Here is a 120,824-nt window from a genome sequence, read left to right as displayed (position 1 = left end):
AGGCAGAGGAAATCTGGAAACCTAGAGTTAAGATACTCTGTTCCCATTTAGACACTTCCGTGCTCCACTTTCCCCTGAACTCTGGAGGCATGGCATGTTAAGTACCGGTACAACGCCGCGCTTATCCTCATTACCAGAGCGAGGAAATAAAAATAGAAAATATTTCATTTCTTGATGCAGGAATTAAACCCACACCCTGTCGCGCTTACCGTCACGAGCTTGTGCCTTTACATGTCAGCCCTCAAATTTATTTTATCGATTTCTTATTTAACTTTTAAAACACAGACAAACCCGCAATCTAAAACTAACTGGTACTATAAAAGCTCGTATAAGTACACTTGTATGTGAATGTTAATTGAGGAAAACTTACATCTACTTTACCTTTCATTACCGCGAACTCTGAATATTTAAACTCGCGTGCGCCGCCAGTCAGAATGTGTAATTTTGTTTTTAAGATTAATTACTGTAACATTTAGCTATGTTGTATGTAACCAGCTTGTAAAGCATCAAATGATCTATTTATTTTACTATTATTGGTTTTAATCGTGAGTTTGGTTTATATGATAATAATACATATATTAAAGTGCGGCGTTGAGTTACGCCGCTTATGTAACAGGTTGCTGAAATTCGGCTGGACCACGACTGGCCTCAAATAAACTAAACTGAGTTTACACTACCAATAAAACACAACATTTAAAGATAGTGCTTTTATTCATTACAGAATCTATACAGATTTCGCCGAATACATACAAAAACATTAACAATTTTGAAATGAAATCACCTATCAATTACAGTACTCGAAGAAGCATGAAGTCCTTAGGTAATTGACATAAGAGAAATAATGGCAGTTAAATGAGCGGAAAAGAAATATCAGTTCACTGAGTGTTCAATATTTTTATCAGTCCTTACTTAAAACCTAAGAGAGTTACGTAAAGGTTAGATCACACTGGACAAGGCTTTTAATATAAACAAATAAACTAAAAGAATATATAATTTTTAGGTTGATACCACTTCAATTTCTTTTTTCTTCTGAAATCACTTGATTTCAGCAGTGTAGGCGTAGAGAACCTAGTGCGCGGCGGAACCCAACGCCGCTCCTTATATCATTTAAACGTATCATATTTCACATTATTTGGTAAATAGACTTAAATTAAAATGAAACGCCATGTAATGAACAAACAAAGATATGCTTTTACGTGAAATATGTGTGGCCTTATACGAAAATCTGTTATCATATTGAATTACTGAACTCTGCCTCCATACAAAATGATGAAATCTTTTGAATACGTATGAGTTTATGAATTGAAGAGTTGAAATTTACTTTGGAGTACATGTTTAGAGATGATTTATCTCTTAGTAACACTCTATTTTATGTATATTGTTATTCTTTTATTGTGTAACAGTATGTCTTTCTCACCCTCACCGTTTTCTCCACACAACGTGACGAAGTTATTTGTGCTCAATTGGCACGATCGGAACGCCATAATCAAAGAATACCAAGAATATGTCTCTTAAAAATATAACTATTTAGGATATATCTTCAGGGAGAATGTAGTGACCAGTTACTCCATAATAATGAACACAATTTCTTTAAGTACTTCAATTTAAAATTACTATCCAGTAAGATAAGTAAAATATTAGATTTTATACTTGAATAATAGCAATATGCAGGATTGAACATACGTAAAGCTCCTTTATCCCTCTATTATCACTTAATAGGGCGAAACAAAGCTCAATCAGCCAGAAGCCAGTTGATAAGGATCTTCCGTGCTTCAGTGGACACATTGACACTTGGTCACAGTTCTCAGGTTGTTGACCTATCTTGTATAATTTTAATAGAAATAATAAATTAGAAATATCAACTAGATTAGAAAGAAGAATTACACAGGTATATTACATTTATTATGGGGAAGATCTTTATATGTAATAAAAATATAAATAATAATTATTAAGAATATCTGTGTGATCATAACCTAGGAAATTGGAAAACGTGACAAAAACTAAAATTTAGTACCTTCAGCACAGTTTTTTAACAACAAAAGACGATCTTTTGAAAGCAATTTTTTTTATTACCATTAGGGCCTTTAAAAATTTAAATTGAAAATAAATAACTTATGCCTAACCGAGTATGCAGAAGGGTTTACACACTAGACATACTATTAAATTTCGATGTTAAATACTTTTTTTACATTGAATTTTACATTAATTTATTATATTATTATTATTATTAAATCAACATCTTTGGTAGATTAGTTATTTCCATTTGAAAGGAAGTTACAGTTTTCTTTTTTCCTTACAAAAATACAACTGAGTATTTAAGCAGATCAAGAGAATGACATATTATATTTAAATTTATATCCTTGTTTCGGTTCAAGTGACTTCAGCTTTTTAGCTTTACGCTATATCCAGGGTAGATAGAGGAAACCTGAGGACCTAGTGTTAAAACATTCTGTTCTCATTAAGACACTTCAATTCCCCACTTTCCGCCGAATTATGGAGGCATTGCGTGTTGACCAAGACTTCAATGACGTTAAATATTTCAATTTCTATTTTTTTTTAACCTTTCTAAAATAAACAATGTTCATCCACATACAGACAGCACTTGTCATAACAATTCGTCGAAAAACTCGTCAGGCTATAACTTTTTCACGCGAAAACCGCAAAGTGAAAATCACATCCAAAATTTAGGGCCCCAAGTTTGTTTCGTGTTTTGACGGGGCGTCTATTATTCACGACTCACTGTTGTGATTCATATTTTACCCTAACCGTATCTTTTTTTTTAATATTCTCCTTTTTTAAAAAAAAAAATAAATTATCATTTAACTTTTAATACCTAACAATAATACTGTGTAAGAAAACGTAAAAAGTATGTATATATATACTAAAAAGAGAAGCCAATAAATAAATAAATGAAGTGAAATAATAACAACATATAAGTTTATTAATAAATAAAATGTAATTATTATAAAAAGCCTAATTAGGTAGCCTCAGTAGAGCCAGAGTGTAAAGTTTGTATCCTAGACGACTAGACCGCGTTCCCAGCGCTGTGGATCCCGTTACCACTCAACGGGATGGTGTTGAATTCGTCTTCGAGATCATCATTTTTCCTGTAACAACAATAGAAGAATTAGAACGGAAATTAAAATTGATTACAGATGATAAAACTTACGATGAAACTGTATACAAACATTATTTTTAATTTTGACACAGATTGATAAAATTTTTATATAAACTTCTTTGGCTCTATAATTTATTAAACAAATATTCTTTCATTAGCCCGACGCTGAATCCCGCACATAGCAGGTTAGGCAAAGGAACTTATTAACCTAGGTACTATTCTCTGTTCTTATTCTGTTCGCCACTTTCCGCCTGGCGCGGAACTCAACTCCGTTCTTTGCGTCGTTACCAAAGCGAAGAAATAAAGAAAGTAATTATTTACTATTAATTTAAACTTAAACTGTTATAAATTATTATCAAAGGTATAGGTAATAAGGTATATATATTTTTTAAGATATTTGTATTCTTCTTTTTTATTAAAACTTTCTACTATACGTTTTTCATAAAACTTGCCGGCTCTAAATTAATGAAAAATGAAAAAAAAAAATCAATTAAACCAAACCCGACCAAATATCAAACTATTTGCAAACATTACATATACATATCTATCACTGATATCTGAAATGTTATCGAAAAAGCAAATAATGTTATTTGCAAAATATAATAGCGACACGTACAAGACGTGTAAATAACTAGCGTATAAATATTTATTCCGAGATTACAATTCGAAAAAAGGAATAATAGAATGGAATACAAGAATATTTTTAGTACAAAATGGTCTATTTATTCAATAGAAAAAAACTTCACTATGGTTGCGTTTGATTTACTATAAAGAAATAAGAAGAAGCAACGAATTAGACTTGGGTGTCGTTGCTCTGTAGTAGGTATTCTTGTCTAGTTTCTGGACAACGTCTACGGCGGTTTTGGCTGAATGGTTTTGTTCAAACTCGAAGTATTTTTACAGGTTAAAGCATATTTCTTTGCATTACGATGGGCCTGGGATCGGATGGATTCTACACCAGCCACCCAAATGCGGATATATTTTTTTTACGTTAATTGTAGCCTATATATCATTATGATGTACATTGCTTATATTAGGTACTATAAAGTTTTATCTAAATCTGTTCAGTAGTTTATGCGTAAGAATTGAACAAACATCCACCCACAGAAGCTTTCACATTTATTATATTATTAGGGAAGGATATAGGAGCATCTACTATCTAAACCAGATTTTAAAAAACCTAGTTCGTAAGGTATTCCGTTCTTTATTTTCGTGGCGGAGCTCAACACCGCTTTGTTTACCAGAAAACAAAAATAAAAATAACTCATTCATTCGAGCGGAAATCGAACTTTAATCCATCGAACTTACAATTAGACGGTATCTCAGCAGCAAGATGGCTTCTATACGAGCAATTTAAAAAAAAGACTGTTCTAATATTTTTTCCTAAAACTACCAATAAATCTTTATTCAAATGGACTTCAACGCACACATGAGTATTGCTTAGGGAACTAAGTAAACTACTCAAGTCACCCCTTCTCTTGGATACCAAGGCCAGCGTACATATTATAGTCTCCGATGTTAAGTTGAGATTGCTTTTTCTTGTAAAAGTAATAGCATTATTTTAATACTGACAGAAACTGTCACAATTTTGTATATATTTAACTCTGTAAGATAAGAAATATAAATTTATCTTTATTATATCTTGTTTATAGAAAAACTATAAATATAGCATTATATCTACATATGTCGTTTAAAGAAAAAAATAGAACCATATAATAGATAAGCTCTATTTCAGAGGAGTCCGTCAGGTAACTCCAGGAATTAGTCAAGTTGCCGACTCCCGGAACCTAACGCCTCATATAGCATCAATTTTCCACCTGTGTCTAAAACACATAATTCGCTGAGTAGCGGAACTCAACACCGTATTTTGCCTGGACCAGCAAATAATAAATACATATAGTAAAATTCCTTCAAATATAACATAAATCTCCAACCACCTTTAACCACCTACCCCTCCCAACACCAAGTTGTCTTCAAGTAGATTTTAAAAGTAATAAATTATGTTAACTAAGTTCCACATAGTTTAATCAAGCTTCATATAAAGACGACCCAATTTCACGTGAGAAATTCGTGACAAGCACCCAACGGAGCACTTTCCTAGGTGTATAAGGCCCATGGTATGAATACGTACATGTGGTACTTCAAAACTTAATTGGGTGGAAGTTAGTTCATCTTTCTCATATAATAAGTACGTATAATATTAAAAAAAAATTAAAAAAATAAAGAAAATTCAGCTGTATTACGCACACAGCAGAGTAGGCAGAGAGAACTTAGTGTTAAGACACTCCGTGCCCTACTTTCCGCCGAATTCTGGAGGTAATGCTGGGTGGTAATGCAGGTTGGGTGGCAAAACTCAACGCCGCGTTATGACACCGGAACGAAGAAATGGAAATAAATATTTAATTTCCCAGTATGGGGATCGAACCCACAACCAGTCACGTTTACATTCAATACAATTCCGTTGTAATAAAACTTTAACGTATAATGAAATAAGATAAAGTTGCAGAGAACAGTCAACTCTTTTATGCAGCACTAATTCGAAACACTAACTAAAGTAACTACAGACAGACTATATAATAAAGTTATCTATTTCCACGTAAGTCTCTATATACGAGTAGATACATAAAATGTAATAGCCAGTGCGGCGCAGTGGAACAGCGTGTACATTGTTAACGCTACGACTGTCGGTTCGATTACCACTCGACGAAATTAAATTATTTAATATTTTCAGATAAAACGCGCCTTTGAATTCTAATATTCAACACGTAATCTTTCGAAAATTTGAAAAAAAAATGAGGTGAATTAACATTAAGTGTTACAAGCGGGATATAGCGTGAAGCTAAAAACACGGTTTCGAGTTAAGTCTGTATACGTACAGAAGTGGGTAATCAAAATCAATTAGTGGTAAGTACGGTGAGAGGTAAGTAAGAAGAATTAAACAAAAATTACCTTTGTTTTAGAATTTTGTTGTTACACTTAACTGGGAGGCAACTGAGGTACTGTCCAATTAAGCAATTAGTCTTTGAAATGTCTGGAGCTCTGTCTTAATGCCATTTTCTGTATTTTTGTTAGGTTTCTTTTTTGTTTTTGTTTCTTTTTTAAGTTAGGTTTTTTTTTATATATAGTAAGCAAGGTTATTATAAATTATATAAATTACTAGCGGCCCGCCCGCGACTTTGCCCGCTTGAACTAAAAAAAAATGATGGAAAAAAAAATGTTAAGGGTGGACAACCCTTATCACCAAAGAGTATGAAAAATAGATGTAGGCCGATTCTCAGACCTACTCAATATGCTCACAAAATTTCATGACAATCGGCCAAGCCGTTTCGGAGGAGTACGGGAACGAACATTGTGACACGAGAATTTTATATATAAGATATTTTACTCATTTATATTCTACTAGCGACACGCGACTTCGCCCGCTTATAATTATAGTTTTAGTTTTTTTTGTTTCCCATAAAACCCCGCTTATGTGTTCTTCTGATATATAAATTATATACTTTTAAGTTTCATCTAAATCCATTCACTAGTTTTAGCGTGGTTTCAGCAACTTTACACATTTATCATATTAAATATTAGTAAAAAGTAAAACACGTATTTTAAAAAAGTATCGGAAAATTTATTTCGAAAAAATAATATATTTATATAATCGTATATTTACATAAATAAATTTAAATAAATGTATTGTAACGATATCATTAAAGCTTACTAAAGGACCATTTTAATGAACCAAATGATCGTTTCTAGGTTTTTTATCTTCTTTATAAGTATGTCACATAATCAAAAATAAAAGTTAAGCCAACGAAAGCTTATAATAAAAGCTTTGTTAGAACTGATGGTAAATAAAAGGGATGGGTCACAATCATCTCTAATGAAGCGACTTTCAAGTTCTAACTTGACAGTCTGACGAAAGTTCGTTTTCGACAAAATAATGGAAAATTTCCAATATACTTCTTTATATTATATGTGAAGTATATACATATATATATATAAGTATATATAATATTTATATTTATATATATATATATATATATATATATATATATATATATATATATATATATATATATAAGTGAGTTTTATTTTACTATTCGGAAAGCTGAACCATTGTCCAAATATAACAAATTCTTTTTAGTCCACATTACTTAGTTTCGTCCTGCATCTTGCCTATGGAAGAGTACGCACATACACTCCGATATCCGTTTTCCACCTGGATTCGAAACAATACTTATTAAGGCATAACTCAATAACGTACTTAGACTTACCAGTACGACAAAATGACAATATCTCATTTCTCTGAATAGGAACCCACTACTGTCGCGCCTACAATCAGACTCTGCCTCACAGTGCCAAGATATTCTATGAGTATATATTAGTTGTTAAACATAATATAAACTAATTATTCCTTGTGGCAACAAAGGCTTCCCGGAAGAAGTGGGATATTACGGTATGAATTTGCATAGCATCCTTAATTATAATGAAAAAGTTCAGAGTTCATAATCTAGATTCTTGATAATAAACTAGTCTTTTAAGAACAATATTTAATTAATATTTTTTATTTTACTCTTTTTTAGAATAAAATATATAAAATTAAATTAATCTTAATGTACTTTAAGACCATTATGGCGCAGTTGAAAAGTGTAAACTTAATTGCGATTGTTAAAGATTGGGGACTGTATCTATACGCGAATTTATATTATAAGATACATATATCATTCATGTTTTGTATTAAAGCTAATTCAGTTGAGATAATAAATTAATAAAATTGAGATTTGAGACCATTATGATGCAGCACAGCCTCTGATTGTGACGTCAGCCTGACGGCCGCCGGTTCGATTCCCACTGGAGGGAATAAATTATTTTCATCGCTCTGGTAACAAGACAATGAGCGTCGTTGAGTTCCGTCTCCACTTACTGTCCTGCTTGATGTGAGATAAAAGGTAAAGTTAAAATAAAGACAATAAAAGAAAGTCAAAAAATTAAATTCCTTTTTAAATTTAATAAAATACAATTACATAAAGGCTTTAATATTATGAAAAAGAACTATTCCCCTTGTGAGTTCATAGTAAGTTGTAGATATTAAAGTTATCAAATACGATTTCTTTATTTCATTTTACTTTTATTTACTTTGATATAATATTCTTAAATAAATATTTTAGACGGCCTTTGTAACAAGAATAAGTTATATTAGAAAATGAAATATACCTGTATTACAAAAACCGTATCAATTATATATTTTTTATAAGTCACATTTTGACTTTTAGTATTGTTTTCATATTAAAAATTTATAAATTTAATTAAATCTCCTTCTCATTGTATACTTCTGCTCATTTGCAATTTTGCAAATGAGCAGAATTGCAATTTTGCAAGTGCCTTGACTATCCAACACAAATATTGTTTAATCCCAACTAGTAATTCCTGAGATTAACGCGCTCAACTAAACAAACTCTACAGATTTATAATATTAGTAAAGATCTCAATCAGAGTCCATTTTCACGAAACTAAATTAATTAACATCCTAAGATGGAAATAATCGTCTAAATGATCTCCAAAGAAGTGTATTTATTTGAGTAAAGTAATTAGAAAGTAAGTCTAAGCTATAATATCCATTACCGCCGGTCACTTTGATGATAATCTGTTTTCAGAACCTTTCAGCACCGTTGTTAACTAAGTTTTATTTCATTATCCATATTCCATATATAGCTATATTAAAATTGAAATGTCTGTCATGATATACACGATACTAAAACACAAATAATCAATTTTAATTGTTTTGTCTGTCTATCTTCTGTGATCTTTCTATTTGTCCAGATTAATCTCAGGAACAGTTATTGAAGTTCTGTTCCTGCGTTTAGCTCCATTAAAATCAATTCTGATTTTAATGAAATCTGTTTTGGAAGATGGAGGAAGTTGAGAAGCGACATATAGATTTTTATCTCGGAATTGAGGATCAAGGTATCCCGTGGGATCAAGGTTTACGCCAAAAAAATCGGATTTACCCCGCGGGAGTACCGAAATAATGGTTAATTTTTTATTTAAATTCGACAATTATTATTTTGAGAAAACGCACATAAAGTCTCAAAAGATTACAATTTATTTGATTATCTTTGAAAAATATGTTTCAAATACACTTAAAATAACATAAAAAAGCTTTTCTTACAGACCAAAGCCGCGAGCACGCAGCTAGTTGATGAATATAAACGTACACGGTAGAGATGGTACGAGTTTGTTCTATCCATTTATTATATATAAGAGTATTGCCGGAGGGCGGGTTATATCTGGGTCACGTGTTTATTACAGCTGTATTCGTAATTAATTTCTGTTTAACTGACTCTCAGTAAAGTTGTTAGATTACTTAGATTTCGTAAGGAATATTTGATAAGGGTTAAGGATTATATGGAATTTTGTATGGAGTTATGTACAAATTGTTTTTAGTTTGTTTTCAACAAGGTAGGCAGGCAAGGTAGGCGAGGAACCTGGGAACGTAATGTTGAGACATTATTTTCCCCATTAAGACATTTTCATTCCCCCTTTCCGCTGAATTTTTTGAGGTATTACGTGTGGAGTGGCTAAAGTCAATGGCCACGCTTTGCCACCAGAGCGTAATAATGAAAATTTTAAATATTCATAGCAACTTTGAATTATTCATAAATTTCATAAGCAACTAAATGTAATGTAGTTTCACTCCACTGCTTAGAACTGAGATAGTTAATTTCAACTCCTTGTGCTCGCTCTATACTCTCCACCCGATTATTTATTAGTGGAAATATAAATATACAATTTACTTTTACGGTTCAACGTAGTCGCGGTGAAAACTGGGCTAATCTAGTTGTTTTCACTAGATAATACAGGTAAAGCCGTAGATAAAAGCTAGTATATAATAAAAGAAGATAAAGCAAATTCCTTACACAACGAAATCACTTAAAACATACTATTGAGTCCATTTCACGAAACTAAGTGTACCCATATTGCATTTCTAGTTCACATTATTTGTAAGGAATCTCTCTTTGACCAGATCTAATAGCCAGGGGGTATTTTCATTGTCTTGTCTCGTCAGACGTCTTCTTAGTATAATTGTAACGTAGATAGCTGAGATCGCTTTGAGTCGCTCTTTGACTGTGGTTTCCAATACTGTTTGTTGCTTCGATATAGATCATAATATATGTAATCTATATATATAAAATCGAAAGGTCACTCACTCATCACGAAATCTCAGAAACAACAAGTGCTAGGAATCTCAAATTTTGCATAGGAGTTATTTATAGGACGTAGGTGCTCGCTAAGACGGGAATTTGCAATATTCGACTTCTAAGGGGATGTTTTTGGGGTCGAAAGTTTGTATGAAACTTCGTTACTACAAATGTTAGGAGTCTCAAATTTTGCATAAACGTCACTAGGACGTAGCCATGGAGACAGAAATTAATAATAACCATAGTTCACGCGGGTGAAACCGCGAGTGGGCCGCTAGTACTTTATAAAACTTTTGTAATATCTATCTTGTACACTGTAGGGTAGACACTTCGTCCCCTATTTTCCGCCTAATTCTGGACACATGACATTTTCTTCACAATTTGCAGGTTTTCATTAGGACTTATAACTATACAATAGAATCCAAAAAGCTTCATTTTTCTAACTTACAATAATTGTATCAGCATTAAATTTGGCAGTTACACGTAGCTTATATGACAACATAATAACCTGAGTACCTATCAGAGCTTACTAGAAAAACATTCGAGTTTAGGCTCGTATAATTTGTAGCTCCGAGCACCTTGTATAAGCACTTGATGAAAAAAGCTTTGATATTTATATTTTAAACTATTTTTATTAACGTAGAAAAGAACACAGTTAAAAAGTCTAATTCATTAGATTACCTTTAAAAAAAGCCATTTCATCTCCCACAAAGTCCATACACTTCCTTCATACATACATATGCACCTAAGCCCCTGCAACCGAGTGGCTAAACAAACTCAATTAGTTAGCAAATACGAACGAACGGATGACGTAAGCGTAAATCGTCTTTGTACGATGTAGTTTTAATTGCAAGAGTTACAACTCGCTTTAATTACATAGAATTAGGTACAACTTCCAGCTTAGAACTTTAGGTGTTACAGTACAGACGGAAAGAGGAACGAGCTTGTTAGGTCTGTCAGGTTTATTATATGAAACAGCAATGACAGTTTGTTTGTTAACTGTATTTGTATGATAACTAACATTACTTTATATATGGTGTATAATTTGAAATATCAAAATCTTCAATAATATTTTTAAAATAAATCTTGTACTGGGGACATAGTGTTAAGATACTCCGTTTCACAGTAACACACTAGCCAATTTCCGCTGAATTAATTTGCCTCGTTAAAATAACGATAAAATGAAACTATTAAATTACACTCCCACGCTTGTGCCCCTATACCGCGACGACCTTAAAAAATACTTATAGTCTTTATAAAAAAAATGTACAGAAGTATTAGGTGAGTAATGAGTTAGAAATAAAATCTCCAAGAGAAATCAGATTAAAGAACTAGTATTAATACAATATATATAGATAGATATAATATTAGTTTTGACACGCGTGACCTACGACCTACGCCGTCAAATACCTAATATGGCCCGATCGCGAGTCGACGATAATGGAGCGACTTCCTGTCTCACCCGCTGATTGCCTGACAAAGTCACTTTGGAAGGCGACGCTATGAAACGACGATTTCTATAGACCAAAATTTTTTTGTTGTTAACTTAAAAATATATCTTTTATTTTGATGCAGAAATAGCACATTCAGATATGATATATTGGTAAAGTACCATATATTGTTTATATTCAATACAATTGGTTATCTAATATATTTTTTCTTTATCGCTGTTGTATATTTTTTTATTTATAATAACATAATAGATAGAGGGAATTAATGCTAAAACACTTAACCAATTTTTTAGCACTTTGTCCTATTACCAGAGCGGAAAATTGAAAATATTAAATAGTTAATTGTTCCGAGTAGGAAGCGAACCCACATACGACGTGTTGTGCCCCTGTCTCACGACGGTCTCGTTTATAATATTATTTTCTGAATCTAGAACTTCTTAAGTAGCATAAAACACTATACTATTACTATACTATATACTCGTAGTAAGTGAAAGGTAAACGATGCTATTTCTTGGCAAGCGTACTTATTGACACAAGTTAATTAAAGGTGCGAGGTTAAAACAATTACGCACGTTTAATAAAAAAGTAATAACAGTGAAAACAATCGTTTTGGAAGTTAACGTTAAAGTTAACTACGGCATGGCCAGTTTGTGAAAAGAATATTTAATTAAAAGGAACTTTTTTCATTATTTGTATTTAAAAAAATAATACATATAATTTGATTGTCCAGTTTATAATAGTTATATTTTTTATTTATGAAAATTATATGAATTAATTTATTTGTGTTTCTCGTGTATATAATTTAATAAAAAACTTTTTAAAAACCTTAAAAAACTAAAAAAATCTAATGTTTGACATGATCATTTTTATAAATAACATATATTTATACGCATAAAAAGCATTATAAAGGCGCATTATTAAGTTACGCTTAAAAAAATATGAAAAAAAATCACGTAATTCCTTTGTATTTTCTACTTCGAACCACCCTTTCAGGGAACAAAAAGATCTATCTAGGTCTGCATTTTCTAACATAAACGTTCATTATAACTAGAATTCCAATTTACTTTATGAAAAGCTGAAATTAAAATCGTATTCTGTATGAAAAACAAGCAGACGACTCGAATGATAATAGATGACTATTGATATTGAAAAATCTACGGTAGAATGGAAGTCTATATGAAGTTCTGTCTAAAGGAATCTTTTGATCTATCTACATTTGGACTTAAGAGCTTTGGTAAGTTTTATGAACTTAGTAGGAAGTGCTATCAATTGTAAGTAACTGGTATAACTTTTGATATAATATTCTTGGGTTTACGGTTAGTAGCAGTTTAGTTTAGATAAACAGAAAGAAAAACTACTAGCTAACTACTAACAATTACATATATTATAATTGAAAGAAGGTACATTGTGCATAAAGTATGTAAGAATACCGAGTTTCATAAAAGCTATTAAATGTGTTTATTAGTATAATATAATATATCTGGTATTTTAGAAATAATTCCGTCGCTCTAATGAAAAAACTACGTATAATTATTGAAATTTATTGCACTATAAAAGTTACAATTTACTATATTTTCATTTCAGATGTAAATTGTATAATAATTTCACAATAAAAATAAAACGTTAAATAAGACAAAAACATTTCCAGGAAGCGAGATATTTTCCTGTAAGTGTATTTAAAACGTGACCGATGAAGCCAAGTAAGAGTTAATCAAAGTTCAGTGCTATCAATTTACTTCGAGTCGATAACTTCTAACCAAATTATATTTATTTACTTATATAACAAACCTCCTTTCACTTTGTAGCTTTTATAGAAATACTCAAGGAATATTCCATTTCTAAAACTAGATTTATTTTCGTTATGTTAATTTTGTAGAAGGCGGTTGATATTTTTTATTACATATAATAATAATATAAGGCTTAAGATGACATTAAAATATATAAATATTACTCACATAAAATCCTTTACGGACTAAGAAAGAGAATAAGAAAATAACCTACATTATAAAAGTTTGACAGGTACTAGACTTATAATAACGACTTTTATTATAATAAATACATTGACCCTTTCGTGACTCGCGAAGCCAGACAAGACTCACAAACCTATTTACTTTGTACAGTCAATCACCTTTAAGTAAATCGGTCAGAGAAATAAATCCATATGACGATATTAACCAGGTAAATTCCATAACGATTACGAAAATGCTTTAAATTATCACTAAAAAAAGTCTTAGAAAACCTTATGTTACAGATTGTTAACCAATTTAAAGAGTTTATTATATTTTTATTAGTTTTATGCCGTATTCCGCATCTACCAAGATGGCTGCTATGTGTTAGGCAGAGAGATCCTAGGGAGAAGAGTACTGGTATGACACTCTGTTCTCATTAAAACACTTCTGTTCGATAGACTTTGGTGTCCAGTCGCACACTTGTGTCTCTGCGCCACGAGTGAGCTTAAATATATTTATTTTTAGGGTAAAAAGATTAGTCAATGGTACATTTCTATAAAACATTTGTGGATAACCAATCATTAATCGCTCTAGAGCCTTTAAAGTCTTGTAGCTGACCTTCCTAGTGACAAAGCCAATGAAAGTGGTCCTGAGCAAGATTGATGGATGCATGTCGATAATTTATTATGTGACAAGGCTTAAAATAGCTTAAAATAGTTTTATTTTTTTAAATTAATATTTCCTTTTGAATAATTTTATCAGGCTAATTAAAATTAAAACAAAATATTTTTTCAGGTTCACGCTGTAACCCGCAGATAAATAATAGAGTAGGCAGAGACAGCCTATATTAAAAATTCCGTTACGCATACCTCGCCCAATTTTCGAGACATTACGTATTACATTACAAAATTTTAAAAATAAAGTAAACAAAATATGTTATATAATTGAATATTATTATTATCATTTTAATGTACAAACTTCACATATAAAAAAAATTAAACTCAGTTCACTTTTTTAATTTATATTTTCAACAATACCACTTGCCAGATCTCTTCGCCAGTGTCGCAAATAATGGAGAACAGAGGAAGGATTGATCGGTAAGGAAAGAGAAAAAAATATGCATTATTAGATAGCATGTAAATGAAAATATATTTTAGCTTCACGCTTATGGCGGGAAAGGCCGAGGGAGCATAGTGTAAAAACACTCCCTTCACAATATTTAATTAAATTTTAAAAAAAGAACCTTAGTACCAGAGGGAAGAAGTGAAAATAATCCCTTCGAATGGGAATCGGACCTAGAATAATTGAGCAATTAGAAATAATTTACTTTGTTTTTTCTTTAATGGCATGTAATAATTGTATCAATTGTTGGTGGGCCTTATAAATAAATAAATAAATAAATAAATAAATAAATAAATAAATAAATAAATAAATAAATAAATAAATAGAACCACTGCGTTAACAAGCACACGCGGGCCCACTGTGCCACAAGAGCCTAGCTAAAATTTTCTATCGTACTATAATCAATTGTACAACAAATACAAATACTAAAAAAGTAAAATCTCAAACATTATAAAAAGATAAAATCGTTCAGCTCGTATTAACTCTGATGTCTGTTTAATGCGCCGCTTGTTCTATGAAGCTTGATGACTTTTTGCTTACCATTTTCTATTACTAAGAAGCAATTGACCTACTGGTCTCTGGTGTAGAAAACGCAGCATTACCCCCTCATTATGTATTAACTCCGTATTGTTTTAGAAATCCAACGGAAGTAAATAGAATTTTTAATTCCACATTTTCTCATTTACTTGTATATTCCTATTTCGTTGTTAATTTTGCTTTTAAATGGTTTTTATATGCTTTGGTTGTTTGTTTAGCTTTATGTTGTATCGCGCACATAGCTGAGTGGGCAGAGGGAACCTGGGAACCTAGGGTTAAGTCACTCCATCATATTATAACTTTTTGGTCCCCAGTTTAAGCCAATTTCTGTGGGCATTGCGTTTGAAAATATTTCTTATAATGTCAAAAGTGGAGACCATATGCATCTTGTGAATTTCTCCTTGTTGCAGTAAATAAAAACTGCACTAGTAAGTTTATCTTAGTCAGAAAATACCTAAGCTTTCAATATTTTTTAGCGTTTCGTACCTCAAATAAACGGGACCCATAAAGGATTAATGTTGCCCTTCTATCTTACTATTTGTCTATCTATCTGTCCGTCTGTTAAAACAATTTTCGAATCTTAACTTAATTTTCCTATAGTTTCACTGTGAAAGTGGTAATTTATGGAAAAAACTCTTTATTGCGCACTCTCCAGAAATTTACACTAGAACGTATAGAATGACGAAACCCAAAGTTTAGAAATATTTATGTCAGTATTGCCCCAAATGAGATGTAAAAACTGTAAAACTGTATAAATTAGATAAGTATGTAAAGTATCTTACCGTTTCCTGTACTTGTATATGATGAGCACGATGAACGCGTTGCCAATAAAGAGCGCCGCTATTAGTAGCGACGGGATGACTATGTCTGTAAACAAACAAATACTATTAGAAATTATGAAAAAATATGATATTAGGGCAATAACTGGGTAGGTAGAAGGAACTAGGGAACCTAGTGTGAATATCGGAGGAGCTCAACGCCGCGGTTTGCTCTTTACCAGTAGCAGAAAATGAAAATATTAAATATCTCATTTTCTTGAGTTGGAATCGAACCCATAATCTATCACTTTTATAGTCGCCACTACTGGCCTGTAGATATAGTCTACTGCCATTTTTGACTTATATTGCAATTTAATTAGTAGTTTATTCAAAGACTAATACAAAAATGTACATTTATTCCTTGCCCAAATAATTTTAAATATTATAAATCAGCCATATTACATACAGCTGTAAGCTATCTACGAATTTAAGATTAAACAAGTCCGTAGAGCATAAACTATAGATTTACCAAGAAATTTAAACGCATTTCGTAACAATTCAATTCGCAAAGTTTCGTTCGTTACACCCTTTTAGTCACATTATAAGCCAAGACTTGCCAAAGTTTGTATGGAAATTATACAGGAGGAGTCGTAGAACTGGAATTGCTCGAGCTACGCGACGAATTAAAGAGTATCCTTTGGATAATCTATCCAGGATGTTAAATATCTATATAGAGTGTAATTATATATTTCATCGTTTTATTATTATTTAAGCCTTATGTACTGGAACGGTGTTGAGTTTCGCCGCTTATCATACAATATGTGCAAAATCGGGCGGAAAATCAATTTCAGAATATTTTACCACTAAATTATCCGAAATCGACTAATCGGAAAAGAAATATTTAGTTAAATGTATATTTTCACTTTCTTCGCTCTGGGGTTGGGACCAAGCGCGATGTTGAGTTACGCCACTCAACACGCAATGCCTCTAAAATTGACAGAAAGTAGGGAACGGAGTGTCTTAACACTAGGTTCCCTCTGCCTACCCTGCTATGTGCGGGATGCAGCTTGAAGCTGATTTTTTTAATCCTGGTGTAAGAGGGATACACCGTGAAGCTAATTCAAATCAATCAATCAATGAAATTCAATTTATTTTAAAAAATAACGTAAAACAACGTATCGAAACTTTTGTTTAAAATAGAAACTTTATCAAAAGCTTTTATTGTTTTGATTACTTAATAATTTACTTTTATCGTTTCTGTAATTCATTTAATAAAGAAATAATATAACGAGATATTCAAAATGTTATTCTCTTGTTTTTTGTTGACATTTAACGAGACCAGTTGTGGGTTCGATTCTCATTTAAGGATGTGACATATTTAATATTTTCATATTTTTATTTTCCTCGCTCTAGTTACGAGGTAAAGCGTGCTGTAGGATTCCGTTACTCAACACCTCAGGAATGTTATATCTTAAGACCTTCCCAATTCCTCTGCAAAGAGCAACTTTTGTTTATATTAACTAAAAATAACAGTAATCCTAGTTATTTTCATGCTCATCAAGTCATCATTTTTTGTAACATTCTTTAATTAGGAAAGTTCTGTCAAACTCATCTTGCAAAGTACTAACGACATAAGTTGTAACAACCATATTAAAGTTTCTCTGTGACCAGATGTGAATCTATAGCTTAATTGAGTGCTTCAAAGTGTTAACCAATAGGTTTTCTTTGAAATTTTACTACCTTAAAAATATTTTGTTTTAATATTAGTTGTCTTTTTAAACTTCAAGTTATGTATCGTTTACTTATACAGAGCTACCACTGAAGACAGAGGGAAACTAGTGCTTAGACTCTCCGTTCTCTCCCGCATCACGAAAGCTTCGAGCCATAGCGTGTGCATGTAAAGAAAATCATTCCTCTGATTGGAAATCGAACTCACAACCATCGCTTTTGTAGTCAAAGTGGCTACGATGGGCTCGGCAGTTTCAAACAATTTTATAAGAAACAAAAAATATAAAAAGTTTAATAAGCACAGCCCAATATTATGATTAATATTTACACCTGGCAGCACTTTCATAAATATTTTTTTAATATACAAAGTTTACAAAATTTCGATTACAAGTAGAGCCTTTGAAGCTTTAATTTTCTAAGTTAGCTAAAATTCCCAATCCGGCTGTTGAGGATTCCAACTCGTTTCTACTCTTTAATTTGCATAAATACCTCTCGCCTTTCATCTAGAGTTTAATGGATTGTTAAATTGTTCGTGATATATTTAAAGATTTCAGTTCTGAGGCTAAAATTTCAATTATAAGAACAATAGTGTGTTGTTTTATTACTGTTATATTTATATTTTAACTGAATTAGTCTTTGGATAATTAAAATGGATCGTTTTAAAGATACTATAATTCCATATAAATTAGGCTATAGCTATAAAAGGGTTTGGTTTACCTACCAGTCAAGGCATAGAGGCCAGTCGTGGCGCAGCAACAAAAGCATATGACTATAAATACGGTAGGTTGTGGGTTCGATTCCCACTCGAGGAAATTATATATTTAATATTTTTATTTCTTGGCTCTGGTGTAGAGACAAAGCGCGGCAACACGCAATGCCTTCAGAATTCGGCGGAAAATGGGAAGTGTCATAACACTAGGTTCCCTCTGCCTACAATACTGTAAGCGGGTTTTCTCTGCCTGCCCTGGTAAATACGGGACATAACGTGAACCTAAAAAGTATAGTAGATATATTAAAGTATACAATACAATGACTCACCAACTATCATGTTAGCCTCGTTGTGCGGCAGCTTTGTGTCTTTATCTGGACTTTCCGGTGCAGAGTCGTTCCTGGCGACCGTTTGAGTCGCCTCTTCTGAACAGAATTATTATTTATTAAATAACTGCTTTATAGCATAGAAAGTTATATTTTCTAATATATTTTAGCGTAAAATGCTTGTTTTGATAGATTTATAGGTCTTATAAATGTCATAGCTTGTCAATTTTACATAGGTGGAATAAGATTATAACTAAACACAAAACAAATAAAAAGAATAATTTATGTGAATTTTGGAGACAAATGTAAGTTATTTATCATGTAAATGTTGTATTTAATATATAGTCAAAATCTTAAAGAATAATAAATTATATAAAACAATAAATTGAAACGTCTCCAAAATGAAAAATGTAAAATGTAAATATATCATTTAAATATTCATTGTCAATATTAATATAATTAATATAAAGAATTCCTTATAGTAGCTAATATGAAAGTACATTATAAGGAAATCCACTCAAATTCCAGAGAGCCAAAATACGGCTGTCAACTATACAAAAACAATAAGAGAGCTAACTTGGGCTACAAAATTTCTTTTCAAGTCTCCAGAGAGGCCGGCGGACGAACAAGGCAATTCGGCCCAGCACGCCTTCGGGAATCAAAGAAAAATAATCAATCTTAGTTGAAAGACTTAGTTGAAGCCCTTTTAAACCAACTTTTAATCATATTTTAAGCGAAAGAAAGAAATTTAAGTATTTTTCCCACAATTAATTAAAATTTACGACGTTCCACATCTGTTCATAGTGACAAATTACTCCGTTTTTAAGATAGATTAATAATTTAAGATAGATTACAACAAAACAAAAAAAAATTGTCGAAAAAAATATTATCCTTCTGTCTTTAAAATGTAGTTAAAATGTATAATTTCAACATGTTTAAAATATGTCAACTCGCAATGCCTCCAAAACTCAATGGAAGCATCAGTCTTAATGGGAGCGGTGTGTCTCAACACTACTTACCCAGGTTTCCTCTGCCAACCCCAAAATGTGGAGGATATAGCTTTTAGTTAAAAAAAAAAGATTTAACTACATCGATCTTACAATTATTGACATATCTTTGGACTTACTCGCCATAAAAATCAAAAATGCCATAAAATCCCAAAAAAACCTTAACCTTAAGCATAATAAATATACGATTATATAGTCAAGCGAACAATTCCCTCCGTTCGTCCCTCATATATCTTCCTTTAAACCCTTTGCTGTCTGCAACTCTATCACGGTGACCCTCCTCCCAGGTGCCGTATAAGTCACGATAACTGGACGGGCCTAATGGTTTGAGAATTATCTTTTAAATTATACTGTTTTAGTAATTTTTAGGTTGCAATATGGGTATAACGGACGCTTTTAGTTTTAAAATGATTCTATTAATAAAAGTCGGTGGTAGAAGTCTGACTGTAATCGCGTATGTGGGTTCGATTCCCATTGAATTCTAGACAAAACATAGTGTCGAGTTCCGCCGCTCCAATCGCTATTGGGCGATTATTTTAATAGTCTTTTTAGTACGTATAAATATAAATACCTCTCTTATACGAGTAAGTAGAAAAGATTGTTATGGGTATTATATTTCGATTCGCAAATTTGACACTTATAGCTGGGATTTGGTAGTAAAGACACCTAGCTGTGATAAATGAGACATTCGAAGAAACACTAAGAAACAAAAGAAATGCCTTTGCTTTTAAAATATAAAAAAAATTGCGGCTACCATACTAAAATGAAAATTCCTCGAAATATCTGAAGAAAATGGTGAACGGAGTGCCTTAACCTTAACGATTACTTCTGCCTACCCTGCTATATGCGGGATAGAAGCTAAAGAAAAAGCCCTAACAGGCAATATTTACTACTAGTATTAAATATATAAATTCAAAGTTGAATAGTGTATATTGAAGTCTTTGTTCTGCATTGGCTCTGTCGTCGAACCGTAAAACCGCACGCCTGCCATCGATCAGCCATTAGGGGTATTATATAGGGATGTATGGATATTACTTCCTTTCAAGCATCCAGAATCATATTAAATAGTCTTCATGGATTTTTCAAACATTTAAAATGTATTTGTAAAAGCTTAAGATACTTTTTGTTGGAACAAAAGATATGGAAACTCTACTTTTAGGATACTTCATAACGTTTTATGCTCTATATTTACATCTTTACGTTTCTAAATTTATATGTTTTATATATAAAAAATATACATCTATATATATAAAATCGAAAGGTCACTCACTCCTCACGAAATCTCAGAAACTACATGTGCTAGGAATCTGAAATTTTGCATAGGAGTTACTTGTAGGACGTAGGTGCTCGCGAAGACGGGAATTTGCAATATTCGACTTCTAAGGGGTTGTTTTTGGGGTTGAAAGTTTGTATAAAACTTTGTTACTACAAATTCTAGGAGTAACAAATTTTGCATAGACGTCACTAGGACATAGTCATGGAGACAGAAATTAATAATAACAGTTCACGCAGGTGTAACCGCGAGCGGGCCGCTAGTTTATATATAAAATTGACTGCAATGGCTAGTCAAATGTATAAATTTAACCTTATCAATTCCCAGCTGCTTCTAAAGTATAAATGTTTCTAGGAACCTATGTCGTTACGCGCAAACGTTAATCTTTCACGTCTTTACACATACGTAATAGCATTTTTTGTTCTTATAATAAAATATAAATATAAAAGAAAAATAAACATTATATTCAATAATAGTATCCGCTTGCCATTTTTTATGATAGTAAATATAAATGTTACAATATATAAATAATTCTTTTTCTTTGTAAAAACATCTTTTGTTTTACTCAAATAGCGATATATTAGAGAATAAAACCTAACCCAAATATCATATAATCTATATTAAAAATAAATGTAGAGTTCCAATTTTACTTTCTTATTGTACAATGAATGGTAATTTTGATTAGATCCTTTTATTCTTCTTTTCAAGAATTTTGTGAACTTTACAAACTCGATTCTTGTTTAAGCCAATTTGAGTATTCTTGAAGAAAAATGAAAAGCAAAAATTAGTAGCGCTCAAAACTTACCGACGTAGATATTTCTTTGTAACTAAAGGTTATTATTTCTTGCTTATATTATACTAGCGGACGCGCGCAGCTTCGCTTGCCTATTTAACCCATGAAACATGTGTTAAATGAAATATTTTTAAGTCTAAATTTCAAATTTTATAAAAATCGGTGGCGATTTAAAGATTTTTCCATACAAACTTTCAACCCCTTATTTGCACCCTTAGGCGGTGAATTCTAGAAAACCATGAAACACCTGTTTAGTTAAATATTTTTAAGAGTCTAAATATCAAATTTTATAAAAATCGGTGGCGATTTAAAAAAAAATCCATACAAACTTTCAACCCCTTATTTGCACCCTTAGGGGGAGAATTCTAGATAACGATGAAACACGTGTTCAATTAAATACTTTTAAAAATCTAAATTTCAAATTTTATAAGAATCGGTGCCGATTTAATTTTTTTTCATACAAACTTTGAACCCCTATTTCACCCCTTTAGAGTAAAAATTTTTCAAAATCCCTTCTTAGTGGATGTCCAGATTACGAAAGTAAAAATCTATTCAAATTTCACGTTTCTACCATTAGCGGTTACGGCTGTGCGTGCGTCTTACCTCAGTCAGTGAGGACAAGTCCTTTTATATATATAGATTCTGCTCACTGCATATTTACATAAAGTATGTATGTATACGAAAAAAATAAATTTGGTCTACGAACAAACAGTAAAATAAATAAATAGATATTAATTGCTTTATAATTTATTTATTTTAAATTGAAATATTTAAAACATCTTTTATAATGATACTATAATGGTAGGGGGGACCTTGGTTGACCTTCGGAAGTACAGTATGAATGGTACTGGAGGAAGGTCACGTACAATGCATGAGGATCCCCGAAGGGCATGTATGGTCTTTACTTATTGTATCTAAAAACATTTCCTAGCTTTTACCGCACATAGTTAGGTAGAATTTATCCCGCCAAATCAGGCAGAAAGACTCAAATGGTACTTTCCATCGAGATATTGCGTAGTTATTGGCGGAGTTTAATATCAAAATAATTCATGTCCTCGAACGGAATCAAACCCACTATCATCGTGTTTTTATTCAGACGCATTCCCGCTGTTAATAAGTAATACATCTCACTATATTTAATCTGTTTTACAGATAAAATTAGTTAGATATATTAAAATGGATGAGAAGATAGAACACTACAGAGCGCGCCGTCTACATTACAAAGGATGCTTGCAGTAAATACAAGTGTCACATCTTCATTTAGAAGTTGTCACCTCGGGTAAAAAAAACTTTTAATATAATGAAAAAATAACATTTTAACTTATATTTTTCTTCTTCTTTCTTTTTTTTCTTGATTTATTATATTAACTATATTGCCTTAGAAGACATTGTAATTTAAATTAACCTGAAGCCTTAAGTTGTTTGGATATAACCGTCATTCTTTATTAATGTTAGAAAATAACATTATGAACTTTTTTTATTTATTTTGACATTACCTCTAATAAAGGAACATTCGCCATTATGAGAAATTGGTAAATCTTTTTTTTTTTTTTCATCAGCCTATCGCCGTCCACTGCTGAACGTAGGCCTCCATCATCAAGCGCCAACCATCCCGGTCTTAAATCTTTAGTGAGACTTTATTTTATTATATTTTGTCCAATAAAAAATGATTTTGACAAAAAAGATAGTAATGTTTTTTATTTAAAATGTAACATACGATATTTATGTAAGTCATCAATATCGAACCGAATACGAAGAACCGAAGAACCTAAGAACCTAAAAATAAAAGCAACTTCTCATATTTTCCCGATTAGCATACAGAGGGAACCTAGTAACACTATATAACACGTTTAAATTAAGTAAAGAAACATAAGTAAGTACGTATAACCGTACAAACCTAGAAAAAAAATTAATTAATTACAAAGTACTTGAAACGGATACAAAATAGAACTGTAAAAAATAAAAGTTTGTAAGTGTAAAATATATATAAGTATATTTTTTTAAATCAAGCCGTCTGCTCCTAACGAAGGATGCTCGCACTAATCACGCGTCATCTCAGAATGGATGACGTCCTCGGGAGTCGGGATGCTGTGTGTTTTACAACGCGGGGTTTTCTATTCGAGTACCTACAAGTCTTAATTAACGATATAATTATAATGTAATGGAAATATTATTTTATGGTAATGTTTAATTTATTGCGTTTTAATTATGGCGAAAGTTGATAATTATGTTTTTTTTAATTTTTATTATAATTTATCTTAAAGCTATCTTGGCTCAGCAGTAGGGCATCTAACTGTAACAGGGTTATTAGTTCGATAATAAATTATTTTCCTTTTCTTTGCTCTGATAACGATACAAAACGCGGCGTTGAGTTTCTCAACTCAATATGTCTAAAATGGAATGAAAAGAGGGGAACGGTCTTAATACCTGGATCCTTTTGCCTATTCTGCTATATGAGAAAAAATATAATTTACTATATTAATATTACACCTAGAATGGCTTTTATTATTTTTCCAGGTTTGATATGTGTGACAATTCACTGGGTTTTCCATTTTCCACCTATTTAGAGATATGAACACGTTTATAAGAATTATAGTTTAATATCAACAAATATTTGTATTTATATAAGTCCAGTCCATTTTGTACTCTGAGGTATTTTGTTATTTATTATTAAAATAAAACCAGAAAATACAGAAACAGAAGAAGAAAAAACAGAAACCAGTCTACCAGAAACTATATAAGAAAAGTATTAAAGCACCGCGTTTCCCAAGCATCCCTTAATTTTCGAAGCACTTTCTCTTGTTACGAGAGCGGGAAAACGTATCGAACCCCTAAACTCCACTCATTCATTTATATAGTCAAATGTGGTACCAATTTGCCACGACGGTTTCAAATAAAGTTTATATTAAAATTAATATGAAACTTCAATTACATACAACAAAGTTAACTCGCAGATTGCAGTTATAAAGCCCAACTAGTTTAATTGTCCTCTCAATTATCATTATTCGTTAGTTGTCAGTTCTCGTTCTCTGGTGCGGTTCGTCCGTTCCAGAGATATTTTCGGTTTAAAATGCAACACAATATTTGTTTATTTCATGCAAATAGTATGCAATCAACTTCAAAATGATTCATTGATTTTTGTGTTATACTTGAATTAAGCTGGTGTCACGTGGTTAAGGCCCGTATTTATAAAAGGAAAGTTGATTACGAATGAAAACGGCATCTCAAGATCAGACAGACATTCAACCGGATCCCGTAATTAAAACTTAACACAGCTTTCACCAAACTATCCTTGTATCCTTTGGAACAAAAAAATAGTAATCGAAATCGGGTGGCATGATATAGTTATGAGTTTTTCGTCCAATTGTCGCGCTTACTTAGCGTAAATTTAAGTCTTAAGAGATTTTTTTCATGGATACGAATATCAGAAATTGAAACTTAGTAGATTTTACATAATTAAATTAGCACTAGTTTAGTTACACAAGTAAATCGCGCGACAAGCTTTTATGATCATATAAATTGTGTACAATGAAGTTATGAGTTGATAGTTAAAATTTAAAAGACAAATTTTATTTTCTCCTTTTTAAAGCGTTTAAATAAAAGCTTTTTCTAAAAATGATTTTTTGCTTATAATTTATTTTTTACTTTTTAGTTACCACTGGCTAGGTTTCTCACACTAGAGACATGTACCACGATTCCTCTTCTATGGTTAGGAATGCTGTTGGCGACACTAGACCCTTCCCGATTACAGTGGGGGTTCACCAGGGCTCGACTCTTAGTCCGTTCTTATTCAATGTAGTGCAGCCTCCATGGATGATGATGTATGCCGACGACATAGCACTCATTGAAGAGAACCGACTGACGCTGGAGCGTAAAGTGAACCTCTGGAAGGGTACGCTTGAGAACGGCGGTCTTAAACTAAATGTGTCGAAGACCGAGTACATGGCCTGCGGGAGCCCGGACTCGAGCACGATCCTTATAGGTCCTGAGCCAGCCGTTAAGTTAGAAAAGTTCAGGTACCTTGGATCCGTTATGCATGAGTCTGGAGGCATCGATCACGATGTCCATGGCCGGATAAGTGCTGCCTGGGCCAAATGGCGGGAGGTCACTGGTGTGGTCTGTGACCGAAGAAAACCGCCAAGCTCAAGGGACTGATATACAAGAGCATCATACGATCGGTTCTTTTATACGGCAGCGAATGTTGGCCAGCACTATCTCGGCACACTCAGGAGCTTCACGTCACGGAAATGAAGATGCTGAGGTGGATGTGCGGTGTAACGCGGTCTGACCGCATACGAAACACATTCGTTCGAGGTAGTCTTGGGGTCCGTGACGTAGCGGATCAACTCCAAGAGCGCCGCCTGAGATGGTTTGGCCACGTTACGCGTCGGTGTAAGAACTATGTCGGATGCAAGTGCCTTGCTATATCAGTTCCTGGAGTGAGACCTCCTGGACACACAGGGAAGCGCTGGTTGGATGTCGTGATGCCGGATATGAGAGCCAATGGTCTAACCACCGAGGACGCAAAAGACCGCGCAAAGTGGAGTAGGTTGAGTATCGTGCATTGTCATCCAAACCAAACGTGTATACAAAATTTCAGCTCAATCGTACGAACATACCTTTCATTATATGAAAGCACAAAAAACTTGAATCGTGTCAATTCTATTGGATTTTAAGTGATGTCACATTATTTTTCTAATTGTTCTCGGCAAGATCTTTTATTTGATACCCATATTGCAGAAGTGCATGAATAATAACTATTCCGCCATCTTAGATGTTCCGCCATATTGGATTTAGTATAACGTCACATTAATTTTAGAGTTACGGTCAACGACCCATTTCATTTAATATCTATATTGTAGAAGTAGACCAAATAGATACTCGGCTATCTTCAATATCCTCCTTATGGGATTTAGAATGACATCACATTATTTTTCGAGTTGCTCTCAACGAGTCCTTTCATTTGATACCCATATTGTAGAAGTACATTAAAAATAACAATTCCGCCATCTTGCCTGGTCCGCCATATTACATTTAGAATGACGTCACATATTTTATCGTGCATTGTCATCCAAAGTAAACGTGTATACAAAATTTCAGCTCAATCGGTTGACGATATCTACTTCAAAATTGAGCTCTAAGATTTCACCCGAACCCACATACATACATTGCAAGTTAAATAAAAGCTTTTAAATAAATAGGACCACATGGGAAGCATGCAAGCAAGCAAGTCTTTGAAATAACAAAAAAATCATCAAAATCACCCAGGTTCACCCAGTCAAAATTTCTGAACAAAAGGCAGCGTATTTTTAAAACTCATAGTCAACCATAGTTATTTTATTATTAAAGTTAGGTTTCATATAAAAAAGTTGTAAAAGAACTTTTATCTTTATTATTGAAATAAAGACTTATAAGTGATTAAAGTTCGTGGGACTTTAATGAAGTACACTCTTGGCAACGGAAAACCTTAAACGAGTTTACTTGAAAAATACTAAACAAAGTTTTATCGTCTAGATAGGAGTAATTTTATAATTATAAGAACTAATGAACACTATAGCGCTGTGGTAAAAATGCATTAAAAGTAGACATAGATACGGGTTCTAATCTTAAAGGTTTTTTGGAGCAGAAATTCAAATCGATTTCATAAGCTACTAGCGGCCCGCTCGCGGTTTCACCCGCGTGAACTATGTTAATATTAATTTGTCTCCATGGCTGCATCCTAGTGACGTCTATGCAAAATTTGAGACACCTAGCATTTGTAGTAACGAAGTTTCATACAAACTTTCGACCCCAAAAACAACCCCTTATAAGTCGAATATTGCAAATTCCCGTCTTAGCGAGCACCTACGTGCTATAAGTAACTCTTATGCAAAATTTGAGATTTATAGCACATGTAGTTTCTGAGATTTCGTGATGAGTGAGTGACCTTTCGATTTTATATAAATAAAATAGATATAGCTAATCTATTTTAAAAACGGAAAATTGTGTTTTTTTAATACATAAAAATTGTATAAATACATTGTATAAATTCAATCTATTTTCCGTAACATTCAGTTATTTTGAAATAAATTATATTTATTTATAAAATTTAACACACTAATAGTATTGTAAGATTAGAAATCAAATTATTTATATAAATTTAAAATATTTTATAACAAATTAAAATGTAATATGCATTATTTCTTTAATTTAAATTTCTTAAAATTTAAAATATTGTATTTTATTAAAAAAAACTAAAACAAAATATTAACTTTAAAATAATGAAAAGTGAAAGTTATACATAACAGTTTCACTTTATTGCATGTTCAAAGTTTACACGTGAGTAAATACTTACCTATTACTAATTTGACATATAAACTTATGAGTAAAATAAACAAGACCAAATTGCAAAGAGTATAGCGTGTTAGTTTTTCTTTTTTTTATTACCGAAAAGACAATATTTAACAGGGCACATAGGCAGAAAGAACCTGCGAATAGGTTCCCAGATGTGGAAAAGATTTCGTTTTCTATTAAGATATGCCGTTCCCCTTTTTCCATTTACCATAAACATACCATAAACTATATGAATAAATCAAAAAAATATATAGTACAATAATAAAAAGTGGCCGCTAAAGAGCTGGCTATTAAGAACGCTTTCTTCTTAAATAGACCGTGACAAATATCTGCTGTCCATATAAAATATATGAAACAGAATTGAAAAACTAAGTACGAGAAAGTGATCTACTACATATTATCTATTATTGTATATATAAAAATAAATACGCGTTTTTTTGTCCATCTGTCTTTTGTTTGTCCGAACTAATCTCCGGAACAGCTGAACTGATTTTTCGGGGATACTGAAAGATTGAGAGGATTGTGAGGCAACGTATAAGACTACTTTTTATCCCGAAATTCCCTCGGGATAAGGACTTACGCAGGAAAACTTACGTACCTACCTAGGTAGATTTTAAATAAATTACAGTTTATTAGGTGCATAACAGTATATATAGCCATACTAGAATAATTCAACAATTTTCCCTAAGGATTAAGTACATATAATATTAAATAAATATTCGTTTGGTTTACGCGGGCGAAGATGAGAGTATGTATATAAAAGTAAGTCGTTGACGTCGTAGCTCATCGCCATAGCGTCTGTCTGTAAATATGACAGTCGCGTGTTCGATTCCCACATGAGAGAAAAATATATTTTCATTTCCTCGCTCTGGTAACAAGACATAAAGTAATGTTGAGTTCCGCCACTCAACACGCTATGTCTTGAAAATGGAACTATGCGTGAGCAACGAAGTGTCTTATTACTGGGTTTCTTCAATCTACCCAGCTTTATGTTGGATAAGCATTTGTATGTTTATCACACATGCTGTGTAAGGAAAAACTATATACATACAATAATATGTATAATATATATAAAGATATTGTTCTCATATGCGATTAGAATAAATTATTAGTTCTACAAAGTTATCTTTGTATTGTCGTTTACAATTATCATTTAATTTTAAACATAAACTTTTTTTTTTCAAGCTTCATGCTGTGTCCTGCAGACATATGGTAGGCAGAGGGAATATGAGAACATAGTATTAAGGCACTCCTCTCCCCTTTTTCCGCCCAACTCTTGAAAGATTGCGTATTGAGTGGCGGAGCACAACGCCGCGCTTAACGTCGTTATCGGAACGAGGAATTGAAAATATTATTGCCTCGACCGGAATCGAACCTACAACTGTCACGTGACGCTTGTGTTCCCGCACCATAACGGCCTCATAAAATAAAATAATTAATGTATAACTGAAATTGAAATGAAAATAAATACAATGTTATCGCTGAAACTAATTCATTAAAATTTACAATAACCATTGTCCATTTCATTATGAAAAGTTAATGACCTACTAATAATTTATTTACCATATTATAAAAACAATTTCTATATTCATTATGTTTTACTTCGAACGCAATATAATAAAACAATGTTAATATTTACACATTTATTGTACCTTGAAGACTAAACAAATCCCGGTATGTTTTCCACATTATTTCTATAAAAAACAGTAATTACGCTATATAATAGCATGTTGAAAGTGAAGCTAGGAAATTAACTGTCTACAATATTATATTATATATTAGATAGTAAATATTTTGCCTCAGAAATTGGAACTAGTGACCACTGACCATAGAGAGTTATAAAATGAAAGTTTTAGAGCTTATGTAAAAATAAAATATTAATAATAAGCAATTTTTAACACACTATAATGCACTTTGAATATGGACAATATTATTAGCACGTGCTATTTTTAGAAAAATATCGTTCGTAATTTACTTTTTGCTCCTTTTTCCTTTTATTATCTTAAATTATTTTATATTTTTAACGTGCCATAAATACTATATTTTATTACAAGACAATTTAATCCAGAACTACTACTACCACAATGTTTACAATCAAATATTATTTCAGTAAGCGTCGATTATTATTAATAACATAAAATTCTATTAAAATTTTATGCAATTAATAATGACTTAGATTTATTTTAATTATAATAATATATATTTATTTTGTATTGTAGAGTCGATCTCTACACTTTTGTTATCGTATTTTAACACACACGTTCTCATCGAGTTTAATTTAATGACATACAAAGATAAATATAATATCGGCTTTGATGTTTTAAAACTGATAATGTTGTTGATAAGCTGAGGGAAATGTTGCTAACTGTAATATTATGTATTTTATATTTATTTCTTAATTTTCTATTGGTATATTTGGTAATTTTTAATGTGTTAAATTAAAAAAGTAAATAAGATTTAAAACAGTATAAGCAACGAGATTTTAGCACACTATTGAGCAGATGAAAAAAATAGTGACAAATCACTCTATATTTAAAAAAAACCTCTTTATTTTCAAAAACACTCATAATTTTCTAAAATTCGACATCCCCTCTCGAGTTATTTAAAAAATACACTATAACAAATCCTTTTTATACATAAAATATATAAAAAAAACTAAAAATATATAACTCACTTTTGAAACACGTGCTCGAAAAGAAATCGCCTTTCAAAGACTCACGACCGCTACCGAAGACGAACTACGAATACTGTATTTACGTAAACGTAGGAAGCTTTACGCTCAAAATAATAATACTAAAAACATTGCAATTTAAATCTTATCCCTTGACTATAAGGCTTAATTTTCTCAAGCTCGGTGGTAATAGTAAATAATATGGTTGAAGTCACAATATATTGCTGTCGCGATCGTTTGTATGAAATATGGCGTGTGTGAAAGAGACAGAAGACAACAATTGCGCATGTCCGTTTTTTTCAATAATGGCGGATAACCTCAAGTTTATGAATAAGCTTCTTGCATGTTTAAAAGCTTTATTGAGTAAACATCGCAAAAGTTCTATTTTATTGAATAGTTATATTTTTTGAGATATATTATATTAGAATAAATTATTTAAAGTTTATAAACAGAAATATCTTTTGATTTTTATTTTTTTAATACAGAAAAAACATATATAATTTTATTTAAATATAGCTTAATTATTTTATATATAGCTTTTAAAAGAATAATAATTAACTGTTTTTCATGAAACTTACCAACACAAGCAGGCACAGTGTCGTTCCACCTATTATCATCGTAGCACCATATAACTCGCGTCCTCTGTTGCGTGTCCTCGAAAACAAAGTTGACATTGCACATGTAGTGTGCGAAGTCTCCGCTGCGGTACACCAAGTAGCCGCTAGATGGCGCTGGCAAAGTAACACAACCTAAACCTGCGAAAAATAAATTTGCAATATTTATCATGCAATGTATTTTTATCAATAAAGTAAAAAAAAATATATAACCATTTTTTTTAATATAAATGATAGTCAACCACATGTTAAGTAAACATATGGTTGCTTTTATTCTAATTTAGATGGCGCTACTTTTCTAACAGCGTACTCTACCAATAGATGGCGGTACTAGCGTTTCAAGTTTGATATGGTATTATAGATGACGCTACTAAGTATTTTTTTAAAATTTTTCCCAAGTAGAATGCTATAATAATAGATAATAAGTAAATAATAATATCTTAATTCTTACTTTATTTGTTTTTCGTGATAAGAATATATACATTTTAAAGATTATGAATTATGTGATTTTTAGCCAGGGATTAGTTAGCTTCGTTTCCAATCTCTCAAGTTACATATAAAAATAAAATAATTTACTTATTATGATTAAGATCGTTCTATGTGATTATCATTGATTGATTTATACAAATTCGTAGATACATCATATGAATGATTATTTTTTAGCTTCACTCTTTTTCCCACATATACTTACTTAGTAGGTAAGGCAGGCAAAAAATCTAGTGTTAAGATATTCTCCATATTTCGTTGAATTTTTAAGACATCGCGTGTTTGAAATAGATATTGAATGGTAGAACTCAAGGCGCTTTTTCTTCTAGCAGATAATGAAAATAATGATAATATTACCCACCGTATCGAATTACCACGATAGTTTGTTTTGAATGGGTTAAGCATATTAGTAGTATTAAATACTTACTTTTATAATGTAACAACACGCCTCTCTTAGGGAAGGCGCCTTTAGATTTAGCTTCTACAACTATTTCAACAGTGTCAGTGGTGGAAGTCAAACGGATAGGCAAGTCCACTTGCTCGCAAGTAGACAGCAATGAGTTGCCGTTCGAATCCTCTACTGATACGAAATCTATGCATTCTTCTTCGAAAGGACCTATACCTGTAAAAAATAAATAAAATAATGAATGAAGTATGTAGGTACAGTTAACATACTTGGTCCTTCACTTTTCGGTGGGATCTAAAAAAATTTAAATGGCGGAAATGCAGTGGAGAGCAAATCGAACATAATATGTCGCATTTACAGTCGCACGCTTGTGCCCCTGCGCTAGTGCCCACAACTGGCCTTTACTTTTTTTCTTTGATGTTTATATCAAGTAGACAAAACTCTATGCAAAAAGGGTGAGAGAGAGCTACTATAACTCAAAACTTTAAACTTAAATAATTCCGTCTGTCAAAATTAGTGTAGTGACATTATGTGAAAATCAATAAAAAAGTCAATTAAACTAAGACGATAAAACTAATTAACTAAATCATAAAGTGACATTTTATTATCTGTAAAAGTCACAATTCATGAAATGAATTCGAATAAAAAAGTACCTAATCGAATTAATTTAAAAGGACAGTGCTGATTAAAATACACCAAAAACATCTCTAATTAGGAAGGTGATGAGCGAGTCGTCGAAACATTCGAATCGAATCGTAATTAATAATAGTAAGTTTACTTTTAACCTCGTGTTAAGTTAGCAATGGGTCAAAATCCTTCGAAAAATAAAGAACAGAATGTTTTTGCATTAGATTTCCCTTGCTTACCTCTGCAAGAAACAATGTCACTTTGCTCTTCTGTTTTTCACGCTGTATCACTCATATAGCAAAGAAGACTAGTGCTAAGCGTAGTGTTAAGACACTTTGTCCCCCACTTTCCGTCAAATTTTCGAGACATAGCGTGTTGAGTAGCGCCTTGCCCTATTTGTTTAAATTAAATAATTCATTCCCCCAACTAGGAATTGAACCCATTACGTTACGTAACACGATTCTTGCCCAAAATGTAAACATATGAATCCACTTACTCCTCAAACTGACATCCAACAATGTGACACGGACACGTTGTTCCGCATTAACCCGTAACTTCCACCTGCATTCGTCCCCTACATAGAAGTGGGGGTATCCGGGAGTCCTTATGTACCCCTCGCTGTCGGGACCTGAATGCGCTATGTACAACTCCCGATTGCAATAGTGGATGGATAGTAAATCTGAAACAATTGTTTTGATATTAGAAAATAGAATATTGTATGTTCTAAGTTAGAGGTCGTCTTGCCGTAGGGAGAAAAGCAAAGAAAGTAAATATTTAATATTTTCATTTCCTTGCTCTGGCAACGAGGCGAAGTGCGGCGTTGAGTTCCGCAACTCAACACATTGCGTGTTATGTCGCCTCGATAATTCGGCGGAAACTTAGGGACGGAAGTGTATTCTGACACTAGGTTCCCTCCACTCATCTATATATATAAAAGGACTTGTCCTCACTGACTGAGGTAAGACGCACCCACAGCCGTAACCGCTGATGGGAGAAACGTGAAATTTGTACTTTCGTAATCTGGACATCCACTAAGAAGGGATTTTAAAAAATTTTAACCCTAAGGGTGCCAATAAGGGGTGAAAGTTTGTATGGAAAAAAAATTAAATCGCCACCGATTTTTATAAAATTTGAAATTTAGACTCTTAAAAATAGTTCATTGAACACATGTTTCGTGGTTTATTTTAATTCACCCCTAAGGGTGCAAATAAGCGGGCGAAGCTGCGCGCGTCCGCTAGTCCTATCATATGCGCAATACAGCGTGAAGCTAAACAAAAAAAAAATATTGAGGTCGTCGTAGCGCAGTTGGACTAACAGTAAACGCAATGGTTGTGGTGATTTTAATTACCCTGGTTTGGTAAAAACAGCGCGGCGTTAAGTTCTATCACATAAATATCAATAGATTCACAAAATTAGACGGAAAGTGATAAAAGGAATACTTGACGTATGCTAAAACAATAGTGAAATCACTCTATTAAGCTTATTTTCTTATATATTTCACGTATTTTGTAAGAAAAACGATTAAAATCCAATAAATGTTTAAGCGATTTGCTCACACACCCACGCTACGGTATTTAATTGCGTTTACGTCGGTGCTACGACCTACGGCCGTCCTTGACTTATACTCAAAGATTGTAATCAGGTCATTCACGTCATCATCATCATTCAAAAGCTATGGCACTTTTTATCACCCAGTGAGTACAAAAAAAAAGAAAGTATCGAAAAAATGTTTTTGTAGGAAATTTTTGATTAAAACAAAAATTAAACACAAATATAACAATCTACCTTTTTCTACCTTATGTAATTTTGAATCCACTGACATTTCATAAATATAAATTGGCAAAATAACCAGTGGGACATGAAAGCTGTTCAGTCGTTTCAAGCGGCCTTGAACTCGCGCCCTTGAGACAGTCGCGGTGGCGTTCCCTGAGGTTCATTTACAGACACCGTACCTCATATCGTGTTTCATTCTGTTGTCTTATTCTAAAAATAACACAATAAAAAAATTTGGGTATTGTTTTTTTAGCTTCACGCTGTATCACGCACATAGCAGTATAGGCAGAGGGAACTTAAGAACCTATTCTTAAGAAGACACTCCGTTCCCATTGAGACACTCCTGCTCCCCACTTTCCGCTGCATTCTGGCGGAGAGTGGCGGACCACAAGACCTGCCAATAAAATGTTGTTCCTAGGAATACTATGCTTAAAATAGGTTATCATTTTGTCACGGAGTTTTTACACTGTGAAAGCTGACCTTGACAGAGTCACCGTGTTCTGAGAGAGATGAATTTGAATATCTACTCCTGACCTTGTCTTAAAAGTTGTGGAAGAAAAATGCTAAACTGGATATATGAAACTGTGAGGTTAAATTTCGATATGAATCGTTCTTCTACATTTAAAACATAAGAAAAAACCTAATAAAATAAATATGCAATGCCTTTTGATTTTTTTGTATTTATTATTTTAAATTAGATTATCTACATTAATTGTAACCGAATTAAAACTTCAATTAATCACAGTCCTATACGATGGTACGTAATTCAAATATATGAAAACATTCGCGAAATTAAGATTTTTCCACCCATTAGCTCAATATCATACGACCATTAGTGCGGGTTCGATAATCGCGGGCCGTAAAACTAAGTTATAATGCTGATTTACGAGCGTATTATGCAATCTGCTATAACGATAATATTGGCTGTGGGAGCCAGTGCAGTTACACAGGAAGAATAATAGAGAAATGTTTTAATAGTGGGTGCTTTGTGGCCATCTGACTAATGTATGTTATAGTTTTATAGGATTAGGATAGTCTGGTTGGTTATTTGAACGGTCCATGCTTAGCAGAATGAGCAGAAATAAGTTAGAGTTAAGGCACTCCGTTTGCGTCTCTCCGCGGGAACATGTAAATGATTCATTCTCACAATTGAGAAATGAATTCAGAACCATCGTGTCATAAAACGAATTCTAATTTGCAATGTTATAATTTTCTTATAATTAGATTCTGTCGTGGCGTTGAGTTCCGCCACTCAACACGCATTCCTCCAGAATTCGAGTGTTTGTGTTTGAGAGCTTCCAGAGGTAGGAAGGGATAAAGCGTGAAAACAATAAAAAAACATTATCGGAAAATATAAGCAGAAAAGTCATTAAATAACGCTTTCCTAGTGATATGGCTACTTATATCGATTCTATATACATTTCCGTCATTTCAGCCTTTAAGCTTTATTCTATTCACTATTGAGAGATCGCTTCGCTACAGACTTCGAGAATAAATCACTCCACTCGCTTATCATGTGCTGCCATATAGAGTTATTGCATATTTCACAGCTATTGCAAATTGAACTTTGAATCAAGGAAAATAGGGCTTATTTTCAATATATCTGCTATTGGAAAGCCTTATTACTAGAAACCGTGGTGTCTTTTTCCATTAATGGTTATAATAATAGATTATTACTATTCTAGATTCTATTTCAGATATCCTTTTGCCTTTTGTGGTTTATCTTTTATCTGTATGAAATAAATTGTAACTGTATCTAAAATATATTACAAAGGTATCTTTGGAAGGGTTTTTTTTTAATTTTTATTTCTATATCTATAACTTCATACTGTATCCGTCATACAGCAAGGTAGGCAAAGGAAATCCAGTATTAAGAACTGTTCCCCAGTGTTATATTTGTAATCAGAAAATTAAAATTTAACTTAAAAGATAATTAGGTACTATCTTATAATGAAAATAATTAAGTAAATTTACAATTTTTCAACACAAAAACCTACCAATCTATTTAAACTTTTTATGACCTTCACAGAAAAAAGAAAAGATGAATATAAACAAACACTCAACAAAGTAGAGCCAAGTTACTATATTCACAAATAAGATCTCGTTAGCATCAGTCGAGCGTATCGAAATGAACGGCCAGAGAGGCACGTGCCGCGACCTGTCGGCAAATCCCAAAGGATAACCCAAATTAAGTAAATCCGAATTTGTGGGAACCAGTGGGTTTTTTGGATAATATACTTTTCTAGTGAAATACTCATAGACTAAAGAAAAGCCTAAAAAGAGTAGCTATTCTCCGTCTGTATAAACAAAATTAGTAAAAAAATATAATATTTCAAACTACAGTCTCACAATTAATATTGAAAATTACTGAAAAAATGGAGGGATGGAGGGTGTCCTTTTTTGATTATTTTTGAATAAGATATAGTTGTCAAAATCAAAATAAATATTTTAAATTCTTATTCTTTCGTCTAAATATCAGCAACGACAATACTAATTGATTATTTTTATATTCTGCTGTAAATTATTATTACCTAGTTGGTAATAATTTCTTGTTTCCTCTTTTAATTTTAAAAATATTTCAACACAATGAATGAAAAAGAAAAAAACACACAATGTCACATAAAGTATAGAAAATATTTGTGGTTTTGAAATTTTTACAAAAACCACACAACGTACCATAAAAGCTACCATTAAATTAGCACATTATCAAAATAAGCATAGCATTTTAACCCTAAGTCGTTTCGATTCTACCCCATAATCGATGTGTTCAATAGATATTAGATTCGATACGCGTGACGTAATGACACACGTCATACATCTGCCTGTCGTTGCTTAATGGAAATTAATTTTACGCTTCGAGGTGAGTAAAAATGTTATAAATACATAATATTCATATATTTTTCTAGTAAAAATATATTTTATATATTTCTGACTATATAGATTAAAAGCATAAATGTTATAGCCATTTACGTGTGCCTACTACGTAATCTTCTTTTAAGAAAACGAAAATATTTCGCGAGAGGGAATCGAACCCACAACTATCACGCTTATAGTCAGTCATTGTGCCGTCACAACGACATGATGATATTATTGGAAAATATTTTTAATTTATTGGAAAAATAGATTTTGTAAAAGCTTCATGATAATAACAAAAATTTTGAAATAAAGTAAATATGAAATTTAATATTCAATAGCTCGTATGCTAGAAATTTCATTTGTTGTTGAAATTGCTTCACAGAATATATTAAAAGGGATCGAGGCATAAATTGAGGGCATAATATTAATCAGTACAAAGCTTTCTATTTAAATATATTATTATAATAATTTCGTAGTCTGATATTATAATATTAATTGAGACCAGTCCTGTCGTAGGGGTATAAGCGTGCGATTGTAAATACGCCAGGTTATAGGTTCGATTCCCACTTGAGGAAAAGAAATATTTAATATTTTCATTTCTTCGCCCGCTTGCACAGCTGTCCTATACACCGATAGGCTGAGGTTGCGTTTGCGTTTAAATGATTTACTTTTTTATGTGTATTTCACAGTTGACTATAATATATAAAACAGGAAGCTAAATATATAATATATAATACAACTAAATATATAATACAGGAAGCTAAATATATAATACAAATAATTTAATTAAAACAATAATCATATGAATCTATATAAATATATGAATAGAATGGCATGGCAGGTACATGAAAAAAAAATTAAGTTATTAGAGATTGAATGTAAAAAAAGAAAACCGATATCAAAAATAAAAAGATGTAAATTATAATATCGTATTATATATTAGAGTAAACAGAGTGAATCTAGTATTACGACCCTATAACCTCCATTTTCCGCCCGAATTCGAGACATCCGCTTTGAACGGCGGAACTCTGCATATTCTAATGTCAAATAAACGTAGATCACGACCTTTTGCGGATGTTCTCTTTTTTCAACTTCAATTTTCCAAATATTTTGCGAGTTGAGTGGAGAAACTCAATGTCTTACCTTGTTACCAAAGTGACTAAAGGAAAATAACTCATTCCAATGTCAATATATCCTGAAATATATTTATGTTGTACTTTGAAGGATCAAAAAACAATTTTCGCGAAATGCTAATCAGGAAATCGAAGAGGTAAGGGAAATATAATTGACAATTAACTTGTAAGCGTTCAGAGTTTATTTACGTTATGAATAAACCTATTAAATATATTTTTTTCCTTTTTTTATTAAATTTCACGTTGTAACACGTATTATAGCAGTCTTGGCAGAGTAAATCTAATGTTAAGACACTCCGTTCCCCATACGTTCCCCATACGTTTTGTATGGAGAACGAAAGTCAACGCCATGCTAAAGTACCAAAGCAAGAAAATGAGAGAAGTAATTCCTTAAATCTTGAATTTAAATAGAACCTACGAATCTCGCGTTTATAATCAGGCGAAGTACCGCTGTGCCATAATGACGACGCTTGTTGAACGGCCCAAAAGACATAAATAATATGACGTATTTTTTATTCCGATTTAACTTACCATCAAAACAAGCGTATTTAACGTAGACTACACCAGGAGACCAGCTCCTGGAAGGAGGATAGTCCTCCGCTAGTACGAAGCTACAATGGTTCACACCCGCACATCTGGAAAGATAGAATATTATTGTTAATTTTAATATTAATAATAATCATAATATTTTAAAACTTAAACATTTTTTTTATTTTAATATTATTTTATTCAAAAATACTAAGCAATAAAGTTTTTAAAACGACATTCTACAACTTTTACTGAAAAGGTGCTTATGATTATGAATCTACGTATTTGTGATAAGATAACTAGGAACATCCTCGTAGACCCAAATTAGAATAAATATGGCTCATTTGAGTGAACTGCCTCCTAGAAAGCTTTCTAGTATTATCTAATTATACAATTGACTAAATGCCTAAGTTGCTTAAAGAAAAAAAATATTTTATTCTTATTTCTTCGCCTAATTCTAATTAAAAATTCCATTAACATCAAGCACTTTGGACCTTGTTTTAGAGGTTTCATCAACGTTTTTATTAATTAAAAACTGTATCCGCTGTAATTAATATTTCAATTGAATCCCAGAGTCGTTGATTAGATCTCGTGTTAATTTACCGACTAGATGGTTCAATTAACCTAAAGATTAATTTATGGTTCAACATTGTAAAAATAAACGATATATATTTTGTACGTATGTAATATATAAGATTATGAAAAGATATACTTTTTTTGTCAACAAAGCTGTAAATTGAAACGATACAAGGATACTAGGCCCGTATTTACAAATCGCTCTCTACTCTGAGATCGATCTTGAGATGCCGTTTTCATCCATTAATTACAATCTACGAATGAAAACGGCATCTCAGGGTCCCTCTTAAGATATATACGGGCCCTAGTGTGGTGGTTACTAGGGCCCGTATATATTTTACGTACCTTCTTGCGACGTAGTTAAAAAATATTAAAGTTCAAAGCACGTGGTTACGCATGTTTTATAGTCGCTCGTACGATGACATTTGATGATAAGCTTTTGTTTACATTTTCACATGACGTGTTGGTTAATTTTTATAATGTTTTTTTTTGGCTTCACTTCTCTATTAGATTCTATTTCACTATTAGAAAGTAAGAATATTTTTTGCTAATAGGAACTTGTAGAGAAGATACATAAAGGTAAGGAAAAAACATTAAAAATAAAAACTATAACATATTCCTGGTAAAATACAAACAAAAAACAACCCGTATTTTCCACCGCAATAGAGCAAAATTACATACCTACATACCCCAAAAGCTGCATATGAATTACACGAGATACCATCGCGTAATTTCCTGCACTCGGTAAATAACTGTAAGGGCGTATGCATATTTAAGTAAGATCAAAGTTTAATAAATTTATTCAAAATAAGAAATCACAAAACTGTGACTGCGACGATTGTGGGTTCGATTCCCATTCGGGGGAAAGAATTATTTAAATATTTTCATTTCTTCCATCTGGCACGAAGACAAAAGCTCGGCGTTGACTTCCGCCACTCACCACGTAATGCCTCAAAATATTCGTCGGAAAGTGGGAAACGGAGTGCCTTAATACTAAGTTTCTTCTGCCCACCCTGCTATATCCAATACAGTGTGAAAATGAAAAAGAGTGACAAAATAAGTTATTAACAACCGAAACTTTTCCATCGAGGCGTAGTATAATAGCTCATTGTAAACGCAGAGATAGGTGTAGGTTGGATTCTCATTCGGAAAAATGATATATTTTCATTTCTCCCCTCTAAAAAGAGAAAACGTGGTCGGTTATAATGATATTTATCGATTATATAAGAAATAAATAACAGCAGCAAATTATTAAAATTTTATAAACTATTTAATTTACTATTATTTGCTTTTTATATGTATATGACCTTAGCCTATTAAAATTATGCAGAAATGACTATGTCGAATGTTCAAAAGTGATTAATGAACTTATCAACGGGTTACGTACGGGTTTTAAAACAAAGTTGTTATCCGAGAGCTTTTATGTAATACCGTAGTAAACTTTCTGATAATATTATCTTAATATCTGATAAAAATACACGTTCACTAATTTCTAGTTTTTTTTCTGTAATCACAATGAGGAAATTTAAACACTTTTTTGGCGGAGAATTATGAATTTTCAGCTACTTGACAGTTTACTAAAACTCATCGCCGTGCGTATATCATACCTTGTTCCGCTAAGCTGTTAGGCAGAGACAGCGTTAAGACACTCCGTTCTCACTTTTTTACTGGATTTTTTAAATATTGCGACAGTCGGTAAAACCATGTATTTAGTTACATATTTATATTATAAAAATGGCTATATATTCGTATATTAGGCGTATGTATGCATAGTAAGTTTACTAAATATAGCAATAAAACTAGAAAAACAAACAATACCGATAACATCAACCCCTATTTCATTTAAGTGGATGATTCCCAAGGGCTGGTGTTTCACACCTGGCTAACTCAATTACTCGGCCTATTAACAGCGAAATTCTATTTAATATTTCAAGTGATTTGTATTTTTACCTCAAAATTTATAGCATATTTTTCTTGAAATACTTTTTGAAAGAAAACATGATCAAATGGTTCATTAATATTTTCTTACTTATTTAAATCATTCCTTTTCAAATAAAATTATATATAACGCTTATATATAAAAAAACAGAACAGAGAAACTGGAAAATCTCTTTTTTCACTATGTAGGAGATGTGGATATTCAAATAAAAATCTTATTACAATATATATTATAATAACATTTATATTTATTATGCAGTTCAACACCTTATTTCTTCAATATTAGTTAGGAATACGTGAAAAAGTGCTTTCATTTTATGAAACATCAATATATAATGAGTCCGTCGTGGCGCAGTACAGTTGTAGATGTGGACTCCAGTCGTTGAAATTATTTTAATTTCCTGCTTTGGCAAGACAAAGCGGGTCTAAAAGAAAGCAAAAAAAGAACCTTTTAATTTTTTTTACGGGAAATAGAATGAAATGAAATTAGGATGTCTCTACCTGCCTTGTTTACTATGAGGAAATGACATGAGAAAAATATATCTAATTAGGTCAAAAGAAAAATACCTAGTATCGTTCTATAATTATATTAATGTATGACCAAATAGCAAAACTGAATCAAATTCTTGAGCACCTAACGCACTAATTTTAAACAGGCATTGTAAAGCTTATTTTACACTGGTGTACATATTATTTGGAGAATATGAAAAGTATAATTGTGTTTTTGTCAAGAAAGCTTAAAATTTGAGATAATTACTTAATATTAATAATATAATTCATATATGTTTAGCGAAAAATATTACAAAATAATTTTTCGAGTAACGATTGTACGAGTAAAGTGATTTGTAAATATGGGTTTATTTTTTGCAAACCCGTTTATTTTTTGGAAAATTATAATTTTTACAATTTAAACAAAAAATAAACCCAGAAAATAAACTGAAATTTCAGTTTAATATTTCTTTATGGCTTTTTAGCGATCCATTAGCCCGCTTTTAAGTTCACAAGCGCGTTAAATAGAGAAAAACGAAGGAGATTGATTGTCTCAGCTAAGATAACTCGCAATACGATTAATCAATCAAGTCTAGTTTTACTGAACAAATAAATAAGACAAAAGAGTTTCAAGAAAATATATTAAAACTAGAAAAGTCATTTGCAAAGATTAAATTAATCTTTACTAAGTATACATACATTCCTAAAACTAAGGTGATAAATTGTAAATATCCACTATTCGATAATGTTTGGTCAAAAAATGCTTTTTGAAACGTCCGTTTCATCAATTGACTAGTACCAATATATTATTTCTTATATTACTCATTTTGAAAATATTAACAATTATAATAAATAATAGCAAAAAAAAACTATACCGTGTATAAGCAAGTTTACACGCAATTCATATAATCATGCGCACGCGCGATAAGCGGAACATATTGCGAAGTGGGTACTTCCGGAAGTTCGTTGCTGCGTCACGTGACGTCGCAACCGGAAGTGACCTCTCGTTTGCTTTTAAAATATTGGAAGGGCCATAACACTGTGTTTACTACACTGTATTCTTTTAGCCCTATTTCATAGTCATTTAATTTAAGTTTATTTACATATCTATTTTCATATAACTATATGAAGGAGAGAGTTAATATTAACCATTTGTGATAATATCTTTTAACCGAATATACTAACAACGGTAGAAAAAATTACAATAAAGCAAGAACTATATTCGATGAGCACTCATCATTGATATTAACTATCATTTGTCAACTAAATATGACGAAATACAAAAGAAAAACGTATATAAAAGAAACGACGAGCGACAAATCTTTTGCTTCGACAACTTCAAAAGTCAGTCAGTCTAAAAATACATTTCTACCATCATTAGATGTCAACATTTAGGTTAAGAGTCATCTACGATACTCCAGAAATACTCGTATTGTGGTCTGACATTTCACGATCACAATTGAAATTTTTCATTTCAATGTTAATTAGTCTCTGTAGTCTTTTATTCGTTATTTTTGGTACTATTGTTTTTATAGTTCGTTTGGTTTGAACGTAATTTTTTGGATATATTTGAAATATTTTTAATAATCAGCCTGTAGTTATTTTAATTAGTGATAAAAATTCGATGTTCCCAAGTTATAATTAATTTCCTAATTATACTAAACTAGTGGACCCGGACGCGGCTACGCCTGCTTCAACTATAAGAATATTTATTAAATATATTCATGAAATTATTTTCAAATCTCAATAGAATTAGTAAGAAAATATAAGCTCAAATAATCAAAAAGAATAATAAGTAGATACACATTGTTAGAAAAAATTATCTGAGTTATTGAAATGAACTAACAAAAGGATTAAAAGTAACTAAAGGATAGGTATTCTTAATATTAGAAAAAGTACTTAAAGTTTTCCGTACGTGCGTACATAGATATCGACTCTACGAAATAACTAAACATTTCTCTCTATTAAGTAGGATAATTTTAGCGGGCAATATCAAATAAAATAAGAAGAGAATCAAAGTGTATTTTAAATTAATTATAAACAACAAATAAAGTTCGAAAATGTATGAAAATTTATAAAACCGTCAACGTCATCTGCCCGTTCGCGTGGTCATACTGTGCCGCCCGCTAGGTGGCTAGGTCATTTGGAATCAGTGACATCTCCTTAATTATTTATTAGTATGTTATACAGTAAACTATAATTTCAATCTAGATAAAATGCTAAAAGTGACTATTATATTTATTTTCATAAGGATGAATATCAAAACGTCGCGGTAGCGGTCGCGTAGCAACGACGGTTGTTATTAACATGGCAGAATAAATTGCATGTCAAATTAGAATGTACTTTAAAATATATTAGTATATATGTGTAATGTAATGTTATATAGCCTATAGCACTTCTGAAGAATGCAGCTTTCATACAAAACAAAAACAATGAAAATCGGACCAGTAGATCCAGACTTCTTAGCGTTCAAACAAACAAACAAACAAACAAACAAACAAACAAACAAACTCTTCCGCTTTATTATATTAGTATAGATTTATACATATATTCTAATATATAGGTACTCGTATATATAAATATAGGCTTCGTATCTAAGCGGTTGTGAAGCTATTTCACTGACGCCGCCTTCTACAAGAACTATTTATCGACGCTATTTTGATAAAATTTTGCATACGCTTTAATAAGACTAAATAAGATTCTGATATTTAACAACCTGCTACGGATATAGTAAACCAACAAATAACTTCTCTAAAACTTGTCACTGTAAGCGCGACGGTTGTAGATTCGATTCGAGGGTATGAAAAAATTAATATTTTCACTCTGGTAATAGGGCAAAGCACTCAGCAAGCAATGCTTCGAGAATATAAAATATATTTTAAGACATAAATAAAATCATATAATAACCTTATAAAATTATAATGTTTTATAACACTAAACAACACACAAAAAGAACGTGACATTGCTCCAAAGCCCCAGATACTCAGTGTGCTTGCAATAAAACTAACAACAACTTTATAACCTTACTAGCGGCCCGCTCGCGGTTTCACCCGCGTGAACTATGTTATTATTAATTTCTGTCTCCATGGCTACGTCCTAGTGACGTTTATGCAAAATTTGAGACTCCTAGCAATTGTAGTCACGAAGTTTCATACAAACTTTCAACCCCAAAAACAACCCCTTAGAAGTCGAATATTGCAAATTCCCGTCTTAGCGAGCACCTACGTCCTATAAATAACTCCTATGCAAAATTTGAGATTCCTAGCACTTGTAGTTTCTGAGATTTCGTGATGAGTGAGTGACCTTTCGATTTTATATATATAGATTTAACGTTACTACAGTACTTTTAGAGCTTTATTATATTGTTTCTTTTATAGCAATTTCTGAGTAAAAATCGTTTGCTGCGAAAAAATATCTAAGCATAGCAGCTGTAGTTACGTGCTGTTTTTATAAACTAAATTTGTATAGTACTACTTTTAACTCGGATGTATATATATATATATATATTTTATTTAATAATTAATAAATTTGATATAATAAAAATATTAACGCCACGTGGTCCTCCACAATGCAGCGACCCCCCTGCCCTAAATACAGTTCCCACAGCGAGGACAGTATTATTTATTACGCAATCTAATGGTTTTTTTTTTCTCTATTTCTCTATCGTATTTGGTTCATATGATAATATTGCATTGACAGCAAAATATGATTATACCGAGGCCCACGTGTTGCAATGGGTCAGATATTCAGGATCTGACTGTTAATACGATAGTTGTGAGTTTGATCCCCAATCGGAGAAATTATTATTTTTTATTTTTACCCTGTCCCCAATATATAGCAGTAAAGGCAAAATTAACCTAGTGTTAACTGTTAAGATACTCCGTTCCCCACTTTCAGTCGATTCAATTCAATACGTATTAAGTGGTGGAACTGAACGCCACGCTTTTGCCTTGGTACCAGAGAGAAGAAATTAAAATATTAATAAATATAAATAAATAAATAATAATTCATTCAACCGAGCAGTGAACCCACAATTGATAATTACCGTCACGCCGCTGTGCCACTACGGCCTGAATGCAAAATAATTATGCATATAAACAACTTTTTGTAAACGTTTACTATATAGAAGAGATATTTATAATATTTAACAGCCACTCATAAATATTGCTGAAGCCGCTGAGATGACTCGAAGTAGAGCATACGGCAGACATAAATTTGAGAAAGTTGCAACTTACAAATGATATATGTTCGTCATTTCAGTTTATCTTGTCTCGTTATAGAACCTGCAAGATAAGCCCACGTGGTAAACATGTGTTGAAAATATTTTCAGTTTACAAAAAATATTGCGAGAAGCAGTTTCGTTTATTATTTGTCATTTATTTTAGAAATAAACTTGCATTTTATCGTATTTATGAAAAAAAAAAACAGCCAAACGGACCCGCGCACGAATATTATATTATTATTTCTATCATTATCTATTAAAACAGTGAAAATGTCACGTTTGTTGTATGGGTCCCCCCTTAAATATTTGTTTTATTTTATTTTTTAATATTCACTGTAATAGCGGCAACAGAAATATTTCATTTGTAAAAATTCAGAAATCTAACTACCATGGTTCATGAGATATACTCTGGTAACAGACGGATAGACGGACGAAAACGGAACAGAACGGATATGTACGTAACAGTATAAAATAAAAATAGTTTAAGCATTCACAATAAGCGTATAACTAAAAACTCGATGGGTTCGATCCCAGTCAAGGTAAGAATTATTTTCACTTCTCAGCAATAGGAAGCGCGACAATGAATTCCACAACTCAATGTCGACGAGAATTCGGATGAAAAGTAAAGAACGGAGTGAAAGAAAACGAAAAACACTAACTTGGATCTGCCTACCCTGCTAAGCTTGATAACGTGGAAAGTTTTAGAAAAACAATAAAAATCCACAAATGGGAATCGAACCTATGCATAGTAAATATCTATTTTCCGATTTCGCCAAGACAAAATATTGTATTATATAAGAACAAAAGTAATCATGAGCTTTCATGAAAGCTATGCACAACTTGCAAGTTCCTTACTTTTGTTATCAGACAATATGGTCGGAGACTCATTCTTTTGTGCCTGTCTTGTATATTGTTTAGTTCTATCTATTATACTTTAGATTTTCTTTGAATAAGTCAAGTCAGAGGCCTGTAGTGGCACATGTGACTGTAAATGCGAAAGGTAGGTTCAATTCCCACTTCATTTAATATTTTCTTTTCGTCTGCTCTGGTAACGAATCTTAGCGCGCCAAAGAATTTAATCTTTATTTTCGAAAACGATAGAAATGTTCTTTTAATACTAGAATTCTATAGAAAATACAAGCTACAAGTTAAACTATTATAAATTAAAATATATAAGTATATTTTATTTCAAAATACAGAAGCGTATTGTAAATTGCAATACATTGAAGTTTAAATTGCCGTATGATTGCTATTCAGTATGTAAATAAATGAATCTATCTCAATCATTTTTTTTTTTAAATCTGTTGTCTATTTAGAAAACTATTATTTATTTATAGTAAAAACAGAAAATTCTAGTGTTATATTAAATTACTCCATTCTCCACTTCCCGATTAAAATTGAGATTTTAAATATGAGCTTTGGTTAACCAAATTGGGGGACGGTGTAGAACCCACAACCCCATAAACACTTCCCGACGCCATAAAGTCATTATGACTTACCGTAGGCGGCTTACCCTACATAAAATTTAGTATTCAAACTCTCAGTATAGCGATTTTCTAACTCAAGTTAAAGAGAAATCGAATAATATTATTTTAAATGGAACGCTGAAAACAATTGATAGGGGCTTAATTAATGAAATAAGATCCTAATTCGGAAGTACGTAAGTTAATTAACTTAATTAATTTCCTGTCAATATAATATTGTTGAGCTTACGACAAGCTAAAACGAGATTAATGGTATATTGATAGTAAAATACTCGATGGCTAAAAAACATAGTCGGTAATTCATTTAAAATTATATATTATAGGAACTTAACGCCGCGCCGTGTCTTAATAGAACGAGAAACTATGAAATTATGATTACTATTTATAATTTCGTCTAGTAATATTGGATATACAAGAAAAAATTGCATTAAAGAGAATAAAAGATACACTATAAACAATTTTAAATTTCACAAACTAATTTTCCAACCACTGATCTATAAACCACAAACTATAACATGAAATCGTAAACTAGCTAACAAGTTGATAAGAAAACAAATATATTAGAAGGAAATTGCTTCGCCGTTGTTCCTGCCATTACTTAGAGTTGTTAATTACTTCAATAGATTCACGTTAAAGTTCTAAAGCGTAACTATCTGTGCAGTGCACTGGTAAATTTCAAATATATATTTAAATATATGTATTTTATCAGTAAATAGGTGGGTGCCTTCTTCTTTATGTAACACCACTTATTAATCGCTCTGACTTCGCTTGGATAATGATTCTTCTATACAAATTTTATAATCATTTCGTTTCAAAGTGTATGAGAACTACTCAGTTCTAAATTACTCTCAACTCTATGTTCTTCTCAGGATGATAAATTTATCTAATTATTTATCAAAATAAATGTAGGTAGATACTAGTTATTATTACATCTGAACAAGGGGAAAGATTCTTATATCTAAGGAATATTCTAAAAGATTGTTTTCTTTTTCGAATTGGAACTGGACGCGCAATATTTCTAAAATAGGCGGGTTGTAAAACTCAGGTTTTTTCCCGGACAGCATTGTAGGGAGAGAGAATCTAGTTTTATGACACTGTATTCCCCGCCTTAATTGGAGCCATTGTGTTGATTGGCGGAACTCAACGCTGCGCTTTGTCCAACCCACAACCAGCGTCCCAATTATCGTTTAAAGACAGACAGTCAGCCATAGCTGCGCTACAACGTAGATTTAATTAAAAGTATATTAATACCAGATACAAATAAAAATGACTTAGCTAAAACTTTAAGTTTCTCTTTAAAGGATTTAATTCTAAAAATAGTTACAATTTCATATTAAGAGAGATTTTAAATATAACATTACACACTAATTCGATATTTGTCACCTTTTTGTTTGTAGAGTGACTGTAATATATGATGATAGCACAAAAGTTATTAAGCGTGAACAGAACAAAGGCAGCAATTTCAACTTTAAATATTTATTGCTTGTTTATCATAGCAGTCCTAGTTTAATAGAAACATGTTTTAAATTTAAATATTTCAATGTATATTTCATCGGAGGTCGTAGAGACGTAATCGAAGAGCGTCTTACTATAAATGACGATTGTTGGTTCGATTCCTACTTGCTCTCAACATAAAGCAATACCTATTGATTTCCACCACTCCAAACAAAATCTCGAAAATTGTCTAGTATGAGAAACTCAGCATGTTTGTTATAGTTTGGTCGACATAAGAGCAAAGTTTCATAATTGAATTGTACAATATGTCAATATGGGTAGAGGAACGGGTACAATATGTCAATAGGTCCTCTCTATCCATCGAAATTGACGAAGGAGAAATAACAAAACATTTTTCCTCAAATACTACTCTACTCTAATACTATATTGCCAGAATACAGTAAGAAAACTCTTATAAAAATAGCTGGTAGTTGTTATATTATTACTTTATTGTAATATAATTTTCCAAGTTAAATCAAATATTATTTTTATTACATTCATATCTATAATTTACGATTTTTTTAAAATAAAAAACCTCTTATACATTATGTAAATCGCTTCCAAATTGACATAATTTGTCTATTACTATGGAAGCTTTGTACCAAATTGTCGAAGTTCGTCAATTAACAAACTTTGTTCCTCGCTGCCTTTACAAAGCATGAGTAAAATTAAAGATTTGAAAGTTACAAAATTATACTGTACTGAATCTTTTGGGTAATATAAAAAAAAAAAAATTATTTTATCAAAAACAACATCCACTTTCCATTCCCAACTTTTCGCGAAATTCTAGAAGCGTAATGTGTTCGACACTAAAGAGAAAAAATGAAAATATTTAATATTTAATTTCAGGTCGAGTGGGAATCGAACCCACAACCTGTCATGCTTACAGTCACACATTTGAGCCACTGCGCCACGACTGGCCTCGTTTAAAGTAGTTGCATTCATCAAACATCAAAGCGCCGACAAATGGTAGTCAATCGTAATATAATTTGTCTATTTCATTTCATATGTTTCTAATGGGATAGAACCACTAACCAGATGAGAGTATAAAGCTATTAGGTTTCAATCAAATAGAAGTACTCAACTGGTCGTTTATTATGAAATATTTTTTAGATTATTCATATTCATTTTTCACTTCATTTTATTGGACTTTTTCCTTTTTTATCTTCACGCGCATAGCAGCGCTGGCATAGGGAAACTAGTGTCTAGACATTCCGTTCCCATTATTAAACTTCCATTACCCACTTTCCGCCGAATTCCGAAGGCATTTCGTATGAAGTGGCGGTACTCAACGCCGCGCTTTGCCTCGTTATCAGAGTGAGAAAATAAAAGTAAGAAGAAAAAAGAAAATAAAAAGGATTTCATTTCCGTCGGAATGTCGGAATCGAACCCACAACCTGTCGCATTTACAATGGTACCCTTGAGTCCCTGCGCCACGACTGGCCTCAAATATCTATTTAACAGATAGCTTAAATATAATCATGTAAGAAATAATTTTACTATCATCTTAAGTATAATTTTTTTTTTAATTAAACAACGCCCTCGCTATTGTCGGTAGCAACTGTGCTATGATAGCTGCTATAATAATATTTCCTTCTTAACGATAGCTTTTATAATGAAATGGCTTTCTTTTTTAATTAAAACAATATAATGCTAAAGTCTTTATTCTCGTAGCGGTTCAGGGACTGCCTGTAAACGCAACACTTGTGGGTTCCCATTCAGGATAATTCATTATTTTCATTTCATCGCTTTGGTACCAGAACAAAGCGCGGCTTTGAAATACAATATTCAAAAAACAATGTCTGGGAATTGGACAGAAAGTTTCTTAATGAAACATAACAAGATTTTCAACACTATTTTCTTTTTCATATAAAAATATGTATTTTGAACATTAATATTTGCAACATGTTGAAGAATTTACAGAGAGATATCCTAAGATGATGAAGAAAGATGTAAGAAAATTATATAAGCTTAATAAACCTACTCTTCACAGCTTTTCATGGACAAATTTGACTCGTATTGTATATTTTTTATAACATTTATAATGTTACGCTCACGAACCCAACGAGAAAGAATTGCTTACAAAAATTTAATCGACTTTTGTCACGTCGTCTGTGTTTTTAAATACTTTTTGTCTGGTCAAGTGTCAATCAACGTTTTTGGTCACAAATAAAAGTAAGATTTGTTCTTGCCATTGTATAATGCGGAAGACACGAAGCTTTAAGCTCAGAAAAAGCTTCTAAAAAACAATCACATTTTTTCATTATAGCGTTCGTGTTTGTTGTGTTGCGTTGTTTTTATTTTACAACTGTTGATTATTTTAGTCTATTGCTATGTATTTCATCATCACACCCATCTTCTACTTTTCTCTAGAAATATTAAGATTATAGTAACAACTCATTTGAATACTTCGAAAATTGGAATAAAATTGAAATTGAATACTTCGGAAGATACTTGTTTGTAAAGAAAAAGAAATGAGAATATCGTATCCACGAACAGACAAATTCTGAGACTAATATCTGCGTCACGCTGTATTACGCATATACTATGTAAAGGATATATTCGAAGACACACCGTTTATGATGCATCACACAATGGCGAAACTCGACTAGTAAAAAAAAAAATATATTTAATTCCCCTGAGCGGGAATCAAAACCACAATATTCATTTTCAGGCGACTGCGCCAGAAGGGCTAAATGAAATATTTTAAAAAACACTCTAACGTTAATTATTACCTGTGATACATACAAAAAGCGTACACCACTAACGATCCAGATATATAATTTTTAATGAAATTTTAGCAAAAGGCAAGTCAAAATTCTATGGAAACAGGTAAAACTACTTTTTATGCCCCCAATGTAGTGTTAATTTTGTCCAAGTCATTTTATAAATGAGCCGAATATGTTACGTTAATTAATGGTATTGCCATTAATTAAGATCTAATCAAGACTGGTTTTAGTTTTGCACTGGCACTAGTATACTGTTTTTTTTATAGAAATTGCAGTCTATTTTCGTCATTATATTAAATTTTAGTTTTCTTGTAAATATGTATTATGAAGGTTAGGCTTAATTAATGCATTGTCTTAGGTTCCGCAGCTCAACAAATCTTTATAGAGCTTTCTTTTTTTTTCAAAAACAGAAAACGAAAATACAAAAAAAAATAAAAAATAAATTTAAAAAAGCTAAAACATTAAATTTAAAACATTACTACTACTCTTTCTAATATTACTTTCTACTAATTTTATAAATGCATAAAATTGTGAGGATGGAACAAACATGTTCCACTTCCACGCAAAAACTAAAGGATGGATTTTGATTAAGCTTTACAGAAATATAGCATACAATTTTATATAATTTTGATATAGTTTAACAATAAACTTAAGCGGGCGAAGTCGCGTTTAGGTTACTAGTTAATCATATATTCTACCAAATTCACTTTCACACATCTTCAAATCTTACTATAAATATACTCATATTGAACTTCAATGAAAGAAATAACGAAGTCTTCCGGCGGAGATCTTGATAAAAGCTACATTCCATTAGATTTAGAACTGTTCATTGAACATTCATCTGCCAATAAGATAAATAGGACACGGATCATTTAGACAGAGGATATTTAACTTCAGTCGCAGTATTATAATTGATGAATTATCTTAAATGAAACTAGTAAAGCTAAATATTATTTATGTTACTGCTTATATTTAAGCCAAAATCTAAATTTATTTTAAATTCAATACAATGTAAACGCAACAGATTGTGAGTTCGATTCCCACCAAAGAAAATTCAATATTTAATATTTTTTCGTTTCTAAATCGGAGGAAAAGATGAAATGAGGAACGAACACTACACAATAAATTGTTTATTTTTTGATAATAATGAGTGCTTTTATTAAACGATAAAGATAAGATAAGATATTGTTAGAAATTTGTCATAAATGAGATTTATATATTTTAGAAGTAGATAAAAATTTAATAGATATTCATTATATCAATAGAGTTCTTGAAAGAATTCTTGATTTCAAATGTGTAGAAATAAGAAGAGGAAGAAGTTGAAGTAAAAGCTATGTAATACTAGTGCACATACTATACTCGTACTTCACAAAGACGCGTCGTATATTAAAAGACAAAGCGACCGTATCCAATATCGGTGTAGGGATAGCATAAAAATGTATACTCACATGAAAGTATTATAAAATAACGTCTATTTGTATGTTGTTTATTCCAATTTATAAAAGGGTATAGTTCCAATTGGTAAAATTATATTAATTATGAAGAAGAAGAATTAATTATGTAATATGAATAATAATTTAACGCGCTGCTCATTCGATTCGATTCGATGTAAAGTGGAGCACAGAAATGTCTTAAAGAAGAACGGAATGTCTTAACACTAGCTTCTCAGGTTCCCTCTGCCTACCTTTCTATTAGTGGGATGAAAAAATCTAAGCACAGAGTTCTCTCTACCGACTTACTGGATGTGGAAGTATGTTTTTGCCATCAGTACATTTGTATTGAACAGGATTCAATATCAGTAGTCAGTACGCCTGAGGACAATCATCTATTTGATATTAAATCAAAAGTAATATGTCTTTTGTGTTGAATAACAATAAAATAATTATTAGAATTATTAAAAGAATTATATTAGTTAAAGATAAAGAAGTCGTAAGATTCTAATAATTGTAGGATTCTGTTTATAAGTGACTTCTGTCATGCAAGCATTGGTGGCGGATAGATGTATGAACTTTTAAATCAAAAAGTATGCATATTAAAATAATTATGGCTATATATAATTATAATAATATATTGGTAATCTCAGTATTTAAATGATATCACTTTTTAGACATTAACCGATTTAACGTCAAATAAAGTGTAATTCGATTTTTAATGAAATTAAATTCTAATTAAGTTCTTAATTATCGTTTCTGAGTTCAGTATTAAGTTTTCTATGTCTATTGTGTCACAAAACAAGGTGATGTAACGTTTATATATTATACTCACCAGTATAAAGTATGCAGAAATTCAATAAGTCCTCATTCGACCGCAAACCTCGATATGTCACTGGTGTAAAAAGTAGAAGTGCTGGATTCAATCTCAAATTAATTTCCAGGTCAAGCAAAGCTTACTCAATGTATTTAGTGTTTGTATTATTGGTTAAGCATTTTACTTGGGAATTATATTTTGTAGATACGGTTAATTTTGTGTTTTCGCAATAATTTTATATTTAATTTCAATTTAATGTTCATTTAAATAGACTTGCAAGTATTTTTGAATGGTCGATTGAACATAAAGTAAGTACTGGCTGGGAAGGCAGGCAGCGCGGCGTTGGGTTCTATGAAATTAAATATATTCATTTGCTCGCTCTGGAAATCGCTCTGCCGTTGAGTTCCAACACTACCGTTACCTACATTCGAAGGTAACGGTAGTGTCTTAATGGGAACAGAGTGTCTTATAACTAGCTGCCTATCTTGCTATGTGCGGGGAGCAGTGAAAAAAAATATCCCGCTCGTTTGTCACCTTCTGAATGTCATTTAAGGGGACCTTTGTAAATATTTTCCTCGAAGTTACAAAGGTGAAATAACAAACCAATATAAAATAAGACAAAATGGCACTCTGCCAAACGTTTTAATATAAAACAAGCCGCGGTCGTAAAAACACAATCTTTTGATTTATTTACTTACCCAAACTATTGATCGTAAACATGGACTTGTGACGATTTGCAGATCAGTAAATATAGAATTTTTAGAAGAACTCGAGCGTCATCAAAAACGAATCAATAAATGAATACATTACGAAAACATATTATTATAGGAAAAGCTTCTTGTTATCCCGCTTATAGCAGAGTAGACAGGGAACCTAGTGTTAACCCACTCCGTACCTCCCTACTATCTTCTACACAATTTTCGAAACTAAGGGAATGTCTAATCAGACGGACGGAACGGAAATCGGTTGTGAGTTCGATACCCAATAAAGGAAATAAAATATTTATTTAAATTTATATTACCATTTCTTCTCTAGTTTCGAGGCAAAAACGCGGCGTTGAGATCAGCCACTCGACACGCTCAATGTCTGAAGAGTTCGGCGGATACTGGGGAACATAGTATCTTAACACTAGATTCCCTCTGTCTATCCTGCTGTGTGCAGGATACAGCGTGAACCTGATATTTTATTTTTACAATAAATATTCAGATATTATCAATATACTGTTGAAATGTAGGGGTATTATCGTAATATGTGGGAAAATGGGCATAAATTTATTAATTGCCATTTTGAGTTAATGAAAAATGAATGTACACTGAATGAGATTTTCACGTATTGAAAGTTCCAATTTCCAGGTAAAAGCGGGGTAATGAATAAGTCCATTTTGGTGAACGTTTCAAATTTTTTTTCAAAGTAAATTAGAGATCAAAAATATGTTTTGATTATTTTTTAGTAATATCAATAAAAACTTTTCTTTTTAAATTAAAAAACCGTACAATTCCAAAAACTTTAACAAAGTACTCTTAAAAGGCAATCAAACATCAAACAATTCATCAATATTTACTAGAACAGAAAAAAAACAATTGCCAGTATGAAAAAAACAGAAACTGTAACATATCCTCTGTTTACCAACTTGTTTGCTACTGCGCTGTCATGCGATACGAAGCGAAAATAAACTTTGACTCTCCGATATATTTTACAGCTAGCTATCGAATGTGTTGTTTTTATTTGAACCTGTTGCCAAAACGACTTAACTATTTTTTTTGTTATTGAATATTATTTTTTAGATAGAAAATACGTCTGCCGCATGCCTGAAGAGTCTTGGGTGAAATCCTCTACCAGTTGGATTCCGAACTCTAAAAGGAGAATTGGTAGACCAAGACTGAGATGGCGAGATGAGCTGGACCATTATAAGCCTGACTGGTGCTCAATAGCACGAAATAGACCAGAGTGGAAAAAATTGAAAGAGGCCCTTGCCCTATAATGGGACAGTACAGGCTAGGGAAAAAAATGATGAATACTTATGTATTTTGTATATATGGGGACTGATGAAGCAGGGACACAAGCGTGCGACAGTATACGTGACGTTTGTGATTTCCATTATCCCGCACGTAGCAGAGTAGGCAGAGGTAACCTGGGGAGTGTTAAGACAGTCCGTTTATCCATTAAGATGCTTCCGTTACCCACTTTCCGCCGAATTCTTGAGACATTACGTGGTGAGTGGCGAAGCTCAGCGCTGCCATTAGCATTACCAAAGCGAGGAAATAATAATACTAAACATTTCATATCCCCCAAGTTAAATTCGAACCTGCTGCATTTACAACTGCAAGCTTGTTTTCTCTGCGCCACGACTAGCCGCATACATATTATATGTGCTGTTAATTTTGTAATACTTTTACTTCTACAAACAGCTCCTGCGGCGGTGGCAATGCTCTGGTTTCAAATGTAATTGTTACTTTGAAGCCTTAGAAGCGATGATCGATATCATGTTGTAGCTATTTTACGATTTTCGCGGTTAACGTTTTCATTTTCTACAAATGAAGATTTTTTAATGAATTTTCCTATAAAAGCATTATTTTGACACTTGTTCCATGTGAAAATAAATTCACTCAACAAATTGCAAACGTACCCAAAGTAACGTAAAACAATTTTTTTTCAGCTTCAAGCAATGTGTCCTGCAAGCTGTAAACAAGGAGATCGTGGACCCACTCAACACCCAATTCCTTCAGAATAAAGCGGACCGTGAGGAACGGAAGTGTCTTAATGGGAACCAAGAGTCTTAACACTAAGTTCTCTCTGCCTACCCTGCTATGTACGGGATAGAGCGAGAAGACGACAACGAATTTTTATGTACGAGTAAGTAAATTAAAAAAATCACTTGTTTCTTTGTGTTACTTGCGAATTACGGTCACTAAACAAAAGTACAATTAGAATCGCAGTACAGTAAATAGAAATAGAACTAGTACACAATTATTCACTTAGCAGAGGTGAGTACGGAGGGCTTCGAGTACTGCACCTAATGGGGTCATTACAATTACTTCTGTTATAGAACTCTTGCTTATTAACTTAGGTGAATAGAAAAATCCTCATAATGAAATTTAAAAAAAATTATGACCTATATTTTTTCGCCGGGTATCTCCAAAAATTTGAGGTGTATTCAAAATGGAAAAATTGGAAAGATTTACTTTACTTTTTTTACTTTTTCCTGCTCCAGTTCTCATTGCCCTACATTGAGATCCACCACTCAGGATTCAATGTCTCTAAAATTAGGAGGAAAGTGGGAAAGGAGTGTCAAACGATAGATTCCCTCGGCCTACTCTGCCATATGGGAAAGAGAGAGAAATTACAAAACATTTTTAGTATCACCTAGAGAAATAAGTAACAGAAAAAACTACTGACTTGTAACAGCTACAACCATCAATCTAAACTCACTGAACAAATTGAGTTGATACCAAATATCTTCTATGATGTGGATAAATATTAATAAAGCATTTCTCGGGATTTTATCCATATAAGAATATCATTTACATGAAAATGTAGGACGAAAGTGGGTATCTTTAAACGTCACTACCATTTTACGGAAAAGTAAACTGACACTACTTTAAAAACATTCAATTAAATTCTAGAGAGTTTGCGTATTGAATGGTGGAACTCTTTGCCAGGTTCGTCTTTTCCAAGTGGAAAAATGCATATGCTCCTATAAGTGGTGATTGAACCCGCACCCATTGGCATATTTTATATTATAGAATAATTAAAATAATATAGGTATAGTTTAAGAAGAAATAAATTCTATAAATCCACATTCGTGTTTCAATTCTCACATAAACATCCTTTAGTGTGGTCAATGGATATATCTGTCGTGTAAATGTTTACAGTACTAAAAATAATTATTACATTTAATTTCAAACTTAATAGCCTTAATACTACTGCGATTATATCTGTCTGTGGAACCTGTAGATATAGTTACTGGAATGTAGGTGGCGAATTCTATTACTTTTCGAATGTTCGAGACATTGCCACCCTCAACAGACTTATTTTGTTATTATAGCGAAAAAAAATAATTATTAAATAATTCATTCTTTTGAGTGGAAATTGAACCCATGACTGTCTGGCTTATAGTAACATTTTGCGCTACTGCGCTACGACGCTCTCAAATGACCTTTTCTCTACACAAATTATTGAAAATTAGAAATAGAAAAAAAAATTAAGACTATAATTACTTGACAGTTTCTGTTCCTTTACTGTATATATATGCTGTTCCTACAAAATATATTTATACCATTGTTTATGTCGAGCTTCCTCTGTATCCCTCTTATAGCTGGATAGAGATGGGGAACCTAGAGTTAAGACACTATCTCTTGTACGGCCCACTTTTTAATTTATATTAATATATTTTTGTAATTCAAAGCCGCTCTTTGTTTTTTTTGAGCGAGGATATGAAAATAATATATACCCCGAGTGTGAATCGAACCCACATCCGTCACATTTACACTCAGACAATAACAATTATTTAATGATATTTCCATATACCAAAAATTATAAATAGACAATTGTTTTGTCTTTAAACACGCGGAATACCAAGTATTCGTAGAATTCATAAGCATTGTGCAACACCGATAAATCTGTAGTTAAACCACGCTTTAAATAGATTTCCTAAAATATTTATTTGTTTTTTGTGTGCGTCGTTTAAAATTAGTAGAATGTTCTGCCATATTCAAGTTTGATTATTATGTTCGAAGTTTTCTTCATAAAAAGTCGTAAAGTTTTGAGACAAATGTAAAAAATTAAATTTAGAATCTATTAAATTTAGTTTCTATCTTTTTCCACTGAGACATTGCAAGGAAGATGACTCATTTGGTGTTCTGTCAGCATGCAAACTAAGCACAGCTACAATATTTCAACCAGGGTTTGTCCACAACACAAATATTTTAAATATTTCCTTCGAGAGAATCAACCTTCCTTTTGCGTTTATAGCCGCAGACATACCCTGATTACCATAGGTACCCTATATTCTTACATTATTTAGAAGAAACATATACTCCTGAAAACTTTAATAACAGCACTGTGATCTTGATACCAGCTATAATTGCTTCTAATACTTGGATAATTACAAAGGCGACTGTTATAATAAAATTTTGATAGGATGATCTTTATTTGACTCGATCGTTTCCAAGGTTAAAACGAGCATTCACATTCTATTATAAAAACGTCTGCAAATATATTTTATTATCAGTAATCCTAATATATTTTTCATCGGATCCGAAATAAATTATATTAGCGTTCGCGTCATCGAAAATGTAATAAATAGCGAAGAACTTAATAGAAGTACCGATTTCGAAACTATATTTAAAAATACAAAATATTGTTCTAAATTATGTTATATTTCATACACTAGTTACGTAACTCCAGGTTAAATATACAAGTCAGTATGTTTACTAATATGCTGTACTGTATGAAATAGCGATCCAAATATAGTAAAAGCGTATACAAAAGTAGCGTTCTGGAATATTTCTGTTACAGGTAGCAATTGTTATAAAATTACTCGTACAGGTTGAACCAGATTTTTTTTTAAGTAAATAATTAATTGAGGAATAAAGTGAGTTTAATATTATTAGATATTGCTATATACGACCAGTGTCAATTCAAATTCTAAATGAGAATTGTTCATAAAGGAAATTTGATGATAAGGTAGGGAGCCTAGTGTTAGTCCGTTCCCACTTCCGTTCTCCATTTTCTGCTGAGTTCTGGAAGTGGTGGAACTCAACCGCGCTTTGTCTCTTTACCAGAGCAAAGAACCGAAAATATTTAATCAAACCCACAACTTATCATATTTACAATACCACGATGGTTCCCTTGTGCCAAGATATTTTTCTTTTGGGTTACACAATTAATTTCATGTTAATAAAAGGCTGCAATTTTCTACATACCAAGATAGAAATAAAGATAATAAATTGCAAGAAACCCACCCACTTTATTAACAAAATAGCCTTTTTACTTCATTGAATTATTTTGTTTAATATCTATGATTTTATTCTTACTTCATACCTTCGTTCCTTTTTTACATATTATAAATACTGGTATACGAGTATAACGAGATTCTAAAGAAAATTATTGAGCGTGCGAAGAATTTTAAATACGAACGTATAAATACTTTACCACAAGCGGAAGAAAATTATGCGCAACCCGATACTAATTCCGGCTGTATGGTTTATAAGCTTCTAAAGGTACCTACGTCAAATGCTATATAAAATCTTTACATAGTATAAAACAAAGTTGCTTTTCTATTATTTTTTAGCTTCACACTGTATCCCGCATATAGGAGAGAAGACAGACACTCTGCCCTTTAAGACACTTCCGGTTTCCCCGAATTCTAGAGGCACTGCGTGCTGAATCGTGCTGCGCCTCGTTACCAGGTGGAGATATTGAAAATATGCAACGTTTCATTTCCTAAAATGGGAATCGAATCTAAATCACAACCTGTCCGGAATACACACTTTTCAAGTGGAACGTATTTATTTGCATATAATATTTCTAAAATTAAGTCGAAAATATCAAAGATAATGATTCCATAAGAAGAGGAAATTTATGATACGCACGATACGCGTAGTTTCGAATGCTACTTGTTTAATGTTTCGACGAAATTGGAGAACAGAGTTATTTTTCCCAAGATCTCGCGAAGCAGAGTTGCTTTCCAAATTTTAGAAAATATATTAAAATGTAAACCATCAAATTATATTTAAAAAACAGTTCACCCATTTCCTAACTTTATAATACCCAAACTATCGAATGAATAATAGAAACTCGTTTACATTTTTGCTCACGTATGTAGGTAGTTTGATAAAAGAATTCAACTCGAAAATACCCACCATTTAAACTGGAACTGCAAACAAAGTCCATAACGCATTGTTTCATCAACTTCGCATTGATAGCTTCAAATATTTGCGCCGACATTCCTTCTATTGTCTGATCTTTTCATCTCTACAAATAAAGGGAGAGTAATTGAATTGTATCGAACGTGATTGTCCCCGTAGAGCTGTTGAATTGTCAAACAATTATCTCTACGATTGGAACATGAGTTATTTATCTATCTTTCTTATTAATAACCGTTTATAGAAGTTTATATTTCGTTTTGTGGGAGTTTTGAATATATTAAGCTTAAACTACCTATTTTTTTTAACCTTCACGCTGTATCCCGCAAAGCAGGATAGGCAAAGGAAGACGACACTCTACTTCCTACTTTTGGAAATCAGGAAGTGGTGTGTGGAGGAAAACAACGCCGTGCTTCGCCTCGCCGCCAGAGCGAAGAAATAAAAACTGCGCACAGACGAAACTACTATATTAAAAAGTTGAGTAGGGGAAGAGTAGGGGAGCACTACTTCTCCTGAACCTCCGACGGGGACGAGAAAAAAAACGAGATTTTTCCATTTTACGCACTAAAGACTAAATAAATTCCAGGCAGACGAAGATGCGAGCGACGATAGTTTCTGTTGATTTTCCTAAGCACATTTAACTAGTAAGTTAGGTAAACATAAACAAACAAACAAAAGTGTAACAAATGGTGCAAATATAAAACGTAAACATTTCTGTGTTTAGTAAATAAAGCTATTTTAGACGAATATTTAGAGGATCGCGTCACGTAATAAACATTTTGAAAGGTATACTAAAGTAGCATTTACAGCAAACTTCCGCAATCGATACAATACACGAATTTAAAAAAGACTTATATCCTCACACTACACTCCCAATATATTTATGACAACTTAGTATATGTGCATAAGAATATTAATAAATTTAATAAAAACAGTGACCTCCATCAATATAATGTAAGAAATAAAAATAAGCTTGCTGTGCCCTTCTCTAGGCTCCATAAAGTGTCTCACTCATTCGTAGGTCAAAGTATACACTTTTATAACAAACTTCCAAACGACGTGGTTAATTTATCACTGAACAAATTAAAAAAAGTGGTAAAGCACAGGCTCTGCCAAAAAGCATATTACTCTGTTAAAGATTATGTTCGCGATAAAGATGTTTGGAAATGAGTTGCTCTATTTCTAAGTTAAAATTGTAAATTGTAATTTGTAACAAATGTTGGCATTTAAAAGAGTGGCCATGAGTTTCTTTGCCTGTATCTTCTCATGAGCTCAACCATTTGAACGGGTTTTTTTGAAGTCAAAATTGCACATTTTTTTTTTTTTGGTTATTTTGTTTTGCATTTTTTTTCTACTTTATGACATGTCCAAGTAAATGTTAAGCATTTTTATGGAATAAAGATATTTTGACTTTGACTTTGACTTTGACTTTGAAATTTTATATGATAAATAAGAAAACAAAAAAATATGAAAATCAAATTAAATCAGCTTCACGCAACCAGCAGGGTAGGCAGGGGGAAACTAGTGTTAAGACACTCCATTCCCCACTTTCCTCCTAATTCTGGAGGCATTGCGTGTTGAGTGGCGGATCTCAACGCTACGCTTTGCCTGAACACCGGAGCGGAGAAACAAAAAAAATTTAAGTTAAATAAATATTTAATTTCCTCGAGTGGGAATCGAACCCTAACTAATTCCAAATAGAAAACAGCTAAAAAGGTAAAAAAAAATTAAGTTAGTTAATCCAACCAAAAATATTTCTTGCCCCATGTTTACCATCGTAAAAGCAAAATTGGGTTGAAATATAGCGACACCGTCACAACTAACAACGGCTATCTCGATAATCTGAGGTAAATTATGCGTCTAGGATAGAATAGAACGTAGGCTATGGCTTTATCGAATTGAGTTAGTAAGCCTTATTTATATATTTAACTTTTATTTGTGACTTAAATTTAGTATGGTATATTTAAGATAATATTATTGAAGAATAAAATAAAATTAAAATTAGTAAATGAAATCTGCTTCACGCTGTATCCCGCACACTGTAAGGCAAGTAGAGAGATCCTAGTGTTAAGACACTTCATTCTCCACTTCAAGTTTCATCAAAATCGGCATCAGTATTTTTTTAGAAATATATATATGTATGTGTAAAATAAAATGTATGAATTCGGTTTCATTGTTTAAAATTATAATAAATTTGTTAACATACCAAACATTCTCACGAATAGAAATAATATTCAATACCAAGCGGGCGAAGCCGCGGGCGGGTCCCTAGTATATTACATTAAAATTTAAATTGCAATCAATTTGTTTACTCGTGTTCAGAATTATTTAGTGTGGGGTCAAGCCGCAATCAAAGGGTAACTACACTCATAAAGTTCTTTGGTGGTCCAAACTTAATTACTATTTTCGAGGCTTTTGATATGTAATTATCAAACGATCTTTATTTTATATCATAAAGATAGCATCTTTATACTAATGTGTTATATTGTTATTTAATAGTATTTAGAAACTGAATGTTTTGATTATTGCACTTGTTGTTTTTAGCTTCACTATGGTTTTCTCTTTCCAACGCCTTTCTTTTCCATATAGCGGGTTAGGGTAGAAACCTGGAAACATAGTGTTAATACACTTCCGTTCCCCATTTTCTACCGAATCCTGGAGGCATTGCGTGTTGAGTGGTATACCATTATAGTTAAATTTTGCTTGTTGAGTGACGGAACTTAACGCCGCAGTTTGTCTTAAATTTTAACAAATGTGTGGAATTACTGGTCATCCTTCAATCTAATGTGTTTATTGTAGAATACAATATAAACATACTTTTTCTCAAAATTTTAACTAATGAGTTGGTAGTAAAATTTGTTATTTGTTCCTATTTAGAACGAAGAGATTTATAGTTGGGGACTTGCGGCTGACATTCCAAACTAACCAGGATTGTCATGTCAGTAATGAATAAAAAATATATTTATGAAGTATATAGTTGAGACTAGAGGCAGATAGCGTCTGATTGTAAACGCGTTGGTTGTGGGTTCGATTTCCACTAGAGTGAATCATTTTTATTATCTTGCTCTGGTAAGAAGACAAAACGTAAAGGGAAAGAAACAATGGAAATAGGATTATTAATTAATATCATGTTTTTTTAAGTTATTAATGACAGAGACTATATTTTTAAAAATAAAGATAGGTATATGTTAGATTAAATAAAATATAATGTACATTATGTAAGTTGCAATAGAAGTAAAAATATATTAATTAATAAAACGTAAATGTTGGCAACCCTGCTCAGCCTAAACACATCAAAAGGGGTCGCAGTGTAGAATACTTTATAACAATAGGTATAGAAATAATTAAATGTCATTATTTCTATTCTATATTCTATATATCATTTTTAACTTCATGTCATACCCCGACAATGACGCGGTAGGCAGAGGGAACCTAATGTTCCCCACCTTCTACCCAATTTACTTTATAATTAATTGAGAATCGAACTTACAACCGCTTACAACCATTTACAGTCAGATCGAGATTCATAAACTTGACATCAAAAAACACTTTGTAAATCTATTCGACACTTATTTATATTACAATTTACAATCAACGGAAGTGATTTCGATCATAATAATTAATAACGTTATCTTATTTATTACTTCGCCCCAAATATCTTGATAACCTTTGACTTATTCTGGTGATATAAAATACATGAATACAATGTAAGGTCAATATACAAAATTAATGGAACCTGCCGCGCTTTATCCCACCAAATTATAAGCTATAGAAACTTATATTCAAGAAAATACTTAAATTGAAATCGAACCTGAAATCATCGCGACAACATCCAGATCCATAACGGAATCCATATTTTTAAGTTAGCGCTGTCTTCTTCTTCTTCCTGGCATTAATCCCGGCTATTACCAGGGTCTGCCTTCCTACTTACCCTACTCCACTTTGCACGATCTTTTGCGTCCTCGGTGGTTAGACCATTGGCTCTCATGTCCTGCATCACGACATCCAACCAGCGCTTCCTTGGGCGTCCGGGAGGTCGCGCCCCAGGAACTAGTATAGCAAGGCACTTGCGTCCGACATAGTTCTTAGGCCGGCGCGTAACGTGGCCAAACCATCTCAAGCGACGCTCTTGGAGCTTATCCGCTACGTCACGGACCCCAAGACTACCTCGAATGAATGTGTTGCGTATGCGGTCAGACCGCGTTACGCCGCACATCCACCTCAGCATCTTCATTTCCGTGACGTGAAGCTCCAGAGTGTGCCGAGATAGTGCTGGCCAACATTCGCTGCCGTATAAAAGAACCGGTCGGACGATGCTCTTGTATATCAGCCCCTTGAGCTTGGGCGGTATTCTGCGGTCGCAGACCACACCAGTGACCTCCCGCCATTTGGCCCAGGCAGCGCTTATCCGGCCATGGACATCGTGGTCGATGCCTCCAGACTCGTGCATAACGGATCCAAGGTACCTGAACTTCTCCGACTTAACGGCTGGCTCAGGACCTATAAGGATGGTGCTCGAGTCCCGGCTCCCGCAGGCCATGTACTCTGTCTTCGACACATTTAGTTTAAGACCGCCGTTCTCAAGCGTACCCTTCCAGAGGTTCACTTTACGCTCCAGCGTCAGTCGGTTCTCGGCAATGAGTGCTATGTCGTCGGCATACATCATCAGCCATGGAGGCTGGTCCTGGATGTGAGCCGAGACAGTATCAAGCACTACATTGAACAAGAACGGACTAAGAGCCGAGCCCTGGTGAACCCCCACTGTAATCGGGAAGGGTCTAGTGTCGCCAACAGCAGTCCTAACCATAGAAGCGGAATCGTGGTACATGCCTCTGATAATCTCAATATAGGCCTCAGGGATCCCTTTGGATCGCAATGCCCACCAGATACACTGACGAGGCACACAGTCAAAGGCCTTCTGCAGATCTAAAAAGGCCACGTGCAGAGCTCTCCTTTTTTCCCTGTATGCCTCCATCAAAGTTCTGAGGGCGAAAATGGCGTCCATGGTGCCCGATCCTGGCTGAAATCCATATTGAGACTCAGAGACAGTACACTCTCGGCGGAGCCTGAGGTCGATCATGCGCTCGAAGAGCTTCATGGTATGACTCATAAGCTTAATGCCCCTATAACTACCACAATCTTGAACACTGCCCCTTCCCTTGTAAATAGGGGTAATAAAGCTAAGCCGCCACTGATGCGGCATCTTACCAGTGTTCAAGATATGGTTAAAAAGGTCAGTAAGCATGAGCACACCAAGAGAGCCCAACGATTTCCACGCTTCGATCGGGATGTCGTCAGGTCCCACCGCTTTTCCGTTCTTCATGCGTCGAAGGCAATTACGTGTTTCGTCAAGGGTTATTGGGGCAATAAGTCCGAGGTTAGGCGGTGGGTCGTGATGAAGACTGCATGGGTGCTGAGTATTTAGCAACTCCTGGAAGTAGCTTCTCCACCTCTCCTTCACAGAGTCATGATTACAGAGCAGCGTGCCCTGGGAATCTTTGACGCAAAGACATTTTGCGATATCTTGCGTCACTTTATCCCGGGAACGTGCCAGTTTGTAAATGAGCTTCTGCCCCTCCACAGTTTCAAGTTTATCATACAATGGTGACAAACTCTCACTGCGGGCTCTGGCTACAGCTCTTTTACTGGCACGTTTAGCTACTGTGTACTCCAGTCTGTCTTCAGGAGAGTTGGATTCCTGCCACTTCTTAAAGGCAGCCTTCTTTTCACGAGTAACCTCCTGCACCTCGTCATTCCACCACCATGTCTCCCTGTCGATGACACGTCCTCCCCTAGAAAGGCCAAGAACTCGCCTGCCCGCCGCAATGATTGCCGACTGAGCCCGATCCCAAGCATCCTGAGCAGTCTCGGTGTTAGTCGAAATATCGTGACTTTTCACCTCTGCCAGGAAGTCGGTCTGCATCGGTCCATTCAGCAACCACCACTTGATCCGAGGCCTACGTTTCTCGGCTACTTTCTTCTTCGGAGTGACGTTAAAGTCCATGATAAGAAGACGATGTTGGGCCGTTAGGCTTTCGCCTGGAATGACCTTACAGTTAGTTACCCTGCCCATATGACACCGTCTGGTCAATAAGTAGTCTATTTGAGTTGAGTGGGACCCGCTCTTATACGTGATAAGGTGCTGAGAATTCTTTTGGAAGAACGTATTCACGACGGCCAGATCAGACGCAATACAGGTTCTCAGAATGTTTTCTCCCTCTGCATTGCGAAGACCGTGCCCAAAACCCCCATGAACACGTTCATACGGCTCAGCAGCCTTACCGACGTGCCCGTTCAAATCCCCCCCAACTAAGACCACTTCGGTACACGGCACAGCAAGTAGCACCCCTTCATACTGCTCCCAGAATGTCTCCTTTTCGGCCGCGCTACATCCCGCCTGGGGAGCATAGGCACTGATTAAGTTTGTGATGACGCCCTCAATCAGTACCCTCACTCGCATCAAGCGGTCGGAGCGACGGTCAACTTCAAGGAGCCCATTCTGAAGCTCTTCAGATAGCACTACCGCTACACCGTTTCTACCCGAAGGTGACCCAGTGTATATAAGCCGGTAACCCTGTCCGATGTTACGGGACTTATTGCCCTTCCAGCGTGTTTCCTGGAGGAAGGCACACTGGACCCGACGTCTCATGAGTACATCTGCGAGTTCCCTGCATCGTCCGGTCAGAGAGCCAATATTCCACGTTGCAAAGCGGAGTTTCCTTCTGGGTACTAGCGTCTTTAGCCGTGCCCGTACATGACACGGTAGCCCTTGCCCACTTGTCGCAGGTGTAGGGCGATGTGCCTGCGCGTCGTTTTGCGGCGACGCCGTAGCCGTACCCAGTCTGTTGTTTTGTCGGTCCATATAAGTGGCGGTTAGCGGGTTTTAAATGGAGCGACTGCCGTCTGACCTCCAAAACCCCTTTGTGGGGAAAAACCGAGGAAGGGAGAGGAAAATAGAAGGGGTAGGATAGGTAGAAGGAGGGAGCTAAGGGAAGGAGGGGGGGAGTTAGGACACCATTCTTACGGACTGGATGAGGATGTAAGAGTGGCGGCTCGAGGATCCGGGGTACCCGTACCCGTATGCCCACAAACAAATATCGGACAGATATTAGTCAGGACATCCTCTGGAATAAGTTAGCGCTGTATCCCGCAAATATATATACAGAGTAAGCTAAGAGTACAAAAGCGAAACGAAAGTGACGTAACTCAACGCCGTACATTATCGTACCAGATAAATAAACTAAGTAATAGTATAATTAAATTTCACCATATTTTTTGCTTACTAATTTATTCAAGATATATAAGAAAGGTCGTTACGTCGTGAGGTGAATCTCTAATTCCTTTATTATTCGTATATGGAGGCGGACCCTGGAGAATATCGAATCCGGTAGAAGACCAGACAATAGACCTGAGATTACGCAAAGTTACATTTAGTATTATATTTTGTATGTAACATATTTAATTATTTGGTTTTCTTGTATGTTATTATTATTGTTATAAAAATATCTGATACTCGGAGCCGTATGACTGGAAGCGCGGCAGTTGTGAGTTCGATTTCCGACTAAGAATGAGTTATTTTCATTTCTTAGATCTTTGTTATCAACTTTGAAGGTCTTGTCGAGATGAGCATATATAAAATAGTGATTTTTTAAAAAAAAAACAATTATTACATTATTTTCAAATGTTATAATTTCTATCTCGACTCGAGGGGAATAAACTATTTCTATTTCCTCCCGTAACAAGACAGCAAGTTCGTCGTCGAGTCCCGCTATTCAAATTGCAATGACTTGAAAATTGGGTCATAACGTCATATTAGTTGATATAAAAATACCTACTTCTAAGTATATATGTCATAATAGTTAATAAATTTGAGGCCGTGGTGGCGCAGCGGCACAAGGATGTGACTGTAACGTGGGTTCGATCTCAACTCGAGGAAAATATACATGAAATATTTATTTACTTTTATATTTTCATTTTTGCTCTGGTGTCGAGGCAAAGAGCGGCGGAAAGTGGGGAAGTATCAGAGTATCTTAACATTAGGTTCCCTCTGCCTACCCTGTTGTGCGCGGGATACAGCGTGAAGCTGATTAGTTATTATATACCGTTGGATATATACCGTTGTCTGTAGATCAAGTTACAGACAACGGTATCCATAATGATTTAATGGTTTAAAACAAAAAAAACACATGTCCATCATACTTCTATCGTACTAACAATTTAATCATTAAATGTAACTCAAAATCATCGAATGTAACTCAATTAGCCTAGTTCCATTCGAAACGGAATATCATTGGCATTTTAAGGGCCGGATGGACCGTTAAAAATGTTTGGCCACTGACGACGCAAATTGGACGTAACTCACTAATTATAGATGTTTCCTAGCCAACTATAAATTATATGTTTTTTAACTTTTAATTATGGACATAAGTTCTATGAACTGTTATAAGAATAGAAAGCATAAAAAGATGTTTAAATAAAAAAAATATAGAAAAGAATGTGTGAACGTTCGTATGTCCGTGATAAGTAAATTTCTGGTCTTTCAAAAGTAAGGATTGTATTATTTTTTTTATTCCATACCTATCCGATAAGAAAAGCTGCAATTCACGCTCATATTAATAAATGGTAAGATAATGGAGGGAACCCAGTGACCTAGTGAGGAGACGCTCCATCGCCATTAAAAGACTTCCGTTATCCACTATCCACCGAATTCTTGAGGCATTACCAGTTGAGTAACAAGATCCAAAACCGTGTTTTTTTTTATTTAAAAATATCTTGACGAGTAAAAGAAATGCAGCTACAAAATAGAAATTAATTGATATATGTACTTTAAGAAGTATTTGTTTGGTTTTGACATCACAGCCTTCACATTCCATACATGCAAAATAATAACTGTTTATAAATTTCATACATATTAAATTTGGCGGTAGTTCTAAATATAATATAGAGTTAACCGTTACGTACCGTTACATAGTTATTGACTATTAGCCGATGAACGATGTTAGATTTTAATCAAGTTAAGGTTATCGCGTTTATTATCAAATTAACTGAATTCGTATACGTAATGCGTACTATCGTAATTAAATGTTCGTAAAAGTACTTAACTATTTTTAAATTAGTTTTATCTCTTTGAGGCTACATGGATTGAACTGGTAATGTTCTTATTATAAAAGCATAAAATGATGTAATAGTAATTTTATATTAGCTTCACTCAGTATCCCGCCGCCGCATTATGAATGCATTGCGTGTTGACTGGCAAAACTAATACCACGCTTTGAAGAAATGAAAATATTAAATATTTTAATTCTTTGAGTGGGAATCAAACCCAAAACCTTTCGCGTTCACAGCCACACGCTTGTGCCCCTACACGATAACCGGTCCCTAATATGCAGTTATAATGTTTATATTTTGTTTTTGCTTATTATTTAACTTTTTTAAAGAGTTATTGAAAATAAACAAAATATATAGGAAAGGAGACGATTTACATGGGACTTGAATTATTCTGTTTAAGCATTCAGATAAAAAAAAATATTAATACAAATCTAAAACTCACCGATAACTCAAAGGCGCTCGCAAATTAACCGACGTCACTCTGGATATGAACCGCCTACGCTTATCGCCCTCGTGCCAGCTGGCGTAACTACGGGAATACGTCACTACACCACACCCACTAACGTTTACTACATCCACTGACGTATCTACACTATCACCAAACGTCTCGTTAGACCAACTCTCGTTAAAAAACCTGTCAAAATCAAAAGATCCGTTCACATTTTCATTAGACGTATTGTCAATATTGGAATGATTTGTCAGTTCATAAATTCCATTATGTTTTGGACTAGAAAAAACGTAAACGCGATCGAGTTCTGAATCGTTTTCTGTATGTATAATTTTCTGGTGAGTGTAGCTCTCGTTTGATAAGCGGTGGTAGGCTTCCGTGGAGGTGTACCACGCCTCGAGCACGGCGATGTGGGTGTCGAGCTCTCGGCAGGTTAGCCGGAACTCGTGGTTGTGGCATCGTTGCTCTTCTACTATTTCTGAAAGGAATGATATAAAAATTAATGGATTACCAAATTGGTGAATATATATTATAACAATACATAGTAGAGTCTGAGGTTGGGAGTTTGAATCCCAGTCGAGGAAATAAAATATTGAATATTTTCATTTTCTCGCTCTCGTAACCAGGCAAAGCTCGGCGCGACTTCTGCCACTGCCATACACTTGTCTTTCTTTATATTAGGCCCACCTTGCTATATGAGGTAATCGCGATACACCGCGAAGGTATAAAAAAAGATATTTTTATGGTGTAGGACGACCATATGATTTAGGAATATGAGAAAGTGATTATTACATTTAATTATAATAATATTTTCCTAATGTCCTCATAAAAATATTTAAATACATAAATCCCATTGTATGTAACGAAAATGAAGAACTAACTAATATATTACTAGTTAATATAATAATAATCTTTATTTAATTTCTATTCAATAACAAAATATTCATATAATTATTTTTCAATGAAAACGAAAGATTATATAAATATACGACGTACTTGTAAGATCCCAGTTAATACAAAATCGATACTCTTAGACATGACAAGCAGTTACTAAGTTATTATAAATACCTTTTACATAAGCTAAATCTGTGACCGTCGTCGTCTTATATACGAGCAAATAGTCTTACGAATATACAAGAATATTTTTATTACTTTCCTTAAGAATTTCTCTAGAGGTGGACAAATAAATCATTTCTGTGATGATAAAGCACGGCGTTAAGTTTCGTCTAACAATACACATTCTGGACGAAAAGACTTTATATTCAAAATCATGCGAAATCGACTTTATTTTCTAGTTTCGGCTCATTTTAGAGATTATGAAGCGTAACTTAACGCCATGGTTTGTCGTCGTGAGTGCGGATCGAGTCCAAAAATAACGCGTGTGCCATATCTGACTCTAATTAATTGTCCCACAGCGCTAGTATTAACATCAATATGACATTAAAATCAATATGCTTAAAAAACACTATTAAAGCTATTAAAGTTTAATTGAGTTCTATACTTGGGTAAAATGCTACTTTTAGCCCTTGCTTTATGGTAATTGACATACGCTGTAAAAGTGGTCGACCTAATTTTTTGCGGTTGTAATTAATATATGGGTTGTAAAATATTTCAAGAGGTAACCGAGTGTAGACGATCTTAAAAAGTTTTACTATTTCATATGCTTCTATACTTTTTTTCTTAAGTTTTGCCGTCTAACAGGTTGGCGAAGAAAATCTAGATTTATGGCTTAGTTCTAGAGTTTTAAGTTGAGTGGCGAAACTCAACTCTGCAGTTAGTCTTACCAGAGAGGGAAAATAAAAACATTTACATAAGTATATATCTTATCTCTTAAATTTTGTTTTATAGCTAGTATTGTGTTGTCGAAAAGTATCCACAGAATTTAAGGAATTACAGACATTTTAGAAGTATATCGTGGCTTTCCCTACTTTAATTGAAATATGTTAAATGTGTTCTTTACACAAAACAACTTAAACATTTTGAGACATCGCATGATAAACGGTGGAACTCATTGGAGAGCTATTTTTTCACTTCACCAATTGAGAAACGAACCCACAACTATTACGTTCGCAGAAACACTGTACCGCTACGTCACGACAGCCTCTACATCAGTATAGCAAGATATCACCTTATATAAAATTCTACTGTATTGATAATTATGAGGTAGGAAATATACAATACTAAGCAGTATTGTCTAGCAAATATACGTATATTTTATCATTATCCTTTTCAAATTATTTCTACTAAGGCTCATCTAATACAGACTTCAATTTATAAGCTTTTTAACTTCAAAGTCATATTTTTGGAACACGTCAAGCGTATAAACTCGGTCCCTGTATTCAAGCGACCCTTTTTGCTGAGGGCTATTGAAGTAAAATATATGCAAGTATAATGCTTCTTAAAAGGCACTCTTTGAGGAACATATATATTACAAAATTGTAATTACATAGCTAGAATTTCTGCAAATTAGTTACACAGTATATGCCCTATATAGAAGGTAAAGGAGAGGGAACCTGGCATTTATTACTTATTTATCTATGTAAAATATATAAACTTAAAAACAAACTTTTACTCATGTACTTCTTTCATATCTCTTCTACTATTAAGACTACCGTATAACATCGGTACCAACGTAAAAATTTTAATCATTTCTTCATGTTAGATTTCATATTTTTCCATAGAATTAAATATTACAAACAAAAACATAAAAACTGTAATACTCCACGTAATAAACACGTGGAGCTGTAAACTCTTTTTAAAGTCCTTTTCAGCGTGAATAATTCAGCGCGGCACCATTCCCGGGATTATTCTGTTCATGCATACAATATTCGTTCAGGGTAACCTGTATGGTTCAAAAGAAGATGGCGATAAATAATTATTTCTGTCATATTTTTCACCTGTTTTTATTTTTCGGCTTTACGCTGTATCTCGTAAGTTAAGGGTAAGCAGAGGAAGATTTTTGTTGAGACGTTCCACTCCCAAATTGCCGCCGAACTCTGGCACATGGCTTGTTGAATGATGGAGAGCGAAATAATGGCAACATTAAATATTTCTTTTGGTTTTTTTGTCAAATATAAATCTAAATTATTAAATGTTATTGCTATAACTTTATTTCCAGTCGGATTAATTAAATATATTTATTTTCTCGCTCTGGTAAAAAGACAAATGTCTCGTGTTTGAACTCTAGGTTCCTTCTGCCTACCATACCCTACCCCAAAATGCGGGTTAAAAAAAAATAAAACAAATGTTGATTTATTTATTGCTCGTAGATAAAAGTAGATAGATGTTTATCTAAGTAGATAATATTCAAAAAACGCGACCGCCCTTTCTTTGCAACGTATAATTATGTCTTTATATAGTGACTTAATTCATTTGTAACGCTACGGACGTAATGAGACGGCCGTACCCTACAAATCTTGGGGATTAGGGAAATAATTTAATGAAGACATTGGCTTAGCCAGGGTATGAAGTTAAAGCTTTAAAACAATGTATTTCTCTGCTAATACGAGTATAGCATTTAACTTAATAATAAGATTAATATCAGTAGTGTACCCTAGAGCCGTAGAATTTTTTTAATTACTAACATTTGCGCGTTTGTACATTTATTATTTGTAATATGTAGACTATCAAGTTTATGTTTGAGGGATTTGAACCCGCACCTGTTGAAAAGCTCTCTGACCACTGAGTCAAACCTTCTCATTAATCTTATGTTAGATCCCTACACTACTGCCAGATTTAAAATAATTTTAAATATTATTCAACTAATCTTTTAAAATCATTATCAATATAAACAACTTAAAACAAAAAACTTAAATTGGCCAAATAAAATAAACTAAATAACCAACAAAACATAAAAGGTTATGAGCAGTCATAACCGGACGCTAGCCAGTTTCCAGCGACAATAATCGTATGATATCGGGCAAGTGCCCACACAGTAGACTAATGCAATTTAGTCCAACACTGCCAAATGCGCACTGCATCCACCCTTTATATTATATCCTTGTCACGCCCCCAAATAACCATATGTTCTTCTCTTTTCCACAAAACCTAACCCCTTACGCGTCTAATTTTGATCAAGCGTTACTATAGCAACCCAAAACAAAGTTATTACCGAACAGACCAATGGAAATTGACCTGCCGTGTTTCAGCTGATTAGTAGGAGAGTGAGAAGATTTAAATATAATCGGAGATCTTGTAACTTTGGACCTATTTAAGGGAGGATTGAGCCGACAAGTCCTTTTTGATTACTGCAAATTAAACGTTAAATAGATGGACTAAAGGGCAATTTTGTTTTAATTAAGAGAAGAAAAAGGGCAAGTTTGTCCCGAAAATTTGTTGCACTTGTCGTAGGCGTCTTCATTGATTTGGAATTTAGAAGGGGAGTAGGTATATTATTTAGAGACATTTTTTCTACTTTATATGTATATATAATAATTTTATATTTTGACGCCTGTTTTTGCAGAGTAGCAAAAAGTATGAACATTTTTTCACCAATTTAAAAGCCATTGTTTGCAAATTAACATCTTGCATGTTTAACTATATAATAATTTCATATTATAAAACAAGGAAATATATCCTCTGTCAAACCTACAATAAATTCTTCCTCTAAAAATAACACATAAAAATTGAAAAAAACCTATTGAAAAGCGAAAATCCTCACAAAAACACAAAAAGCTTTAGAGGCGTCATCAGACAAATTAGTAGTCCCCTACAAAATTGTTGGTATAAAAGTCGAGAAAGCTAAAGTGTTCAGAAGTTATATCGCTACGAATCCATGCACTATAAAGACATTTGCTGCACTTCACTCACAATGGGCCAACCTTCGTAGGGAGAATCAATTCTGTGTAAAACATAAGCTGGGGCTCTCTCACCCTTGTGCGCAGACAGGGGTATGTTAACAGATTGTTTATATCCATTGATACGAAATCATCGTCTATTTCTTGTTTCCTTTTAAATCCTCATGATTATGGATTGGTATGTGCTCGTGTAGTTACCTTAGCAGGTAATAATTGTAGGAAAAATATTTTTTATTGAAATGTTTGCTTGATAACGATGGCTATGGCTTCGATTCCCATCCGGAAGAATAAGTGGTTCTCCTTTACTCTGATAGCAAAACCCGGTTTGTCTCGAAAATTGGACTTAGCGGGTATTAACGGTTGATTCAATCTGCTATATGCAGGTTACACAATGAAGCTATTTTTTTTCATCAAGGGCTGTAGTCGAAGTATTCATATTTTAAAACAAATGGCACCCAGATACAGCACACACAATAAAAATCTGGTTCTTGAAGATGAGATGAGTGATTAATGAATATAAGGTATAATTTCAAATGTATACATTAACCGGATAAAGTAATATAAAGAGATAGAATTGTAATTTACACCTACTTGTTATAATTAACATGTCTACTTCTGACATGTTAGTCAAAATTACAAGATCAACAGTTAACTTTAAGTAAACAGGATATAAGTATGTAGCCCTACACACATTATTATTTTTGATTTGAATACCTACTTAATTTTTTTACTCTGTATCCCGCATGTAGCAGGGTAGGTAGAGGGAATCTCGAAGCCTAGTGTTACGACACTCCGCTCTCGTTAAGATACTGCATTCTGCATTTTCCACCGAATTTTGGAGATATTGCGTATTAAATGTTTTTATCCGTCTTGTTACCATAACGAGAAATATAAAAATATGAAATAAATCATTCCCCCAAATACTAACTTTAAAGTATTAAAATGTTATATCATTAAAAAACTTTTTACTTTTATTTTTATTCAGTACAAAAACAACGTATTGTTTAAAAGAATGGACACGGGACACAGTACGAGTATGACCCACTTCTACCAAATCCCCGATAAGCACGAACTTTGCGATATTTAAGTATCCTTTAGCTTTACCGTTTTGTTATTTATTCAGAGGATGTAGAGAATTACATTTTTAGATATTCTGTTTTATTATCTGCCAGTTTGTTATAACTATTGATTTTAAAATAAATTTAAAATGTAGTATGAATATGTGGATTTAGGGTTTTGAACCTTGACTTGTCTTATTGTCTACATGCTGCTCTAGAGCCTGAATTTAACGTTCATTATCCATAACAACATTGTGTATATTTGATTGTAATTTGTGTTATTAGTAGATTTTTACTATTTTAATCAATTACTTTGTAACCCGCACTTACCAGTCATTTATATGAAGGTGACAAATTGCCTATTTTAACTTCCCTTCTTTCACTCAGTTAATTTTATAATAGAAATCTTTCATTTGTATAAAATTAGTAGCTTAATGCATCTTACATTATTAACATGGGTGCAGATTTATATAGGATGGTGTCTGTAAATATTTAATATACACCCAGATAGTGAATTCGGGAAATTGGGAGATCGGGAAGTCCAGGAAAAGTTCTCCAAAATATAAATATTTTATAATAAGGAAATAGCTAGTCCATATAACGCTTAAGTTTTTAATTTTAAACATTGCTTCTTTTATTTTTATTACGAATATATAAAACAACACAAATTTTAAAAAGTTAATGAACATATGTGAATTTGAAGTATACCTATTATCATATCTATGATTCATCAAATATGATGAGGAATGAGAAATGGCGACATCAGCTATTCTTCGTTCACAGCTGGACATGATCGTCTCCAATAACACGCTGTTAAAATAATCTTAACATAAAAATAATATTTGATTCATGATGTTTAATACGTAAATAAAATATTTACAGCATTTTTAATATATTTTTAGAACAATAATGATAGGTACATTGAACTTAAAATACAGATTAAAAAATAACTCTAAATAAATAAAAAAATGCATTGATTGTTTCCACTATATACAGTTAAAGCCAGGAGGATCGTTAGTAGCGGAATAGGCTATTACGGAGTAAAAGTAATTTACATACTGCATTGGCCGTAGTATGATAAAATTCCACTGCCTTAGTGGACTTTAAACATGCAACTGAAAAATCTAATTTAATCGTAAGAATATAAAAATATTTAAGTAAGAATAGTTTATGGACAACTAGAAAAAATTATATAAATTTTTGTTATTTAATTAACTTACAAAAGTAAAAATAGCTTTTTTCTTTTAAAAATTAAGAACTATTTCATAAATTATTTGTTATATTACTTTTTCTACTATCTCTTCAAACTATCGATTTTACGGTTTCTTTTTACGTTCTACGGTTTTTCCTGAAGAAGTAGTGGGAAATGAATCCACAACCGTCGCGTTTACAGTCAGAAACTGTACCACTGCGCCACAAGTGCCAAGTCGTTATTTACTACATATGCTAAAAGAATTGTCTATATTTCATTTTAATAGAGTCATTATATTCCAAGTCATAAACCAAAAGCAACACTTTATCAAACCAAACTGTGAGTGCATCTATATTTTATACTGGGAACATTTTAAAGGGGCCCACTCGCGGCTTACGTTTGTATTTGTATTTTTATACCATTATCATTATAAAAACAATATTCATACATTGAAATATATTGAAAACTAAAGTTTCATCTAATTCAAATAAGCAGCTAATTTGAAGCAATTTGGACGTACCTAATACTTTATATTGACATAACCTTTTTTTTATCAAAGGATTTGAATAAAACAAACACAAATAGTTAAGGAAAGTGCGAAAATACTGTAGTTAAGATTAAATATTAATCCGTTAATTCGTTTTTGAGGAAAACGTGCACAAAGGCACATGCAGTTAAAAAAAATCAGTTTCACGCTGTATCCCGCACACAACAGGTAGAGGCAACCTAGTGTTAAGACACTCCGTTTCCCACTTTCTGCCGAATTCTGGAGGCATTGCGTGTTGAGTGGCAGAACTGTATGCAGTTACAATTTCATTATATGTGTCAATGATATAGACAAATAATACTAACGTTAACACTAGACATTTGCAACCCGCAATTTGACGCCGTCGCGTCGCGTCGTGACGCCGATGAGAAGTGTCTGACAGTACACACTATTGTACTGGTTCCCCCCACTCATATATTTATATTAAAAATATTTTTGTTTTCTCGTTTAGAAAAAAAATGCTTGGTTAGATTTCAACATGTATCTACGAGTAATTGCTAAAGATGTCTATGCATTTTAAGCTCCAACATAAGCTTTTTCTGGGCAAACTTGTAATATCCAAGATTATGAAAAATCGTAAAGACGTTCAAATAAAAAAATATGCCAAAAAACGCCACTTTAAAAGAAAATTTGAAATTTTATACAGTTGTCCAAATATTACTTGATAAGTGGCAGAACTCAACGCGACGCTTTGTATACGAAAGTGCGAAAATGAAAAGAAATTATTTACGATTACACTCGAGCAGGAATTGAACCCACAACCATCGCATTTACAATTTTTAACAAACTAAATTTTACTGTAATAAATCATCTTCTCTACATATAAGCTTTCAAGATTGAGTTATCAGGGCGTGTGTACACAGCTTTGGACGGCGGAACAATGATTAATGGATGCCACCTCTATTTGTGGCGGAAGAAAAATTTATTCTCGATCTCGTTAGCTCAGTCCGTTTAAAATGCAATTATATTTCACGAATTTTGATGTCGGAAATGGAGGTTTTTGCTGTTTTTAATTGCGTGTTGGGTGATGGACCGTAATGTTAAAAAAACCATAATCTCGAATTCTTTTTAATCTTCTATCTTAGCTTGACTCTCTATTAAGCAGGTTAGACAGAAGAAACATAGTGTTAAGGCACTCCATTCCCCACTTTCCGCCGAATTTTTCGAGGCATTGGTGAAATTCAACGCCGAGTGAATTAACAGAATTTTATTTATTACTTTATGAAATAACAGTTGCCGGAGAAACGTCAATTTTATCCTCACATCCTATACACGTGGTATCTATTAAGATTCACAAGCTTTCACATCTTTCACAAAACCTGTATTTTCTTAGGAGTCTTTTGAGTCCATCTTTTTTCAAGTTTCAGTCTTCATTATATCTATAGAGCCGCGGGGTTGGCGTTCCCACAACGTGTGTTTTACTCCTGTCCCGTTTTACTTAACCTAGAAATGTCACTTATGAATTATTAATAGGCAAATGGACGTGTTCACTTTATGATCATTAACATTTTTGACAAATTATCGTATATGTCACGTATTTGGGTAAGTTTTCATTGTCAATATAGCATATAATTATACTATTGTACGACAATGATTGTCGACTTAAAATGGATATACATTTGCTGATTATAATAGTTTATTAAAATAGATACTGTTTACCAGTTGTGTTATTTAGTTATATTAACAAAGTGCAGATCGGGACAGGTAGTGGGTTCGATTCTCCCTCAAGAAAAAGAAATATTTGATATTTTCGTTTCTTTGCTCTGGTGCAGAGGCAAAGCGCGACATTGAGTTCAGCCAAAAAATGGGGAATGGAATGTCTTGACATTATCATTCCTCTGGTTTCCATTACCTTGCTGTATGCAGAATACAAACTGAAGCTAAAAAACAAACAATATTTCGGAAGAATATTCTGACATTTACGTCGTATTCGGATGTATGTCGCATCCTAGAAAAAATAACTGTAGCATGACAAGTAATCATTTAAAGCTCATTTCATTTTGATGCCAAATTTCTTTATTTTCATTAAGAGTCATATTCATTTGATTTTTTACTAAAAATATATAAAAAATCACTACTTTATCTGCACTACAAATTAACCTTCGACCGCTGGCACAGTCTCTATAAAAACTTGTATAAGGTATCTAAGAATACTATCGATAAAAATAAGTGTTTTATCGATCTTTTATATTATAAACTTTTAACATAAATGCAAATATTTTTTAAACTTAATACAATACACAGCTGGGACGTCTCTATCTGAACACTATAGGTGTGGGTTGCGATCCCGATTTAATTAATATTTGAAGAATAAGGTAACGCTGAACCCACTTAATCATTTGTTTTTCAGGTTCACACTCTATCCCGCACGTAACAGGATAGGCAGTGGGAACCTGGGAACCTAATATTAAGGCATTTCGTTCCCATTAAGAAATTTTCATTACACACCTTCCGCCGAAACTTGGAATTGCGGGTTGAGCAGTTTTAATCATCCTTGAATTCGAGAATTTTACTCATTTCTTAACAATACTAATATAATTAAGAAAGGAAGAGACAAAAAAACAGAATGAATTGACTTTTATGCTAGACTCACTCTACCTACTCTACAAAAAAGTAGATGTTAATATAAAAAAATCTAAGGCCTAAGACCTAAATTATATATTGTAGTTATTAGTAATAGTATTGTTGTTATTACTAAACTGTATTCAAAACCTAAAGGCACTGTGCCAGGAGACATGCTAAGGCGGTTGACAAGTTTCGGTCAAACGCTGAAATGTCAACTCATTTTCTATAATGATCTTCCACTTTGTGTGAATAGTGTTTGGCAACAGACTGTCATAAAGGTTAACATTTCTTCTTAATATAAATATTTCCACAGTTGTAGTTAAACTGAAATATTATAAGCAATATTATTTTAAATTATATGTTAAATTTAAATCCCATTTAGCATTTTACGTAAAAAACAATAGTAAGAAAATAAAGTAACTACTGCAACGTACTATATACTAATGGGGTTTTTTTTTACTTTATTTTTATTTTTTTTAGCTTCACACTATTTTTTTTAGCCCGCACATAGCAGGGTAGGTTAGGGCAGGGATTCGAACCCACAACGCTTACAGTCCCGTTACCCGTCGTGCCACTGCGCCACGACTGACCTCAAACATTTATATAATTTTTAAATTGTGATATCACTGTATTATTGTAAATCGATTTTAATAATAAACTGACTATTTGTATTCATATCTATCAAAGCGAGTGATTAATGATTATTGTATTTATGTGTATAATAATCGATTATTGTACCATTCAAAATACCATGGAAGAGGTCTCATCCATCTCAAATCTGACCTGAGTAACCTTTACTGAACCCAAACTTCGTCCATTTATTTGCCGAGTTAGCAATTTTAGAAAAAATATACGTCGTGTAACTACAACTCGAATGAATAATTATTTTCACTTTTACGTTTTGTCGCTCTGACACTACAAGTGCGGCGTTTAGTTCCGCAACACCATTGACCGGAAAATAGGAAACGAAGTATCCTAACACTACTATCCTCTACCTATCGTGCGATTCAGATATGGCTATTGGCTATAGAAGATAGCTTAAATTGAAAAAAAAATACAATATCGAAATTTAATTGATAACAAGACATCACGTCGGCACATCTGTGTTGCTATAGAAAAAATACAATAGCTGGGCACCCTTGCAATTTTTTCATTCAATTCGTACGCAACTAAAACGCAATATGCAATTCAAATACAATTTATATTGTTATAGTTAGAATCTATAATACAGAAAAAATATTTAGTAGATTTTTTTATATTTATAAATCCCTATATAGATTATAGTGGAATATTCATAGACGTATTGTGTATAGATTTCGATTATAAACTGTAATAGATTTTGCTATAAGTTCAAAATGTTGCCAGTTGTAAGTCCCAGCTTAGGCTCTCTGGTGTAATAAAAGTTTGTGGCAGCTAAATAAAGGTTGTAAATTCCTTTTTTGGCCTTTTTATTATTTTCATATAACTTTATTGTTTTCATTATGTAAAGAAAAATGTTAATAAAATCATCATGGCGCAGTAGGACGTCTATACGTAATCGCGATGCAGATGAATATGGGTTCGAATTGACATTTTTATTTCCCTGCTCTGTTATTACAAAGTACAGCGTTGAGTTCTACCACACAATGTCTACAATATCTCGAATATGGTTAAGAGAGCGGAGAGTACAGTGTGTTGACACTAGGTTCTCTCTGCTTACTCTCTTTGCGATAAAGTGACCTAAAGAAGAATACAGCAAACGCAATAGAATAGCAAATATAACAATATAGTAAAGTTGCCAGATAGTTAAGGATCTATTCAATAAATCCCACTAGCCCCGGTACAACTTGCTCTTGAAGAACATAAGTAATAATCAATATCAATGTTGCAAGCAAAAACTTGTATGAACATCTAACGTAACCTACGTAACATACTATAGTATATATATCTTTTCATTGAGATTTCTAAATATTATTCTATTTACACTATACGTGCTAAAATTTGTATTTAAATCTTTATCAGAGTTGAACCCACACCTTACATAATAATTTCAAGCTATGGAGAATATAAGTAAATGTATGTAAATCTACTTAAATAAAATCGACCCTAGAAAGTAGGATAGCCTTAAACATACAGAATTTTCACAGCTGTCGCTTAAATCTCACGCTGACTTAATTTTCTCTTAAAACTGAAAACGATTGTTTTCACGTTACCAGGTTACCACTAAGTTCCAAGGTGCAAACGTCTCGTCACGTTTTACGTCATAATTAAATCATCGTGGAGCAGTAGAAAAAGCGTTTGATTGCAAACGTGATGGCTATGGGTTCGCTTCCTAGCGTCACTGAACACGCAGTGGGCAAAATCTGGGTAATGTGTCTTTACAATAGGTTCCCCCTGTCCATCTCAATTTAGGTGAAATACATACGAGTTATTTACATTTAGTTCTACTCATTTAAATAATATGTCCTACTGGTTGATGTAGACCTACTACCAACATCATATTTATCGTAAGAAAGTAATACAATACAATTTTATACGAAATAGATTCATTTGAATAGCGTTTGAAGTAGCAATCATTGCACAACGCGATAAATTCTACACTATATCTTTTATAATGGACTTAACAAACATCTCTTTTTCACAAAACAAAGGATCAAAGTAAACACAGAAGCAAAAGAAACACGACCTATTAAGAGTCTATGACGTCACAACTCATTAAAAAACGAATTACAAAAATCCTCACCTATAAGTCCTCGAACGCCACAAAGAAGAAGAGCCAGCGTCAATCCACCAAACACACATCGCGTTTGAAACGCCTTCACCATTTTTCCAAACTCACATACTTCCAAAACATTTTTCCACCGAAACAAAGTAACTTGGAAGTGGGAAAACTAAGCCACATTCATTACCTAAGATCCCATTATCACAGGGTCACTGACCCTTCATATTTTTTAACCTGTAATTTAATTATGGCTAACGTAAATGTACGCGCGTGTGTTGAGAGAGTTTGCGACACACCCACCTCGGTGGAAAGCTGGCGCGGTACTGAAGTGGAGAAGCGAATTAGCGTAGTCGCCGTAGCGGCGTAGCGTTTTGGAAAATCCGGATACATTGATCGACATTTTGTAATTTGAACTTATTTAATTTTTAAATTTTAAGATTATGTAACAATTACTCCCGTGGTTATTTGTGAGACTTATGTCAATAGTTGTAGGTTCAATCTACATCTTAGCCTCACATTAATGTAATAAGCGATGAAATATGGTATCTATCCTGTCTACCATTTTTGATTATGCTGTATTCTGCATGTACGAGCAGCATTTGCGTAGATATAGGGTGGGCCGGGTGATCCATGTTCATTTCAGAACAGTCTAGTGGCCAGTCCTGTGCCACAAAAATCTAGTACAGCAAGATGGCAGAGAGGCAGAGAAAATGTAGTGTACTCGAATATTTCCTCACACTGCCCAATTTTCAAGACATTGTGTGCTATGTAGTGGAATTCAACGCTGCCTTGTTATAATAAGTGCATATACGTATACTAAAAGTTGTGAATGGAGTACCTAAGTATGATATTCACGAACTTTTCATCGCGTTCTCGTATAAGTTGGCAATTTGCATGTACAAGCAAGTAGGATATAAACGTGATCTCTAAAGTAGGTAGAGAAGCATCTTCAAACATTCAGTGACTCTTTTCATTTTTTATATTTTAAAAATTATAAAATAGCTTCTGGAGCTTTATAGTCAACTATTGTTACTTTATAATAATTTTGTTTTCATTAAATTAATACTTAAGTACAGGAATCTCATTAAAATAATTTCAAACTTCGTTGTGTATTCATTTTTGAAACAATCTTAAAAAATATTACCAACTTGTAGGTACTTGTTTTTGACATCTTTCTTTTTTGTATGTACAATTTACGCCAGTGGCGGATTATATGTAATGATTATAAATTAAAACTTAATACGTAAATATGATATTTGACGAGCAATTTCAATGTTTAACATTATAAATTTCCATCTATAAACATAATAGATTTATGTGGAACATTATTTTTCTCTCTGTAAATCTTACTAGTTGCCATATATTTTTTCATTGGCGTTTTATTTAAAAATATCGAATCAGCTTCACGCTGTATCCCGCACACAACAGAGTAGGCAGAGGGAACCTGATGTTAAGACACTCCATTCCCCACTTTCAGTTTCTGCCGAGTTCCACATGCGGGATACGCATAGAAGGGTATACATGTATGTTGTAGCGCTAAATGCTATTTAACAATATTAGAATTCACAACCCAAACACTAAAACTATTTAACAATTTAAAACGACCCAGAAACGGTATATCTCCGTCTCATCAGCGTCACGTCTACATTAGTATGGCAAAAGGGCCGATGCATAAGGGCTACATACTTCCCACTTAAGTATACCAGCACGTGCACCGTGTCCTGTCCACTAGCTATTAGTAAAGAGACCGCGGTCACTAGGCGACTACCATATCGATGAGCTTCGATTATATTGAACTGACGTGATTTTATTTATATTAGTTTGTTATTTTGTATAGTGTAGTGTTTATTTTAAATTAGTGTTTGTTTTAGTGTTAATGGGAGAATAGGTGCCAACGCTTTGGTTGGATCCATGTCGGGAGGTTATATGCATTTATTTATGGTATAGGTATTTCCCTGGTATTAAAAGTAATAAATTATTATAATGATGTCTCTCTCTCTCTCTCTCTCTCTGAGAGTTGCAGAGCATGTTTTTAATAATAAATACAAAATAAACGTTGTACGAATTTAAATATATGTATGAAATCAACCATAACGTCTAATTTAGGGAGCCATTTGGCAGCACTGTTATATTTATTGACATCGATAGCGTTTTCTTATCTTTTGTTATTTATCAACTATCAGATAAGACCTGTCAATACCAGGACCTACCCTAACGTTTGGAAACCCCTAAATCATTTGTAACGGTTGCAAATTCTAATTTTACTGTGGAATTTTGGTATTAATTAAGTCTTTATGTACAAGAAAAAAATCGGACTTACAATGTTAAAAACAGAGTTAATTTTCATTCGGTTTTCCTTTATATACTTCTAGACTTTCAAAATTTTATTTTATAATAATATCTATAATAAATACAAGACCATCCTGGTGCGTCTGGTTGTAAACGCGATGGTCTGGATTCGATCCTCAGACTGGAATGATTATATTAATTGATTTCCATTTCCTCGCTCTGACTAACGTAGCGCAGCGTTGAGTTCCGCTATACAACACACGTTTGTTATGCAAATTAAAATATTTGGTACACTTACAGCGAGATCAGCAATAGGAATTGTACTATTACATATAATCCATTGAAGTATCTATGATGTAACATAAAAATAAATACTCTAAATAAATAGCGCTCGTTAGTGTCTTTAGCACACGTTGCAAATGTGCCACAAGACCGACACGTGCGCGGCCGAATCACGAGTCCCACGAGACGTCAACTAAATCCGAAACTGGGGTAAATTGTAGCTTTGTACTGTACTTACAAATAATGGAGATCAAAAATTGTAATGATATAAGCTTTCCTTATTTATTTATTTTCATTTATATAGTTTCGAAAATAAATAAAAAATAATAGAAAGAGTTAGAGTTGAGTTAGAAACATCTACTGAGTGGATTTAGATAAAAACATTTATGTATATTTTAATTGTAAAATGTGTTTGTATTCCAAATATACATAATCTTTAGACTTTAAATATATTATTTTTTTCTTTTTAATTTCAGATTTTTGTCAAAATAACGAATGGTTTTGAGTAAATTCTGTTGAGTTCGTAGATTGTTATCCAAAGCTCACAAAATGATACCAACATCTAAATAACGTCCCTTTTACACAAAAACAACATATTTGCCCCAAAAATAAAAATATTTAATAGTATCTTTGTGCATTTTGATAGGCGTGACACAATTGTCACGTTGCACATCTGTCTATAGCATTAGAATCAATTTCACGCCTCGCGGTGACATGTGCGAATTATACAGGATGGGCGTTATAATAACTATGTATAGCCTGGTTCTTAACTTTATATGTACAGTGATAAAGTGTAGAATTGTGGATTGAGATTGAAAATTAAATTTAAAAATTCTAATTTCATTTATTGATGAGGGTAGATAAATGTATGGCAATTTGACCAAACTATTTTTTTTTCTAAATTAGGCACCTTAATTTAAAGCCTTTTTTTAATAATATAACCATCCCAACAGCACCACGATTGTAAAATACTAATGCAGGACATCTGATGACGAATATTTATTTTATAACATAAATAAAATTAAATTAATCAGCTTCACATTGTTAACTGCATACAGCAGGATAGGCAGAGGGATCATAGTGGTAAGACACCTCGTTCCCCATTTTCTGCAGAATTTTTCGAAGAATTGCATGTTGAGTGGCAGAACTCAACGCTGGGCTTTTGCCTTGCTGCAAGAGTGAAGAAATGAAGATATTATGAAATAATAATGCGAGTGGGGATCGAACCCACAACCGTCGCGTTACAGTCACACCTTTGTGCCGCTGCGCCACGACAGCCTTTTATTTATAACATCCCTTCACTTATTGAACTTTAAATTGTTAACACCTGGTTAATTTAATTATACGGTTCAATAAGTCATCTAATTCACACCTTATGTCGATTTTATTTATAAATGGTATTAGACCAAACTACTATATTATTATTCTATAAGAGCTTCAAATTGTATCCCGCATAAAACGGGGTATGCTGAGGGCACCAAGAGCTACATTGCTCTACTCTCTATTTTCCATCCAATTTTCAAGACATAGCATGTTGAGTGGGGGAAGTCAACATCGTGTTTTCTCTTCTGAGTGAGGAATGAAAATATTAAATAACTTAATCCATTCCCCCGTAGTTTCTCAATTTGGAATTCAACCCACAACCGTCGCGTTTTTACGGGCAAACTTTTTTTATCTTCACGCCGCTTCCCGCACATATCAGGGTAGGAAGAAGAGAAGGGCGTAATTCAACGCCGCGGACATGTTTTCAGAAGAAAATAAATTCGATATATGGATACTCGTTTACCAATAGCATTTTTTACTTCAATTTCATTACTGTTTCATGTGTGAAGTATAAGTAATACATTTATTTCCATTTAGCCATGCGGACGAAGCCGCAGATAAGCATAAGCTAGTTAATTAAAAAGGAAGTAATAATGCATTAGTCACTAAATTATATATTTAAAGTCCATTTTTATAGCTCATATAACAATAGATATTAATTAAAGTAATATAAAATATCGATCAATAAAAAAATAATGATGTATGAAATTACTATTTGATTTGCCTATCACACTACCGATTTAAAATAGATTTGTCTGTCTGTATTAAGTTTTTCTGTCTGTGCTTCATAATATTTAAAAACAATCAAATGTGTTTGTCTATATGGATGTTTTTTAAGCGATTCTATATAGAAAAATATGAAAATGTATAAGCACCTCTTTATTCAAATAATTTAAAGCGAATTAAGCTAAATATGTATATTTCTTATCAACATTGATAACGGCGTTCAATTCCGCAGCTCAATTTACATTGTCTCGAAAAATGAGCGGTGAGTACATGAGTAGGGAACGAAGTGTAATAATAGGTGTCCTCCAAGTGATTTTTGCGAAATACAACTTAAAGCTAAAAAAAATATTGATAATTTAAAAAAAAATAAGCGTGAGTGTAAAAATCAAAGTGACATTTACACCGGAACCAAAAACATTAAACGGGACAAAATACGTAACCAGAAGTACATTACGATGCCACGGGACGTCACTAAGGTGCCGTTTAAACGCACCTCCAAATATATTATAGTAATAAGTGGGATGACACAGCGTTTACAGCTTGTTTGTAGCTTTAAGTGGTGTTAAGCTTTATAGAGGTTGATACATTAACTTTTATAATAGTAGGTACTTCAATTGCTTACCGCTCTCCTTTATATTTACACATAGTTGTCTTTTGTAACGAAGCATACAGGCTTCTCACCTTGCATCGACACCAGAACAAAGAACCAAATATATTAAATATTTCATTTTCTCGAGTGGGAATCGAACCCATAAACCGACGCGGTCTCACTGTATTGGTCAATTTCCGAAGAGGGTAAAATTTATGTATATTTTTAAATATCAACATAAATATAACAATAAAATTAATTTTATTTTAATTTTGACTAAAAAATTATAATTAATATATAATATACAATAAAAATTATAATATACAATTTTGAATTCAGACCATAAATTATCACCCTACAAAAAATAAATGAAACAAAAGAAGCCAAATAACGAAGGTTTTCATATTAAATGTAATTGTTCCCGAACTCTATATTTTTTCCAAGGCTGGCGCACGTCCAGCTGGAATGCCAAGCTAACACGAATGTAGAACACGCCTAATTTAGTTTCAGAATAGATTACTGGAATTTTAACAATTTTGCCAAATTTTCTCTTCATAGTGATAATTTAGTTTTTTTTATTTTAGTATATATAGTTACTCCTTAATTTGGTTTGGAAATATAAATGACTGATTTTTTAAAAATAAATATTAAAAGACGTTTTTCTGTTATTTTTGATATGAAAATTATTTTATTACACAATGTAAGAAATTGGATATTATATACACAAGCACATTTGACGTACGACGTTATATATATTTTTAACCTCTTAAAAGTAAAAAAAAATATATGTATGGTACTTTTATTATTATTTATGTAAATGTAAAATAATTATTTAATCATGAAATATTGCGTGACAGATAAAAAAATACAAAATTTCAAAAGTAAAATAGCAAATTTACGAATATGATACTAGCACATGAAAATTTTATTTAAAATTTACTACACTATTTAAATAATTTATTTGGTAAAAGGTGTAGTAATATTTGAAATTTACATGGTTGCATGATTATTACACAAAAAATATGTTGCGTGGCGGAATTCAACGCCGTGCTGTCTCGATACCTGAGCGAAGCAATGAAAATACAAACTTAAATAAATATTTCCTCATCAAATGGGGATCGAACCCCCAACCAGTCGCTTTTACAGTCAAACTTAGTGCCCCTGCGCAACGACCGGGTTTTGTATTGTAAGTGACATTATAATTTCATTTATAACATAAAATACGACTAATTATATAATATTATAATTTGTCTATATATTAATTAACATAATAAGCCTAGCATTTATAGTTCACTAAAACACTATCTAACCTTGGCCCGATGAAATCAAAATTTGTATGGAACACGCGAGCCGGTCATTAACTACGTCTAAAATAACGCAAAGTAAGAAGTTAGATATCAGTGTTGATGGACTAATTAATGGTATTTTTTCCGTAAAATTTATAAAAGAGGAGGAAATAAACGATTTATAACTTGTAACAAGTCCATTAAAATTAAAACGCTAGAATTACTTAACAAACATAAACGGTTGATTAATTATATAGATTAATATTTAATTTATTAGTAGAGAAACAAAACATGAAGAAAAATGTCGTGGTGTCGTCATGAAGTGAGATATCATCATGATCATCCACTCCATAATGATAACCACGAGGATATAAAAATAATTCATTTTCCGAGTGGGAATCGAACCCGGTACGGGTTCGGCGTTTACTGTTAGACATTGTCATTGTACCATTGCCACGACGGTGTCAACAAGTTGAGACCATCGTGGCATAGCTCAACTGAGGAAGCTCCAAGTGGTATTTGGCTCGTTACCAGAGCGAGGAAATGAAAATATTAAAAAAAATATTTCCTCCACAGGGAATCAAACCCACAATCAGTCGCGTTTACAGTCGCACGCTTGTGCCCCTACGGTCTCGACTGGTCTCAAATCATTTTATTAGACAAACGTTTAAAATAAATAAACAAAATTGATAGCAACAACTCATTCACTTTATTTCGACCGATCTATATTTTAAAAGCTTTATGATTGTTTGGACAATGAAATTTATTTTTATAAACTAGTGTTCTACAATAAATTACGATATTGAGCGTAAACCTAAATATTTAGAATATAAATTGTTACTTCATTTTCAATATTCCACTTGTATTGCCACTTCCGTTACTATGGATTATGGATTCCACAAATAATTCTTTTTATTATTTTCAATTTAATTTTTGTTTATGAAACTATTAGTTATAATTGTTGGTTACAACAACATAAGTTAAAAGAGGGTGTTAAACTGAGGATGAGAGAGAACGTCCTTAGATAGTTTGGGCACGTCGAGAGAAGCATGAGTAGAGCGGTAAGGGAGGGGCAGGTGGAGACCTGTGTTGACCTTCAAGAACACAATATTGATGATATTGGGGATAGTTCACATAAAAAGGTTGATGATAAGAAGAGATAAAGTATGAAGCTAAAAAGTCGATACTGAAAATTTAAAATTTAATAAATTTACCTTAAAATTTTTAAAATTTAAGTGTGTACGTACATGCTGTATTGAAAAAAAATGTGTGTAGTATATAATGCTTTATACTTTAGTATTTAGTTTTCTCCACTTATTACAAAAAAAATACTTAATTCAGACATATTTCATGGCATGTGAAAGAAGTCAATGTCTTTTTTTTAATTGACTATAGTCACTTCATTGTACACAAATAAATAAAATAATTATTACCTACACTTTCACCCAATAACCTAATCCTTACTCCTTTTATTAATAACACAAAAAAAATACAAAAAACACTCATCACTTAGTCGTAACTCATAAAATAAATTATAAACACAATATAAGTAGTCACAAAGTAGTCTAGAGTCAATTAGTCAGTTGTTTTTTACGACGAAACATATGTTAATAGCGGGAGATGATTAACCGACGTAGACTGAAAATAAAGTTAAGTGTGTGTTTAATGAAAGTGGCAGTCAGTGCTGTTATTACTACAGTAATGAATGTGGAACGCGGTTACTACAGGAAGTTTATATTGTTTACAGACTTTGAAGAGGGAATGTTATTATGTTTTCTTTGTTAGTTACCTAATAGAATAGATTTTTGAAATTAAGTAGTTATTTAAATCTATATTTTTATTACTTCAGTCTGGTGTCGAGGCAAAGCGCGGCGTTGAGTTCTGCCACTTAACGCGTAATGCCTCCAGAATTCGGTGGAAAATGGGGAACCGGAGTGTCTTAACACTAGTTTCTGTCTGTCTACCCCGCTGGGTACGGAATAAAGCGTGAAGCTGATTTAATTTTTTTTCCATGTCTATCTATTCCTTATGAAATTAATAAGTTAAAAATACAATCGAATTGATAACCTCCTTATTTTTGAAGTCGGTTAAAAAATAGAACTAAAAATATTATTCCTAAAAGAAAAACCTTAGAGTATAAATATTATAGAAGAAGCCAAAAAAAGTGGATTATTCGGACGTTAATCCCAAGACAGATGCTTTGTCAAGCGATCACGTCCTCGTATTCAATCAACGCGTTCAATATGACGGCACTTCAAAGTAGACACCGACATCTTTACATGATAAAATGCGGTATTTCGTAATACTTTTGATTTTTTTCCTACTAAATCTACCGCAATATTACACTATTGGAATGGGAATTGTCATTATATATATTTTTTTACAGATAAGAGACGGGTTTTTTTTTATTTAGATATTACTCTAATCATATAAAACATACTATATAATTAATTAGTTTATTATAATTTCTGTGAACTTTAATCTAGATAGTTTACATAATAGTCAATGAATCGACACCAGAACGAAGAAATTAAAATATGAAATATTTAATTTCCTCGAGTGGGGTTCGAACCCACTAGCTATCGCCGTTACGGTCACACGCTTGTGCCACTGCACCACGACTGGCCTTGAATTTTCTTAGATATATATTTTTAAAAAAATAAAGCGGAGATCGGAGCGTCTTAACACTAGGTCTTCTCTGTTTATCTTCCTTGCTATATGCAAGATATGGGATGATGCTAAAAAAGTATCTATTAATTATTTTATGCAATTTTAACGTTATTAAGAAGTTTTTTTTCAAAATCAATTTTTATTGATTGAAAATATAATTTTCAATAATTGCTGAATCATTTCCTTCTGTAAAGCACTTCCACACGGCACAGCTTGCACTCGCCGCTAAAACACACGGCACTATTACTCATTTTATTTTATAATTTTATTAAAATATGATGTAATTTATATAAAATATTAAATAACTATTAATATAATTATATTTTTTTATATTTGTTATAAATTAAATATTTTAAAAAAATTCAAATGACATGGAGACATGAATAAGGCAAATAAAAGCTTTTAAAAACAATTTATACGAAAATCAATTCTTCAACTTTCAAATTAATATAAAAGATATAATTTTTATTTTAAATTTTCTTAGCGAACTTTTAACTTCTATTGAGATTCTTGGAAATATGTAGTAAGAGAACAATATCTATTCCTTTCGATAATGAAATTGAAAGGGACCGATGCTGTTCCACGCAACAAAAGCGGCGGACATATACTAGTATGAAAAATATCACTATTATATTATTATTACTAAGAAATAACATAAACTATGACATACGAAACGTATTTATAATAGCAAACCATATACATTTAACAATTATTATAAATTAAAAAAAAAATACTAAAATTAACTATTACGACCATTTTAATATATTTATTTGAATTCAATATATTTATGCTTATTGTAATTCTACATTAGATTGCTATTAAATAATTAAAATACAACATCATGTTAAAAAAAATATAAGATTATCTATAAATATAAGATATCTGATATTAATCTATTCTAATTATTACTAGAAATTACTTTTTATTATAATTTACTTAATTACATTAAACAGTAATTTCTAGTAACAATTAAAATACATGAATCATTTTCCATAGAAAACAGAAAGAAGGCTTCCACACGATACAATTTGCACTCGACGCTCGGTACCACACGACACTACAAGTATTAGTCACTCACGTTCCTCTCAGTGCACACGGCGAACTAAAATGTTTACTATATTAAAGCAGCAGAGTTACAATCGTATCATTATTCTAATTCGTCAGTCGTCGACACCGGTTACGTGTACAAAGTGAGTACTGATAATAGATAAGATATACATATTTGCTATCAATTTTATGTATTTGTTTTCGGTTGATTTTGTAATTATATTTAAGTCATCGGTGCTATAGACGTCGTGGGTTCAATTTCTTGTATTTGGTTGTTGGTTCGAATCCTGCTCTGGGTAATAAACGGTTTTATTACCCAGGAATTGTTTTGTTATCCATTTACTCGACTTGCCAGGACAAAGTTTGGTATTGGGTTTCTCCATTCAACACATAACGTCTGGAATTTATAAGGAAAACGGGGAACGGAATACACATTGGGTTCTCTCTGCCTTTCCTGCTATATGCTGTATGCAGGAAGGTAAAATAAAATATATTTCATATAAATATAGAAATTGACATTTGTTATCTAATTTATTTTAAATGCCTTTTGTAATTTCGGAATATATATTTTATTTAACAATTATAACAATAACTTTCATGCTATTAAAATTATAATATTCATAATAAGACGATACTGCAGGAGGTTACTATATTAATTATTAGAAACGAAACTACAAATCATTAAATATTTGTTTACAGAGATATCATAAAACACAACAATGGCGGACAATTCCAAGTCAATTGAAGTTCGAAGTGAAAAATGCATGTGTGCTCTACGTAATAACTCCGCAACACAATACACTTGCATCTGTATTTATTGTAATGACAAAAGAGAGTTCAAGCAATGTAAAACTTGCAACTGTCGTATCAACGAGGTAGGATTGAAGTCCAGAAACAACTGTAAGTGTTCCCATTGCAACTGCAGTGGCAAGCAGGAAGGTTCGAAACAATGCGTGGATTGCAACTGTCGTAACAACAACAAGGGAGATTGCAACTGTTGTAACAACGAGGTAGCATTGAAGTCCAGCAACAACTGTAAATGTTCCCATTGCAACTGCAGTGGCAAGCAGGAAGGTTCGAAACAATGCGTGGATTGCAACTGTCGTAACAACAACAAGGGAGATTGCAACTGTTGTAACAACGAGGTAGCATTGAAGTCCAGCAACAACTGTAAGTGTTCCCATTGCAACTGCAGTGGCAAGCAGGAAGGTTCGAAACAATGCGTGGATTGCAACTGTCGTAACAACAACAAGGGAGATTGCAACTGTTGTAACAACGAGGTAGGATTGAAGTCCAGCAACAACTGTAAATGTTCCCATTGCAACTGCAGTGACAAGCAGGAAGGTTCGAAACAATGCGTGGATTGCAACTGTTGTAACAACAACAAGGGAGATTGCAACTGTTGTAACAACGAGGTAGGATTGAAGTCCAGCAACAACTGTAAATGTTCCCATTGCAACTGCAGTGACAAGCAGGAAGGTTCGAAACAATGCGTGGATTGCAACTGTTGTAACAACAACAAGGGAGATTGCAACTGTTGTAACAACGAGGTAGGATTGAAGTCCAGCAACAACTGTAAATGTTCCCATTGCAACTGCAGTGACAAGCAGGAAGGTTCGAAACAATGCGTGGATTGCAACTGTTGTAACAACAACAAGGGAGATTGCAACTGTTGTAACAACGAGGTAGGATTGAAGTCCAGCAACAACTGTAAATGTTCCCATTGCAACTGCAGTGACAAGCAGGAAGGTTCGAAACAATGCGTGGATTGCAACTGTTGTAACAACAACAAGGGAGATTGCAACTGTTGTAACAACGAGGTAGGATTGAAGTCCAGCAACAACTGTAAATGTTCCCATTGCAACTGCAGTGACAAGCAGGAAGGTTCGAAACAATGCGTGGATTGCAACTGTTGTAACAACAACAAGGGAGATTGCAACTGTTGTAACAACGAGGTAGGATTGAAGTCCAGCAACAACTGTAAATGTTCCCATTGCAACTGCAGTGACAAGCAGGAAGGTTCGAAACAATGCGTGGATTGCAACTGTTGTAACAACAACAAGGGAGATTGCAACTGTTGTAACAACGAGGTAGGATTGAAGTCCAGCAACAACTGTAAATGTTCCCATTGCAACTGCAGTGACAAGCAGGAAGGTTCGAAACAATGCGTGGATTGCAACTGTTGTAACAACAACAAGGGAGATTGCAACTGTTGTAACAACGAGGTAGGATTGAAGTCCAGCAACAACTGTAAATGTTCCCATTGCAACTGCAGTGACAAGCAGGAAGGTTCGAAACAATGCGTGGATTGCAACTGTTGTAACAACAACAAGGGAGATTGCAACTGTTGTAACAACGAGGTAGGATTGAAGTCCAGCAACAACTGTAAATGTTCCCATTGCAACTGCAGTGACAAGCAGGAAGGTTCGAAACAATGCGTGGATTGCAACTGTTGTAACAACAACAAGGGAGATTGCAACTGTTGTAACAACGAGGTAGGATTGAAGTCCAGCAACAACTGTAAATGTTCCCATTGCAACTGCAGTGACAAGCAGGAAGGTTCGAAACAATGCGTGGATTGCAACTGTCGTAACAACAACAAGGGAGATTGCAACTGTTGTAACAACGAGGTAGGATTGAAGTCCAGAAACAACTGTAAATGTTCCCGTTGCAACTGCAGTGATTAGAAGAAAAGAAACATCTCTAACGCTGTTTAAGTAATCAACAAGTCACATTAACATACTACTAGTATAGTGTACTAGGCTACTATGCTTTTCAACTGTTTTTAGTTATAATTTAATGAGTTTTTTTAATAAATTATTTGCATATTCTATGCCATTGTGTACAAAATTTATTCATTTACTAAATAAATTATTTATAAATGTATTAACATTGCATCTTATTGAACCTTATTTTATAGCCAATTTATGAACTAGAAAGTGTATACATTAAGTATTTATTTACATTAATGAATTCATAATATCTGTATTTTTTAATGCGTTCATGAATACTTTCCAATTCATATCATTAAATTTTAAATATGTAAGAGCTATTACTCAGAGCTCAGCGTGAATGTTTGAAAAGTTTACCAATAAATCTAGGATTTAGTCTAGCTTAGTTTCAAAACTTCGTGCTAGTTCAAAGCTATTTTCTCAAAAATGTTCAACGATAAACTTAAAAAAATTTTATGCAGTGACATTAGTTTGTTTCAAAGCTTAATTATAAAAAGTTCTAATTTTTTTTATAGCTTCACCTTCTTTCCCGCAGATAGCAGAGTAGGTAGGTCAACACGCTTTGCCTCGAGAATTCGGCGGAAAGTGGAGAAAGAAATTGCCTTAATGGAAAGGATTGTCATAACATTAAGTTACCTGTACCTACCCTGCTATGTGCAGGATAAAGTGAAGCTAAAAAATAATAACTGGCCCGAGTGGAATTGAAACCATAACCATCATGTTAACAGTCGAGCCACTGCGCCACAGCGGCATTTAGAATGCGTAATAACTGAATATAAAATAAATTAAAATATATAAATCAACTGTATACTGCATCTAACACATAGCAGAAAACCTAGTGTTAAGACACTCCGTTCCCCATTTTCCGCCAAATTTCGAAGTACTACGTGTTGAGTGGCGGAATTTAACGCCGAAGTTTTACCTTGGTGCCAGAGCGAAGAAAAGAAAATAATAATTCATTCCCTCGAGTGGAGATCGAACCCACAATCGTCGCGTTACAGTCACACCCTTGTGCCACTGGGCCACGACGACCTCAAAATAATACATAATTTCATTCTAAACTGTCGTTTAAATTACATTTTCATGTCTTTTCGTAAATATATTGTATATACATAAGAAGAGTCGACCTGCATATTTGAAAAGTTTTCCAATATATCTGGGATTAAGTTTTGGAACTATGCGAATAGTTTCAAAATCTTGCACTAGAAGTTCCCTCAAAAATGTTTAACTAAAAGTTTTAAAGCATTATATGTCATGAGATACTTACGAGAATTTGTTTTTAAGATTTATAAAAATGGTGAAACTTAAAACTGCGTCTGTCTAGATTTATACAAATTCTAAAGCATTTATATATTTAAATCATCTTCGAACCTGCGCCACGACTAGCTACAATCAAGCCTTATTTATTTAAACATTAATATTAAATATTGAATGATTTTCCATTTAATTTTGCTGCTTTGCCAAATTAAAATTTCCCTATGATATCTAAAAACTAAATAACAAGACTATTCTATATACTCGTAATACCTACGAACTAAACAAGAAAACCGATAAATGTCTACAACTTTTAAGAAAAATTACTTAAAACAAATGAGTCTTTCATTTTATACGTACTTTTAACATTATAGTTGCACTGCGGCATTTAAAATGATTATTTTGTGCGGCCTTTAAATTTATCTGCTCGAAGGACCACGATCTACAGAATTGGCAAAAGCTTTATTTTTCTTTAGCAAGCTTGCCAACTTTATAGGTCACTGTTAATTTGTGGCCTTTGTGTTGGTATAATTTTATTTTATAAAAGACTTCTTAAGCAAAGCATTTAAAACTTATACCGACATTACGATGCTCAAGTCTTTCAAAATGCAACATATCTAAAGATTTGTGGGAATCGCATCAACAATAGTCTCGTTTACAACACGCTTTACAACTGCGCCAAGACGGCCTAGAAATGTTCAAATGTTTCAAGTTTTTCAGTAATAATTAATTTTCTTTATAGTAACAATACATTTTTACTTCATAATATAAATCATGTTACTGAATATTTACCTACCTTATATAAGAATTTTAAGAATAACTAAAATGTTTTGATTTTTCTAGAAGGCACTCTATCAGAAAGACAAACTTTGATTATAGAGCTATCATCGTCTCCATCAACATCTTTCTCTTGTTTTTGAAATGAAACAGAACATAAAATAAAAATAGTAGAAGAAATTATTTCTAGTAACATAAATTTAATAGTAACATATTGGAATTTAACTCAAACGTTCGTTCAACACTCCATTTGTCTTAGAGAAAAGTTACAAAAAAACATTCACAGGTAAAACAGTATGTTTGTATGACTAAGGAATTTTGATCGTGATAAAAATGGCTTATTTTTAATATACTAAAACTTTAAAAAAATATATTTTATGGAATACTATTTTAATTTTAAATAAACAATTTATTAATTAAATCTTATTAATATAAAGTGTGATTGCAAACATGACGGTTGTACGTTCGATTCCCACTCGGGGAAATGAAATATATAATTCTCATTTCCTCCCTCTAGCAACGAGGCAAAAGGCGGCGTTGAGTTCCGTCACTTAACATACAACGCCTGAAGAATTCGGCGGAAAGTGGAACACTTCAATCCTAACACTAGGTTCTTAGGGTCACTCTACCGACCCTGCTACGTGCAAAATACAGCTGTGAAACTAAAAAAATTATAAAGATCATAATTATTAATTATTAATTATTTATTTAATTCTTTCGCATGCAAATGCTCTAATACTAATATATGCACGCCCAATCTCACTAGCTCTTTAAGAGTCTGCACAACTTTACTGTAAATAGCACAGCACAACGGCAAGTTATAGGCAATAAAAGTTGTCCAGCCTTGTTTCTATCAAGTTCGGCCATCGAATGTTTTATTGCTTCTAAAACACAAAAAATTAGGTCAAGTATCTTTATGGCATATCTCAATTACCATAAAACACAAATCGGAATTAGCATTTCACTATAAAATGAAGTATAAAACTATAAACAGCACACTTGGAACGTGCCTTATCCACCTACTATATGAAGAATATAATATAATAATATACTTACTTAACAAATTAAAGTACTTCTCACTTCTTAATCACAGAGCGGCGTTCAGTTCCGCAACTCAACACAAAATAGCCCAAAATCTTGAGGAAAACATGACTTCCCGTTAGTTTTAAAAATGGGGGAGAACAAAAATATTTAAATTTCCGTATATTTGGTACAGTGAAGCATTGTAACGGGTTCAGATAATCTAATACGACGAGACGAGACTCAACGAGTTTAGATAACTCAAATCGTAATGTCTCTGTGATTGGGCAGAAAGTGGGATACGGAAAGAAAAAACGAAATAAAAATCACATTAACTTTCAAGTTATTATTTATGTAAGCTAATGCGATGTCTCAATTTTATAAAAATTGACATAGTAAAATCGATGTTATTTTCTAAAGATTAAAGTTTAAGATTCTTTTAATATTAAATGTCGTAATATGTATATTGACCATATTATCACCTATTGATGTGGTAATGATGGTATTTAGAAGACTATTAAATTTGTAATGTTCACATTACTAATATCAACCAGAAAGTAATTTTTTGCTGTTTATGAACAAGGAAACGAATAATGATATACACAAGCTAATATAAAATTTTCAAGCATTAACGTAAATACTACGCACACTGGCCGAAATCGCTCCAGCTGCAACCGTTATTTCTATAGGGTAGACTGGGTACGGTTGTAACAATTTTTATTTAATTGCAGTCAGTACAGCTGTAAGCCATTGCGGCGGAAATAATTGAGCTTAAGGAAATTAGCCAAAGACTTTTGGTTCACAAAATACAATAGGCCTCCCGCTCCCAGCAAGTATAACTACCGCGTCAAAGGTGACACTAGCAACAGTGTCGAGACTTATTGCTAAAGGGGGCCTTCCCGTGTATCTCTTACTTACCGTGCTTATTGTTCCATAATTATCGAACTGTTACAGCCGTACCCAGTTTCCCCTATGCATGATTGTCCTATAAGACAATCTAATATCAAAATAAAACGCTAAGATTGCTTTTGCTGATCTAGCATTTGTGCATTTATAAAAAGGATATTGAACCACATTATACGAAAATTATATCATGAAAAAATAATTTCACCGAAATTTCATAAAGTATCAAACTATTCTGCAGAAAAAAAAGTATTTTCTTTTAACGATCAATTGATGGATGAGCTTTGTATAAAAATATTCAAATTCGATATTATAATGGTTTCGCCGGTTCATATATCATTGTGATTTATGCGACCTACTTTAGTTGGCTTCTTGTTCCCACTGACTGCTCAGCTCCAAAGGTCAAGCGGTTTTTACTTGTGTGGTTTGACTCTTTTTACAATCAAATAAAATGTATAGATTCAAAGAATTTAAAGAGCTCGCGACTAAAAGTTTCGAGACTTTTAATAATTTTAATTTCATTCATTAGTGGTACATTTAGAAGACATTTAACGCTGATATACCTATTATATGCATAGTTAATTGACATTTGGAATGAATTAAAAAACTAGTCATCTGGAAAACTTAAGTTTTAGAATATTATCTACACGAATATAAATAATTTATTTACAGATTCAACTTAAAAAAAGCGGAACGTTTTAATACTTCAATGGCACGCAGCCATATAGTTATAGATAATGGTATCAACGAAGACTACCACATGACCTACAAGTGCAATATTATGCTAATATAATATTAATTTAATCATCATAAAAAAGCGTTACGGTAGACATTGCAGGGCAGTTCTTGGACTTTCGGATCTGTTCATGTAAAGGTTTATTTAATATTTTACAGGGTTTTTGTTACTAAAAATTCTAGGGTGGCCATACGACTATCTTGGTGTGGGCACGCCGATTCCAGCGCCTATGTAGACAGGCAAGATGTTCTATAAGTTGCTAGATGTGGCCATTTCATATTATTATTAGTTAATATCAGACTTAAAAACGCTTGAGAATGTGCAGTAGCAACTACTTACATATAACAGAAATTAGAAAAATCTTTGCAAACATAACTACAAAAGTGCTTTTTCGACTATTTTCGTTGAAATGATACGCATACTGCACGACAATACTCATTAAATATACTAGTGAGAGCCACCCAGAATAAGCTGTAAGTGCATACGAATTTAGAATTATTAATAAGCAAGAAGTACAAGGTTCTAATATAAAACACTGTATAAGCACTATTATACAGTACATTAGTATGGGCGAAGTGGTTGTAGAGATTTTAAGATACTTAACTTGCGTATAGTGTGACAATAGAAACTAGACAAAAGTCAATCAGTTTTATAAAGAAAATGAACAAATCTTTAAGTGTCTATGTATTTGTGTCGAGTGGCGTAACCCGACGCCGTGCTTTGCATCAAAATAATCATCACATGGGGACCGAACCCTCAACAAGTTGCGTTTACAGGCACACTGTGCCCCTGCGCTACGACCGGCTTCAATACAATAATAATAATATTGACTTCAACTTTTGGCAAAGAAATTTTTAAATTTATGCTCAATTTAAATATAAACAAAATAAATACATGTTATGGCTTACTATGAAGCGTTAATAAACGAGTAATACACAACTACTCAGAGTAAACAAAGATCAAAACAAAGCAATAGAGAGACAGCTCGTAAAGCTAGTGTCATTTTATTTAACACTATTACCAATGGTTTGCAGCTTAACACCAAACAATTAACATAACTTAAGAACGTTTTATTTTCAGCTTCGTATTTGCAATTTGAGTTATGGAAAAAAAAAACCAACATCATCATAAGAAATCTGTGGTAAAAGGAATGATTTTGGTTAACCTTTAAATTGACATATTAGCTTACTATTGGAAGGTCAAGAACAAAATGAATCTTTCTCAAGAAATGTATATTAATTCTTATTATCTGGGTAATTGAACAATTTCTTAGAAATTGACCTCCCGCAGATAGTTATAAAGATGTAAATAGGGTAAATTGAAACACCATATACACTTAAATTAAGATATTTAATGGAATACTTATCGTACATAAATCACAATAACAAAGTTGGTTATTCAAGTAATATAAACTAAGTCTCACACGCCAAATCGCGACAATTTTAAAAGCATGTCCATTTATATAATGTTAAGCGCCAGTAAAATCATTCATGGGTCGGTTAATAAAATAAAATCGATTATGATTCGATTAACTATATTTAATATCGATAGTATAATAAAGTATTTTGAAAATTGTCAAAAAGGGTTTTTTTTATATATTGAAATAGAGCTCCACAATTAAAGCTCAGAAATATTGAAATATTTGTGTGTATATTAACTAGGTACATATTTAACATGATGTTATCAATATAAAATATCAAGACTGTTTACCTAATAAAAATATAAAATGTACATCTTTCATAAAACATTTTTGCTTTATCTAACAACCTGAAATAGATAATTTACGTACCGCGATAGATTTTTACATTATAGTCTTTAAAATAAAAATAAAACGATCTTACTCTGGTTTGTTACAAAAATATTCCAATTTGTGACATTCGCGATTTCACTATGGTTTGTTCATATTTAAATTGTTTAAGATTTTTTTTAAGTTTCTGTTGTCTGTAGTTACACATAAATACGACATTTTGTAATGTTTAGACATTGTAAACATTTACTCTAATTTACAACCTTGCTATATATTAAACTTACATCATTCACTCGTGAAATTAGTAAATTAATAAAAGTGTAGTCTTCTTCACAATAACTATATATGTTAAACAGTTTTAATCTAAATTAGTGGGTTGCAAATATAACTACCCTTATACACTTAAATAGCAAAACTGTATAGGTTTCTGAAACATTGATTGGAAGCATTTAACTTTTTTCTTACAGGCAGGCAGAGGTAATCTAGTGTTAAGACACTTCATTTCTCAATTCTTAAAACATTATGTGAATGAAAATAATTCATTCCCCTAAATGGGGAATCAAACCCACAACTGTATAGTTTAGCAATAGGAAAATATCATGTAGTTTATAATAATTATACAAACCTAAATTATATATTATAAAATTCTTCTGTACATATATTTTTTATTTTCGTTTCCAACAGCTACCCCACATAATTGCGAAGAATATGCAAAATCAATATTATTTATTTTTTACATATGTTATTTTTTACATATGTAAAGGTAGTATTATACATATTCTCATTTATATGTATAATAGCTTAAAGAAGTACATATAGAATACAAAGTAACACTAACTATTATTAATATAAAAACCATGATAAAATGCTATAAAAATCCACCAGTGTGAGCCTAGTCTGAAGACACTCTGTTTCTCACACACCATACTAATTTAAGACAATACATGTTGAATGGTGGAACTCAACGCAGCCTTTTCTCTCACCAAAGTGAGGAAATAAAAACAATAATATTATATTCCCCTTAATGGAAATTGAACCCCCAATTATAGCATTTACAGTTAGATACGATTAATTTGTGCTTTAATGGCCTAAGTTATAATTTTCCAATTTGTTAGTTGTTTATAATTTGTTTCTTTGTCATTGGTCACATAGTGGGAAAGTGTTTAACAACTAGATTTCCCCTGCCTGCCCTTCTATATGTGAGATACAGAATGAAAACATATAAACATAGTAATTTAGTATGCTCAACTGGCATATACAAAATAACATACCTAAATAACTAAACCAAATAGAATTACAGCATTTTGCAAGTAACTTATGATAAACACATGCCTTACATTCACATTTGAGGCAGGAACTCAATGGGGGTCGCAAATCGGAAGTCATCGGGGAATAATTTAGCTGCATACGGATACATCAGCTTGTAAGACTGTCTGATTGTCACGTCTGCCACACCTGCAATATCTCCTATCTCCTTTTGACTGCGTTTGTCCTCTGATGCCTGTGAAGGAATATATTGAAACAGTATAAATTTATAATATATTTTTTAGTTTAAATTTTCTGTATCAATGTTTGAATGTAATAAGATGGGAAACCCACTATAACAATGTTTAATTAATACTGTGGTGTGTATGTGTGCAATCAGCTCAGTATCTTATATGTTGTATAACTTAGCATAATTACTATGTACTAATAAATACGGACCTTGGAACAAGATAGTCATATCCAACAAACATCTGTTTTGAAAAAAATATTTCAGCTTAACACTATGTTTTGCAGAGTAGGTGGTAAAGAACTTATGTCAAAAGAGAACATTATGTATTGTATGCCTCCAGAATCTGGCAAAAAGTGGGGAATGGTGTATCTTAACACTGGATTCCATTTGCCTTCCCTGCTATATGCGGGATACAGGGTGAAGCAATAAGAATGGGTGAATGATAATAATTCATCTCTCAGTGGGAAACCAAACCAAAACTAGCTACATTTATAATCAGATGCTATACTAGTATGCCACAATTGCCTCAGTTGTTACTATAATAAATCAAGTGTTGGGTTGTGTTAAATTGTTAGTTTAAATTAGTTCAATTTTATATTTTAGGTAGTAGAAAAAATTTTAAAATGATAAAAATAATACACATGATTACTTCTTATATTAACATACTTTTAAATTGAAGCTTACCTGTGATGCCATGTAAATAGCTGCAGCTGCAACAGATATAGGACTCCTTCCAGATACAATGTCCAGTTCCCCAGCTTTCCTTGCAATATGGGTTGCTGCCCTCTGGACAGAATTAGGCAGAGCCAAGTTTGAACAGAATCGAGACATAAAGTCAGCTGTAGTTATCAAGTCCACAGAAGTTTCTAGAGCCTTGAGAATTAGTTTGAAACATCTACCAATTTCTTTCTTACTAATTTTACTGACTGCACAAATCTCTTTGAATGTACGTGGCACACCTTCTTGACGACATGCTATGTACAGACATGCGGAGGCTATGGCATCATTTGCTCGGCCTTTTAAGTTTTTGCCATCATGCACCTGTAATTAAAGAGCAAAATATTTATAATTATACATTATTTAGCATTATACATTGTACCTTTTTCTCTTCTATTGTGTAGCTATTATTGGTACACCAAATAAATAAATATAATGTTGTTTTTGTTAAATATTATTAATATTTAATTAAAGTCAAAAACATTAGTTTTTTTTTTAATTTGACACTGTATCCCACAGCATAGGTGGGTAAGTAAAGGAAGCCTAGTGTTAAGATACTCCATTTTCCACAAACTACCTAATTTTCGAGAATATGAGTATTGCAATAGCAATTCAATGTTGCACTTTGTCTTTTTGCCAGATAGAAGAAATGTAAATATCTCATTCCCCTAAGTAGCAATCGATCCTACAACCAACATGTTTACAGTCAAACAAGGTTTGCCACTGCATGCAACAATGTAAAGTTAGTAAAGAAAATTAAATGTAAATTTGTACGTAATAGGTATTGCAGTATGTAGGCCATCGACTCAAATATGCAAAATATATTTGCATTTTAATGTTTTTTTTTTTGCTTAGATAATGTTTTAAAAAATTGTTTAGAGAAATTTCCATTCACTTTTTCAAAACATAAACAATTTTTATATTTAATTCAAGTTATCTACAAATCAATTAAAAGTTGATAAAGTAATCTATATTTGCACATATAATTAAATCGTAACTAACTGCTGTGTGTATCTGTAATGTCCCTTAATATTTAGTGTTTGTTTTATTTAAATTGGTTAATTTATAAAAAAGTTATATCAATATAAAAAATTGTTCAACAAAATATTATTTTATTGAATTTCAAACTAAAATTTCCAAAAAAATTACTTATTAAATTGAAATTTTCAGTTTTTAATATCTTCTAAAAATGATAATATTATTAGAATATGAAAGTAATTCAGACTAGTTATAAAAATTGTGTAGTTCAAAAGTTTATATGTACCTGTTTAAACAAATTGTTAGCTCTGTCTACTATAGTTTTTGGTAAGTTTATTCTGTCAGCCATAGTGTTGATTTCCCTGAATGCATTTATGAGTGCTCTATCAGTGCTGCTTATGTTTCGTCTATTTTGATACTTAGAAACTCCAAAACTGTCAAATGAGGCATCTCCTCGACCAGGTCCAATTATTGTGGACAGATCCCCTCCAGAGAGCAGTGGGTTTTCAGGTCCACCGACACGAGACGGGTCTACACCAGACTTTTCATTACTGAACGTACGCCATTCTGAACCAACGTCAATTACTCTGCAAAAACAAAAAAAATTTCTAGACTTTCGTATATTTAAAACAAACACATGATCAAATTTGTATTTTGATATTAATTTAGTAATTAAGTGTCCAATTATAAAACATAAAGGCTTGTCCTTTTATGAGAATGGGAACAGATCCCACCAATGTAAATATATACGCAGCGTATTAAATGGCCACGCAAAGTTTACAATCAATGTATGCAATTGATAGTTTCGAAATTACATATATCCTTGCACAATAATTATAACCGGCCTTGGCATATAAAACCCTTATATTATGCATTGTGTTGTATAGCTGTGTACTGAGATCCACTGTTGCAATTATCATGGCATCCGTAGGATTTTCTTTACTTACCTGTCGCCAACAACGAGGCCACATTCAGAGCATATCATGTCACCTGCCCTGTAGTCTTCAATAAGCGGTGCATCGGGATGTGCATAGCAGACCACTCTATTTGCTTCGCTTCTAAAAACATAAATGAAAGTTAAAGTACGATTATTAGAAATCTTTATATACAATTTGGACAACCCACTATAGCTAAGCTTTCATTCATCAAGAACTTAAACTTACGTAAAGCCATATTGAATATTAACGTTATTCGGGCATATAATAATTTAATTACTTGGACACTAAATAAACAGAAGTAAAAATAAATCAGAAAAACAGACCTCGACGTGCTCGCCATGTTTGTCAATTCGCATAGACAATATGTGGACAAGATTTTGTTCATAGAGTACGTATATTTATTTTGTTGACATACTTCATTTTACTTTGCAACAGATGTTAGCCATTTAGACATTGTTATGTTGTGCAGTTCAAATATTTTTTTTACCAGGAAATATTTAAAGAATTAATTTTTGAATTATAAAAATTATATGAAATATTTATATAAAAATATTTATAAAATTACAGATAAAAAATGTGTTCAGAATCTTTGTGCCAAGCTAAAACTCTAAAACATTAGTTAAAACTTTTTCATATAATTATAAAATATATTTATTTAAAATATATGTGTTCAACTGGCTCGCTCGGAAATTAAAAAAATATATATTTAACTTCAGAACGGGCACGACTCATCGATCGTACCATACTAATAATAAATAATTAATTAAATGATATACTTATACCTACACTACATGTTATTAAGTTATGTACTTTATTATAATTATAAATTTGTTGTTAACATTTGAAATTGTCGTTAACATTTAACAAATTTTAAAAAGCTTTTAAACGTTACATAACTTAAGATATACATCATAGCTACCTACCTAAGTATATGGTTAGTATTTTTTTATTTCTACTTAGTGTTTTAAAAACTCACCTAAATAATCGTGATATTTAAATAACGAGATATTTAAAAAAAAATAAAATTAAATCAGCTTCACGCTGTATGCCGCTGTATAACAGGGTAGGCAGAGGGAAAAAATGAAAATATTTCATTTCCTCCATTGGGCATCGAACTAACAGCCTGCCGCGTTTACAGTCACATGCTCAGTCAACTCATTCACGCTGTAACCCGCATAGGGCAGAGTAGGCAGAGGAAACCTAGTGTTAAGACACTCCGTCCTCTACTTTCCACTGAATTTTCGAGGCATTGAGTATTGAATGGAGGAACTTAACGCTGCGCTTTTGCCTTGATGGACAACGTAAAACTAATTAATAAATAATAATTCACTCCCTCTAGTATTCATCGATCCCATAACTGTCGCGATACAGTCACACACTTGCGCCCTATCGCCACTGCGGCCACACGTATCTTTTTATTTCATATACATTATTGCCTTTTAAATATAAAACATTGAGAAAATTTTAATTTACACTATAACATAATAAGTATATTGTTACAACAAAATGTTAGCTAACGTCCACTCATGATTCAACGATCAATTAATTATGGGCCAATAAGAAGCGAAAAGATCGCAGATTTCAAGAGTACCCGATCTAGGGCACTGGGTCGTTTCGTTGGCGAAACTGTTTTACGTTCAAAACATACTGAAATTATTTTTCCTGCCTTGTTACGTTATTTTTTGGCCAATCACTATAGAATAAGTAGAGTTAAGTGACAAATTTCTATGATCTTCGTTTTTCACATATAAAATATGTAGTGACTAAATAAACTACATCAATAAGCAGTCAAAATATTACCTATATTATCTATATATATAAAATCGAAAGGTCACTCACTCATCACGAAATCTCAGAAACTCCATGTGCTAGGTATCTCAAATTTTGCATAGGAGTTACTTATAGGACGTAGGTGCTCGCTAAGAATAAATTTGCAATATTCAACTTCTAAGGGGTTGTTTTTGGGGTCAAAAGTTTGTATGAAACTTCGTTACTACAAATGCTAGGAGTCTCAAATTTTGCATAGACGTCACTAGGACGTAGTCATGGAAACAGAAATTAATAATAACATAGTTCATGCGGGTGTAACCGCGAGCGGGCCGCTAGTATAAGTATATACTAGTCTATATTATACTAAGAAATATGTAATATTGATAGCTGTCTAGCATCTATAATAATCCACTACCAGTGTCAGAGAATGTACATTGCGTGTTTAAAAGGAATATTATAATAAATGTAATTTTTAAGAATAATTATCATAACTTATCTACTCAACTAACGATCTAAGAAAGTAAGATATATACTTTTTATGTAAACGGTGTTTTTTTTTAATTTAAACATAGACTACTGCAGTTGCAGCACATTCAATCTGGAAAGCAATAAAAAAATATATTACTTTTCTATCACTGCTTTTCTTTTTATTTTTTTTATTTGTGAGATCGTCAAGAAGAACTTCTATCTTTGTGTTCTTCTCTTGAAAAAAGTCGGAATTTTTTTTTTCAAATACATTGCATTAGACACTCATATATTAGAGCAATATGTATATATTGCATGTATGTACCTATATAGATCTACATATTATGGGTTCGATTCCTATTCGGGGAAATAAATAATTATTTATTAGTATTTTTTTGAGAGCTAAGGATCGAGTGTGGTGGCGAGAATTGGGGAAGGCCTATGTCCAGCAGTGGATAAAAGATGGCTGTAGATGATGATGATGATGATTTTTATTTCATCGTTCTGGCAACAGGCGACGTTGAGTTCCGCCACTCAAAAACACAATGTCTCGAAAATTCAGCGGAAAGTTGGAAATGGAGTGTCTTAACACTAGTTTAAGCAGAAGGACTGCTTGTTTACAGAATAAAAGCATGAAACCTAAAAAAATATTTATACAATATTATTAGATTACGAAATACGGATGCTACTAAACTAAAATAATCGTTTTATCAGTTATCCTCCTAGTGATTATGATATTTGTCGTTTAAATAATAAATTGGATTACATCATGCTATACAAGCATAATATTATTATATAAATAGGTGTATATGACCGTGACCGCCGTGGCACGAGTTTACCGAGGAAGATGTTGACATTACCTATATTATTGCTCCTTAAATCTAAAATATGGTCGAATGGTATATGAGTTAATGATTAAAATGTCGAAAATTCAGCGGCAGGAATCCAGTTGAACAGTTCCCCAAAACTGCGAAGCTGCGAAGAGAACCCACAGCAAGGGAACGTCTCTACGGGAAGCCAAAGTGTTCAGCTTTCTCTCCATCTGGATCTCCAACGATTTGAAGTTTGAACGCTTCTAATTTATAAATAAATAATACAAGCTGAGTCTACTTGGCAACCAAACACATTAAAATTCTGCAAAATGCGGCAGTTTATTTTAAACTATTCACGTCATGCCGTGAATTAAAATATTAACGTATACGGAAGAGGGCAGAGATTTAAATCCGTGTTATCAAAGGTCAGTAAGAATGGCAAAAAAATCTCTCACGAATGAAGAAAAAAAATTTTTTTATTCTGTTACTTTTTATCGTTTAACGTATTTGATCTTATTACTATTGTGAAATAATATAACATATACATATTAGTAGGTACCTCTATCCCGCAAACAGCAGGGTAGGCAGAGGGAACACTCCGTTCCCCACTTTCCGCCATTGCGTGTTGAGTGGCGCAACTCAACGCCAGACCAGAGCAAAGCATTTAAATAATTCCTTAAAGGAATATCAGATAAAGCCAATAAATTGATATTAATTATTTCCTATCAATAAACTGTAATATATAAATAATTTAGATATATTTTACAATTTATATAAAAAAAGTAAAAATATTAGTAGTATATGTACGAAAACAGTTTAAATGTCTATCTAGGTATATTTTTTTGCTTCTTTTACTTTTTCATAGCTTTCTGCGTGACAGACGAGCATAAACCATTTCTCCAATATCACATTGTAAAGTTTTCCTGAACTACTAAAGCTTAAATAAAAAATAGCTTCAAAAAGAGGCGAAAAGAAATTGAATTTAGCGTTATAAAAACTTACAATTTTATAAATTCTACACAAAGAATTTGAAACTACTACTTTTTTACTACATAATGAGAAAAAAAATACAAAATTACATAAGAAATTAAATTTTACGTACAAAACAAACTCCTGAAATAATTACTAATATATTACAGGTCGGTTATCGTGATTACCTTGAAGGGACACGTCAATTTTATTGCTTTACGCTTGACCTAAATAAAGGAAATTATTTTATATTTTATATAAATTATATTTCAATAATTGAAACTACTTAATGACTTATACATATTAATAATTTACTTACATTTGCTATTTGCAGTAGGTACCGCTACCATGACACGAATGCGTCAAAATTATCGCAAACAAGCGCGTTTTAAAGAAAACGGCTTGAAAGTAATAAATTATACATTTATATTATGATTATAATTGTATATTTTTTATTATGAAAGTTTATTTTAATATTTAGCTACGTTTGATTTTTTATAAAGTAAAATCTTTTACTGTCCTTACTGTTGCATAACACTTTAAAAATGTTAAAAATTACAGTATATTCAGTGGTTTAAAATAACGCAGTTTTTATATAAGGATTTGGATGATTTTTTTTATTTCCTGTATCTTTTCTTTTCTGTAGAGAACGTATTATATATCATAAGAGTATTTTAAGGCCCTTATACCAAAATATATCTCTGTTTATTAAAACTAAAACTTTCTACAAATTTGTAACACTAGTCATAAAATCTAAATTGTGTGTCAGATCAACCGCGACGAGATCAAAGCGAGTGTTACTAATTAGTTTATAATGTTTTTAAACGTCTTATCCAAAAGAGACTGGATTAATTCCACTATATTTTAAAATTTCTATATATATTTCTATTTCTAATGTGAATAATATTTAAAAATAATATATAGATAAACTGCCAATTTATTTAATAAATCCTTAAAACATTTCAAATCTAGGCTTTCAATATATAAACCTTTGCCTAGATTCTGTACTAGGTAATATCGTCCACCAGTTGCCCTTGGCTGGTCGGGACCAGTACAGTCACGCAGACAAGCCACCAGTCACGTAAGCATATTTCACAATATTACATTGTGCTTACAATGAGGAAGAGTGATTAATCGTGGATTACACAGAAAAAGCATATTACTATACAGATTTCTCAGATAAGCTTGGTAAATGGCACGTATTATAAATGGGAAAAGGCAGGCAAAGGGAAAAGGCTGTGGTGGCCCAGTGGCACAGTTCAATATTTTCATTTCCTAGCTCTGGCAACAAGACAAGGCGCAGCGTTGAGTTTCGCCACTCACCAGCACACAATGTCTCAAAAATTCAGCAGAAAGTGTAATGTTTTAATATTCCGCAATAATCCCGCTAACATACCGCATTCAGCAGGGTAGGTAGGGTAGGCAGAAGGAACTTAGTGTTAATATACTCCGATATACTAATATTAGTATAATTTATCAAAATAATATTTAATACTATTTTTCTGCCAAATTGCACCCACTCTAGTAAAAACTATAGGGAAATAGTAGATAAGTATTATTAATGTTATCCAACTTAAATAAAAATGCTAGTGATTATACCCTAATTAAAAGCCTTTTTATTCGGTCGTTGAAGATATAAATTAAATATACTAACATTATAAGCAAAATAATTTATTTTTATTTTTTACATAGTCTGTATATTTAAAAGGGTTGAATTGAATATATTATAATAAAATGTTGCTATATCATTTTTAATTTCTTAAAAATGTAGACCAAGATAATGTTACTAAGTAAATTTGATTAAAATCAATTCAGTATAGTAATCAAAAACATTAATTAATTGAAATATTTGTTTGTTTGTTGCACAGCCACAAAGCTGTACAATTAAAATGTTTAACAAAATTTATGAAAAAATATTACGTAATTTGTGTTGAAATAAACAACCTTAGGCTATTTCACGATTGCTATAAAGGTATCAAATTCTGATAAAGAATAAAAAAACCGATCAAAATTTTTAATATTTCTCACTCAAGGCCAAAAGGTAAAAATTAAAAGGTAAAACTAAATCTATTATTTATTTTCTTTTCAACGTTTTGTACATTGCATAGAAATTATTACTTAAATATAAATAATTTCTAATGTTCTCAATGTATTATGCTTTACAAAACTTTAAAGTTTTACATATTAAATTAGAATCGCTCTTGAGATCTTAAGATGCCATTTTCATTTATAAATTATGAAATTATATATAAATGAAAACGGCATCTTAGGATCTATCTCGGACTTTAGAGCGATTACTGTATTTATTATACTTAAGTCAGTAGGTACTTAGTACTGCAACAAATGCTTACATTTGGTAAATATGAAATATGTAATTAACTTCAACATTATTATGAAATATTTAATTGTTATATCAATTCTGTTAATACTTAATTAAAGTAAAATATATCACATGCTTTCAACATATGCTGCGGATTGTGTTTTAACATCGTTAAATATCATCAAAATGTGTTCATCATGTTTGAAATATCGGAAAAATATAAATTAGTAATGATAATACTGATTGTTTGTAAATAAATTAAATACTTATTTATTTATTTATTTATATATACTTTATTGCACAAAATTACAAAAAAACCATGTACAAAAGCCGTGCTTAATGCTAAAGAGCATTCTCTCCCAGCCAACCTTCTAATGTGGGATAATAAGTGTACAGGTGTACAGAAGTAAAATATACATACATATACATCCAATAAATATATAAATATACATATAATATATAATTATGATAAAATACTTTTAGATATTATAAATTGTCCTCTAAAAGATATAAACCTATGTCGTCAATTACATGAAATAATATTTCAACTATGCCACAATAGCGTTTTCGTTTAAGTAAAACGCCTCTGAGACCCAGTTACTTTTTAATATAAAAAAACTTAGGGGATAAGTTAATGAAACGATATAAAAATAATAAATATTAATTCTACATAGGCAAATATTTACCTGATATTTAATATAAACATGATATTTAATACAAATTTTCCACCGAGAACGTTTGGACTCATAATCATAGCATTTAGTAAATACGTCTTAAATACGCCACAGCAGCGTCTAGGGTTGTCAGATCCAGATTTATCATTTCCGGGACATTTCTGTGGCAATCAGTCTTGATGTCCAATCCAAGATAAAACTACCTAGAGCTGTTGGTTGATTTTTTTATAGCTTTTTAAATACGTAATCTGTCCTACAAACATTTAATTACAATTTTTAAGTACCTCTTTATAGCTTAAATATTTCACTTTGATTGAATAAAACTAGCATTTATGAATTTCGGGATTGTAAAGTGAAATTACTGCAACATAGGGCAACACGCAAAATTCCGAAACAACCCCAGATTTCCCGGCCATCTGGCAACCCTATTGGTGCCTCTCTTATCACTGTCCTTCCATAATTATGTGCAAACTTATATAAAATGGCATAACTAGTAGATAATTACGGCTTGCAAGGTTATCTTTCTATTATGCAAAAAATTGTGGCTGAATAATATATTTTATATAGCAGTGTGAGTTTTTCTTTAGCAGGTACAAGGCGTTGCTCTATATAGACATTTTATTATTTTTATCAATATAGCGAGCGAAGGGAACGGGAGAAGAGCGAAACAGTAACAGGCGAAGTTCCCCAGTAAATTTGAAAAAAAATAACACGGGAACTGTCACGCTAGAAAAATAATGTCTATCATTTTATTTGAAAAATCTTGAATGAAAAGGGCTTTGCTTGATCCACATACTATAAGTAAAGAACTAATTATAGACAACAATTTTAAAACAAATAGTTTGTAATGCAATAATTACATTTTAAATAGTGTTGTAACTCTTTCAATTAAATTAGTAATAGGAGTGTTTAAATATTTGAGCATTCATTAGCGAATTACGTAAAAATAACAACGATGTTGTCAAGTACGATTGTAATTTATGTACTAGCAGGCATTTGTAAAGTATTAACACTTGACTTTTATTGGACAAAAGATACTTATTTTAGCACATATTTAATTGTTCTATAAAAAATAACATATTGATCATTAAAAAAAAATAACTTCACGCTGTATCCCGTATACAGAAGCGTGACAGGAGAAACCTATGGCGAGAAAAATAAAACATTTCTCTGAGTGAGAGCGAACCCACAACCGTCGTTTTTATAGCCAGACGCTAAACGACGCCTCTCGAGATAAATGATCGTGACAGACGGACAACAAAGTGATCCTATAAGGGCGCCGTTTTTTCCTTTTGAGGTGTAGAACACTAAAAACAACTCCGCCCTTGAGGTTATAAGGAATTGTCTAGTCTAAATATGTACCTATGTTTATTTTTTACACATTATATCCTTTACCGTTTGTTTGAGTTTCTTAAGCCACAAGAGTTTAAAGCTATATATACACACACCGGCATAATTAAAGGAACACAAACAAAAGAGGATTTTTTTTATAATTTGTAGATAGGACAAGTGGTGCATTTATTTAAATTATTACCCTCGTATTATTCCCTCGTATTATTTTGAGACTTATTGCCATTTTTCAATAATGCAACAGAAATTTTACTCGTCGAAGTGATTAGTGCTCATCTGACACGCTCGAAGCGCCATAAATTAAGAATTGAACAGAAATTTTAATCTTTCAAGGGTTTGTTGACAATCAGCGCTTTTAAGTGTTTTCGATAAGAATTGAAATTTGAAAACATGTGGCTTTTTAACAAGAAATCTTAGTCACACTTTTAATTTTTTTTTTTTCTGGTAAAACGCAGTGATTTTTTGGGGCAAATAGATGTGACTGTAACCTGACGGTTGTGGGTACGATCCCTACTAGAGGGAATGATAAATAATATTTTAATTTCTTCGCTCTGGCATCAAGACAATAGCCGAGCGTTGAGTTCCGCCACTCAACACGCAATGCCTCTAAACAATTCGGCGTAAAGTGGGCAACAGAGTGTCCTGACACTAGGTTCCCTCTGCATACCCCATTGTATACAGGATACAGCGTGAAGCTGAATGAATTTGATCTTAGTTGGTAAAAGACCAAGCGTTTCACTCAAGCTTATTTTATATATGACGTTATGACGTCAGATCTACTTTATAAGCTATATAAAAATAAGCACACGGAGACAAGATGGATTATAGTTAGATACGCATAAACATTTTAACCTCGTTTTACAGAGCTTATAAGGGCTTATAAAGATATTTATATCTAATTGACGTCACTGTTCCCTCCTCCAGTATATATTTCTTTATAATTATATAAATTTCTATAATTATTTACTGTTATGCTATTTCAATGGCATCTGCCATTAAGACCAGAGATAGTTCAAGGCATCGTTAAATTAATTTTGTAAAATGAATTTCATTTAATTTTCAGGCACGAAAGATATATTTTTCTCTTCGACTAAAAGGTCGCGAGGTCGATCTCCCTACAGAGCCGTCCTTGACACAGGATATTTTTAGATATAACGTTATTCTCGTAATAAAGTAGTCTATTATTAGAAAATTATTACAAAAAGGAATAAAAGTCTAAGAAATTTTCTTTATTTATTGAAAATATGAACGTGTACCTAAAAATTTGAATTTTGCATGTTTATATATACCTACTTAACATCAAGTTATATTATAATTTATAAAATAGTTTTGTTATTTATATTTAATTTGCTTTAGAAGTAATGAAAAATGTTAAACAGTCAACAGTTTTAATATGAGAATATAAGTAAGCACTAATACAAATAATGTTCCTTTATCTTCAGGCTTAGCCCGCGTGTACGAGGATAGATAAAGAAATTTAGAATCAAGAATCCGTTTTTCACTTTCTAGGAAGACATCGTGTAATGAATGGGAAACTGAAAATAATTAATTGCCTCAACTTCGAATCGAACACAACCATCGCTCTTACAGTCCGACGCTGTTCCACTGCGCTATAATATCCACAAAAAAATGAAATAAAATCTTAAATAATTTATGTATTCTTATTTAATATTTCTTTTATTTTTGCAACGGCTATAAACAATTGCAGAAACAGTCTTATAAATTACCTACTTCTCAAGCACTGACCCCGAATTATGTGTGTCAAGGGATTAAATGTCTAAGCCAATCCAGTGAATCTAGATATCATATCTGTTGGAAAAACAAAATGCATCGATTTGAAATTCGCTATGAACTTATTATGTAATTATCGAAAATCAAGGGAACAGTTCTTTTTATAAAAGAAATTAATAACGTCATTTATTTCTGGGCTTGACAGTTATAATAAATTCCATAAGTTATTTGCTAGTTATTTTAGTTCGAAATAGAAAGAAAAGTACATAGGTAGGTAAATTTCTGTTAAACTGTTGTATATATGTTTTAAAATAGTGAGACAGAATAAAGATTCGCATTATGCAAAAACCAAAAATATTTTTTTACTCCTACGTTTTAAATAATAACTTGCACGGCCAATATTAGGTTTCTGGTGAAAAATATATTGAATTAGTTCTCAGAATACAATAACTACATAGAGGACCAAATGACAATAAACTACGCAGAGTTTTATGGATTCATGAAACAGATGTCAGGGTCAATATGTTGCAGGGTGAGGAGCTCAGAGCAGTGCCTGGGACTTGCGATTCAAGTGTAGGCTTAAGTTTAAATACGCGTTAAAATTATTCTTATTTTTACGTAAAAGTAAGTAAACAAATGTGTAGGGGGAGACCTAGATGACCTTCAGAGGAAGAGGAGGAGGAGGAGGGCATCTTTGAAGAGGATGATAACAGTGGACGAGGCGAAAGAGGTATGCGGAGTTCGTAGCTAGGAAACAGAGTGAAGCTAAGTTGAATAAACAAATAAAACAACAAAATTATACACAGAATCGCCCATGCTAATAGATTGGTGGAAGATATAAAGATATTTTTTCCTTTGTTATCTCCTTTAACGTTCGTAACGCGAAACCCGTGTCATATGTGACAAAATTAGCATATCAGAATATCAAGTGTATGATAATGCGTGAATCATTAGTCATGAGACGGTCGAAGCCTAAACCACCAATTTTATGGAAAATATGTAGTTATTTTTATGTCATTTTTTTTTTAATGATAAAGAATGTTATATACTTATTATATGGTCTTCATGACGCAGTGGGACTGTATCTGAATATAAAAGCGATGGATACGGATTCAATCTCTCGTGGAAAATTTTATATATATTTTTTTCATTCCCCCACTTGCACGCTGTCGTAGACCAAGCGCGGGATTATGTTCCGCCATTCAACAGATAGTGTCTCGAAAATTGGTCAAAAAATGAGATACACAGTGTTTTAACATTAGGTTCCCTCTGCCTAACTTGCTATGCGGGAAAAACTATATTTTACTGGCGGTACTGTTATTTGTAGCTTTTTTAACTGTAATTAGGTATAGCACTCTATTTTAGTTTATGTATTATTTCTTATAACTATTAGTTGACTTTATCAGTATTGTTTTTTTTTTACTTTTATATAAATTAAGTATACAGTACTATATATGGACACACAACAGATACATTTAATGGCATCAAAAACAATTGGTCGTTAAAGGGAGAGAAAGATCAGTTGACATTTTGTTTACAAGACCTCGAATCGCGGATTTCGTTTCGCATATTTAAAACTTTTTAAAGTTTGATGAGAATTTTAAAATTTATTATATTATTTTATGAAACAAATCTAACTTTCTCATTACTAGAATTACCTACCTAAGCTATTACAATTGTTTATTTTTTAATTTTTTCTCTTGTATTGTATTAATATTAATTTTCTCAGTGACAAGTGGCCGGAAAAAATATGAAAATATTATGAAAAAATCATTTTAAAAGAAAAAATTACGTATTGTACTAAGTTGGAAAAAAAGAAAAAACAAATAAAGCCAAAAGTCAAATCCAGTTTTTATTAAAGGTAAACCCAAAAGGACTAAAATGTATATTCCATACATATTTACTATTCTTATTCGCCATACATTATGGAAATACCTTAAATGACGTACAATGAACGCGGAAGACAACCGCCATGATTCACGTTAAAGACGCCAGCGCGAGAAATGAGTATTATGAGTAAGCTATTTATATCACAATAATATCGTTTTGTTATCAATGGCTGCCTAACAAAAACTCCTTTTGTCCGTCTGTTTTCATATAAATAAAACAGTGAATGAGTTAGGTACTAGTTAGTTAATATAACAATAACTTACTTGAAATTATTTTAATTATCGTGAGTGTATATTTAACTATACATCCTTTTCAGAACACAATTTAATCGTGAAAAAACAACAAAGAATAGCTTAGATTGAATTTATTTGTTTTCCATTATACGCTGTTTTCTTAGCATTTTTTTTTATTTCTTGATTTTTTTACCACTTTATTATCCTACCTTCTACGTACATTCTAGAAATGAACTGGTGATAATTCTAGACCAGCCAAGATCTTTTAAAAAACAATAAAATTTCGCTGCTATACGTCGACATCCATTTTGGATTCACAATCACATTGATTATATTATCAGAAGTTGTTTGTGTTGATGCATAATTATTTGTATTATCATAAGAAATAAATAATAACTTATACAAAAAAAGTAATATTCAATTAAAATCCTGTTCATATCATTTAATTTTATAGATTAGGACAGGATTTTTAATATACCTATCTAAGAACTAACTAACTAATGATAAAAAACTGAATACTATTGGTTGGTCTGTAGTTAACTAGAAACGTAGGTAATAAAAAATAGATTTAATTAAGTGTTAACAAGCCGGATCTCCGTGTTCCTATCGTTATAATTTTGGACAAATCCTTCTAGCTTGATTTCAAACTGATTATATTTTCCGCCCAACAACAACAACAAGTATCTGAAATATTTCTATCCCCACCAATATGTATATTTAGAAGTGACAAATTTCATATTATATAACTTTAAAACTAAATATACGCGATCAATCCGGTTAAATAGTTTTATTTAAAATATCATTATATTGATATTACACTGATCTTATTAGTTAAGCAAAATACAGGCCTTGGGTGGGAAACCCATGATATTATAGTGTTTGAAAAAGGCTGAAAATAAATAATTAATGATTTATCACCAGGTGATTCCCCCACAATAAGATGGAGAACCCGTTAAGTAGAAGATATATTGGAAATTTACAATAATTAAATCTTTCAATAAATAAATTAAGATCGACATGTTGGGGGAATTTTCTTAATGATTCAATTCAATTTATTGTTCAAATTGTTATACTAAAAAATATGTTATATTTCTTAGCACGACGCAATACGTAATTGGAAATTAAAATATATGCATTTATATGATGCATTTTGCATAGCTGTACGATGATTATATTTCACGTAAAGATTGCTCACGATAAATAAATTGCTTGTGTAGAATAGCTGGGTACGTCATCATCATAGAGTTCTACGT

The 120,824-nt window shown here is 32.5% G+C and overlaps 3 protein-coding genes and 1 long non-coding RNA gene across 6 annotated transcripts; 2 read left to right on the top strand and 2 right to left on the bottom strand.

Moving 5' to 3' along the window:
• Window positions 1-692: 692 nt before the first annotated feature.
• Window positions 693-84,175, bottom strand: LOC146541651 (uncharacterized). Of its 2 annotated transcripts, none has more exons than XM_085190290.1 (9): window positions 83,870-84,175; window positions 70,984-71,467; window positions 39,392-39,495; window positions 33,595-33,777; window positions 32,493-32,687; window positions 31,544-31,720; window positions 18,892-18,987; window positions 16,150-16,234; window positions 693-3,107 (listed from the first exon to the last, which is right to left on the bottom strand). In XM_085190290.1, the coding sequence occupies exons 1-9, from the start codon at window positions 83,949-83,951 to the stop codon at window positions 3,026-3,028; spliced, it is 1,488 nt and encodes a 495-aa protein (XP_085046416.1). In that variant the 5' UTR covers window positions 83,952-84,175; the 3' UTR covers window positions 693-3,025. The 2 variants fall into 2 exon arrangements, with proteins under 2 accessions (XP_085046416.1, XP_085046425.1); XM_085190299.1 differs by having other exon boundaries at window positions 18,892-18,984.
• On the top strand, window positions 21,438-23,644 carry LOC146541652 (uncharacterized). Its single transcript, XR_014878128.1, has 2 exons — window positions 21,438-23,240; window positions 23,521-23,644. It is a non-coding gene; the product is annotated as an uncharacterized LOC146541652 (long non-coding RNA).
• A 9,899-nt stretch (window positions 84,176-94,074) lies between the features above and the next one.
• Window positions 94,075-96,940, top strand: LOC146541650 (uncharacterized). The gene is made up of 2 exons (XM_085190265.1): window positions 94,075-94,203; window positions 94,760-96,940. Exon 2 carries the CDS (start codon window positions 94,780-94,782, stop codon window positions 96,745-96,747), a length of 1,968 nt encoding a protein of 655 aa, XP_085046391.1. The 5' UTR covers window positions 94,075-94,203; window positions 94,760-94,779; the 3' UTR covers window positions 96,748-96,940.
• A 5,873-nt stretch (window positions 96,941-102,813) lies between these two features.
• On the bottom strand, window positions 102,814-107,804 carry TfIIB (transcription factor IIB). Of its 2 annotated transcripts, none has more exons than XM_085190185.1 (5): window positions 107,681-107,804; window positions 107,367-107,477; window positions 106,706-107,006; window positions 105,409-105,765; window positions 102,814-104,730 (listed from the first exon to the last, which is right to left on the bottom strand). In XM_085190185.1, the coding sequence occupies exons 1-5, from the start codon at window positions 107,740-107,742 to the stop codon at window positions 104,569-104,571; spliced, it is 993 nt and encodes a 330-aa protein (XP_085046311.1). In that variant the 5' UTR covers window positions 107,743-107,804; the 3' UTR covers window positions 102,814-104,568. The 2 variants fall into 2 exon arrangements, with proteins under 2 accessions (XP_085046311.1, XP_085046319.1); XM_085190193.1 differs by lacking the exon at window positions 107,681-107,804 and adding an exon at window positions 107,583-107,676.
• Between the last annotated feature and the right edge of the window lie 13,020 nt (window positions 107,805-120,824).

Source organism: Heliconius melpomene, chromosome 1, assembly GCF_056956725.1.
Source record: "Heliconius melpomene rosina isolate 202511_hmr_F chromosome 1, ASM5695672v1, whole genome shotgun sequence".
NCBI classification, from domain to species: domain Eukaryota; kingdom Metazoa; phylum Arthropoda; class Insecta; order Lepidoptera; family Nymphalidae; genus Heliconius; species Heliconius melpomene.
The sequence above is the reverse complement of the archived record's forward strand: the minus strand, read 5'-3'. Positions and strand labels throughout refer to the sequence as shown.

Coding starts and splice junctions, on each gene's coding strand:
- LOC146541651 (XM_085190290.1), bottom strand. CDS start 83,951: ATGGTGAAGGCGTTTCAAACGCGATGTGTGTTTGGTGGATTGACGCTG. Junction 71,468..83,869: donor TGGCGTTCGAGGACTTATAG/GTGAGGATTTTT, acceptor CATTCCTTTCAG/AAATAGTAGAAGAGCAACGA. Junction 33,778..39,391: donor TAAATACGCTTGTTTTGATG/GTAAGTTAAATC, acceptor CAATTGTTTCAG/ATTTACTATCCATCCACTAT.
- LOC146541650 (XM_085190265.1), top strand. CDS start 94,780: ATGGCGGACAATTCCAAGTCAATTGAAGTTCGAAGTGAAAAATGCATG.
- TfIIB (XM_085190185.1), bottom strand. CDS start 107,742: ATGAACAAAATCTTGTCCACATATTGTCTATGCGAATTGACAAACATG. Junction 105,766..106,705: donor CTAACAATTTGTTTAAACAG/GTACATATAAAC, acceptor CTTTAATTACAG/GTGCATGATGGCAAAAACTT. Junction 104,731..105,408: donor CTATTTACATGGCATCACAG/GTAAGCTTCAAT, acceptor ATTCCTTCACAG/GCATCAGAGGACAAACGCAG.